This window comes from Squalius cephalus (genome assembly GCF_949319135.1).
Source record: "Squalius cephalus genome assembly, chromosome: 16".
Lineage (NCBI taxonomy): Eukaryota > Metazoa > Chordata > Actinopteri > Cypriniformes > Leuciscidae > Squalius > Squalius cephalus.
In genome coordinates this window covers 15,113,523-15,233,040 of record NC_137137.1, presented here as the reverse complement: position 1 = coordinate 15,233,040, position 119,518 = coordinate 15,113,523, and the positions used below count along the sequence as shown (strand labels likewise).

The 119,518-nt window shown below is 37.3% G+C and overlaps 4 protein-coding genes across 6 annotated transcripts; 2 read left to right on the top strand and 2 right to left on the bottom strand.

Moving 5' to 3' along the window:
* Positions 1-10,654: 10,654 nt before the first annotated feature.
* Positions 10,655-39,982, bottom strand: wnt2bb (wingless-type MMTV integration site family, member 2Bb). Of its 2 annotated transcripts, none has more exons than XM_079897680.1 (5): positions 26,702-29,422; positions 22,606-22,826; positions 16,637-16,914; positions 15,218-15,482; positions 10,655-11,914 (listed from the first exon to the last, which is right to left on the bottom strand). In XM_079897680.1, the coding sequence occupies exons 1-5, from the start codon at positions 27,058-27,060 to the stop codon at positions 11,685-11,687; spliced, it is 1,353 nt and encodes a 450-aa protein (XP_079753806.1). In that variant the 5' UTR covers positions 27,061-29,422; the 3' UTR covers positions 10,655-11,684. The 2 variants fall into 2 exon arrangements, with proteins under 2 accessions (XP_079753806.1, XP_079753807.1); XM_079897681.1 differs by lacking the exon at positions 26,702-29,422 and adding an exon at positions 39,812-39,982 and having other exon boundaries at positions 10,778-11,914.
* Positions 39,983-57,233: 17,251 nt separating this feature from the next.
* LOC307174032 (putative helicase mov-10-B.1) lies at positions 57,234-80,660 on the top strand. Of its 2 annotated transcripts, none has more exons than XM_079897677.1 (23): positions 57,234-57,454; positions 58,466-58,565; positions 58,948-59,047; positions 62,240-62,445; positions 62,538-62,776; positions 63,379-63,628; positions 63,737-63,871; positions 64,020-64,182; positions 65,049-65,203; positions 65,752-65,925; positions 66,014-66,161; positions 66,317-66,484; positions 68,533-68,630; positions 68,724-68,821; positions 68,925-69,023; positions 71,049-71,154; positions 72,299-72,416; positions 75,268-75,459; positions 76,347-76,418; positions 76,515-76,640; positions 76,769-76,857; positions 76,945-77,063; positions 77,835-80,660. In XM_079897677.1, the coding sequence occupies exons 1-23, from the start codon at positions 57,379-57,381 to the stop codon at positions 77,894-77,896; spliced, it is 3,093 nt and encodes a 1,030-aa protein (XP_079753803.1). In that variant the 5' UTR covers positions 57,234-57,378; the 3' UTR covers positions 77,897-80,660. The 2 variants fall into 2 exon arrangements, with proteins under 2 accessions (XP_079753803.1, XP_079753804.1); XM_079897678.1 differs by lacking the exon at positions 57,234-57,454 and adding an exon at positions 57,669-57,728.
* Positions 80,661-80,688: 28 nt separating this feature from the next.
* LOC307174033 (putative helicase mov-10-B.2) lies at positions 80,689-92,918 on the top strand. The gene is made up of 22 exons (XM_079897679.1): positions 80,689-80,958; positions 81,054-81,159; positions 84,409-84,605; positions 84,785-85,023; positions 85,149-85,398; positions 85,612-85,737; positions 86,260-86,419; positions 86,507-86,661; positions 87,495-87,671; positions 87,774-87,921; positions 88,070-88,237; positions 88,430-88,527; positions 88,623-88,720; positions 88,847-88,945; positions 89,184-89,286; positions 90,280-90,397; positions 90,496-90,687; positions 90,788-90,859; positions 90,957-91,082; positions 91,240-91,328; positions 91,423-91,538; positions 92,226-92,918. Exons 1-22 carry the CDS (start codon positions 80,807-80,809, stop codon positions 92,285-92,287), a joined length of 3,051 nt encoding a protein of 1,016 aa, XP_079753805.1. The 5' UTR covers positions 80,689-80,806; the 3' UTR covers positions 92,288-92,918.
* A 726-nt stretch (positions 92,919-93,644) lies between these two features.
* On the bottom strand, positions 93,645-114,090 carry rhocb (ras homolog family member Cb). Its single transcript, XM_079897684.1, has 5 exons — positions 113,664-114,090; positions 97,974-98,131; positions 97,097-97,217; positions 96,209-96,339; positions 93,645-95,073 (listed from the first exon to the last, which is right to left on the bottom strand). Exons 2-5 carry the CDS (start codon positions 98,127-98,129, stop codon positions 94,900-94,902), a joined length of 582 nt encoding a protein of 193 aa, XP_079753810.1. The 5' UTR covers positions 98,130-98,131; positions 113,664-114,090; the 3' UTR covers positions 93,645-94,899.
* Positions 114,091-119,518: the final 5,428 nt, after the last annotated feature.

Here is a 119,518-nt window from a genome sequence, read left to right as displayed (position 1 = left end):
GACGGTAAAGCATCACAACACCCTGCAGCGTTTGTTTTTGCTGCTGGTGTTTAAGGGGAGAAGAGTGCTATCAGCACGTTCAGGTGTGTGTCGGGATGTTTGTGTATGTGTGTGTGTGTGGTAGGTGGTGATGGTGTTTTGAGTAAACTCCAGGGAAAATTGAGTGGTATCTGACTTTTTTAGGTCACTTTATGACACTTTATGTAATCTTCACGTAATACAGAAAAACTGAGAATCTAAAGAAATCAAAGCATCTTTCAAAGGCCTTTATGAGACATGAAGACAGATTGCCTGAATGGCAAGAACATTAGATTTGTATTTCAGTATGTATGAGGAATAGAAGATCCGTATGAAGAATAGAAGGGGCCCAAAGTGTGCCAAGAAAATATTCCCCACACCATTACACCGCCAGCACCAGTTGATACTAGGCAGGATGGATCTGTGCTTTCATGTTGTCTACGCCAAATTCTGACTCTACCATCAGAATGTGCAGAAATTGAGACTCGTCAGACCAGGCAACGTTTTTCCCAACTTCTATTGTCCGATTTTGGTGAGCCTGTTCGAACTGTTCTTAGCTGACAGGGGTGTCACCCGGTGTGGTGTTCTGCTGCTGTAGCCCTTCTTCTTCAAGGTTCAACGTGTTGTATGTTGTTCAGAGATGCTCTTCTGCAGACCTCGGTTGTAACGAGTGGTTATTTGAGATACTGTTGCCTTTCTATCAGCTCGAACCAGTCTGGCCATTCTCATCTGACCTCTGGCATCAACAAGGCATTTTCTCCCACAGAACATAACCAAAATATTTCCAAAATATTTAATAGTTTCAGTTTTAGTTAACAGCAACGTCTTCACAGAGCAAATGTGCTGTTCTCTCTCACACATTTTGTCTCTTTCTTATGCAATGTATCTTGTAAAAAACTGGACGTACTGGCTGCTGAAAAAGTGTAACAAAGCTAGAAAAAAGGAAGAGAATAAAAAGGACGAAACCCTTAAATCTCTTTCTCTAAAAGTACTGGGGAAGATACAGATGAATAAATCGAGGGGAAAAACAGAAAAACAAGGCTCTTTTATTGCTCAGAGTTTCTTCTTTCAGTGCTCGAGTGGCTTTAGTACGTTCTCAGGTATTTTAAATATCAACTTTGCCTCAGATGTTTTTCCTAGAAGAGCAATAAAGAACAAAAACAAATGAGTCAATTGTTGACTTGGTCTTAGAAGAATTTGTGAGAAAGTTTGGTTGCATTCTGGGACTTTTCATTTTCAAACTTTGGTCTCTTGGTGAATCTGAGCACAGTGTGAGACTTTGTAGAGACCTGAGATTACTAAGGCCTCCATTTGCTCTCCGTTTAATCTCATTGCTTTATCTGAGAAACAACTGTAATATTACAAATATGCCCGATTGACCTGTGGGGGTCAAGAGGGAGAAAGAGAGAGTGAGAACGATTATCGACGGTGAGATGTCGTGATATTGCAGATGAACATCTCTGTGATGTGATGTGCTGTTGCTCTAGTTGAGTGGGAATGTGTTTATTGAAATGTTTACTGAGACTTTCAAACATGCGCAAACATCTCTCTCTCTCTCCCCCTTCTCTCTCTAACTCGCACTGTTTAGAAAAAAAAGTCTTACAGTGGCTTCACAGACATAAAAGTAGGTCTCCAGACCTGTGTCAGAGATCTACAGGTGTTTTAATCTCATTCTCTTCAAATCTCCGTCAGTCATCCGCCACACTCTCTCTGTCTCTTTCTTGTCCCCCCCCCACACATGCCATCTCTCTCTAACAGCTGTAGATGGGCAGAATATATGGCTATGTAAACACATTAGGAGTCTGTTTATGGCTGAGTAAACCCCTACAGTTTAAACACTTTTGAGAAATGTGATTTGAGAGTCAAAGTGAAGTGCTGTGAGAAGGAGCGCCGTTAAGGTGTCCCTGGCATGCCTGTTTATTTTGGTTGGAGTGTCCTTGCCATCGAGGGCGAGGGGGGAGTTTGATGATGTCAGCTCTGAGACAAGGATGAGAGAAATGTCAAACAAACCAAGGAGCAAAAAAGAACTCAGCTGTTACAATGTGTGTAAGGGTGTGTTTGTTTGTGTACGTGTTTTGTGTGCACATTGGTTTTGTTAGTAATGTGTTGGGAATCTAGGAACTGAAAAATCCTGGTTTTGATCCGACTGAATGATCCATGTTTCTTAACGATTCCATTGCATTCATTTTGAGGAAGAAAGAAAGGACATTTTTATGGTAAAGCATTTACTTCTCTCAACAACCCGTTTTCAAATGACATGGTCATTTTCAGGGGTCGATAGAAATTGTTTTTACTTTGAGGATTTTTTATATTGGAAAACTTTTATTTTACTGCATTCTAAAGCATAATATAATTTAATTTGTTACATTTTATTAAAAATATATATATATTGTTCCTCAATATTACAAATGGAAGAAATCGAGACTCTGAGCCAGCAAACAGAAAAGTGTTATAAGAATGGTTTGCTTACATTCACATTGTCACACACACAGAAGGGAACAGACAGATGGTAAGGTGAAATGTTCAAGTAAAAGCAGAGTGATGGGACAACAGCGAGAAGAAGACGGACAACAGCGAGAAGAAGACGGAAGACGGAAGGATCTCAGGTGAGCGTTCAGGTAAGGAGTCTGACTGTTTACGTAGCAGTAACGTTGACAAGACCAAACACTGATGTGAGGGGGATTCAGGTTGATATAGGCCAGGGGTGCCCAACCCTGGTCCTGCCGATCGACTGTCTTGCACAGTTTATCTCCAACCCTAATCAAACACACCTGAAGCAACCAATTAGCGTCTTCAGGATCGCTTGAAAATTAAAGGCAGGTGTGTTTGATTAGGGTTGGAGATGAACTGTGCAGGACAGTCGATCGGCAGGAGCACGGTTGGGCACCCCTGATATAGGCTGTGTTGATGAGGGATTGCAGGTGCAGGGAATCAGTATCTGTGATGATCAGCAGCAGGTGTGGTGATGGCTGACTGAGTGCAGGTGGGGACCAGAAGGGATGCTGGGAAGTGTAGTGCAGACAGGTTACAGAGTTGGTGACTGAGCTGGTGACTGTGACACCCATTAAGTCAATTAAGTTATTTCTGAATGTTCTTTGATCGTTCAAACCGTCCAGTTTTTTTAATGTTTTTTTTTTTTTTTTTTTTAATGTTTAAATTGAACATTAACATTCCATTTGATCATTTTGCAAACATTATGGGATCATTACTTTTGAATGTTTTCTGAACGATCTGAAATAGGGGAGACCGGGGAGTGTTGTAACACTGTCAGTTTGACAAGTCAGAAAAGAGTTGTGGTGATGTCATCAATATCATACACTCGCATCACCTTTTTGAGCTCACAGGAGAAGTGGCATGTGACTTTGAGCAACACTAGATTTTATGACCAAAAAAGAATACGTTTTTTTTTCCCAAGGAAAGTAAATTTTTTTATCAAGTATCTATTGTATCTGTATCTATTTTTGCATAGCAAAGATAATTATTTGACTTGCATAATCTAAAGCTATTTCTCTAGTTTAATTTGATGCTTTGCATTCATACTAACTTCAAACCCACATGCTAAAACAGTAAGCTAAGTTATGACTGTTTTGGGTGGGGATAGTTGTAACAGTTCAAAATGTTTAATGTTAAAGTGTGAGTTTTTTTTTTTTTTTTTTTGCTCATTAGGGATTTATGTGGTAAATATGTTTCATTCATGATTTATGCGCATGTTCTTATCGGATGAAAACATTATCCACCTCAACTGAGCACATACAATTTGTTTTTAGAATATGTTTCATATCAAATCAATATTTTCGGTGAACCTGTTAGATTGGTTCGCAAATCACACTGAATGATTGTTCACATGTATGATTGAATGATTGTTCACATTGTGCAAAGCAAACTGGACATACTGTATCTTATACCGCCTTAATGTTTGCTGTTCAACTCATTGATTCAATGTTCCGGACGGAGCAACTCTCCCGTTAACAACACACAGTATCAATGATCTGAACAACCTGAGAAATAAAGTGAACAGGAAAGGTGGTTTTTGAGTGTCCGTATTTTAATAGTTTGACCCTTACCCCATAATCCCAGAATCAAACTTTTGTGAAGTGTCTTTAGAGGGCATCGGTACAAACGCAGTCACTAAGCAACTTCAAAGGCACCTGAATGATCCCCCAGCCTTCTATCTGTCTGCTCTCTCTCTCTCGCTCTTGCGCACTCATACCTTTCAGAGGACTGGAATCTCATGCATTTGACCCGGAGACCCTCAGCCAACAAGCAGAGTCAGCACTCATTCATGTAATCAGGTAATCAATATAACATAATCATAATACATTTGATAAAAACTTTGGTAACACTTTATTTTACAGTGTCATTGTTACATTCATGTAGTTACTAGTAATAACTATAAATTATGCATAATTACATGCAACTAACCCTAAACCAAACCATAATCCTAACCCTATAGTACATACATGAAGTTACTTAATATTATTCAGTAATTAAATGTATAATTACATTGTAACAAATACACCTTAAAGTAACCAAACCTTTATAAAAAATGTAAAAAAAAAATACATGTGATTTCTAGGTCACTAATCAAATAAGTTTGTTTGCTATAATAGTCAGACAGTCACTTGCATCCACTGAAGCACAAGATGCTCTTTGGATCTTTCTCAAATCATGTTGGAGAACATTATCATCAGGTTTTTACAAAAATGTCATGCAGCTTAAGTGCTACTGTCACCAGATATTCTCAAATGAACATTTTTCAATTAAAAAACGCACTTAAATTGTTATGCTAATAATGCAATTAATACAAAGAAAAAAAATTGAAGATTAGACTAATGCCATACAAAGTATTTTCTGTAACACTTTATTTTACAGTGTCTTTGTTACATATGCTACATGTAGTTACTACAGTAATAACTATAAATTATGCATAATTACATGTAACTAACCCTCAACCAAATCCTAATCCTAACCCTAAGTAGCCTACATAGTTGCTTAATATCACTCAGTACTTAAATGTATAATTACAGTGTAACAAAGACACCTTAAAATAAAGTCTAACCATATTTTAAATTGTGGTCTCAGACTTTTGGATCCTGTACAGTACATGTTTTCAGCATTTCAAAAATTATACTCTTTCAGGTTCACATTGGAATGCAATAATAAATGAATATGCCAAAATAATGTATAAATAATTTAAGGATAATTTAGAATGAACAACTGCACAAATATGCTGAAAAACAGCAGGACTTCAGTGCAAATCATTCATCAACAATAAGGAAAATGTCATAGATAGATAGATAGATAGATAGATAGATAGATAGATAGATAGATAGATAGATAGATAGATAGATAGATAGATAGATAGATAGATAGATAGATAGATAGATAGATAGATAGATAGATAGATAGATAGATAGATAGATAGATAGATAGACAGATAGACAGACAGACAGACAGACAGACAGACAGACAGACAGACAGAGAGTAACAGGGAAGATCAGTTGAAGGCATTCTTGAGTGCTGACTCAGGGGGATTTTTTATATGGTACCATGTAATGGACTCTATGTTCTGTTGTGTGGTCACTCCCTCTGGCCTTCCTCTGCAATCTTATAAACATAGGTAAAACCATAAAGCTGCTCCTCCTAGAACTTATTCCTTTCTATATTTCTCTGTCATCACACACACGCACACACACACACACACACACACGCACACACACACACACACACACACACACACACACACACACACACACACACACACACACACACACACACACACACACACACACACACACACACACACACACACACACACACACACACCCACACACACACACACACACACACACTAAATATCCCAATTTCCCCAGAGGAAACTAATGCAGTGTTTCTGGCTTGATATGAAGCAGCCCTCATACGCTTGAATTAGCATGTCTGTGCATGTATGCATGTGTATGTGAACTATTGTTTATAAAAAGATCTGTGAGAAAAGTTCCCATGATGTTACATGCATTAAATGTTAGATTCTTTCACCGCATGAATTCTTATCAACCTGATGAAGAGCTTCACCTGATGTCAGTCTAAGGAGGTGAATAAGGTAGGGAATGATGTATGGAGAAAGGAAGAGAGGAATTGAGTACGGTAAAATCCGATGACATGCAAGCACTCAGATGGACAAATGGCGAGTTGGTGTCACTGATAGTGGGGGGTCTGTGATACTGATATCTTTTAGTCTGAGAGCAAGTGTATATGTATGTGCGTTTGCATCTTTAGCAGCGTCCTGACTGGATTTTTGGGTCTCGTTCAGACCCCAGCATGCACTGGAGCAGCACAAGGTGACAGGAGAAGTAATGAAGATGAATGTGTGTGTGTGTGTTTCTGAGAAGGCTGCTTTTCTGCTCAGATTAAGATCAGGCTTGCTGATAAAAATGCCCGCCAGGCCACTCAGAAACCCAACACTCCTCTCTTCTCTTCTCTTTCCTCACCTCTCTTCATTCCCCCCTTTTCCCATTCCCTTCATCTCTGTCCATTTCTCTTGTATGAGTACAGGAATGAGCTTTTGGTTTCTCTCTTCCCTTATAGTCTTTATAAAATATAATTTAACACCAAATATTTTCCTCACCTTTCTTTGTACAGTATAGTGTGTGTGTGTGTGTGTGTGTGTGTGTGTGTGTGTGTGTGTGTGTGTGTGTGAGAATATTTTTTTAAAACAGTGCTTGCTATGCTAAAACTACAGTATTGATACAAATACTCAAATAATCAAAGTTAAAATAAAGTTATGGCATAAGATGAAGAAAAGTGTTTAAGATTTTGCACTATTATTTGACATCATGACAACAAATGGCCTCTTGTCTAGCAACAATCAATCTGTCTGATTACAGCACAATCAAGAACATCAAAAGTTTTGGGTTAGTCATTAAAAAAAAAAATATATATATATATATATATATTATATATATATATATATACAGTATATACACTGTATATATATATATATATATATATATATATATATATATTATATATATATACAGTATATACTGTATATATATATATATATATATATATATATATATATATATATATATATATATATATGATTTCTGAAAGATTCTGAAGACTGGAGAGATGCTGAAAATTCCACTTTTTTATCACAGGAATAAATTACATTTTAAAATATGATCAAATAGAAACAGTTATTTTAAATTACAATATTTCACAATACTACTGTTTTACTGTATTTTATATCAAATAAATGCAGACTTGGTGAGCATATGATACTTCTTTTAAAACATTTAAAAATCTTACCGACCACAAACTTTTGATATACATGTATATACCACTGTATATATACGTATATATCAAATACCTCTGTATATAGTTAAGAGGGTGTGGCCACCCAATGTGACATGTCAGATTCTATAATTTTCCACATCTTCATCCATCCAACTAATAAATTTCACCTAATTAGAAATTAATTAGGTGAATAAATCCTTTCGGATGGTTTATAATTCACTTTAAAATCATCAAAGAGAACTTAAATCCTGAGTTCTCTTCATCTGATGGATTAAGTCAATAGCAGAACGCTGTGAGATCATTCATTTGACTTTTTATTCGGCCTCAAAAAACAACTCTTCTCAGAACTGAGGCTGCCGGTGCATGCCGTGCAAACCCAAAATATTTTTGAGAGTTACCTGTAACCAACTTCTCTGAACCAGGTTTAATAAATCATCGTATGCAACCTGGATCCTAATCAGGGTCATGCACCCTCTCACCCGCCAGCGGAATTGGGGCAGACCCAACAGACCACTCAGCGGGGCCCGATCGGTGGCATTAGTCAGATACCATGATGCCTATTTATTTGCTGGTGACATGAGGCTGCAGGCAGCACTGATCTCTCTCTCTCCATGTGTTTCTATATCTCTCTATCAGCACCCTGATCCTCTAGGGTCATATTAAGTGTGTTTAAGGCCACTGTTAAAAGGCTTGAATTATCATACTGTAACGATTAGTTATAATGGTCCGCAGCTCATTCAAAGCAATCTGAGAAACCTTATTGTGCACAACTGCTTCCTTATTAGATCAAACTGTGCTTGGCTTCCCCAGGAAACACTGAATGTTTGACAGATTACAATACTTTCACTTTTACAGAACATCATTTTTTGGCCTGTTTCAGAACGCACACGCAAGCATGTACGTAAACAAAGCAGCAGTGTAACTGAAGCACTCACATTCAATATGTTTGAGCTGCAGCAGGTTTTTACGTAGTCGAGCTACAGTCTTTATCTATGTGTCAAAGTATACGACACAATGCGTAATCGGATATTTGAAGGATTAAATACACGTTCCGTGTGACCTCTGTCTTTTGCAGTCCTGAGAGCAAATGTAGTCTAACTGACCATATGCATGCTGAACGAAGCCGAGCTACAGTCACATTATCTGTTAGTCAACCTGATTTTGCCAAGTAAGACGTATTTACAACATATTTTGTTGATCTTTTAACATTTTTGTCCAAAGGTTTAGTCATAACCCTATCCCTGCCCCTAAACCTAACCCTAAATTATCCCTAAAATCACAGGGAAATGATAGGTGAATAACACTCAAGGGTGGACAGTAACAAAGTACATTTACTTGAGTAAGTACACTTTTTGAGTATCTGTACTTTACTTGAGTGTTATTTTTTCTGGAAACTTTTTACTTTGACTTTACTACATTTGAAAGACAAATGTCCCACTTTTACTCCTCTAAATTTCTGTCAAGGTCCTTGAGTATAAAGTAGTAACGTCAGTCAGAGGATGATTTTGGTTGCACAGGTTGCATTTTGGTTGTAAATGAAAGTCGGGTTGACGTCAGAACCCGACGTCAGGTTGACGTCAACATCCAACGTCGGAAAGACGTTGGATTTTGGTTGGAAATGAAAGTCGGGTTGACGTCAGAACCCGACTGATGTTGGTTTCTGATGTCAACCCGATTTTCATTTTCAACCACAATACAACGTCTGTCCAACGTTGGAGATTGACGTCAATCTGACGTTGGATTCTGACATCAACCTGATTTTCAACGTTGGGTTTGATCTTCTAAATGCACATTTTGTCATTGTTTTGGAGACTTTAAATAGGGCACTATTTGAGGGAACAGCCATTTGGGTGTCTGAAACCATTGTGGACATTATTGAGTGCAATCTCACATTCAATCACACTACTAGACCTGTGTTCTAGAAATAAATTTGATATTGATATGAGGATATAGGGGCGATTTCGTAAACAACCAATATCTGATTAATGTGAATATTATTACTAGTCTTCTCGACTAGATGTCATCCTTTTTTATGTCCCTGTCAACACTGATGTAGAAGCACCTAACCTTGGCTGGAAGCCTAATCTTGACATAAACTGTAAACTTTTAAACCCTCTTTTACCTAAACCCTTAAACTGTAAACGTGTAAACCCTCAAATCTGATTGGTTGATTGGAATGTTCCAGGATCAACAAAGATGTTGATCCAGGATCATGTTGCACTTGTTGAAATCACGTTCACCTAATCGGTCAGTGCAACTTGGAATGACTTTTTTTAACATTTTAAAGGACAAATAATTGTTTAATTTCAACTAAAATCAAACTTTTAAATTCCATGTAAACATACTGACTAAAAGTGCTGTCAAAAACATTTGGTGTCTGTTGTCAAGCACAGCTCACACAGAAGTAACTTTCAAACAGCTTTCGGTTGGAGTTAAACTTCTCTTGACCGTCTCGAACTCATTGTGAATCTGCGAGGGAAAAACTAAAACATGCAATTCCAGATTGAGTGAATTTATATTGAATACACATGAAAATTTCTGAAAAACAGTAAATGTGTCCACAGCATTTCTGCTGCATAACATGCTCTAAGCCGAAAATTAAGTGATTTAGGGGTTAATACATTGCACATTTCTTTTGATAAATGCCATCAATTATAAAATGGTTCTCGAAAGTGGGTCATTGGCCATTGTAAAATCGCATTTTTTCAATACAAGCAAACCTTCTAAAAACCTGACTTGTACCTAATAAAGGAGAGAAGATTGTAGAAAACAACATGCTTTGGTTAGAAAACAAACCATCCTGAAAAAGCTCTGAAATCACAAGCAGACACAAGCCCCACTGTGACGGAGGCCTGTTCAAAGCTGCCTCTGCCCTGTCATTAAACTAATCAGCTCATTATTGGACAGTTCAGGTTGGTCATTGGTCACGTTTCGTAGAAAGGGAGGCCCCTTTATTAAGCAGCCCTTATGTCTAAGATCTCTCTTAAGATACCCTAATTCTAAGTCTGATTTAAACCAAGGGGTCAATGTCTGGCTGGTTAGCATGACTCATTAACCCCTGCAGGCTGATATGCTGTATACCGTCATCCTGATTATGAAGTATTATTCCAATTTAAAAGAACTGTTTTCTATTTTAATATATTTTAAAATAGAATTTATTCCTGTGACGGCAAAGCTGAATTTTCAGCATCATTACTCCAGTCTTTAGTGTCACATGATCCTTCAGAAATCATTCTAATACACTGATTTAGTGCTCAAGAAACATATATATATATTTAATTAAAGTAGATATTTTACCAGTGCTCAATTCTTTCTAGAGGATTTTTTTTTTTTTTTTAAAGAATGGATGGAGTGAACTTGAACAAGTGAACCTGACATCATTATCCTGCAGTTCCAGAGTAATTTGTCACATGACGTTTACGGCTAAGGGGAAGAAAAGCAAAATAAAATGACTCTTTATGTCTTACTTAATGTCTTTATATGAACTTTTGCTGAAAATATAATTACACAGTTAACAAGTACCACAGCACAGGAGAGCTAAGGAGAGCTTACACCTCTACCAGTCACAGCTGTTAACACCATTCTTCTTGTTTACACAGGCAATGATGAGTTTTATAATAACATGTCATTTACGCTCAACTGTTAGCTAATGTCCTTAGTGCATGCTCATTTATATTATTAATATTACATCTAACCCTTCCAAACGCCTCTGTAACTTCCAGAGAAACTCTCTGTTAGGGCTCCATGTGGAGTGAGCAGCCCACATAGCTGTCATCCATTTTGTCCTCTTGAGTCCCTCTGACCAGCCTCATTCGTTCTGTTATATTCGGTACCAATATTCAGAGTAAAATACTGTAGTCCAGTATGTCACAATTCTGTGTTGTCAGTAACATGTGATGTACATATTCAGCTATTAGCCATGATAATATCTGATAGGCTCAGAGTCAGTTTAAAATATTTTTTTAAAAGCAGCACACCCTTTGTCACAAAACAACACTCATAGACAAAACTCTCACGTCAAAAACGAAACAAAAATATATATATATACCAACACGTTACAGCACAGGTTGTTCTTGAATCCTAAACCTTTACCGTCCTCCGATCAATTCAAAACACCAACAACAACAACAACAACAAAAAGAGAGAGAAAAGAAGAAAGAGAGATATATCTGCCATATCGGGCAAAGTGTGCAAGGCGCTCATGAGAAATGTAGATTTCAGTTGTAGTGCTTTCACAAAATAAGTTCAAATAAAGCCATGCAACAAAGAAGAGGGATTGGGGGAGGGGTACAAATCGCAAGGGATGGACTTCATATCCCAGAATGCCGTGGACAAAATCCTGAGGAACGGGAGGAAGTGGGCGTGTCTCAGGTCTGGTCCAGCCATTCGGCACGTTTAGGAGCTTTGCAGGTGTGAATGTCGACAGCCTCCTCACAGTCTTTGCACTCGACGGCGCAACACCACTTAAACTTACACTCACACTTGGTGATGCGTTTTACGCGTGTGGTGTCGTAGCCCCGTCCGCAACACATGACCTCGCAGCCGTCAGTCCCCCGGGACGTCTTGTTACAGACCCGACCAGCAGTTCCCAATGAACCTGGAATGCAAAAAAAAAAGGAAATGGTTTTGTTGAACCCATGTTGAACTAAAAGACCCAGAATTTACATTGGACATCAAGTGGTGACCTAACATACCCCAAAAAGTAATGCATTTCATGATGTATTAAGCCCACAACAATACAAATAAGCATCAAATCATTTAATCATAGAATCAAATTAATTACAAATTGAAATATAGTAGTGGAAAATTATATTTGTAAATATATATATGCACCCTGATCTTTCATTATAAAAATTTCACTATTACAATGTTCCTGCTACCATAATGTTTTTACTTATATTATTATTCATAATAATTTATTTATTCATATTAGAAATATATATATCAAATATGCGTATATTAACATAATTTATATATACACATATTTGATATATATATATTTCTACATTTATATTAGTAATTTATACCCATATTTCATTCCTTTTGACTACCAAAAAGCACAGTTAAAAGTTTCTGTTATGAACAAAAAATAATTAAATAAAGAGAAAAGTATCACATTTGTAAATGCATATTTTTGTAATCAATAAATTACCATTAAACCCTGACGTACCAAATATGATGCATAAAATGAAACATAAAAGTTGTATGTAAAAAACAAGTAAAGGTTTTCCTTTTTCTATTACATATTTTGTCTAAAGGTTTAACAGACAGGCTAATTCTTTTTTTTTTTTCTTCTTATTAGTATTTCCTATTTCAGGCTTTACAGAGTTAATGGAGTCCCGGTCATATAATTCAGCCAAAATACCATTTGACTGGACACACAAAATTACATCTGCAAAATAACAATGATATAAAATAACTAATAAATGTCGATGAACAAATGCAGAAAAATACTCTTAAAAATAAATGTTCTTTATTGACATCAATGAGTCCATGAAGAACCTCTAACATCCACCTCTCCATTAGACAAAGTTTTTTTTATAGTGGACAAAAGGCTCTTTGGATTAGTACAATAGGTCTTACCACTAAGACAAAACGGTTCTTTTAAGTAGTGTTCATGAAAGGAGTCCAAAACGCTATCACTGTGAAAACTTCTATGAAACATCCTACCTAACAGTCTTGTAACACAAAGTCACAAAGTAAGTAAGACCGACCATAAATAATCAGATTGGTGTTTTGGAGTCTGCATGTTGTTGTTTCGCAAGGTTAAACACACAGTGGACAGTGATGGTCTCTTTCTTAAAAAAAAAAAAAAAAATCTGCTTGCCCTGCGGCCATGAGAACCAGAGAGTGATGGTTGTGCTGGCAGCTTTGAAAGAATGGGATTTGAAAAATGAGCCTGTTGTATCCTTGGGGTGCAAATTCCACTGGGGTGGTGATGCTGGTGGTGGTTAGGGGGTAAGCGCATTGACCCTCTGAAATCACTGAGCTGTGAGCTGTCTGTCTGACCCAAACACACACTCAAACCATCACACTGATGCATGAGCTGCAGTAGTATTCTCAAAAAAGCAGAGTAACACAGTGTGGCGTGATATGTTTCCAGTAGGAATATGTTGTCTAATCTATTAGTCGACTAGTTAGTTTTAGGGAAGCCCTTTATAATTAGGTTTCTCAGTTGTGTCCAATATGCTACATTTCTTATGGGGTGTTCACATAAGATGTGTTCTTGTGTTCAAAAACAGCTAAATGGAAGTTGGAACAGAATACAACAAAATGTATGGTTGAGTGGCACACCACCCCAAAAAAGTAAAACATCTGCATGTATTGCAGCACGGCAAAGCATAACACGTGCTAAAATGCTTTCAGAGAAGTTGCATTTCTAGATTCATCCCCTTTGAAACACTACAGATAAAATATATATATAAAAAATGAATTAATAAATACATATATTTTACAAATTAAACAAAAATATATATAAAAAAATTGAGTCATAAAGTTAGTCTATTTATGACCCATCACCAATTGAACATGGGACTTGTGCCGCTAGTCCAGATGATACATGCAGGAGTGTGTGTCAGAGCATCAAGGATTAACGGAGCAAAAAAAAATCCCATCCCACCTCTTCTGACCCTGTCAAAGCCTCTATTGCCCTTTTTACCCTTAAGGTTTATGGTTAGGTTTAGGGCAGGACAGGGCAGGTGTGAGAGTCAATTTACCTCAGTTACTGAATCCTGTCTTTCTCCACACATCAAGTCATGTAAAAATGAACATGGCTTACCACCATCAGACTGGATCTCAGGAGTGAGGATCCTCTGAGGTCTGCAGGTGATTCAGTGGCCAGCCTGTTATGGTACGTTTACACAACAGCCATGTACTAAAAACAGAAAAGTTTTTCCTTTGCGTTTTCCGTGTACAGACAGCAACGTTGTCAAAACAATCCCCGTTCAAACGGATTGACGAAAACGACTAAAAACGCTGCATTATGCTGCCAGGCCAGTAGTTGGCGATGTTACTTTGTGAAGAAAAACTATGTGGCTATAGATTTAACACGGAATGCGCATGACCGTTTTCACAAATGTGCGTTTTTGTAGTTTACACAGAGATGATAACGGTATAGTTTTCAAAAACTTGCAATTTGAAACCCGTTTTCAAAAGTTTGCGTTTTCAGGCCCCCAAAACGCATAAAAAGTTTTCCGTTCTTAGTTGAAAATGGTGTTTTGTAAATGCCCACTTAGACTTAATTAAACACTTTACTGTCTCTCATAAACAGGATTTTATTTATCACACTTTTATACCTTTATTCATCAGACAAACTAAGCACTTCCTGCATTCTGCACGTCTGGTATAATCTAACTCTTAATTCGGAGAAGTCTAGTGAGTGCGTCAGCAGTTAGTCAGAGTTAAATATTTGTGACATAGTAATGCATGAGTCACAGTATAGGTTAGTGCTAATTGCATTAGTACTAAATGAGTCAGTATTTACACTGCTTAAAAGGCATCGCTGTAGTGATATTCTTTAAACATCCGGGTTTGGTTTGTTCTAAATTCTTTAAACTATTTAACTAATAATACCAGTCGTAAGTGTGGTATCTTCTGTTTTTATTGTAAACTTTGTGGTCTTTTTTTTAATGCATATATTCTTTGTGAAGAAGGCAACATCTGACCAAAGTATTGATGAAAGAAAGAAATAATATATATATATATATATATATATATATATATATATATATATATAATGACAGAAACATGTCAAACTAATTCCGCCCTAATTTGTGCTATGTAATAGGCAATGAGGGAGCTTACTAGCTTTTTTAAACACTCTCTTATTGGCTTGTAAGCACTGATATTTCCTTCAGGTATTAAATATTTAGTTATTTCATGTTTTCATTTGCATTCTTACCTGCAGCTTTGTCCATGAGGCAGTAATCAGGTGAGGTTTCGAAGTACACCAAGTCATTTTTTGTGGCTTTCCTGAAGTCTTTATTGGCTACTGTGAATCCTGTCCCATCTTGGTTCATGGTGACTTCGATGGCTCCGTTGTATTTTTTGCGAAGGTAATCTCCTGTTTTACGGAAATCTGACATTGCCAACCAGCAGGTTCTCAGAGTGCACGACCCACTGACTCCATGACATTTACACTCCAGCTTCATAAAGCGTTTTACAGCCTGTAAAACAGAGAAACAGAGAAAACATCCCTAGTAGTAATTATATGAACAGATTCCATGTGGCCAAGAATAGCCTCAGAATGTAAACAGAGTTTCACAGGAATGTATCATAGAACAATGTTTTTGTGTTATTTATGCCCATATTTATATACTGAGTTTGTTGTTTAGTTGTAATCAAGGTTGGAAATTAACTTTTTCACTCACCAGACAATTTGGCTACTAAATTGTTAAGTTACCGACCATTCAGAACGTCGCCTAGCCAAAACAAAATTCGCACAAATAAACCAGATTATCAATGGCACAGCTTAGATTTTTTTTTAAATATATATATATATATATATATATATATATATATATATATAAATATCATTGTATTGCTTTTAGCTTTATGACAGTCAATCACTGTTTGCAGATACCATTCAAATAAAATAAAATAGAAATAAAATCAAAATCCTCTGTGACTTCTCGTATAATTGCCTTGAGTTTACCTGCACGTAGCAATAAAGGGTGCTTCATGCCCAAAGGTCTTGGACATGCAGCATTTATGAGAACAGGTTAGAAAAAGTGACCTCTCAACTGTCTTCTAGGGTTCCAGCGGAACACACCAGACAAGCACCAGACAAACGATAGACGCCGAGTGGTGCCGCCGGTATGCGTATGGTAATAGAAAGCAATGTCTGCATCCGAAATCGCATACTCTCTTGAGAAGGTACTTATTTTGAATAAGTAGTGAATGTAATCTGGGACATGCTACATTCGCCATGTTGTCATTATCATGTGACCTACCAGCGTTACTTGCATTGCTTCACTGCCATTCACAAATCCTCCAAAACTAAAGACGTGGTGCAGCGCATTGTTTCTCTCAGTATGCGACCCTCTTTACACTTTGATTTGCTAATGATTGAGCCTCTTTTTATAGAAAGGGCTCTGATAGTAATGCCATGCAAATTGATACAACATAATTTATGAATCATAACCCGCCAAATTGGCTAGTGTGTTGATATGTGTTACCCGCCACAGTGGATTTTCACCCGCATCTGGTGAGTTGGCGGGTGTTAATTTCAAACCCTGGTTGTAATACTGGCTTCATTCGTTCGACTTTTCCACCATACAGTTATATCACCATGAATGCGTCACATAGTCTCTGTTCTCACCATTCTGCCACAGCGGTTGTTATGAAGGTTCATGAGTGCTCGTGCGTCTTTCACAGTTCGCTCTTTTGCATCTACGAATGCTTTGGCAAACTTTATCCCATAGTTGATGTTATCACTGCAGCCACCCCAGTCAAACTCTCCTCTTTTGTCGCTGGCCCGGCCGCGCTTGTGGGGGTCACAGTTGCACGACTTTAGCTCCCCCTGACTGCAGGCACGGGTAATAGCGAAAACGACTCCCGCCGAGGAGATCGCATATACGAACGCCGCCTCACGACTGCCTGCGAAAACAAAAATCATGAAGCCACAACAAACACATTCAGGTCCTTAATCAGACACTCAAGACTTTTAATCACACCCTCCACTCTCATATAATCCCAAACATCACTTCTGATTTGTCCGCCAGAGACCTGCCTAGGGGTGTGACTTGCCCCAGTGTGAGTGTTTGGTTTAAATATTAGTACAGGCCTAATCCCTCCAGGGTGGGCCATTCTCTGCTAGGATAAATTGTTTGAAGGTTAGCAGTCTGATAGTGAACTGCCACAGTCATTTTCTAACCTTAACCTGCTTTTTCTAAGCGTCTTGCATGTTTGGACTCACGCCACTCACACTGATTCCTTTAGCCTGAATGAATGTAAGAAAAATACCAAATGTAAATCATCATGGACAGACTCCAGTTTTGCGATGAAACCAAAAGTGTGTTCTTTAAAACATGTATTATAGTTTAAATATGCATTTTCCATTATAATTATAAAATTACAATATATAACATATTTGGTATGTTATATATTTTATAGTTACATTTACACTACAGGTCAAAAGTTTGGGGTCAAGATGTTTTTTTAAAGAAATGTATGACTTTATTAAGCAAGGATGAGTTAAATTGATCAAAACTGACAGCAAAGATATTTACAATGTTACAGAAGAATTTCATTTAAAATAAATGCTTCTTTTGAACTTTTTATTCATCCAAAAATCCTGGAAAAAAGTTAATGGCTGCTGAAATTTCAATATATATATTACAATAGAAAACAGTTATTTTAAATCGCAATAATATTTCACGGTACAGTATTTCAGTTCCCCTTCGTCAGCTCACTACTACGTAAGTCAGAAGTGATTCTGACGACTGGGGATCGCTTGCGAGAGCCTATCTACTTTGAGTGAAATAAAACGAGCCAATGCACATTGGCATGCGATAATTGCACCAGCTCCTGTGCGTCGCATCCTTGTCTTTCGATTGAGAGTGAGTGTTCACATTAGGTTGCATTCCTGGTGTGTAGCCGCGGCTATCTCCCTGTGCGTTTCAGCACCTTAGAGCACTTCAAAAAGAGCTAACACGATCTGTCTGCGTGTTTTTCAAGATGTCATTCAGATCTTGTGTTTCTGGATGCGTCCGGCACTCCGGCTGACGTGCTTGGGCTATAGGCACGCTGAAATGGCACTCATGGATGATTCATGTTCTCATTGAGGGAATATGACCATCGCGGCATTACGGTCGAGACTCCGTTACCTCGAAAGAGGTTGAGCCCCTTCGCTTATTCCCCGATCTAGTGCTTCTTCTGCCCAGCAGAAGAGGCATACTTTGGTTAATAGCCTTGATCCTAATAATCTGCGCCTCCCTTCCCGGGCGTGTAAGTTCTCGTCCGCTCTCACGGACAAGGCTTACTCAGCCTGTGGAGAAGCTGCCACCACCCTGCATGCCATGGCGCTCCGGCAGGTCTACTAGGCCAAGTAAATGGAATTGAACGAGGGTAGTTCCGACCCAGGGGTTATGCAGGAACTGCCAACAGTGATGGACCTCGCCCTCCGGGCGATGAATGTCACTGCACGCTCCCTGGGTCGGGCGATGTCCATGTTAGTGGTACAGGAGCGACACATGTTGCTGAACCTGGCCGGCCTCTTCGGCAACGCTATGGAAAACTTTGCCCAGCAGTTTTCCGCAGCACAGAAGCAGATGGAGGCGATTAAGCACATCCTGCCCCGACGGCCAGCTGCTGCCTCCACCCAGTCGTCGGCAGCGCCTCCGCCTGCTCATCGCCTAGGGCGCCCCCCTGCGGCCGCCTCCACCCCTGCTCAGCTTAAGCAGCAGCCTTCACCCAGGCGCCCAGCCCGTCCAGGTCCCCGCTAAATCAGGGCAAGGGCATAAGGGCAAGCGGCCCTGAGACGGGCGACCCAGCGATGGAGGAAGTTGCTCTCCAGGAGATAGTGTCCGCATCTCTCCCTCCCCCGGAGGAGGATCGGGTGGAGAATCTTTTGTTTCATTTTGTTTCTGTTCCGCCACTAGCTCCCCGGAAGAAAGGTGGTGGGTTACGGACGATCTTGGACCTGCGAACCTTGAATCGGGCCCTGCACAAGCTCCCGTTCAAGATGCTCATGCAGAAACGCATTTTTGAATGCATCCGTCCCCAAGATTGGTTTGCAGCAATCGACCTGAAGGACGCGTACTTTCATGTCTCGATTCTTTCTCGACACAGACCGTTCCTGCGGTTTGCGTTCGAGGGACGGGCATATCAGTACAAAGTCCTGCCCTTCAGGCTGTTCCTGTCACCCCACGTCTTCACGAAAGTCACAGAGGCAGCCATTGTTCCACTCCGAGAACGAGGCGTTTGTATTCTCAACTATCTCGACGGCTGGCTGATTCAGTCTCGAGATCAGTTGTACGAACACAGGGACATGGTGCTCCGTCACCTCAGCATGTTGGGCTTTCGGGTCAACTGGGACAAGAGCAAACTCTCCCCTGTGCAGAGGATCTCTTATCTCGGTATGGAGTTGGACTCGGTCAACCAGACAGCGTGACTCACAGAGGAGCGTGTCCGATCAGTGTACTGCTTGGAGTACAATCAAGAGCAGGACAGCGGGACCACTGAAACTTTTTCAGAGCCTCGTCTGCAGTAACGCCACTTGGATTGCTTCATACGAGAGGGCAAGCTTTCCCAGCGTTATCCAATAAGTCACACTGGGTGGGTCTTGCGGAACAGCAGTGACTGACCTTCTCTGCTTAGAACTCCTATTTCTGCCCAAACACTGCGGTCAGGCCAGGAGGCTCAAGCGGAGCGCTGGAAGGGCCAGCAGCCGTGGCGTTTTGGTAAATATTCCCATTCGTCAGAATCACTTCTGACTTACGTAGTAGTGAGCTGACGATGGGGAACGTCTCGGTTACATATGGTAACCCTCATTCCCCGAGGAGGGAACGGAGATGTAAGTCCCCTCACCACAGTTGCTGAGCTTCCGCTGTACGGGCGAGTCACAGGTCCGGCTACTCAGCGGAAAAACAAGGATGCGGCGCACCTGCTGCTCATTATATGCTCGCGCCACGATGCACAGCAGCTGGTGCAATTATCACATGCCAATGTGCATTGGCTCGTTTTGTTTCACTCGAAGTAAGCGATCCCCATTCATCAGAATCACTTCTGACTTACCTCGGGGAACGAGGGTTACCATACGTAACCGAGACGTTTTTCATTAAATAAATGCAGCCCTGATAAGCATGAGACTTCTTTCAAAAACCGCCAAAAATCTTACTAACGCCAAACTTTTGAACGAACATTTCTTGTAGAAACTCTAAGAAAGTGTTTGTGAAAGGTAAGATGTTCCTGTTATCACGTTAATTTAATAATATTATATATTACTAGTATTAATTATAATTGGGCCACATTGGAGGACATATCAATAGATTTCAGTTAGATTTTTTAAACTAATAGCTTCACAGATTTTACAAAAAAATTAAATGCATAAATCTGCTAAATATGGAAGCGCATTTAAATACCTTGAAGTTATTTATATGCTAGTAAATATGAATAACTTCCGCAGAACTTAAATTTTGTTTTAATGGAGTCTTTTATTGTAGGACCCCCTGCCCAGATCTCCATGTAAAGTTGTCCTTCTCACGCTGCACTGCAGTCGTTTTCAGTTTCCTGTTGCGGCTAAAATGTGTTTCAATGATCTGTGCTCATGTAGTACAATGACATCTGGAGAATATCTATGTTTGAATCGCTTCATCATTCATACAGCAAGATATTCTCTAAAGAAAAATATATTTTTTTAATAGTACAGTTGCCGTTTATAGGAGAATCCTCTCTTGGCAACCGCTCCAATTCTAATTCCATTTCATAAACTGAATACACGCAGTGCTGCGAGAGTCTGTCCGGCTGCCAGAATCATCTCTCCAAACATTTACATCCACTATGCCTGTTTATGTGGTAAAGAGGCATAGAGAATGCTGGAGGGGTGATATTTTCACACAGGGATCTTTGGAACGCTGTATGAAAGCCAAACAGAAAGCACATTTACAGTGCAGATTTCTTGAGTAAACTTCAGGTTCAGACTGAAATAAGTGATCCTGTGGGGTTTTGTCTGTTTATCACACCTGGCCAGGGATTTGTGTGAATGTGGCTGGATTTTCCTGTGAGTTCCGAGTCGTTTCATTAATATCCCTCAGTGATAAACAGTGATGGACATGTCCAAGAGAATAACTGTTTAAAATGTCATTATCCTATTCTGATCCATACTGATTTATGTGGTGACAGTGCAGAATGCTGATCTAGGTATTTACCATATGAGATGCACAGAGAGATATTTAAAGAGAGAGAAAGTTTGAGAATCAGTATGTAGGGGCTTTCGCACTGGTTCTCACTTAGTTCCAATAACTATTGCCGGAAGTACCCGCTTTTTGACGTGTTCGCACCGCAGGAACTGGGTATGATTTTAGTTATAGAAACACCTTTTGGGGAGGGTACTAAATTAGCTCCTGCTTCAAAGTAGGTTCTAACAAAAAAGACAATAGAACCCATTTATGACGTACTCCAAGGACTTTTCATAGGAAGGACAAATGGATTTGCAACGGTCGCTTTATCGCGTCCAGTGTAAATTGCTACTAGCTGTTGCGGTGCAGCACGATGCAACGCATCAACGGTCGCGTCCAGTGTAGACACGTGTAACCCAGCACAATAGGACCTACCAGTGACGTAACTGCACATTGATTGGCCGAATGCATGCCGAAACACTGGTACCCGCCATTTTTAAAAAGCTGTGTAAACACACAGTTTATGTATATTAACGAACTAACTCCACGAACCAATGATGTCCTTCCTGATGCCAAAGTCCAGGCACTTCTTAACCTTTATGTGGTGGAGTTCTTTATGTTGTTGGATGCCACGCTTAAATGAAGTCACTGTCTGTCAGCTTACAGGGTTCAGAGTTCCTACTGGTGGTGCGAATGTAACCAGGAAAAATGGCCCTAGGGTAACATTTAGTTCTCGCTAGTTCCTATAATTGATTTGCTATAACTACCCAGTGAGAAAGCCCCTTATATCTGTTTCCCAGCAGGTGGTGAGATCACTGACACTACAGTTAATATAGTTTTGATAGTTTCAATAAAAAAAGAAAAACTAACAATAATAATGATCAAATTTACTTAAATTGACTACTATAATATTATAGTATTGTCATTATTATTATTAGTTTAATGTCTAATAGTCCACTTTAGACATTCTACAAACTATAAGTAACTTTGCATCATGTCAACTAGCAGTCATTAGAGTATTAGTAGACAGTCTGCTAACACTTTATTGTGATGGTCCCCCAACAGACATTCTACAGACTATAAGTAACTTTGCAAGTCCATGTCAACTTATACTGACCCTAACCCTAAGCTAACGGTCAACTAATAATTAAAATCTAAATCTAAAGTGGAGTATCGAAATAAAGTGTAACCTTGAATTAATCTAATAATGAATAATGGCTAAAAAAAATCACCTTTACAATTCAAATGTTATGCATTGTATTTCTCACATGCAGTAATAAATATTACTTATAAACTAGACATTGCTGCTACATTTAACATTATAACTTCCATCATTCTCTGCATTTAAGATTTAGCATTTTTATTTCATTTTTTTTTTTCGTCATTAGCGATAATAATAACATTGACTCCTTCTGTCTCCAAAACGCACAGACACATTTCTAGTACTCACTGCGCTGTATGACTCTCCCAAAAACAGTATGGTCTCTGTCCAGGGCGCTGCAGTTCCAGCGGTGATGGCGGAATTGATGCTGGCACTCTCGAATCCACTCTTTAGCCCCGCCACCGATCGACTGCATGATGTCTGGATACTTCTGACACAACTGTCTCTGTTTATTCACCAGCCCGGGAATATTGTCACAGATCACACGTGCACCAAGGGCTCCAATATACCTGAAATATAAAAACACAGATGCTTAAAACCTGAATTCCTGAACCAATCAGTCACAGTTTTTGCCAATCGGTACTCTTCCGAAAGTGCTGAATCAGTAAACATTCAGTGATTATGCATTGACTGACGCCAAAGAGTTTGATCATTCACAGAATCTTACCACTCATTAGTGGAATTTCAGAGGGAAGTTTGGCAAACTGGCATGTGTCATAAACAGACATTCACAAACCAGCCATTATTTATGATTTATGCTAAGGCACAGGCATAATAAGTTCAACATCAACCAATTTGGGATACATTTTTGAGCCTCTATGATAACCAATGATTAACTGAGTTAAATCTTTAGTTTTTAGACTATTGCTCTTTTATATGAAGTATTATGTTTTAGCTCCAATTATCATTTGCTGTGATGTCATACTTGATTCTACTCAGGTAATCAGAACAGAAGGAGATTTAATGAATTATGATGCATTCTGTCTCTCTATTACTCTCTGCATAGCTTTCACTCCTGTTCTGATTTTTTCAATCCATCACTGTTCGATAAACTGTTTGTCTAACGGCAACAGAAACTGGGATAAAATCCCACTCTTTCTCACCCAATCCGTATCACATCAAACCTTCACACTAACACACACTAGGTCATGTCAGACTAAAGGAGGATTTAGTTCTAAATATTTTAGTCTGCAAAAATGTGCTTTTCTTATGAGAAAATGAAGTTTTTACCTTTTTAAAAAATGTTTGTGAATGTTGATCAATCTTTTGATTATGACTGTGTTCCTCCCACCCCGATACCTCATTTGACTGTGATTATAAGGGCTTTATCGGACCCTGCGCTTTGCGTTCGATAGTTAGAGTTTGGAAACGCTCACCCACACACACCAGGCTGGTCTCACACATTGTGGTGGTTTGCAGGTTGGCTTTAACAGCAGCAGTAATTCATTATCCACAGGACCACGACCACAACCACATGCTGTAAAAATACAGTAAAATCTGCTCTCATTTACACTGCGTGTCTGTGTGTGTGTAGTTAGGCTTGACTGGGTAAAGAATATACAACTAGTAATTTTTTGCTTCAATCACCCATATAGTGGTAAAAACTCCTCTCCTCCCTATTTCTGTCCTTTCCCCTCTCTCCATCTCTCTGCATCTCCACATCTTTGTCTTTTTCTCCATTGGTCTAATCACATTTTCTCCTTTCCATAGATTAGACAGAAAGGGAAGTTAGGGAAAACAATTATCAGGCCCCATATCAATCATATCTCTCCAACTTTTTCTCTGAATCAGGGTCCTAAAGTTTCCTGTTCTGGATGAATGATTTGAGAACTGTTGAAACTTACATGTGCCATTATGTGTCATTCTTTATGTATGCCAATTGCAATATGGTTGGATGATTAAAAAACTAGCTTGTGTGTCATTCAGAAATGAGTTGAGAATTGAAAGAAATTCATATAACTGTCATTTCTAACTAGAAAAGCACAGTTTATCAAAACACATTAATCTTTTAAAAAAACAACTTTTAAAAGCTTAAGTTTGAAGGTTAAATGCCTTACAGATTGACGATAGATAAAACGATAGAACTACTGACAGACAGACAGACAGACAGATAGATAGATAGATAGATAGATGGATGGATGGATGGATGGATGGATGGATGGATGGATGGATGGATGGATGGATGGATGGATGGATGGATGGATGGATGGATGGATGGATGGATGGATGGATGGATGGATGGATGGATGGATGGATGGATGGATGGATGGATGGATGGATGGATGGATGGATGGATGGATGGATGGATGGATGGATGGATGGATGGATGGATGGATGGATGGATAGATAGATAGATAGATAGATAGATAGATAGATAGATAGATAGATAGATAGATAGCCACCAATCTGCAAATGTATGTGATTTAAAAATAATGATTTAAGTAATTAATTAACTTTTTGTGGACAAGGGTGGAAGACCATGCCAAACCCGGTACAAAAGCTCACAGGTCAAAGATGAAGTTCACTTAAAAGGACACACACACCTTAATATCTGTGTGGAAGTCCAGGACAGCCTTACGTCTGGCTTCATCTGTGTGTGTGTGTGTGTGCGTGTGTCTGTGAAATAAGTTCACTATGAGACACTAACAGGCCGCCCAGTAGCTTTAGAGGATGCCTGCTCTGTCTGTTTAAAGTGATGGATGAGCCGATCACAGAGAGAGAAAGAGGGAGCAAAAGATCCCTTTCTCTCTGGCTCTGGTGAGTGCCTCACATTGGAAATGTCAGCCTGACTTATTACACAACGATAGTAACAAAGGACTTGCTTTCCTCTGGTTTATTTTTTACTTCTTTTGTTTCCGTGCAAATCAAACTTAAAATTAAACTGATTTCTGAGCTGTTAGTAAGGACTGACGCAATTGTTAGGGGTCCAGTAACATAACATGATCTTCATCAGAGAGCGGCAGAGTGCTGGAATACAGCATGTTTTATACTTGGTACATATTGAGCAAAAACATTAAATTAACATCTGTCACGCAACCACATGCATATATATTCTAAGTATACATAAAACCCAAACACTTCTTAACTACATTTATATACTTGAGCAATGAGCATGTGGCTGGTTAATTCATGATTGCTCAGACTCACTGTACTAAGTGTATGTGCGTGTGCATCTAAGCAGGAGGCCTGACACATATTGCAGTTATTTCATTTATTCTTCTGTTATTGGCTGGCACCACACCTCAAACACACCATGAAAAAACCCAACCCATAACTCTGATATAATGATGTGCAGGGCCTGTTACTATACATAAGCACAAGCTCTGGGGAAAACCCCATCCCTCATGAGCATTTAAAATTATATTTTGAGGGGGCGAAATGCACGATTTGTGTGTTTCTAGAATAATTGCATTTTAATGCATTGCCAATATCTTGGTGGAGAGGGCGGTGGAGCTGCGTTCCTGCACCAAACGCAACGTGTGTGTTCATTTTAGTAGCTACTCGAGTTGAATGCCATCTTCCGAGTCCAGACCTCTGTCAACCAACAGGGTGCGAATTATGGGGAGTTTGGGGGGTCTGAACCCCATGATTAAAGCTTAAACCTCCCCAAAGAAAATAAAAACAAAAGGTTGGGGGTCTCAAAAGTATGTATCCTTTCGAAAATAAGTATAACTTTACGCATATTTCAGCAGCGTTGTCAAACAAAAACGGTGTTTTGGTAACCACAAAAGTTAGATTACAAGTTATTGAGACCGCGCTAAAGAGACGCACGCGAACAGAAGTCGCGTTCGCCTGAGAAGATAACCATAGCAACAGCTGCGCGAGCACTTTCCGTCAGGATCCGTAGCTACTAAATATCCATACTCTTTGTTTATCACTTCATTATGCTTACATTGGATAGACTGCATAGGCCTAAGTATATAAGAAAAAAAAGAGCTTTGTTTAAAATGTATTTAAGATGATAGTTGGCTAACTGTGCTAGGGGTGCCAATCAGCTGCGCGAGACGAACCTCATATTTCGCCCTAAAAACTAACGACAGAAATTGTTTTAAGTCAAACACTCTCAACCCAGCCAGCCCTATAATTTAAATTACCATTAAAACGCAGATATAATTAAAAACATTGCCCGAAGGTTTAAAACTCTGTTTTTCATTAACATAATGTAGAAATAGACTACAGAGCACACTTACACTTAAACATTGTTATTCAAAACGGTTACTAAATAAAACATATTGATATATCCAAATAACAGACATATGCAAATGTACAGTCTCCTAAAATGACAGCAGCTCGGTCACCATGAGCAGAGAAAAAAAAAACCGCTCGGTTTCTGCGCGCGAGTGTGCGCCAGTGACGGCGCGCGGGGATGCTGGACTCTACTCACCACCAGGACGAGTCCACGCGCGGCGTGAGGATGAGCAGGAGTAACAGGAACGCGCAGCACAACCTCGAGGACGCACGGGGACCGTAGGATGAGCCTGAGCTGTTTCTGATTATGTGTCTTAAATCTGAGCCTCTGGGAGCAGCGGTAGATCTGTTGAGAATCCGGGGCGACCCAAGAACTTTACCGCAGCCAAACATAGTTGAGCGTGTCCTCCAGCGGTGATAAGAAAACACGATTCTGTACTGTAGGAAACGGGTGTAGAGAGCGTTTAGGTCTGCGAGGACCTGCTGAAGTTTGGATTTCTGATAGCTGGACAGATGTACGGAGTTCCGTGCGGACGATTCTCGGACGGATATCATGTATCTGCCCGGATATTAGCGTGTGCCATATAAAAGTATTCCCCGAGATCTGGCAACCGCAGCAGAAATAATCCAAGCCAGACGGCAGGTTCAGAGAGCGATTTCTTTTCTTTTTTTTCACCTCCTCTTGAGAACAGATGAAGTCTCGGTGAGGTGCAATTTGATCAGCAAGAGTGCCAACTTTTCCACTTTTTCTCCCCACGTTTTGCGTTCAGGCAGGGCTGTGAAACACGCGCCTCTCCGTTTTTCCATTGGAGTCTGCGAGCGCTGATAGCAGACTGCGCGAGATAAACCGGGGCGATGAACTGTGCGAACTGCAGACCGAAGGGGTGGGCGACGGGGGGAGAGAGAGAGGGGCGATAGGAATGTTGACAGCCCGCCGTCTCTCCGCTCTTATTGGGTAAAGCTCACAGAGACCGGAGCCCCGGGGAAGCTTGAGCTCGCGCGGGATACGCGCCGTTCCCTGGTCAGTGGAGAGACACGCGCCACGCTCCTATCACCTGCTGAACAACACGCAGCATCCTAATTTACACACCCCGCTGGGGTTCAACCTCACAAACACATGATAATAGGGGAAAATGAGATTACACACTTTAAATTTTATCGTTGTCACACCTATATTTGTTTAAATCCATTTAACTTGTAACAATAATATCCGTTCACTTAACTCGACTTTCCAATTAAATGACCCAACACCAATAATAATAATAAATTGGTCCAAATAGTAGGCTACAGAATATTGGCAGTTAAGACGTTTGCCATAAACTTAATTTGTCTATTTTAGTGAGTTAAAAAGATTAACAGTTTGGATTTTAGCGATGCCGTATCGTAACAAATACTCATCAATCAATGTTCAATGACTGGAACAATTGTTTACATTATAAGGTCAGATATTTTTTTTATTATTATTTTAAGCGTATTTTGCTCGTAGGATATTATGCAGTTGCAAAACCCATATTATGATAGCTGTAGCCTATCTAATAAATTACAATCAAACATTTGAATGCACCGAAGAACGCAGCATTCGCACTGATGGCAGGCGCAATCGTCTGGAGAGATGCGCGTGTCTGAATACACAAGCTCGTGTTTACAGATAAGACTCTAGAGCTTGCACGAGTGCTGCTGTGTATAAACATCGCGTGGATTCCAGTTTCAAAACATCACATAGTTGCCTGTTGCACTCTAGATAAGTAAAACCATTCTCTTTATTAATGCAATGTGTAGGAGATAATCTCACAATGGTCTGTTTTAACTAATAAATACTGCAGCATCCTAAATTTAAATGGCTGCACCGCTCCTAATGTAAAATAGATTATTTAAACCACACAATATAAAGCATTCAAATACCCAGTTCCAACCGTAGCAGCAACTTCAGTTCCAGATTAGGAATCTGCAACACCCAAGACTGCACTTCTGTAAGACTTCACTGAGCACTTGAAAGTGAACTGGCGCAGAAATAGGCCCAAATCCCTATTGGAATTGAAACTATTAGCGTTAACTGCACTTTCCACCAGGGATTAAATGAACAATTATAATGTTTAGCTGTAAATCCTGAATTAGGCTAATCTTCTTGCCTGAAATTTTCATTTGTACTTAAACTTTAGCCCCTTAGATGCTTTTGTCCACATAAAGCTGGCACGGCTTATAGTCTGTGTGAGAGTGAAACAGAGAGGCCTATCCTCTAAATGTGGAGAACATTTGTGCATGTCAGTTCAGATGGTGATTTTATGGTAAATAAAGAGGAATTATAGAATGACAAAATAATAGTAAATCACATTTTACACTGAAAACATTGTTTTCACTTTCAATTTGCTAGTCTGTTCAGTCATTTTAAGTCATTTTTAGTCCACTGACATGTTATTTGAAGTTATATAGATACTTTCTTGCTAATGCAGTTTATTCCAGATTATTGGACAGAACAAGGCATTTTGGGAGTTTTCAAACTGAGAAACTATTTTTTTAAAAATCAAATATGTTTGATCTACATATTTCTGGTTGTGTATAGCTATTAAAACCAAGCTCTTTGAGAAACTAAATTTAATAATAAAAAAGATTCTCACAAACACCAGAAATGCAGGTCATGTGACAAATTTCTCTGGATCGGCGTATACGACAGCATGTTCCAGGTCCTGCCAATGTCCAGCAACTTCGCACAGCCATTGAAGAGAAGTGGACCAACATTCCACAGGCCACAATCAACAACCTTTTTTTTTTTTTTTTCGGCCCCCAATATAGTAAAACTGCACATTTTAGAGTGGCCTTTTATTGTGGCCAGCCTAAGGCACACCTGTGCAATAATCATACTGTCTAATCAGCATCTTGATATGCCACACCTGTGAGGTGGATGGATTATCTCGGCAAAGGAGAAGTGCTCACTAACACAGATTTAGACAGATTTGTGAACAATTTTTGAGAGAAATAGGCCTTTTGTGTACATAGAAAAATCTTAGATCTTTGAGTTCAGCTCATGAAAAATGGGGGCAAAAACAAGTGTTGCGTTTATAATTTTGTTCAGTGTATTTATATACATACACATAACATTAAAATAATTGTTTCTCTTAATAAAAAAAAGTCTCTTGCTTTATTCCTATGCTGGCAAAGCTGAATTCAGCAGCCATTACTCCTGTTTTCAGTGTAAAATGATCCATCAGAAATCATTCTAATGCTCAAGTGACATTTCGAATTATCAATGTTTAAAATAGTTGTGTTTCCTAATAGTTTTTGGAAATGTGATACATTTTGTTCAGGATTCTTTATCGAACAGAAAGTTCAAAAGAACTGAATTCATTTTAAATATTTTGTAACATTATAAATGTCTTTGTCACTTTTAGTGTGCATGTCTTAAAGTATTAAAATCTTTTTAAAAAAATGGACTGACCCCAAACTTTTAAAAAGGTATATGTACATACATGCATAAATTAGAGAAATACAAATTAACAAGCACATTACTGTGATACTGAACAATGAGGTTTGGCTGGATGCAAAATGCCATTACTCCATGAGATCAGCTCTCAGTCATGCTCGTGTGTGTCTCTCTCTCTCTTTTTGACTGCTCTATAATAAACGGAACATACACTCAAGGTGACCACAGGGTACAGGAACACCTGAGAGAATGAGCTCACAGTTTATTTCTGTACCTGTGTGTGAATCTGAACCTGTGTTTGTGTGACAGGTCTTAACTCTTCATTGTCGTAAGGTTTGGCTCTGTTTCAGGAATGAGGACACTGTGAGTGTACTCTTGCCTCACTGCTTAGAAGTTCACCGCTGGCTATTTTAGAAAGGGGCTCTGGGAAACTCTCACCTGATTATAAAACCTCTCACAACTGTTCAAGTTCTGCTAATTCTGTCCAATAATACATTTAAATTAGTACAGCTCTGTAGGCTACTTCCTGTATGTTGCAGAGTATGTGAAACTTCATCTTAGCTTGTGTGAAGGTACATGTATGTACAACATGTATGTATATAATGTGTGAACAACTTGTTCTACCCTTGTTGTACAATTTGGTGTCCCCATACTTAGAATAGTGGTTTGTTGGGGAGCCTTCCAGAAAATATTACATCAAACGACAATGAAGTTACTATGTTTTATGTTTCATTTTATTGTTTCATATGAAGTTATTAAATAATTTTAATAAAAAATGGTTTCATTATTGTGAATTGTGATTAATAGAGATTATAATTAACAACATCTAAGAAGTAACATCATTTTAACATTTTCTATATGAGGGAAGACAAGTAAATACATTATTTTGTTTCATCCGCTTAATTTTTAATTTTTTGTCATGACACCTCTTAGAAGAGTTTAGCATGGTTATATGATGTTATGTATGTATCTGGTCTTGGCTGAATAGTTCTGCTACGCTGATGCTGCTGCTGATATTGCTGCTGCTGTTGATTTATACTGCTGCTGCTGATATTGATTATTGCTGCTGCTAATATTGCTGCTGCTGCTGCTGATATTGCTGATATTGATTATTGCTGCTGCTGATATTGATTATTGCTGCTGCTAATATTGCTGCTGCTGCTGCTGATATTGCTGATATTGATTATTGCTGCTGCTGATATTGATTATTGCTGCTGCTAATATTGCTGCTGCTGCTGCTGATATTGCTGATATTGATTATTGCTGCTGCTGATATTGATTATTGCTGCTGCTGATATTGCTGCTGCTGAAATTGATTATTGCTGCTGCTGATGATGATATTGATTATTGCTGCTGCTGATATTGCTGCTGCTGATATTGCTGCTGCTGCTGTTGAATATTTCTGCTGCTGCAGAGCAAGTACAGAGACATGCTACTGCCAATTCATAAACAGAAATGCTGCTGTGAGCATGTAAGACATACTGCTGCTGAAAAAATAACATATATGAAATTACCCGTAGCAGATCTATACAGGTGGAGCTGGGGAAGGTGAAGGGTTTTAGAGGAACTGAAAAGCGTGCTGCAAACTGCAATATCAAACACTGGCCAACTATTTAAATTTAATGCAGCAAGCTCATTGGTTGGAGATGCAACAGGAACCAATCGTGCCCTGTAGTTAACAATGTACTTGTCAGCAGGTTGCATTAAGGACCTATCAGCCTGCACTAGAGTTTCATGACAGAACTTGGATTTTTTTTCAGCTCAATTATTTAACCTGCTTACCAGCAGAAAATTTAGAAAAATGTAAATGTAATTCTTTTCTTAATTCTTAAAAAGGTTCATCAATAACTAAGCCAAAATTCAATCTCTATTTATTTTACATTTTTAGAAACCTTCAAAAATCAATCACACAAATAAAAATGTAAACTGAATTTAGTCAAGTCTACAGTAAATGTGACCCTGGATTACAAAACCAGTCACAAGTAGCACGGGTATATTTGTGGCAATAAGCCAACATTGTATGGGTCAAAATTATCGATTTTTCTTTTATGCCAAAAATCTGTAGGATATTAAGTAAAGATCATGTTCCATGAAGATATTTCGTAAATTTCCTACCGTAAATATATAAAGCATTTATTTTTGTGAGTGAATGCAGAACAATCGTGAACATAAATGGACAACTTTAAAGGCGATTTTCTTAATGTTTAGATTTTTTTTGCACCCTCAGATTCCAGATTTTCAAATAGTTGTATCTCGGCCAAATATTGCCCTATCCTAACAAACCGTACGTCAATGGAAAGCTTATTTATTCAGCTTTCAGATAATGTGTAAATCATAACACCGACCAATTGTTAACAAACAATAAAGTGACAGTATTTTGTACTCTACTTGTGGAAAATGTTGGTATACTTATAAACTTCCAAATAGTATAGTTATCTCAGTTTAAGACATTTTAGATTTAAATCCATTCTGCAGAATTCTACAGATTTTCCTACAGAATCAGCACAGAATATGTTACCAAAAAATCTGCTGCTGAAGCTGCTGATGTTGAAAGTTATAATGCGGAAGTTGTAAAGTTCTGTACACTGTTCACAAAAAAAATCCTCTCACTTTGTGGGAATAAGAACCCATCAGCTCATTTTTCAAAACTAATGCTGATAAAGCAGATGATGCATAATCATGACATTTTAATGTTTTTGATGATCATTTAAGTGTTAAAACATTCTGATCTTCTGACCTAATCCAAAATCAGACTGGCTCTAAAAAATGTTGGGTTGTTTCAACCCAAATTTGGGTCAAATATGGACAATAGCCAGCCATTGGGTTACATTTTTAAATGAAACATTTTAACCCAACGGTTGGGTTCGCCCAAATTTGTGTTAAAACAACCCTGCATTTTTTAGAGTGTACAAATAAACGACCAGTGCGATGGATGAGCAAGTGACAATTAACATGAATCAGCATGTATTCATGAGCTTTAAATGAAGTAAAGAACAAAGCATCTAAATATACCTCCACTGGAGAGAGAGAGAGAGAGAGAGAGAGAGAGAGAGAGAGAGAGAGAGAGAGAGAGAGAGAGAGAGAGAGAGAGAGAGAGAGAGAGAGAGAGAGAGAGAGAGAGAGAGAGAGAAAGAGAGAGAGAAAAGAGAGAGAGACCGTTCCATGCTGTCATTTGACTTAGACTTTACACTAATTTATGGTCTTGTATTTTTGGATGGTCTGACAGCATGATGGAATCTATTCACATTCAGACACTCTGAATCTAAATCTCTTTCCAGCTTCTGTACACGCATACAGACACTCAAAGACACTTGTTATGAACCATTTAGTAACCTGAGTGATATAAACAGCCGAGTTAATAGTAAATTAGAGATTTACCACCACAAATGTATGTACATTTAGGCTGTAGATTTAAAAAGATTTACTATCAGCTTATTAGTCAGTGTTGGTATCTACATGGCAGTCAAAAGTTTAGAATAATAACAATGTTTTAATGTTTTTGAAAGAAGAATCATGCTCAAATACAGTAAAATCAGCAATATTGGGAATTATTATAACAATTTATCATAACTGTTTTCCATTTTAATATACTTCAAAATGTAATTTATTCCAGTGATATCAAAGCCTCCGTGAGCAGAAGATACTTCTTTCAAAAACATTTAAAAAAAAATCTTAATTATTCCAAACTTATTACAGTGCATATGCCTTTATTTAAAACTCTTTCAGAAGTGATTTAAATTGTTGCAATAATTTGTGAGACTGTGTGTATGTGTGTGTCGGACAGGATACAACTCAGCATTGGGAACCGCAGATGAGGAAATGATGCAGGAGAGACTCTCTGTCTCGGTCTCTTTCCCCGTCTGCAGTGAGGGTCACATGTCATGACGCATCACCATTTGAGCATTATCTGTCCGCTGCTACTTTCTGACCTTAGACTAGCTACTGCAAAAAAGGTGACCAACATTCACACACACACACACACACACACACACACACACACACAGACTTACACACACACACACAGGATCTGACTAGGCAGGAGAACGCTGCCTAAAATAAGTTCCCATTTCCAGACTGGGCCCCTCACTGTCTGCATCACTGTCTGTCTGCTGAGAGGAGAACAGATGCATATACTACAGAAGGAGTGTCAATGCTTTATACTGGACCTCCTCACCTCTCCTTCTCTGTGGTTCATATGGGGAAATCTCTCTCTCTCTCTCTGGCATGCCGCCTTCCTACTCAACCAGATTAATGTGTTTATAACTAATTCAGCGATTTCAGTAAACAAGTCCTGGCGCAACCTCTCTCACTCTCTGTCTCTATTTGTTTTCTCTCTCTCTCTCTCTCTCTTACTTTTCATTGCAAGAGTATTACCTATCTCTATATATAGTAATACAATAAAAAATTAAAATAAAAAAATAATTAATTTAATAATTATTAAAAATGCACAAAAAATAATTTTAAAAAGAAATATTTTTGTAGTGTACAAGAAAATTCTCATTTAGTAGTTTTGCCTTGTAATAATCTCCGAACACCCTTAAAACAAGATACATTTACCTGAGAGGCAAACATTTATAAGCTATTACATTTTCAGAGATTACGTCTCAAATTAAGTTTAAGTTTTGTTTTTCTTGTTCCACTGTCACATACATATAAATGTTACAAAAGATACACTGTCAGATACATGCTGTTATTCTGAACTATTCATAAAGAAGCCGAAAAAATGTATCGTGGTTTCCACAAAAATATTAAGCGCCACACCTGTTTTCAACACTGACAATGTAAAAAAAAAAAAAAAAATCTTGAGCACCAAATCAGCATATTCGAATGATTTCATAAGGATTGATTGATCCATCCAAGGGCTTCATTTTAACATTGGTGGGGACATAAAAGCAGCAGTGACTTCTTGAGAATGTCAATAGTATGTCCCGTTTCAGATGTGTCCAAAATTACAACAGCATTGGTTCCATAAAAACATTTAAAAAATTGTAATCAAAATTATTGTTACGGACAATTCCGTATCGCTGAATATTGTTAGAGATACATGACCCTAGCGTCCCTACTAAATTCTATGCCCTTGGATCCATCCACCCATATTTTGCAGTGTATTGCTCAATGTAATGATGATATTTAGACATGGATCTGTTACAGACCACCTCTTACAGCACACCAGGAAGCAACAACCCCAGTGATCTGTATAAGATCACATCTGCTCATTCACTACTCATGTCCAACATGTCACAGAGCCTCATGGTGTATAATATGTGTGTGTGAGTTAATGTGTCTTCGTCAGCAGTGCTGTCAGCTCTGTGCAGGGTCAGTGTGTTGATGTGTCTGTGAATGTGCCTCACTTTCCCTTTCTGTCTCTCACTCGCTCACTCTTTCGCACGGTGCAGGCCGGTTTGTTGAAGCGGAGCTGTTTATTTAGCAGAATTTGCTCTGATCTCTTGCACTACAGGAGAATGCTGAATTCTAAACTGCTGCACGGTCACGTGACGGCCTGTACATTTAACCGAGGAGCAAATCTAGGGATATATGTGGACCGGATGTCAGCTGGTTATGAAAGCTGAATCTGATGAATTTTTAATAAGATGGAAGTGATCCGAAGTGAATTTAGATTAAGGCTTTGTTCACACTGCACTCAATTCCGATTTGTTTTCAGACCCGATCTTTAATAACTTAAAGGGGCACATAACCACAGGTGAAATTAGCTTTCAATAAAACTGGCTGCCTAGAAAGGTGTTTTTTAAATAGGTGCTTCCTGAGAGAAAAGAGAGAAAAAGGATGTCGTTTTCCCATGTTTGTATTCAATATGTCAAACTAGATGACCATGAACACAGTGTTTTAGGAGGCCAGTTCCGCCCAAAGCAAAATGGCATCGCATACAGGTAAGAAAACTGTTGCCATAGTGTTCCATTATACTGTACTTGTACAGTTTTCAGTGATCAGGGTACAATAACTGTTAGTAATAACCCTCTGTCCATCTGACTGTCCGTGGGCGGGGATAAAATATGCAGAAGTATAAACTGTAGTTTTCAAGAAAGTCTTGGTGCTGTCAAAAGTACGCAGCACAACGCATTTTTGCATCATTCTGCAGACTTTTGATGCCAAATATACATGAATTTCTCAGTCCAGGTAACAAGGACAATGAGTAAACATTGTTCATTACATATACTACCAACACTGTAAAAATACAATGCGGGTTGAAAATCGGCGAAGTTACACTTCAAGCATCAACATTGTGCTAAGGAGCATCAGTTGGCATTAAGTGTCCATCTTCTTGTGGTATTGAACTAATAAGGCACATTAAAGGAAGTACTGCATTTACACATTAATGCATACGTTAATGTCTTAAATAGGTACATTCACTTACCACCACTGAATGTCACAATGCGAATGAACGAATTCAGCTTTTTTGTGTATGGCATCACAATCACATTTTTTTTAAAAGACGAAAAACCAACTTGAAATCTGTTCACACTGTTTTAGATCTGATTTCAAACCTCATATAATGTAAAATTCTAATTTCATGTTTATGCAGATTTAGACTGCAATCATCCAAATTAATCTGGATTGCATCTGAAAATTAGATTTTTGCTGCCTGTATGAACAAAGTCTTAGATTAGCTAAATGAAACTTTATTGTCCAGCCTTAGCTGATAGTTCTTTGTAGCTGTACCTACAACAATAACAATTCACATATTTCCACATCAAACACAAAAATGATAAAATAATATACATTCACAATACCTACATCACTTTATTTCCAACAATTTATTCAGAAGACCTATAGCATATGGTATAAATGTTTGTTTATATACCGATTTAGTAGCCTGTGATGTCCTATAACGATGACCAGATGGTAATAATTCAAAGGCATAATTAAGAGGATGAGTTGTCTCTACTTATAGTAAATGATTTCCTATAAACTGCTATAGCATATTATTGATCTATTGAATTTCACTTGGATCCTACAATTTTACCTGCCCTCCATATAATCCTATTTAGTTTTACTTTATTTAGAGACGCTATTTTTCTGAACCAAGCCATTATAATATACCCTAAAACACTCTCAACTATAGGCCTACTGATGACTAAACTAAAAAAAATGAAATTCTGCCATCATTTACTTAGATGTCCCAGTATTGTTTTTTTCAGTGGGTCAATGGGTTCCAAATTAGTTTGGACCTCACTATTCTTCAAAACATCTTTTGTATTATGCACAACAACGAGGTTTGGAAAGACATGAGGGTGAATGATGAATGAGACAAGAATTTTCATTTTTTGGGTGAACTATCCCTTTAAGCACAACACTACCAAAAAAAAAAAAAAAAGCACTTGGTTCAAATTGAAGTACTGTTTGTAACATGTATGCTTGTGTTTTTGTGTGTGTACATACTCTATAAGGGTCGCACATGATGTTTCAGCCTGGAGGGGGTCAACATGAGAAGGCAGAGTGAGGGAGAATGAGAGTACCTCACTATTCTCTGAGCGATGACACCATTTCTAACTTGCTGCAGGTGTTGTGTGTGTGTGTGTGTGTGTGTGTGTGTGTGTGTGTGTGTGTGTGTGTGTGTGTGTGTGTGTGTGTGTGTGTGTGTGTGTGTGTGTGTGTGTGTGTGTGTGTGTGTGTGTGTGTGTGTGTGTAGCTTGAATGTAGAACAGCCTACAGGAAAGCTTTGATATTCGAGCCAGGACGGACCTGCTCTACACCACAGATCAACCAGCCGAAACATATTCTGTTTCGATTTATACAAACTCTCTGTCTCTTTTGATGCCTGGTTTCTCTCTTTCGCATGCAAAATCAAATTGATAAGGCCATATTGGCATGACTATCAAAGAAGCAAAGAATTATTCATTACAATTATGGGTGACTAAAGTAATGCGACTGTTGCTGACTTATATGTTTTCTGTGGTAAATGATATCTCTAATCAGCTGAAAGTTAAATCTGCATTTGTTTATGGCAGTGGTTCACATTTTGTAATCTTTTCCTGTTTTTCATTCATTCTTTACAAGCTGAAATATTAGATGAAGTTTTTGTACATATTTTAACAGAAAGGTCATGTATGTCTCGTCCCAAACTTCCATGCGGTTTTTGCAGTGGATTTTTGGCAGGGTCATCGAGTGAAGTCAATGCTAAAAATGGATTAAACAGCATCTTGAATATGACAACATCATGAAATAACCAATATGCTTAAACAAAACTGAAATTTTAAGTTCTTGACATATCAGGACTGGACTGAATGACTCATTTATAGTTTAAGTGTATGCAAATTAATTACTTTAACTAAGTTCCAAAGCCTTCATATTTCTGTGGATTGGATCTGATAGAGAGATCTGTTCTAACTGCTCATATTTCATCAGTTCTGCCAAATAACACTTCAAGAAATCATTTTTCCAAAAAATCAAACTGTTATTCCTCTGAACGATCACTACATCTGAATGATTTGTGTTTCTTTCATCATTCTCCAGAGACAAATGCTGAGAGAGAGAGAGAGAGAGAGAGAGAGCGAGAGAGAGCGAGATAGAGGTAGAGAGAAAGAGAGATATCGCATTTGGCCAGATTTCTTTACCGTGTGTTAAAACTATTGGCAGGTGATATTAGAGGATTGCAGCACCTTTGTTTCCTGAGATGGTGATATTTCTCTGCTGATGTCATTTTGATGTGATGGAACAGAGTTTGTTTCTTTGTCTTTTTCTCTCCGTGTGCTACACGTGAGTTGGAAGAACATTCAGACCAAAGGTCAACACCCAGAAAGATAGACAGACAGAACAATAGAACAACAGATAAATACAACGAACGAACAAACGAACGAACGAACGAACGATAGATAGATAGATAGATAGACATCACATAAGATTGAACAAAATATATAACGACAGATAGAATAATAGAACAAATGATAGTCAGAACAATAGATACTGTGAATGATAGAACAAATGATAGACAGAATTATAGAACAAACAATAGAGAGAATGATAGAACAAACAATAAAGAGAATAATAGAACAAATGATAGACAGAATGATAGAACAAATGATAGACAGAATGATAGAACAAATGATAGACAGAATGATAGGATGATAGAACAAATGATAGACAAAAAAATAGAACAAAATTGATAGTCAGAACCATAGGCAAAATGATAGAACAAATGATAGAACGACAGACAGAATGATAGAACAAACAATAAACAGAATGATAGAACAAATGATAGACAGAATGATAGAACAAACAATAGACAGAATGATGGATATAACAAATGATAGATAGAACAATAGAATGATAGATGATAGATAGATAGAATGGTAGATAGATAGAACGAACGATAGATTGATATAGATAGACAGACAGACAGACAAACAGATAGAATGATAGATAGATAGAATGTTAGATAGACATAATGATAGAATGTTAGATTGATTGACAAACAGACAGACAGACAGACAGACAGACAGACAGACAGACAGACAGACAGACAGACAGACAGACAGACAGACAGACAGACAGACAGACAGATAGATAGATAGATAGATAGATAGATAGATAGATAGATAGATAGATAGATAGAATGTTAGATAGACATAATGATAGAATGTTAGATTGATTGACAAACAGACAGACAGACAGACAGACAGACAGACAGACAGACAGACAGACAGACAGATAGATAGATAGATAGATAGATAGATAGATAGATAGATAGATAGATAGATAGATAGATAGATAGATAGATAGATAGATAGATAGATAGATAGATAGATAGATAGATAGAAACAGACGAGTGTTAGGCACTCTGGCTGTGTTTGAAGTATGACTGAGAGACTGTGTTTGTGTGAGTAAGCAGGTTGGACCCTCTGACCTGAGATGGACTGGTGTTTTCTGTACCTGCAGAGAAGACTGACTGAGCATCTCGAATCTCTGGGCCGAGTTTCTGGCTTCTCCTCCTGCCTGCCTGAGTTATGATTTTGCAAGCAGCGTGAAACCGCTCTCCATTTCAAATGAAGTCAGCCGCTGAGAAGGCCAAAAAACTTTTACCCAACTCTAGCCATATTTCACCTGACAGAGAAAAAGAGTGAGAGTGAGCGAAAGAGAGGCCACTGACCAGATCGCTCTACCATGGCGGTCTTCACCTCACACTTGAGTTAAAATCAAATATCTGCAAGATTGATATGATGAGAGGTGATGAATCATTATCGTGAAGGAATCATGAGAAAAATGGTTTAAAATGACCAAGATGTGTTCTAAGGCGAGATTAGACTAGAAGAGAGGAAGATGAAAGAGAGAAGGGGGAGGTGGGAGGTTTAGGTGGTCTGGTCTGTTGTAGATTACACAGATCTTAGAGGCCTGGTCGTGCTGTTCCACAGCCCCTAAACCAGAACATAGTCTGCCCCCCACCCACCATGTGCTTTTAATAGAACCCTCGGTGGTCCCTCGGTACGGACCCTCTTTGTCTTATTCTCTCTCTTTCAGTGATGTGGCTGTTGTGATTTGACAGCTTGTAATGTCAGGCTGCTTTTGCTTGCTGTGTGTTCCTCATATTCACATACACTTAATATCTCCTGTCCCGGCTTGATATACAGAGACAAGAAAAAGTAAGCTGTTTGTAGGTTGATTTACCTGAAACGGGTAAACACTGTGGCGCTATCAAAACACCGCTCTGTTTGTTTAAGCATCTCAACAAGCCAGAAACAGCAACATCGGCTCAACCAATGGTGCGAGTTTGGGCGGGACTCTCTTACATTGTGATATATATATTCACAACAACAAGAAACAAAGTGTGATATACACTGATCTGTATAAATGACTGGATTGCTAATGACGTCATAAAAATCGAAGCCACCGCACAACCATATTGGTATTCCAGCCTGATCTCACGGCAATTCGTACGAATTCTATGAGGTGGCTAAATCGTACATATTGTACGAATTACCCAATTCGTATGAATTCATACGAATGACCTACCCCTGACCCCGCCCCTAAACCTACCCATCACGTGGGTTTAGACAAATCGTACAAATTCGTACGAGTGAGGTCATACGAATTCGTACGAATTAGCCAACTTTTTATCACTCGTTCGAATTCGTACGAATTGGTCGTGAGATAGCATTGGGTATTCCCTCACATTCTTTTGAATTAATAGAAATATGATTTTAAAGAGAAAAAAACCTAGCGAGTCAGCGTTTTTAAGGCTCCCTGTACATCCTTACAACACAAACTTCCTAAACATTTAAATGGTTATTTGTTTAAAGTCAGGACTTTCCCCTGCTTATTAAAAGTTATGTTCATCTTCATTACAGTAGCGTATTCGGCTGAAGGACGAGACACCTCGGCATTTATATTACAAACGTCAAAATGATTCTTCTGAATTCTGAATACAGATTTATGCTTTGTAAGGCATGCGCATAATTTAATTCGTCATGTAGAGATATTCACTGTGGTTATGTAATTATGTAGGGTTAGTTCACCCAAAAAATGAAAATGATCCCATAATTTACTCACCCTCAAGCCATACTGCAGGTGTATATGACTTTCTTCTTTCAGCCAAACATAATCAGAGTCATATTAAAAAAATATCCTGACTCTTCCAAGCTGTATAATTGGAGTGAATAGTAACTGAGATTTTGAAGTCCAAAAAAGTGCATCCATCCATCATAAAAGTAATCCATATGGCTCTAGAGGGTTATTAAAGGCCTTATGAAGTGAAGCATTGCATTTTTGTAAGAAAAATATCCATATTTATAACTTAAATATAAGTTATAACTTATAACTTCACTGGCTTCCAGTAACGGCCGTACACAAGTGAAGTTCCGGTGGAAGAGTGACCTCTGACCTGACGCATGACGTGAGTGGATGTAGGAGTAGCGTATAAGCTTAGGTAAGAGTAGATGCCTCTCCCGGTTCAAACAAAGAGGGCTGGGCAACAAATTCAAGCTCCTCCAACATTTCTCTTTAAAAATTCTAGACTTCTAATTCATGACCGGTGTTCTGTTTTGCTCTATCCCCTGCGCTTCCGCGTACATCAATACGTCATGCGTCGGGTCAGAGGTCACTCTTTTGCCAGAACCAGACTCGTGTACGTCCATTACTGGAAGCCAGTGATTATAGTTTATAGCTATAAATATGGATTTTTTTCTTACTAAAACGCACTGCTTTGCTTCAGAAGGCCTTTATTTACCCCTGGAGCAGTATGGATTACTTTTATGATGGATGAATGCACTTTTTTGGGCTACAAAATCACTCCCATTATAAAGCTTGAAAGAGCCAGGATATTGTTTAATATAACTCCGATTGTGTTTGGCTGAAAGAAGAAAGTCATATACACCTAGGATGGCTTGACGGTGAGTAAATTATGGGATCATTTTCATTTTGGGCCAACTAATACTTTAATTCACATGCAAACTGTCATGCTAGTAAAGAGCCATAAAATTCAAGCTGACTTGTGGTTTTTTAATGGTTTTCAAGACCTCCAAGAGTGTAAAGTGGATGTTCATCAACAAAATAATATACTTACAGTATATCTTACAGTATATTCTCTGATAGATGAAGTAAATAGTAGAGCACTGTGTGAGATAATTCATTTGACCTTTTATCCGGCCTCATTTTGATTGAATAAATACAGTCTTGGTGACCATAAGAGACTTTAAAAAATTTACTTTGGACCGTAGTGTATAGAAAAAACAAAGTTGCATTTATATTTGTTTTTTTGTATTTCAGGCAAAAACTGTCAGCCATAAATATGTAGCATCCTTCTCTATCTGCATTTCCCTCATTTACTGTTTGAATGAAAGGTGTGTCAAGAACAAAACTGTCATTTGAGATATTGCTTAGCGGATCTATATTTTAAGGGAATGTTTTGCAAGCCTCTCAAAAACATCAGTCAGCATCTGGGACACAAGCTTGAACCGAAAACATTCTGCGGTCCAAACCATCAGAGTCAAAGCAGAGGCTGGGTTTGATCCTGTGAGTGTGTTGTGCCTCTCAGACGCCTCCGGTCAGCGTACGGAATGTGGCTCTCCACTTATCTGCATCTTTTCAAACACTCCCCGCTCTCTGCCGACTCCTCTCGCCCTGGGTCAGTGTCCGCCAGCTTCGATGGAACGCAAAACACAAACAACGAGAGCGTCGACCTGTCAAGCCGCACGTCTGTTTGTAAACAACTGGCTGCGTTACTTCACACCTCATCACACCCACGAACAGCAAACTGACAGAGAGACACATGCAACACACAACATAGCACAGCACACTGCTTATGTGTGTTGGCATAATTGTGATCAGTGTAGTTTATGCTCTAGCAGGCATATCCATTTCCATCTATGCGGATTTATGCCGATTAGTGCTGGTTTGGTGCTGTTAGCTGGTGGACCGGTATAGCTATGTTTTTTGTTTTTGCCATTTAGCTACTGAAACTGCTCGACCAACATGACCAGCAATACTTCTTTGGGAAACCAGTTTCATGATGAAGTTGTTTTTCCAAGAAAGTCTTGCTGGTTAAGTTAAAAAGCTGCATTCAAAATACAGCAAACAGATAAAAAATAAGATAGATAGATAGATAGATAGATAGATAGATAGATAGATAGATAGATAGATAGATAGATAGATAGATAGATACTGAGAAATACAAACATTGATGCTTGACACATACACACACACACACACACACACACACACACACACACTCCTGTAGTGTGTAAATCATTTTTCTCCAGCTGTTCTGATTTCTGCTACTTGACATTTGTTTCTTTTCACCTGCCAACTCTCACTTTTCACACCAGCCCTTGCTATCAAGTGAGTGTTTGTGTGTGCAAATGTGTGTGTGTTTGCCTTTTTGAGGTGTTGTCTGACCCTGTGGCCTTGCATTGATAACAGCAGCATATCTTTGCATTCAGGCGTGTAACACATCAGTCCTAAGATAATGAAAACTCAGTGATCAGTCTTCAGGCAGTCTTTGGCTTATCCTACCCAGTGCACCAAAAACACAGTTCAGAAAAAAATAAAATGCTGTGCAGCACATCAATCAGTAATAAAAAAAATAAAAAAAATCAGTTAATTTACATAAACTGACGAAACGAACCAATTCACTAAAACAATTCGGTTTCTAACATTGCATTGCAGTTTCGCTTGAGTTCAGTCAGTTTTAAATATGCATGTGGAATAAAGCATAACATTAAAATCAGTTGATAAAAGTATTCTTTTACCATAAAACCTACTGTGATGCTACTGAATTTTTTTTTAGTAATGTTGTTACTTTAAATTATTTACTCCAGAACACTAAAAACACCGAACTCAACAGTTTATAAATATTTTGACTTGATTTAGTCACATTTGATCACACATTTTCATCAAGCTGTTTTGTACATGAAAACGATGTAAAAACAAATGACAATGTTTTCAAAGCGAACGCCGTTCCCACGGATCTGCAAATACGACTAAAAATGCTGTATTATGCATGCCAGGCCAGTAGTTGGCGATGTCACTTAGTACAGAGAAGCCCCACACCTATAGACTGAACACATAATACGCATGGGCATGACACCCCCGTTTTCACAAATTCACGTTTTTGTTGTTTACATGGAGATGGTAAAATCTTTTTCAAAACCTTGCACTTTTAAACCCAAGGTTGCATTTTCAAACCCCCAAAACGGTTGTCGTGTAAATGAACGGCCAAAACGCATACAAAGTTTTCTGTTTTTGGTTGAAAATTATGTTGTGTAAACATACCCTTAGGCTATGTTTACACGGAAACGATCTGAAGAGAAAACGCAAAAGTGGCGTAGCGTTATCACTTTTTATTCTGCGTTTAGACGAGCGTTATGGGGGGGAAATCTGCGTGCATATGGTGACGCAAAAATGTGTGAAATTCGATGTAGTATGCACTCCAGACGGCTAGGTGGCAATGTGAAGCAGATCGTGAGCAGATCAGTGCCTTCACTGTCTAGCAGACTTTTGCGTTTTTACCATAGACAGTATATAAACTGGACACAGCGACCCCATAGGTTTCAACGGAGAAAAGTGAAGTCAATTAGAAGCACTCACTTCCTGATGGTCGAGCGTACTGCGCAGACTCAAACTGAGCTCGACGACGTAGATGTGACGTGAGAAATCTGAATCATTCCCTTCCGAAACTTGCAGAGACGGAGAGCGTGAGTAGGAGGTGTCCATGAGCTAGGAGCAGGAGCAACTTTTGCTAAGTATTCTGATTAATTATTTTGTCATTTTGCCTCCACGTCCCCCCGATTGCCCACGAGCTTCTCCTCCTGTCCATACGGTAATCTCTCTACTGTGCGACAGAGAGTCGTGTGGTTATGACGCAATCGTTAGCCTATTTTTACAAAAATGGCTTCTACGGGGCCATAACGTAAGATACAAGGTAATGGAGCCTTTTATACATTTTCGTGTTTCTTTAGAAATAAATAATGGACAAATGGAGTCTTTAAACGCCTCAGATGTAAAGTTATTCGCTGTCAAAGTGACGCCAAAATGAATGGGAGTCAATGGAATGCTAACAGCAGGTGATGGTCTGCTAATCAATGGCGGCGCCCGGGGAAGCTTCAATGTTTTCCGGAACATTGCCCCCCTGGTTTTTACCCTTTAGACGGAAACGCGACGGTGGAGTGTTTTTAAGATTTCCACTCTGGAGGGTGGTTTCACTTTTTTGCGTTTTTAAGCCCCAAAAACGCCGTCGCCGTCTAAACGAAAGGCACATCTGATAAAATATTTTTACGTTTTCACCCGCGAGCGTTCTCGTGTAAACAGGGCCTTATTCTGTTGCATATTTTGATAAAATAGCTCTGGGCCTTCTTGGGATCTTTGCTACCTTATTGGTACGTTTATTCTCTTTTAACATAGAAGCAGATGTTTTGGCATCTCAGTATTTTGCTTTGGATTTGTTTTGCTTTTGGAGTTCTCCTACCCTCATGTTGTTTTGTTTTTTTATCTTCACATAGCTTACATGTGTTGGTGTGAGGTGGACCCGCTCTGCGATAAGAATCTCCTCCCTCTGAGGGCCATTTCAAATCACTAATACCAAATCAATACTAATACCAGCTCCTTTGAACTATTTGATCATTTTTCAGGCCATGTATCTGGCAGTTCAATCATGCTGGATTTTACACTAAAACACATGCTGAATTCTGTGTGTGATGGCCTCTGATTATGATCTGAAGTTTTTTTGCACTCATTTCTTGTGATATTATGTTGGAGAAAACTTAAAAGAAGCTAAATTGTGAAATGCCCTGCCACGAAGATTTGTGTCCAGCTGCACTGAATCACTGCAGAAATCAGTTTGAGTATTTAGGCCTGTTAGCTTTGACCATCTATGCTATATGACGAAATAAGCATTCAGAGATATAGGCCTCCAGATATAAAATGTTTTTATGTGGCAGTTTTAATGATAACTATACAGACTTTTCATTTTTGGGTGAACTAACCCTTTAATAATTCTGAGCCCTATTAGCTATGCTAATATCACGTGCATCAATGCAATCCACCTTACTCCACCCACCCACACAGACAGACAGTCACAGTCTTATGTAATGACATTTCTGTAATCTAGAAGCAAACCAACCATTCCAGTACACATATGTACTAAACACACACATGCACAAAGCACTCTCATTTACACTGGTGAATCCATCATGCAGTGATATTCTCCATGGTGTGCAGAGTTATGCTGAGATATGTGGGTTGGCTGCTTTAAGCCTGTTGTTAATGGTCGATAGATCACAGTGTTGTAAACATTTTTTCTGCTCTGGATCCCACTGCTGTGTTCACACAGACGTTTACCATCTATTAGAGCAGAAAATAGACAAGAGAGTTACATAGAAGAGGGATCAGTCACTGCCACAGAGAGAGTCTGAACTATGCAGGAGAAGGATCACTGTCACTGAGAGAGGGATCAGCTAAAGTCACTGTCATAAAGAGAAATCAGCTCAAATCACTGTCACTGAATGAAAAATTAGGTCAAGGAGAGGGATCACCTTAAAATAACAATGACATCAAAATAAAAAAAAATGTTTAGGAATATTGCAGTCCTTATTATAAATGATTTATCTGCGCACATCATTATTATTATTTATTTATTTTACAATTCATGTGCCTTTGCAATTTTCATAGACTGTAAAAAGATGAACTGCACGTCTCCACTTGCTTTTACTGTAGAAAAACGAAGCCAAAATACACCCCGTTTCTATAGCATCAAATAACTAAGTAAAACCAAAGTTACTGGAAAAAGGAAAACTTGAACATACGTCTGCGTGATAATAAATTCCTAAAATGAAATTAAAAAAAATATTTTAATTGTAATTAGATTATTCAGTTTGGCTCGTGTCCCATTCGATTACATGGAGAGGGTGGGGTTTATGACCTGTACTGCAGCCAACCACCAGGGGGCGATTGAAATGCTTTGGCTTCACTTTTCAGGTAACTTAACCAAAATAATTTCACCTTCATCTTGCAACAACATCTCTTCTTTTCTTCTCTGATGACTCGCGAGAGGGTGGGACAACTGGTTTCTCACAAGAGATCACAGCAATAGCGAACCATGACGATCCAAATCCAGTCAATTCCTCATGGACAAAATCAAGTCCCTCCCCACATTTTTTCTTGTTCAATAAGCCGTTTCCTCTTGCATTTATATCACAATAGGGAAAAGAAAAGACTATCGCGACTTCCGGTTCACGCCAACTTTAAATCGCTGTCGTAAAGAGAGAGATTAGATCAAATCACTGTCAATGAATAAAGAATGTGTTCAAGGTGAGGGATCAGCTTAAGTCACTGTCAGAAAGAGAGATTAGTTCAAATAGAGAGATCAGCTGAGCTTAAATCACTGTCACTGAAAAAGGGATCAGCTCAAGTCACTCTCAAGGGATCAGCTCAAATCATATAGAGAAGGATTGGCTCAGATAGAAGGATTAGCTTAAAACAAATTAATATATTTTAAGAGAGATCAGCTCAAAAAGAGCTGCTTAAAATACAGATATTAGCTCAAGGAGAGATATCAGCTCAAATAGCTAACACAAAAATAAAGATCCACTTAAATCATTGTCACTCAAAAAGGGATCAGCTCACTGTCACTGGCAGAGATCAGATCAGAATGATGTTTTCTTAACAAAGTTCTGGAGGCGCAGCACGAGAGGAGGCCTAAAGCCGACTCGTCTGTCCCATGTCAGTTTACCACCCCAACTCCTCCTCATGAATATGGAGGAGTACTCTGGATTCGGACCAAATTCCAATCTAGGAGCCCCCTCTATCTGATTATATGTATGTGTGAACTCATGAGTCACTGTATTGAAAGGGGATCAGCTCAAGGAGAGAGATTTGCTAAATCATTTATAGAGAGAGATTAGTTCAAATCAGCTCAATCAATCCAGAGAAAGGGGGATCAGCTCAAATCAGTCACTAAAAAAACTGAACAAGATGGATGGAAACTCAAATCACTGTCATGGATAGAGAGATCAGCTCTAATCACTGTATTGAAAGGGGGATCAGCTCAAGGAGAGGGAACAGCTCAAATCACAGTCACTGAATGAGGAATTAGCCCAAGAACAGAGATCAGCTAAAGTCACTGGCACAGAGAGAGAGATTAGATCAAATAGAGAAATTATCTCATGCATGATGCCACAAAGTTGAGATATATTTAACTTTATGCAAATGAAGAGCCACTTTTGGTAGCGACAACCAATAGGAGTGAAGTCAGTGGAGTGTATGTGATCAGTCAATACATCCTGTAGTGTCAGTGGCAAGATGGAGGAGAAGTTATTTTAGCGGTCAACAAATTTTCTATAATTGATTATATGTCTACGGTACTTCCTTGAAAAAAAAATTCACTGTCAAATCAAATCACTGACATCGAGAACAGCTTGAATCACTCCTCTGAAATGGGGATCAGCTCAAGTCGCTGTCATACAGAGAAGTTCAAGAGAGATCAGCTCAAATCACTTCACTGAAAAGAGGATCAGCTTAAGGAGAGAGGGATCAGATCAAAACAGAGTCACTGAAAAAGGGTCAAAATGAACAAGAGTGATCAGCTCAAAACACTGTCACTGATAAAAAAAGATCGGATCAAATCACTGTATTGAAAATTGGGATCAGCTCAAGGAGAGATATCAGCTCAAATCACTGTCACTGAAAAGGGGATGAACTCACAGCTCACATCACTGCCAAATTTTTTTGCATAAATCCTTGTTACTTAAAATAGGGGATCAGCTCAAATCAGTGTCACTGACAGAGTTACACAGAAGAGGGACCAGACAGACCCCCCCTTTGATCTATCATGAGTTTTTTAGGGAAGTACAACATGGCTCTTAACCTTCTCATGACTCTCCTAGTTTTACTATCTACAATACACACTCACTCAAACACACATAGACACCATAACCTGCCCATCACCACTTTGCATTCCTCAACAAACACTCTTTCCTCTCCTCTCATCTCCCACTCTCCCTCCCTCCTCCTTCCTGCTCTCTTTCCCAACACTAAGAGGAAGAATAGCTCGTAAACAGCGCTGTAAATAAAGGTAAAGCTTGTAAACAGAGATTATCAGTCCAAACAGTCTATAAAAATGGAGTCTTAAAGCATCAAAGCCAGAAAGAGATGAGAAGTTTTAACATCTTTTCAGAGGAAGAGACCCAAAACAGACACACACCCTTCATCCGAACTACTTACATATACAACCACGAATTTAGACGTTTTTTATGCCTACTCACGCACTCTCAGATGCTGGCTAAAGCACACTTGGCCTCATCTGTCGAGCACACAGTAGTAGGAGAGCGGCATACTGTATATGGCTGGAGAATTCCTCCACAGGTGGAGATAAGGGTGTAACGATGGAGTGTTGGCCCGGCAGGGTGCACTCATCCTGGGGAGGGCAGGCAGCTGAAGAGGGGCTCTCCAGTCTGTCTGGGTCATAAGAGGCAAAAGCAGGAACTGATAAGAACCTCAAGCATCCTCTTTACCACAGACAGACATACTCTTAACATCTAACCACCCATATCACCCTTTATCACAGTGAGGGGCAGAGAGAGTGTGTATAGGGGGTAGAGAATAAAAAAAAACTAGGCCCCTACTGATACTCATTTTAACTGGTCAGGTTTTAAACATATATATTAGACATGGTAAATGTAGAATTGACTATATAGCATAAATGTTCAATCAAGTGCATTTAATGCGAAAACTTTTTTGATTTACAAGACTTTTGGCTATATATATATAGGTTAAGGTTAAGACTGACATCTAGTGTTTGATATGAGCAACACATTCCTACACGCTCAAGGCAAAATAAAAATAAGTTTAGCAGTTAAAGGTGCACTAACTTTTCCTTAAACAGCTTTTATATACGGTAAATGAGTATTACATGTAAAAAAAAAAAATATGTACACCGTACACAGAGGAAGAATCAATGAGTTTAAATAAATAAAAATAATAAATAAAAAAAAGTTTATTTATTTTGCATGAAGAGGGTCACTTCATGGGGACTATCATATTAATGAACAGACAAATACTACTGATTTTACAGCCATTTGTGTTAAAAAAAAGATTATTATTATTTTTATTTTTATCAGTCTGAAAATTCCAAGGCCGTAAGCACCATATATAGAGACCATAGGGGGGAGATACAGATTATTCCCAACATACATATTGTCATACATTTTATCTCGCAACAAAAAAAAAAACATTTTTTTTACACCTCATTAAAACATGCTCAACATTTTTAATAAATAGTAAATAAATAAATAATAATAAGTCTAGCTGTGACATGTTATAAGTCAACGTGAAATTCATTCTCTTCAAATATGAGAGATGCAATGTGTAAATTCAGGTAGCTTTGGTTTTGAGCTTAAAAATCAGCTGATTTGGTACATCAGATATAGTGTATAAAGTATGGCGTCTTGTGCTCAAACCTACAGTACAATATTTGTGCTTCACAGTTAAACTTGTAAGCTAAAGGGTATCAGGTGAAGCTTTGTTCACTCTAAGAACAAGAAGGACAAAAACTCTAATGGCCAGTTTTACAGACAAAGCTTAAAGCTACACTGTGTAACTTTTTTAGTTGATTCTTAGCAAAAAACACTTAGTTCTTTCAAAAATATATGTGCTCATTAATGTATATTTACTTCTTTCAAGTAATAAAGTATTCTCTTAAGTTTATAATCTGCCATTGAAAGTACATACGGGTGAGGGGTTCGTATGCCGGTCGCCATGTTGCCCCTCCATCTTGAAACTACATTAGCCAAAGAGGGACATGCCTGTAAATTCAAGCTTCGCCTTTTGCGTTTTTCACTCAGTGACACCTGACGAATGCGAGGGGGAGATTACTCGCGAGCTCGCGAGTGCCGGCAGATTTGAAAGATAGTGTGGTGTGTTGTGTGTGTGAGTGCGCGTGCGTGCGTACTCACATTTGAAAGAGAGAATTAAAACGTCAACGTGACAGACAAATCAGCAAGACCATAGTCAATATATTGGAGTAACTTTTCCCAGATGGAAAGAGCTCATGAGGAGAAAAGATTTTAAAACGGACGCCGAGGTTGCCTGCTTTCTTCTCGACAGGTAATTCAGCCTGTTGTAATTCATTTGTGTAAATTCGAAGTTTTATAGTTGCTTGTCTAACCATAGCATGGTTGTGCATAACGCCAGAACGACCTCTAGTATAACTTCATCCTCGCGTCAATGGTGAAAAAGTATTGTTTACCTTGTAACATAAATCTGTGCTGCGACAGATCACAGGTAATGAATAGTTTTAAAGGTGCAATTTTTTAAGCTATATAAAAAAAGGACACTGTAAATTTTAGTTATTTTTAATTGCTTTTACTTTGTACACATTGTAACATTAGCCTAATCTGATTATGCTGGGATAGCCGATTCCAAGGGTGACGTTTACCTCCTGACATCTGTCCTGTAGTTTTATTCATTTTAGACATATTGTTTATTATTGTCATGGACGAAGTCGATAACTGGAAGCCATGTTAATCTTGGAATAATACGGCCACCGTAGGAGTTAAAACGCTCTCGGAATTGAGAAGAACAGAAACTAATTTTCACTGGGTAGTCATATACAATTTCACCGCTAGATGGGGGTAAAAATCACACAGTGTAGCTTTAAAGGGGTGATGAACTGAGAAATCAAATTTTCCTTGAGCTTTTGACATATAAGAGATCATCATACTATAATAATATCCTGTAAGTTTCAGAACTGAAAACTACCTTGTTAGTCCAATAAAAGCTTTTATAGACATCAGGCTCAGCAAACGACTCGTTTTTCAAAGTGGGGAACTATGACGTCAAAGAGGATAAAACACCGCCTCCACAAAAGAAGATCAACGCCTACTTCAACACGGCCTGTTTAGCCCCGCCCACTAGAGGTGGGCGATACTCCAAATTTTGGTATCGATCCGATACCAAGTAAATACAGGGCCAGTATCGCCGATATCGATACCGATACCAATACTTTTTAATTTTAAAAGCATGCACTTGAACTTGTATGCACTTTCCTGTGCTAGAGCAGTGTGTCATGATTTATGAGGTGAATGCATCATTAATATGCTAAATCTGAAAACGTTTTCATGACTACTAAATATTTTGTGATTTGTGCTCTCAACTCGCCTGTAATTATTAGTCAGTGACTTTTACAAAACTACCCTAATTATAGTAAAAGTACTATTGTACACTAGCCTACTGTTCAAAAGTTTGGGGTCTGTAAGATTTTTAATTCTCTTCTGCATTTATTTGATCAAAAATACAGTAAAAACTGTAATATTACAGTTTAACATAGGCTATCTGTTTTCTATGTCATACTAAACTGTAATTTATTCAATTGATCAAAGCGTAATTTTCGGCATCATTACTCCAGTTATGATGATAATTAATTTTAATATGCTGATTTACAGCTCAGAAAACATTTCTTATTATCAATGTTGAAAACAGTTTCATATTTTTTTGTGGAAACCATGATGCAGAATTATTTGATGAACCAAGTTGAAAGAACAGCATTTATATGAAGTAGATTTTTTTAACAGTGAAAAACCCTTGACTGTCACTTTTGATCAATTTAATGCATCGATCCTTGTTGAATAAAAATATTAATTTCATTAAAAAAAATCTTACTGTCCTCAACATTTTGAACCGTTATATACACTTTTGCTTTGTTTATTGCAAAATAACTCCCGATTGTTTCTCTGTCATCTAAGCAAGGCTTCGTTTCCCAAACGTGCCTGTGAGCTCAGCGAAGCACCAGCAACGAACGCTCTCTGTGATTGATTGGTTTCGTCTTGTATCCAGATGACTAGGAGAAAAAGTTCTATCCTACACAATTATCCACTAACATTCGCTTATTTTTCCACTTAGAAGCTTATTTTACGCACTGAATTGCGTGCTAAATTAATAAAAATTACTGGTAAAAAAAACACACATTTGGATCGATATTTTTATGTGAGGATCGATCCTTTTCGATACCACGTCAGTATCGAAGTATCGATATTTTAGGATCGATCCGCCCACCTCTACCGCCCACCGATTCGCCCAAACATGCTAAATAACATAGGACGACATGATGATTGCTAAACCGGATCGAGCTACTTCCAAGCAATAAACATCCCAGATAGCACACGACTATTTGATATGAAACTTACATCTGGAAGACGTATTTTAAAGAGTGTTTGCTCATCTGCAATACGTCTATAGGACGTTTCCTGTCAGATGTCAAATAGACGTTTAGAAGATGTCTTTAAGATGTAATGATTTAGAATGATTTAGAATGTATGTTAAACTGACATCTTCTAAACGTCTATTTGACATCTGACAGGAAACGTCCTATAGACGTATTCCAGATGAGCAAACACTCTTTAAAATACGTCTTCCAGATGTAAGTTTCACATCAAATAGTCGTGTGCTATCTGGGATGCTGTTGACTAAATATTGTGCAGCCCTGTTTGTGGAAGAAGACAGTCATAAGCTTCCTTTGGATTCCAGCATGGTTAAACTTTATTAAATCAGTCGATCACAATTTCCCGACGGATCTGCCAGCAACATGTAAGTAACCATGTGTACTCTAATGCCTGATCTGCGATCAGTGATTTCTGATGTGTAATTATTCAAGTTCAGATATCTTTCTCTTAAAATCGTTCAATACTGTTTATGCATCAGTGACTAAACGATCAACTTCACATAATTTCTCGTAGTATTATGAAAATAATCTTTTTTAAACTGTTATTAAATTAACGTACAGAAAGCGATCAAAGAACGATCCCTTTCCATTCGCCCAAGCTGTCAATCAAACAGCACAGCGCGAGCCGCGAGAGCTTATCTGGACACCTACCAAACTCGTGATGAAATAATGACAGTGTTACACTACACAACGAAGCTCTTACTGTGTATTCACATCGTGTTTGCATTGTGATTTGGTGTAAGCATTTGTGAGAGTGCAAAAATTGCGTTCCAATGATAAGATCTTTATTCACGCGATCAACAGACTGTCTGTCATCCGCTCAGTCAGTGCTCATCATGCTGCAACCTTTCATGTGATGGAATAGATTTAAATATAATGCTCTAAACGATACTTTTCACGATTGTTATCTCGATAGCTGTAATAGTAAAAACGAAGTAAAAGTTTTCGAGAGAGTTCATGTAATACTAGCTATTTCATATGCAAGCATGTCAGCCAATCACAGCAGTGGGCGATTGCACTGCAGTCTCACAGCAGACACGCCCCTTAAAACGGAGCGTTCAAACCTGAGGCTGAAATCAGGCTTGGAAAAATGGCTTTTATTTATAAATTATGACAATTTTTGATGTAAAAATCATACTAACATTATAAGGGCACCCCAGGCAACATTATAAAATAATAAAACAATCCAGTTCATGACCCCTTTAAGCTAGTCCCAGACTAAATGCATGTTTGAGCAGTTTTTACTGAAAGACACTTGCTCTGACATATCTTAAATCAATGCCATTGTTTTGTCTCAAGATGCTCACTACAGTAATGTTTTATTCTAAGGCACATTTATAAAAGATACTTAAATGTCCTAACTGAACTAAGGCTTAATCCTGGCTTAATCTAAGCCTTGTCTGTGAAACGGGGCCTAAGAACTCCACATGCCACATGACTACGGTCATGCCAGCTGCGTTTAAAAATACATTTTATTTATATAATAATATGCAAAAAACATATACTATTTACCTCGCTATACAGACATATTTTAAAAATGTATTTATTTTAAATAAAAATTTAAAATTTAATTGTTTTCTAAGCCTACCACACAAGATCATAGACATGCAATGTATTTTAAAAGGGGTGGTTGATAATGATTTCACTTTTCTAACTTTAGTTAGTGTGTAATGTTGCTGTTTGAGCATAAACAACATCTGCAAAGTTACAACACACATATTTCAAAGCAAAGGGAGATATTTTCTTTTAAAGAAATTGCTTTTTAAGGACTACAACAAACGGCTGGTAGGGACTATTTATTTATTTAATTTAAGTAGGGACTACATGACATTCATCCCCAACCCTAAAATGTACATAAACCCCGGCCCCGGAACACGATTTATAGATTATCAAGACAGAATATGCTAATCAATGACTAGAAGATAACTACACATAAGCTACATAAATTCATCAACTAACCATTCAGAAATGTTGTCTACATGTTGTCACTTCTTCTTGAGTCTCTCCATCTTTGTCTGACACCGGTTTGAACATAAAAGGCTAAAAGTTTTAGAAATTTTCAGTGCATGTCTGTGTGAGGTAAAAGGTCACGAGCTCTTGAAGCTCCGCCCTCTGGTGCGGGGAGCAGCAGCTCATTTGCATTTAAAGGGACAGACACAACAACGGTGCGTTTTTGCTCACCCTCAAAAAGTGACAATTTTAACATGCTTTATAAAAATATCTGTGGGGTATTTTGAGCTAAAACTTCACATACACACTCTGGGGACATCAAAGGCTTATTTTACATCGTGTTAAAAGGGCATTATACCACCCCTTTAAAATAAAATGATATTTTACCTGTTTCTAGTCTGCAAATGGAATGCAATAAGAACATCTTTGTCCCTGGGCTACACGCAAAAACAAACAAACAATGCTACGCTATAGAGCTGGTAAGTCCCGCCCCTTCCGTAAAACCCCGCTGGACCTCTAGGTTGAAAAATCGTCAATGCAAGTGAATGGGAGAAAATAATTATTTTCTGGTCCCGTTTGAATTGTGCCATGAATGTGAACATATGTTGTCTGTGAATTTTTTATATAATCTTTCATGTTACGAGTTTGACAGTATATGGTATGATTCTTCGGCTAGCAGTTGTGGAAAAGACATAACGAGAAAGACTACATGTCGCCTATGTGACGTCACCCCATAAAGTTGACTTACCCGTGGTTTTCGCCAACCTCAACGATTTTGTCCTCTCCCTGAAAGAAGGCGGTGAAGTGCACCAAAGACACAGCCATGTTTAGCGGGATCCGTGAGCTAGTGTCCGTGTGAGAATGGTGGTGACGTTTCAAACGCGTCGAAAGCAGCGAAGAATTGTAGTCCACAAAGTGCTCTCACACAAAGTCTAACCGTATCAAACTTCTACCCGCTAAATTGTAGCATTCTTCACACTAAAGATTATATAAAATATTCACAGACAACATATGTTCACATTCATGGCACAATTCAAACGGGACCAGAAAATAATTATTTTCTCCCATTCACTTGCATTGACGATTTTTCAACCTAGAGGTCCAGCGGGGTTAGCGGATGGGGCGGGACTTACCAGCTCTATACCAGAGTAGCCCTCATGAACAAATTACTCTTGTCAGTTAAAAAAAAAAAGAGATTAAAAGGTGTTGTCTTTTAATCAAGTTAGCCTAACTGTTTGGGCCTGTGTGAAACACTTACCTGTCCTGTATAATATATTACATAATTGGCTGAATTCCTTTTTATAAGCAAAAGTAAAATTGACAATATAAATGAAATAGCCTACACCCTGCTATATGGAGATTATAATATGACAAAATGATTTGAATTTGAATTGTGTAAATTTGAATTATTGACAAGTGTAATCTAACAAAATTCAATATTATGTGCAATTTTAAATAGTTCTGAATTTGATTTCTTTAAACGAATATTGAACATTTGAAATTTAACGAATTCAAATGTTTTTATGGTTGAATTTTATAGACATGTATTTTCAAACAGCTATTTTTTTATTATTATTTTTTTGTTCTAAATTCTTAGACTGCAAATATTCAGTTTAAAAAAAATACTGATTCAAGTTTTCAAGATGAAGAAGAAATTCGCGCAAAATTCAGATCGTACAGAAAGTAGGTCACAGGTCATCCACAGGGAAGAGTAGAGGATCTCAGAAAAGTCGAACGGAGCATTTTGGCTGTAGGCTAGTTTTCTCTCGCAAACGTGGTGGTGGTTCAAGAGAATCCGTGTATCATTCGTTCAGTCGTTTTTTGATTTAATATTAAGAGTAGAAAAATGAGGGTCAATGAACCAACCAAATGGCCGGAGGTGTCGTTTCCAGACATATTTTGTTATCTGGTTGAATCTCCAGGTAAGACATCGCGGTAGCTGTATGGTCGCCCAGTAAGTAAAAAATAAAATAAATAAATAAGATATAAATCAATATAATTAGTAGTAAATTAAATATTTTAAACACTAATACAAAAAGGAAAGAATAATGCATTGCCTTGGGTATATAATAGGCCTAACGTTCACGCATTAACTGTCATTCAGACTATTAGTCATAATGAATATTATGTGTGTTAGGCTACACACAAGTGTTACAACTAACCCCTCTGTCTGTTACAATTAACCCTGCATGTGGGGTAAGTTGTAACATTTGCACTTTTGTCACTTTCAGTGCAACTGTACGAACATGGTATGTCCTAGAAAAAAAACTCAAGTGTTAATTTGTAGCAGAGATGTGCTTGTGTAAAAAAAAAAAAAAAAAAAAAAAGATTAATCTAATAATTTTTTTAATAATTGAGCCAAATCCAAAATGTGTTAGGTTGTGCCCCACTCTCTCCTATTATTAGAATATTAGAAATCTAATATTCAAGCCGTTTTCTAATTTTTCAACTCAAATTATAAAATTTTGTTTGTCAAATTTACACAATTCAAATCATTTTGTCATATTAAGCGCCATTTGCAACTGCAACACTTTTCAAGAATTGGTGTATATTTGTAGCACCTGCTCCCTCTGACCACCAGAGAGCGCACTTTAACCTCTCCGAGCACCTGAATAGAGTTTCTTATAATAATGTGCCTTTGTGCTCCTTTAATTTTTTCCTACTAGCGCTTTGGACATTTCCTGGAGGATCTCTCTTTATCAAAAGTAAAGGAAGTGTATATTTTATGTTTTCATTGTAGAAGAACAAACCTACCGTAATACATCAGTTTCGTTTCCTCCGTTCTTACTGCTTCCGCTGAAACAGCAGCGCTTTCATTTTAAAGCCAGTGTGTATCATCATAACTGACGCACATTACCACAGAGCTCAGCTCACGGGACCAACGGCAAGAAACATGGTACAGAAAAAGATTTCTAAAGCTGATTTGTGTGCAGTTGGATTGGACTTTATAGAGTGGCTGGTGGAATGCAACAGGAGAGCCATTACTGATAGAACCACTCTCAAAACAGCCTACAATGAAGAGTTCCGAGACAGGTAATCATTTGACATGTTTTAATTTATTTGTTTAATTTATTGCTTATATTAAGTACACTTACGTTCACTGAAATGATCGATAGGCCCTATTTGCAATTTATTCAAACGTGTTTAAAGAGGAAGTGCATCATTGGATACAGTGTAAAAAAACATTGACAACTTTTTCTTTCTTCAGAAGTTAAATTACACGTTTAAATTCTTGCTTTATTTATGTAAAATTAAAGTTTCAACCTGCAGTGTTCACTTTGTATTTACCGATACTGAAAACCGTGAAAATAAAATGACCGCAATTAGTGACAAATAAAACGAGTGGACAGAACGATGAGGCAATAGTGAAACAAACACACATATATTTATTTATTTAACACATTTTTATCCACAGGGATGGAGTCAGAGACCCAAACTTCTCTTCAGTTCTCTATGCAATGAGAATATACAGAAAAGCGCGTGTCACCAGATCAGATGTTTACTTTAACCCAAATGTAAGAAACCTCTTTTTTACTTTCCACTGGCTGACAATTTGTAATTCTATCGTTGATGTCCACTAAGAGGGATTTCTGTTGTCAATGGCAGTATGCTTGTATTTCTGTATAGGCTAAATTGTGTTTTTGTGTGTGTGTGTGTTTTTTTTATTTTTTGTTTTTTTTATATAGGCTATATATATATATATATATATATATATATATATATATATATATATATATATATATATATAATAGTTTGTAACAGTAATACTAATATACATTTTTTTGGAAAGCAAAACAAATGTGTCTGAATTTGAAGCTGCAAGAGTTTCATTTTCATCAAACTGAAACCTTTGATCAGTATTATCTTGATCAGCTGATGGTACACCGCTTTAACCAGATGCACTTAACACTGAGTCATCTATAACCCCGTGCAGTTTTTACATTAAGGGTATAATTAGCATTTAGATATCATGTGTGAAAAGGGATACCAGTAAAATACCAGTAAATCAGTTCTGGCAAATTTCTGATATGAGAAGTTGTTAAAATACCATGCAAATTACAAATATGATGCTATTGATGAACAAAGTATAGGATTACTATTATGAGGACTCTCTACATGCAGCAGATGTTATGCAACTCTATGCAGTTTTTGGTCAGATTCTTGCTTTGTCTGGTTGGTGATTTATTTATTTTTTGATGCCACAGCTTATTTTAAAACATATTTTTAGCTAGCCTATAATTGTTTCTGTATTGTTATTTGACACCTTCTATACAATAGGTGCCATTTTTTATGTAGATTATTATGCCATACTTTCATAAAACAGCATCATTTCAGTGTCTTGCATCAATTCAAGACAACTATCATATGCTAGGATGCGCTAGCACTGCAATTTATTACTCAAGCTAATTAATTTTTATGAAAAAAGGTGGGAGTGTAGACAAAAAAAAAAAAGAAGAAAAAAAAGAGTAAATCAAGACAGCACTTCCTGGGCATAAACCTCTCTGCTGAATGTTAATAATAAAATGAGAAAACCACACCAATCTCCACTCTGCCATTTCAGACAAGGTCAACGATGCCTCATGAGAAATAGTCATGCTAATTGTCTTTGAGGAATCTTTGGAGAAGGACACAGTAAAAGAGAAATACACAGCATGCACTAAGCTGTTGTGTTTTCATGTTTTATGGGGACTTTACATACACATTTTATACAAACTGTATATTCTATCCCCTAAACCTACCCATCACAGACATTTTTTTTTTCTCATCTTTCCTCATCTCATCTTTTCCGCATAATGTAGGATTTACACACACTGAAAAGCAACTAGCATGAGTTATTGTTTTTAATAATTAAAAATATAATACCTGAAAAACGAACTGGTCATGACTAACATGAAACTGTGATTAATGGCTTATCGAATCTGGCGAATTTATAATCCTGCAATTAAATATGATCAGATAGTTCTGTTATAAATGAGCTGGTTATACAAGGCCTGCTAGTGTGGGGCAAGTGTGAGACATTTGATGCTACAGTCACTTGCATTTGCTGGGTTGCCGCTGACAATTTTACATTTGTGAATTTTTTTGTGTGTGAATTTTAATATTTAATGAAAAATAAACATTTCTAGCAAATATAAAAGAGTGCTGTCAATTGATTAAAAAAATGTAACTTGATTAATTTTTTTTCTATGATTAATCGCAATTAAAAACACTTACGTTTTTATAGGTTTATATTTAGTTTATATATTTTATAATGTAGTAATTTCACAGTTTTTACATTCCAAATTAATGTAGAGACAACATAAAGACAGTGTATTTTAAATACTTGTTTAATGACATCCTTTTATGAATGAAGGTCAGTATCACTGATACTAATACAACTATTGATGTCTGGATAAAAATATTTTTTTTCCCCCAATTTTAAACAATTAGCCTAATTATAGCCATTCAACATTACAGTGTAACTGAGATCTATCAATTTGTTTTGTTTTTTAACATTTATTAGGCTTAAAAAAATATAACAACTTTAAATTTGAGTGAACTTATAATAAATGTCATATTTACCTGTGCCCTTCCTGTCTAACATATACAGAACAATACAGAAATAGAATTAAGTTATCAGACAGTCTGCACGGCATAAATTATAGATTAAATATAGCCTAGACTAATCTTTATTAAAGCTACAAAATTGATTTGGTCAAGAGCAGTGAGTAATTTTCTCTGTTCCTTTGTTCTTTGATTAAGTTTACTGACAGAAAGCTTTATTGGCTGCTGTCTCTTTAAAACCAGCCGCTGCTGCACATGACGTGGATCTCATACACGTCACATTCTCTCACAACTCTTTACGTTTATTTAAGACTTTATTTAACTCATTTAAGACTGCTCTTATGTTATGAGGATACTCGACAAAACGGACATTTTGGCATAAATGTGTGTGTTATTGTTCGTACCAGCACGAAAGAGAACTGTATTCTGGCGCGCTGTCAGTACACGATACTGGCGCGCGTCTTTCAGTGTGTGTCACATAGACAGGACATTCACAGACAGTGCGGTCTCTTTTGTTTTGTCGCGCTTGAATAGTTTAAAAGCATTTGCATTAATAAGAGTGTGATCATATAATGTAAATCTAGCCGAAGGATGACACAAAATAACGGATGCTGCGTTAATTGCGTTAAACATTTTAACGCGTTAAACTGGACAAAAATTAATCGCATGCTTAACGCGTTAGACAGCCCTAATAAAAATACATTGTTTACAGAATATATTTATTATAGCCTACTATCAGTATTTTATAATATTGAATTAGTTATTTTCCAATTTTAATTGTACTTTTTTAGTCATTTTGATATGCTTTTGTCATTTTTATTATTTTTGATATATTGTCATTTCCATTTAACTTTAATTTGTGTTTATTTCAGTTTTAGTTTCATTTTAGAACTTTAGCTTCAACTTATTTATTTCTTTTAGTTACCAAAGCAACTTTTATGATGTCGTTCAAGATTAAGTTAACATTGCCTATTTCATATAATATTTATATTTTATTTTATTTCTTAATTTCAATTACCGAAACTCATCAAAAATCTGAAACACTGGACCTGCCAAAAAAAAAAAAATACTGTTATTGTTATATCATAACTGTTGAGCCCTGTTACAATGTAATGTGTTACTGAGAATGGCCAAAGACTGACACCCTATTGTGGAATTTCTAGGTCCGAACGAGGTCACATGATCAATGGGGCAGACCCCATCGCAGACAGCAATACCAAGCTACTCCCCCTGTGAGTAATGGTAGCTCACCACCTCCCGCTAGTGCGCAGGGTCCTGACCCACCATCAGTGCCAGGGCCAGAGAGTGGAGTGAGAGGCAGGAGAAAACTGGCAAAAGACATCCTACGCCGACTGAAAAGTACAGAGAGGTGAACTGGCCTCTTTGAACAGTGGATAGAAACCATTCTCTGAAAATACATCGAAATATCAAAACAGTGTTGCTGCCCTTTTTCTTTCCCAGGCCTTTGTATATAGCTGATAAGAATGGGGTGCGGGTGTTCTCACAGCTGCAAATAGAGGATGGCAAGATCCAGTTGTGTGTGGAGCGGACAGAAGTTTATGAGCTGAAGCTGTTTGTGGAGAACACGGGTGAAGAGGCCGTGTATTTCACTTACTACACTGCTCTTCACTGGGTGAAGTGTTTCACTCTGGAAGACAGCAGGAAAGTCACACGCAACAATCCACTCCGTCTGGAGCCATGTGAGTGCAACCAAACTGTACAGCAATACAAGGGAAACTGGTGTTGGTGTTTTTTTGAGGGGATACATTGGTATTGTAGCTTGCTAGTCTGACTTTTCCTGCTTCCAAATATGCCTACTTTCATATCATATATAGGCAGAAAAACAGTTTGTGAGCTGAGTAGTATGTCTGAATTCAGATAAAACAGTAGGCGAAAAGTACCTTGATGTCTGGCGAGATTCTGAAGTGTTCATCTAATGTGCACTTTACTATCCTGTGATGCCCTGGAAGAGGATTTGTGAATGGCAGTGAAGCAACTAAACTGACGCCATAGGGTCACATGACAGTCAAGATGCATGGTGGATGTAGTACATCCAGATTAACATTCATATTACACACTTTCTTACTATATAGAATGTATTTTTTGTCAATGGTCCATATGTCGTGTCTACTATACAGTATGTGATTTCAGACACAGCTTTTAATTTGAACAGGTTTGAACCCAACCTCTCTCTCTCTCTCTCTCTCTCTCTCTCTCTCTCTCTATCTCTCTCTCTCTCTCTCTCTCTCTCTCTCTCTCTCACTCTCTCTCTCGCTCTCACTCTCGCTCTCATTTTTTAAAGGTGAAAAGTATGAGGTGACCTTGAAATTCGAATCAGATGATATGGGAGTTCATTCAGCCATTCTGGCATTTGAGTTTAAGAAAAATATCCTGGTCGCCACCCGTCCTTTCCACATTGTGCGCTTCATTGAGGCAGAGCACAGGTCTGAGCTTACAGCACTACTGGGTCCTACAGCACCATTTAGACATCAAAGGCTTGAGACCTATGAGCCAAGGAGGTGCAACATAGATGAGGGCATTCCACCCGAGAGGTGAGAGAAAAATCCCTCTTTTTAGGAATTATATACACTTTTCTGTTTTCCCCTGTGTTTATTTGTACAGAAATCAATCATTTGCATGTTTTCTTCTCTCTTTTGCAGTTCTACCCAAAGCTTTTTGACATTTGTGCTGCCACTGGAGCCTTACCGTCTTCCTTCTTACATCTGTGACTTAGTTGAGAACCTGAAAGTCAACCGTCCTTTCCCGAGTGGCAGAACACAGCTCCAGGAACAAAAGTTAGTGGTCTTAAGCTCCAATTGTGCATTTTACAGTTGATCTGAGACCTGTTACTAGTCCCTGAATGGTACATAATCAGCTCCCTGCATGAGCATGTATAGTAAAAGCCATTGTAACTGTTTTCTCTGTACTTTTGGTGGTTTGTAGGTCACTACTTGAGAGTGATCTGGATTTTCTGAACTACGATAAGCGCTTTGATTTACTGTTGTACCTGGAGGAGGATCAGATGCGTCTGGACATTAAGAGATATAACAAAGATGATGTGTCCATGGTGAAGGACCACGAGAACAGACGACTGCTGGTCTTAGAGGTGAGTGGCAGCTTCTTTCTGTCTGTTAATAAAGCATGTGATTGTGTTTGTTAGACCTTCAGACTGACGGCAGAAGGACTCCATAGCAGCTATCATTGGCCAAGGACCACTCAGAGGCCGTCTGAAGCATGTTAAGCAACCAATCACAGTTTGTTTTGTTCATCGTCATGTTTAGGGGCGTGAAAATGTAATGTCGATGTCCTTACATAACAGACTGAGGTGAAAAACTCTTGGACATCTTTTAAAAGAGACTTAACTTCACAAAATGTAGAAAATCCAGCGTTTAGTTGATCCTGATAAACACTCAATTTCACAGTTGCGAACACAACGTCTTTCTTCTTCCATGAGGGGATTTGGCGTCACAACGGCGTTGTTTCCAGGCAGACTGTTAAAGAATGTGACACACACGTCTCCCGGAAATAGTTTAGAATTCAACCAATCAGATGATGACTTCAAAACTCCCGAATTGTTTTCCATTTTTGTGTGCTTTATCCATCAGACGGGCATGGGAATGACGTCTGAGCCTGAGACTAGTGTTGGACTCATACAGAGACCCAAAAGCCTAGATGACTTGTACACGGCTCTTTAAGGGACAGTACATCCAAAATTGAAAATTCTATCATTATTTACTCAAATGTATTTACTCAAAATTTAATTTGTTTTTCGCTGATAATTTTCAACTCCACTGGCACTGAAGATATTAAATGGACTACAAAGAAAAAAAAAAGAAAAAACAGCAAATGGTTTTGGAGCAACATGATACATATCATATTGGGGTGAACTGTCCCTTTAAGTAGTATGTACTTTTATATTTGTTTGAAAGTGATGCCGTTTTGAGGTCTGTTTGTGTATTTTATGTGTTAAAGCTCCCTGGTGTATCAGAGAACAGGCCATCAGTCCTGAGGGGAGATCACCTGCTTCTTACCAAGAGTGAGGAGGTCAATTTCTCAACTGTGACCAAATACAAGGGCTACGTCCACAGAGTGGAACTGGATCAAGTCAAACTGGGCTTCTCCAGAAGGTATGAAGTATGAGGAGTTTATATAAGCCTTTAAACTAAAGAGTATTTTAAAGGGTCACACTTAAAAATTACAAGACTCAAGGCTTTGTTTTTCCCAAATTAACCTCAAAATGAGAAAGATATATCATCATATTCTGCCCATGTCTTATAAATTATATAAAACAGAACATTCAAAACTGACCAACCTATATACATTTAGGGTAACAAAACACATTTTTGAATACTAAAAGTTTTTTTTTTAAACTTTTGTTCAGCAAGGTTGCATAAAATTGATCGCAGTAAAGCCATTTCTAATGTTACAAAAGATTTCTATTTTAGATAAATGCTGTTGTTTTGAACTTTCTATTCATAAAAGAATCCTAAAAAAGTGTATCAGTTTCCAACAAAAACATTAAGCCAACATTGATAATAAGAAATGTTTACTGAGCAGCAAATCAGCATATTAGAGTGTTAATTTGGTCTCATTTTGCATATTTGTTTATAACCACTTAAACTTTGTGTGTATATGTGTGTGTGTGTGTGTGTGTGTGTGTGTTTTATGTGTAAAGGCTGCTTGACGATTTCATAGATAATATGAAGTTCCGTGTGGAGTTCACAGTGAATCGTCTCCCATCAAAACTGCAACACAGAGCTGTACACATGGCGGTCCAGCACAACCTCAGAGATGTGCTGTTCCCCGTGGGTTCAAGGACTGTGACCCCTGTGTCTAAACCTGCACTGAGGTCAGTCTGGATTGAATCCATGCTACTAAATCATATTTTAGTGAAACATAATGGAGTATTTCAGCTGGATGTGTGTATGTGTCTATAGACTCTTTGATCAACAGCTTGAGAAGAACCCTGAACAGAAAACTGCAGTGTGTAACATCGTGGCCGGTACGTCCAAGCCGGCACCGTACCTGGTGTTTGGACCTCCTGGCACTGGTAAAACCGTCACGATAGTAGAGGCCATCAAACAGGTAAAACTGGTTATCATATTCAACTAAACACAGACCCGACAGACACACCTACATGCAAATCATCACATCTCATTGTGTCTTTATGCACAATGTCTTAATAAGCAGAACAGCTATTGTGATTGCTTCTTTCTCTCTCTCTGTCTTTTATCTCTCAGGTGGAGAAGAAAATACCTGATGCCTATATCCTAGCTTGCGCTCCTTCTAACAGTGCGGCTGATCAACTGTGTGAAAAGTTGATCACTAGTCAACATGTTGATGCACGTAAAATATACCGACTCTACGCTAGTTCACGCAATCCAAATGAAATCCCTCAAGTCTTACAGGTTAGTGCTTGTGTGACTTGATTTATTAATTAAAGGTTTAATTAAATGAACACAATAGAAATGGGAAGTTATGAACTTTTCATTTTTTTAAATAAAAGCCTCAAACAAAAAAGTTCCACATGGATTAAATATTGTAACGAGCTGGAGAAAGCAGGCTGTGGCATGGATCTAAACGCAGCGTTTTTGATAAAATAACACATTAAACAGATAACACAGAATTCAAGGAATAAAACCATGACAATCACAGAGGCAACCATTATACAACAACTGACAAAGTAACAAGTGAAACACGAGGGCTATAAATACACAGGGGCAAACAAGCTTAACAAGGTGATGAGGAAACAAGACACCTGGGGAGACTAATTAACATAAAAAACCATAAAGAACTACAAAACATGGCACAAGACAGGAAATAACAAAATTCCTCACACAAGACAGGGGAACACAGACTGAGATTGTGACAAATATAAATATTTAAGCTTAACATAAATACATATTATTATTTTATGATTGTATCACTCAGTTTCTAGTTTAACTCAGCTAAAGAATTTCAAGTTATAATTGAAAAAATTAAAAGCAAATGATAATGCAAAAATAGCAATAGCATCCTTAACTTGGAATTATCTTTGCACCACACCACATTGTTAGGGGGTAACAGTTAAGGACCAGATGTTTTAAAGAAGACCCGGAGTCAGAATTATAATAAATTGAAGAAAAGTTTTACTGAAGATAGTTTGTAGTTTCATCACACACTCACACAGGAGTTCGTAGGCCGCCCCTTTTACAGTTACAAAGATCACAGCAATTATACCCTTCACCAAGGTCTAAGCTACGTCCTTGCTTCAGGTTGCAGTTTCTGATTGGCTAAGAACACACATAGTCTAAGCAAAGTTCCACACATGGATAGATAGAAAAGCATGTCGCCATTAGTCAAGATAGTTGTCGCACGATTCCTAGATTTAGGTCTGTGGTGACCTCGGAGGTCGGAGAAAGGCGTCTTCAGGTCTGTTGTTGCATGCCGAAGTGCCCCATAGCTCCTATACAGGACCTGCACAGAACATCTAACGCACAGAACATCCAACGCGCACACAAAAGCACTAGGTTTCTCCAAGGTTGAAGAGAGCCTGAGCTAGCTATGATCAGGACAAACTACCAAAACATGCTGATAATACATTCCCTCCTCAGGAAGAAGTACAGAAAATATTCACTTTATTCTCTAGAGAAATACACATGAAAGAGATACAAGTATGTAAATCAGTCACGTATAGTTTGACCCCTGTAACCTTAACTCTTCAACTAGAAACAGATATATGGATGACACATGTTAAAGAAGTCCATACTTCATTCCTGGACGCCTGGCTAAATGAACAAGCACTGTTACTGCATTCAGATATCAAATACAGACATTAGAGAATACATGAAAAGAACATTTCAGTAATCACACTGGTAACTTTTATAACAAAGTAAAATCTCACAAGCCTCACAAGTCATTCACTCATGTGATGTTTAGAAGGAAACAAAACATCACATCAGCAGTGGATTCCAATCCACTGGAATCCACTTTTCCAATTCCAATCTACTTTTCCAATCCACCCCCTTCAACGTTATTCGCAAAAACAATTATGTCCTTTAGTGCTTGGAAAAAACTAATGGGACTTAATGTGTAACATTTTGAAGAAACATTACTTCTGTTTGAACCACTTGTTCAAAAAGACTTTGATGTCACACTTTTAAATATTATGTCAGAGAGATCTAATCATTATAAAGGGTGGAAAAGACATGCATACAGCATTATTAAAAAATATACAGTGAAGGCATATTTTAATTTTAATAACAGCAAAAGGTATGCAGAATTTGACATCGTTTTATTTTAACCCATTAAAATGTAATTTAAGTAGTTTAGATATTCAACCAATTTAAATCTATCAAATAATGTGCTATATTTAATAATCTTATATTATGATAATTTCAGTAGTAAGTCATGGGAATACAGAGAGAGGGAGTTGTTTGTAGTTTTGTTGTTGTTGATTGTGTTTTTGTGTGTTTAGAACAACAGTAATGTGGAAGGAGGAATGATTATTTTCCCATGTAAAGAGGATCTAATGTCCTTCAAGATCCTGGTCAGCACTCTAGTCACCGCAGGCAGGTGAAGGGCGTCATCTTATACAAACACAGTACTCTCTCACATACACACAGCAGTCAATAGGTAAAGAGTGTTTATGTGTGTCTGTGTTGGTAGGCTGGTCAGTGGGGGTTTTCCTGTGGATCATTTTTCTCACATCTTTGTGGATGAGGCAGGACATGCTGTGGAGCCTGAGACCATCATCAGTGTGGGAGGTGGAACACTTTACAGAATAACACTGAAAACCATCAGATCTTTCAGTAGAGATCAGTCTGTGGTAGTATTTCTCTATTCTAATCATTGTGTGGGTGTGTTTAGGACTGCTGAATCCAGAGACCGGGCAGCTTGTTTTGGCTGGAGATCCCAAGCAGCTGGGACCAATCCTGAGATCTCCTTTTGCCATTAAATACAAACTGGGTGAGATACAAATGAATGCACATACAGTATTCTCTGTGGTAGAATTCCCCTACGCACCTGACTTAAGTTAATCATTACATCATTTTTCTCCAATATGATTGGTTCTTCACACAGTCGCGACAAAAAGACACCCTTTTGAATTATATGGTTTTATGTATCAGGAGGACATAATAAAAAATCATCTGATCCTTGGTAGGTCTTAAAATTAGGTAAATACAACCTCGGATGAACAACAACACATAACATATTACACCATGTCATTATTTATTTAACAAAAATAAAGCCAAAATGTAATAGCCATGGGTGACAAACTAAGTACACCCTTACTGCTTCCATAGAAATTAAGGGAAAGTAGCAGCCAGGCGCTGCAAATCAAATATCTTTGTTTAATTGATCATCAGCAAGTGTGATCACCTCTATAGAAGAAGTTTTGGCAGTTCGCAGGTCTGGAGCATTCAGGTGTGTTAACACAATGCCAAGGAGGAAAGACATCAGCAATGATCTTAGAGAAGCAATTGTTGCTGCCTTCAATCTGAAAAGGGTTATAAGGCCATTTCCAAACAATTTGAATTCCATTATTCTACAGTAAGAAAGATTATTCACAAGTGGAAAACATTCAAGACAGTTGCCAATCTTCCCAGGAGTGGACGTCCCAGCAAATTCACTTCAAGGTCAGACTGTACAATGCTTAGAGAAATCGCAAAACACCCAAGAACTATACCTCAGACTCTACAGGCCTCAGTTAGCATGTTAAATGTTAAAGTTCATGGCAGTACAATTAGTACTGAGAGACGTCATGCTGATGGAGGGTTGATGATTTTTGGCTTGTTTTACAGCCACAGGACCTTGGCACCTTGCAGTCATTGAGTCGACCATGGACTCCTCTGTATACCAAAGTACTCTAGAGTCAAACGTGAGGCCATCTGTCCAACAGCTAAAGCTTGGCCGAAATTGGGTCGTGCAACAGGACAATGATCCCAAGCACACCAGCAAATCTACAACAGAATGGCTGAAAAAGAAAAGAATCAAGGTGTTCCACTGGCCCAGTCAAAGTTCAGACCTCAACCCGAATGAAATGTTGCGACAGGAACTTAAGAGAGCTGTGCGTAAACAAATGCCTGCAAACCTCAATGAACTGAAGCAATGTTGTAAAAAAGAAGCAATGTTGTAAAAAAGAGTAGGCCAAAATTCCTCCACAACTATGCGAGAGACTGATACTGTCATACAAACAAGTAATAAAAACTCGGTGAGTGTTTTAGCGCAATTTTCTCACCTCATGGGATCACAACACTAAGAGATAGTAAATCTTTTCCTGGATTTTTTTTGTGCGTTCCTGAGATTAGACCTTCCTTAACATAATGCCGAAAACCCAAAGTCTCTAGGTGGTCTGGTTGAGGAGTAGATAGAAGTGCAAGATTGGTGCGCACAGACGCACAGAACAGAAATCATGAGTTAACAATCGCAATTTTTGTCCGGTGGAAAATTACGCTAAAAACGGTTCCTTCAACTTATTGCCGCTAAAAGTGGCTCTACAAGCAGTTGAATCATAGTTTGTCACCCATGGCTTTATTTTTGTTAAATAAATAATGACACAGTGTAATATGTCATTTGTTGTTGTTCATCTGAGGTTGTATTTACTTGATTTTAAGACCTGCTAACAACCAGATGATTTTTATTATCTTCTGATATGTAAAACCATAAAATTCTAAAGGGTGTCCTTTCTTTTTCACATGACTGTATGAATAATTTCCTGTTACTATGTAAAAGCAAATTTGGATTCCTTGATACTTCAGCTTGTTGCTAGGGTCATGAGGTTTATATATACACACACATACTAGACAGCTTTTGTTTCCTCTTTTGTTATATTCAGATACACTAACTTTGGCCCAAGTGCAAGCATAAAAATGCATAAGAATATAAATGTTAATCCTGCAATAAAAAGAAATGTTTGGTATGTTTAAAATTAGAAATTTCCTTCACAACACTCTATTCTTATTGTAACTTGCATTGTAAATGTGTTTGTAGGTCTTTCTTTGCTGGAGAGGCTGATGACACAGAATGAACTTTATCAGAAAGGTACTACAACAGGATACGACAACCGTTATGTCACCAAACTGCTGCAAAACTACAGGTAAAGTCTGAATAATCCAGAGACCTCATCTAAAAACTACGAATTGACTAGTTGTCTGACCGACTAGTTGACTAGCTGGTCTCAAGGAAGCCCTAAATAATTAGGGTCCATCAGAGGAAACATGTTCACACAATATGTGTTAAATAAAACGGTAACATTTTACAATAAGGTTTCAATTGTTAACATTAGCGAACTACATTAGTTTACAAAGATTAACCACAAACTGTATTGATCTTTGTAAGTTAATGTTACTTATTGCATTAATTAATATTAACTAATGGAACGTGCTTGGAGTACAACCAAATGGAACAAGCACACAGGCCTCAAGGCTGAACTAACTATTTTGAACTTGTCTGGGGGAAAATTCTGATATATGTAGAGAAAGTTTCCAAGATGTATACTGCAGATCAAAAATTCCTAAACCTCTGTGTGGAGAGAGTACAGATGGTTATGAATGAGGCACACATACCACCTAGAGCCATTTGTCTTATTGATTTAGTAGTTTTGACTTGTAGCCAGTAGTAGACGACCTTATCTGCTTAGTAACAGAGAGCTATGCTCAGCAAAGATAGAGTCACAACCCATTACTAAGAAGAAAGCCAAAGACCTTGAACACAAATTTCACTCCCAACCATGAATGAACCTGGAAAACAGAGAAAGCTGCTGTGTGTCTGGGTTTTTGCTATGTAGAATGGAAAAAGGCACTAGAAACCTTAATTTAGTCACAAGTCTTCGTAGGACAGGATGCCATATGAAAACTTTGGGAAAGGGCCAATCTGAGTAAAATAAAGTGTTACCTTTTTTTTGGGGGTAAAAATGTCTACCACAAAATTGACAGTATCTTAACATTTTTCCCTTTTTAAATTTATTTTTTTATGTATATTTTGTATGTACATTTAAAATGAGACTTCAGTGTCCGAATTACGTTTTAGGGCCACTGTAATAAGTGACAAATATTTTTTTTAACTCCCTATTTACCAATTTCTCTCTCTCTCTCTCTCTCTCTCTCTCTCTCTCTCTCTCTCTCTCTCTCTCTCTCTCTCTCTCTCTCTCTCTCTCTCTCTCTCTCTCTCTCTCTCTCTCTCTCTCTCTCTCTCTCTCTCTCTCTCTCTCTCTCTCTCTCTCTCTCTCTCTCTCTCTTCAGGTCTCATCCATCCATTCTGAAGGTTCCTAATGAGTTGTTCTATGATGGAGAGTTGCTGTCATGTGCAGATGAGATCAGCTCTAACCAGTACTGCTACTGGGAGGACCTCCCCAAAAAAGTAAGACATCCCAGACACACAAGCCCGATAAAAAGCATTTAGGTTATGATTGCGGTGAGATGTAATAATAAATGACGAATAAATATGAGTCACTTTTAATAATGGAGTACAATATTGAAATGAAAGAAATCTTACTTCAAATAAATGATGTAAATTTAAAGTCTAAGTCTAAGATCTAGGATCGGAGATCTTAGTATAATAATCTTTCAAAGAGAGAGAGAACTGAAGTGCCCTTGAAGCAAAGAGCAAGAAGTGAACAATGGAACAAGGGCAAGAGAATATGAAGACTTCAGATGCAAAAGCCTCTAAGTCTGTCTAACGTTTTTCTTTAATATGATCATTTTTATCAGGCTCCTATGTATACAGTAGGTTTCTACCTAAGTACCAGCATTTCTGAATAGGCTGAGGCTGGGATTTATTTAGTTTGAAGTGAAAGTATTTGATGAATGTATACTATGTGCGGAGAGCATTCACTCAATATTATTATCTCATTTTTGACATGGGTGGCTTTTAGAGGCTTTTGCATAGGATGTCTTCATACAGGAAACTTGTATCCTCCTATAGCAGTGTTTAAGTCAGATAAGGAAGGTAAAGTCAACTATCCATTATGTCATACGGTTGTGCAACAGCTGGGTTGGTATAACCTAGTAAAAGGATACAGCTGCAGAAATAGATAGACAAAAATAGATGTGTTGTGGTTTTGACATCTTTAGAACAAAGACATATCAGTTTTTTTGTAATCAGATTTAACATTATTAGCAAAAAGTTATTATTATTATTTTTAGCTAGAAATTTGATTGGCTGCTGGTGGCCATGTTTTTATGTAGCTGTTTTAAAAAAAATATTATATCTAAAATATTTTTATTTTATTTTGTTTTTAATGACCCGCCCCGCAAATAAAGTGACAATTTCTTTACCCGCCCCAACCCGACCCGCGGGTTATGAGACGACCCGCGCATCACTAGTACGTACATGATGTATTTTGTGTATTTGGCCTAAGTGTTTAAGTGGTCATGAAGACTGTGTGTAGTAAGTGAGTGTAGAACTTTTGATTACTCAATGTGACACACTTACAACATAGCTTTATTTACAATTTTTGATTTTCAGTTTTTTGCTAAATGTCTGTTCAATAGTCCCTATGTAACAGACAACACAATTTAGTCATTGTGATGCTTCTGTTTAAGTAATAATAAGCAGTTTCATATTTTGCAAAATATACATACTCTTCTCTGCACCAGTAAAATGTGCAACACTATGTTTTACTACCAAATTATATGTAATATCTAATTAATTTAAATTATAGTTTTCCTTGACACCTAGTCATAATTTTGCGGCATATGAGTGGGGCACAGATGCTATGTTAGGACATCCACCAATGAAGAAGCAAACTAATTTTTTACTTCACTGATCATATGGTTGCAGCATCATTAAAGGGATAGTTCACCCGAAAATGAAAAATTCTGTCATCATTTACTCACCCATAAATTGTTCCACACCTGTTGAATAATTTGATTCACATTACCAACAGCAAGTACTTTATAGTAGTCTGCTGTCACTTTAAGAGCAAATGCACTGATCCAATATATTGATACATATATGTGATTTCTTTCCCAACTGTTTATGTTCACTCAAAGGGATAGTTCACCCGAAAATGAAAATTCTGTCATCATTTACTCACCCTCAAGTTGTTTCAAACCTGTATGAATTTCTTTGTTCTGCTGAACACAAAAGAAGATACTTTGAATAATATTAATAACCAAACAGTTGGTGAGTCCCCACTGACCAGATTTTTTTGACATCCATAGTATGGGAAAAAAATACTATGGAAGTCAATGGGGTTCATCAACTGTTTGGTTACCAACATTCATCAAAATATCTTCTTTTGTTTTCAGCAGAAGAAAAAAAATCATACAGATTTGAAGATGAGTAAATGATGGCAGAATTTTCATTTTTGAGTGAACTATTCCTTTAAGGCTTTACAGTTGTAGCGCCCCCATAGGTGCAATTTCGACTTTTAAACTTTTCAGTATTCAAGTATATTTTCAGTAAACATATAGCTTGCCTTTGCTTCATTCTGAAACTCAGGGACACAAAGCATGATTATTAGTCTGTGTCACACAAATCTCTTTTCTGGGCATACATGAATGAGGAAAGACTAGTCCCCAATTGAGTCGAGTTAGTGTGCATGCAAACTAGATTAAACAAACTATAAATTATAAATGTGTCATTTTGAGCATTTCAGTTTCTCCCATTCACTTTTTTTACATGTTATGTGGCCACACATGCCTGCACACACAGCAGTCATTCGTGTAAGGAATGTGAAGGCCACAAACTGAGATAACGGTCCTCTTGAACTTGGTTGTATTTCATTGCTACATTTGCCGCTTAAGGCATACCTGTCAACCCTCCCGTTTTTCCCGGGATTCTCCCGTATTTTACCTTGCTATCCCGCTATCATCCTGTTTAAATATTTTCCTGTATTTCTCCCGTATTTTTAATCTTTCTATAAAAAAAAAATCCCTCTGGGTGCAAAGTGGAAATCCCGCCCTGCAGCTAATTTCATTGGTTAAGGTTACAATGTAGGTTTAGGGATCAGTGTTTGGTGTAGGCAATCAGTACTGTGATTCACATGACCAATAAAATCTTTAGAATTGGCTGCAGGGCGGGATTTCCGCTGAAGTAGTTTGGGGGGAAAACATTGGGATTTGAAAATAAGGGAAATTTCACAACGTCCCTTTTTAATCTTCTTGTTGGGTTTCACTTATAATTTTAGCACGGTTTTCCCTTTCACCGATTTTTGTACCTTCTAGAGATGACACATTCTACTCTGGTCTGTGCTGCTTTTTTTTAGGGATTTCCAGTGATTTTCCATGGAGTGATTGGAAAGGATGACAGAGAGTCAAACAGCCCCTCCTTTTTCAACATCTCTGAAATCAACATCATCTTTTACTACCTGAAGAAGCTGCTCCTGACACAGGCCAAGAAGGGCATTGCAAAAATCTCCCCCAAAGAGATTGGTATTATCGCCCCCTACAGGAAACAGGTGAAAATACATTTTTAACAGCTCAGTCACAGCAAACCTGATGCGTACCACACACAAGATGCAGCTACTGTTGTAGCAAGTAAACCCTCGGGACATTTTGTTTGCAGAGATACACTACCGTTCAAAAGTTTGCAGTCAGTACGTTTTTTTTTAAATGACTTTGATAGAAGTCTCTTATGCGACAGTAAAATCTAATATTGTGAGATATTATTCAGTACAATTTAAAATAACTGTTTTCTATTTTAATATATTTTAAATATAAAATATTTAAATACAATTTAAAATAACTGTTTTCTGTTTTAATATATTTTAAATTGTAATTTATTCCTGTGAGGGCAAAGCTTAATTTTCAGCTTCATTACTGAACAAGTTTACAAGTTACATTACAAGTTTTTTTTGTTTGAAAGAATCTCTTCTGCTCACCAAGGCTGCATTTATTTGATCAAAAAAATTAAGTAAATTCTATTTTTAATATTATTTAAATGTCTTCAGTGTCACATGATCCTTCAGAAATCATTCTAATATGCTGATTTGGTGCTCAAAAAACATTTCTTATTATTAGCAATGTTAAAAACAGTTGTGCTGCAAACATTTTTTGTGGAAACCATGATAATATAATGGTGACAAAATAACAGCATTAGTTAAAAAAAAAAAAAAAAAAAAAATATATATATATATATATATATATATATACCGGTATATATATATATATATTGTAACTAGTCTTCACTACTTTTGGACAATCAGAAATATCTACACACCTTTTCTGCTGTTTTCTTTTCACATAGATTGCTGCCCATTATTCAAACAAGTTTTGAATTCAAACAACTTTGATTTTTTTTTTTTATCATTGTATACCATTTTTCAACATTGTTTTAATTATACAGGTGGAGAAAATCAGGCAAGGCATCAGGAATGACAGGGAACTTAGATCCTGCATTGGAATTAATGAGTTGAAGGTCAGTGCGAGTCTGAGCACTCCTACACTCTGTTATCGGTTCGCATCCTTGTCAAGGACACGTGAGCAGAAAATGACTGCTGTACGTGTTGTGTAGGTTGGTTCCGTGGAGGAGTTTCAAGGCCAAGAGAGGAAAGTCATCATGGTGTCAACTGTTCGCAGCAGCAAGGAACACTTCACTTTGGACGAAACATTCAATATTGGATTTCTGAAGAATGAGAAGGTAGCATCTCACACACACACACACACACACACACACACACACACACACACACTCACACACAGTAGACAATACAACACAGCGAAGTCTAGAAAACAAAGTTGGCCCACCTCTTTCATTCTCTCTTCCAGAGATTCAATGTGGCGGTGACGAGAGCAAAAGCCCTGCTGATCATTGTGGGAAACCCCATCATTCTAAAAACAGACACAACCTGGGGCAGGTATGTCAACTTCCAACTAACATGAAATGAAATGATTTGAATTCTGGACTTGCGAGTTCTTTTTTATTTTCACATTTGTGTTTGTAGGTTTATTAATTACTGCAATGAGCAGAAAGGTTATACTGGATATGATATTTCCAACTTGGAGGGAACGGAGGAGGTTGTTAATCGTCTGATCGCTCTAGACATCCACCAGGAGACCACAGGTAAGAGATGGCTTAATTAAAGTGCGGTCACACTAGACTTTGCACTTCTTTTGCTTCCATCAAGGCAGTCTTTCGCTTAAGTTCAAGTGTCGTGAACTCTTATCTGTGAATTTGCAAAGAGAAGTATTTGAATATTGTAAATGTATTGTATTTATTTATTTAAATGGCCCACGATTGTGACATCACATCCTGTTTCCAATGTTTATTCAGTGTCTGAAGTAATTTTGTGTACCTGTGTCCTAGTGTGACTGCATATTCATAACTCACCATTTATTGACTGGTTATACAAATACACTACTGTTCATTAAGATTTATTTTAATAAATACTTAATTCTAATAATATCAAATTTAATACTTTAAATAATACATGTGAAATCGATCAAAGGAGACAGTAAAGGCATTTATAATATTACAAAAGATTTCTATTTCAAATAAATGCTGTTCTTTTGATCTTTATATTAATCAAAGAGTCATGGAAAAAAGATTTATCACTGTTTACACAAAAATATAATAATGTTTCTTCAGCAGCAACTCAGCATATTTGAATGAAGGATCATGTCAAGGTTCAAATGCACTACTGTTTAAAAGTTTGATCCTTGACATGATCCTTCATTCAAATATGCTGAGTTGCTGCTGAAGAAACATTATTATATTTTTGACTATAAACAAAACAGCCTCTTTTTTCAGGACAATCTCTGTTCTTTGTTGGGATTGAATGTTCAGTAAATCATGTAAACCAAGTGCTCACTATCATATTCTTTCTCCCCCTAGTGGAAACAGAGGAGAGTGTTGTCCAGCAATATGAGAATCCTGCATGGAGACATGAACATTAAAATGAAGTGTCATTATTAAAGCCCCTCCCACTCAGGTCAGCATTAGCATAGCCACAGCCCTTTCTGAAGTTACACTGGAAAAGTCTTAAACTTTGAAGCTTCATTTTAAAGCTAAAACAGTACTATGATAAATAAACATTGCATTAAATTGGTAATTCATTGTTCTCAAGAAATGCTTTTAATAAAACTTGTCTGTCTATGCAATAGAAACTAGAAAGGAACTTTTTTAAATGTATACATTATGATTAGAGAAAACAGAGAAAATGAGCTGTAGCCTTTTGCCTAGAAAGATAGGGAAACTTCAACACCCATAGTGCACTGTAGTTTTAACAAAAGCCCTAGAGCTGTCAGATGTTTGCTGACAAATAAACGGGGAGATCTGGGTGCAGGTAACATTAAAAAAGTAAACATTGTTCATTTACATATCGACATACAATACAAAGCTGGTTGAAAATATGCAAACTTGTCCTTTAATCTCAGGGCTTTGTATGCAATTTTGCAATTTTGAGCAAATGAAACGCATGATTGATAAATCACTGTTTACTAAAAATGAAGTGCCTTATTTCATAAAACTTTCAGACAACACATACAGCATTCATTTAATAATGCTTAATAATTCATGGTGATAATGGTTTTTGTTTTGTTCCCATTGGTTTGTTTGGAAATTTGCAAATGAAATCAATCACATCATTAAAAAATTGTGTAATTCATTTCAAAGACTTTTGACTGAAGTAAATACAATGGAGTATCTCGTGTTGTTTTCCTGTAGTTTCTTGTGTTTACACTTTTTTTTTTTTTCTTCTACAAATTCTACAGTTTATTATTATTTATTTTGGAAACCATATACCTGTAATGAGGAGCATGGTTTTATACCATGATATGCCTACTACATTGTACGCAATAACTATTGTTAATTTCATTGGGGCAATTACAAAGCATTTTAGCATAATAAACAGCTTTAAAGCCTCCAATGAATTAAGCATGAAGCTTTCTTCTCTTTAAATATGTTTTATGAGATATTTAATAGTTCTAATGAATTTTAATTGAAATAAAATAAATTTAATGAGAGCCCGATGAAAGATAAATATCAGTGTCTCACATTAATAAAGTGTTAACTCATTACAAATGTTATTGTTAAAGGAATAGTTCACCCCAAAATGTCATCATTTACTCACCCGAATGTCATTCCAAACCTGTATGACTTCTGTGGAACATAAAGAAGATATTTTGAGAACCTTTTATTTTTATTTTTTCCCATACAATAGAAGTCAAGAGCATTTAAAATAATTTGATAGCAGTATTACGGCATCATAGCTCGAAATTAAATATTAAGTTTGTTACCTGCTTTTGCAGTAAATGCAATAACGTCAATCATTATTTGTTTCTTCCCTATTTAATGTATTTATTCCAATTTAAGGTCCTAACCCCAGCAAAACATTCACAGTTGAACTCATGGGCCGGATGGGCTGGATTTGCCCAGGGCTGAATTTTAGCCCCACTGTAGGTACATGTCCATAACTTGTATTAAAAGATATGTAACAAATGGTGTTCAGAAGCATTCAAAGTTGGTTCATTTGCCCCGCTTGCTCTTCCTCCTTGCTCATATCCTTCCCTTTTTATTCTCCTTGTGTTTTTCTGTGTCAGTCATGTGGTTGTCTCGTGTTGTGGATGTTTTCCTAGTAGGTGTTACTGTGTACATATTTATCAGTGAATGTATGCCACCTTGTATGTAAACAATGTGCTATGCATGTGTGTCATTTGTATATTTCACATACAGAGATATATATGTTATGTGTATTTATTATATATGAGACACATGTAAAAATATGTATTATACATACATGAACATTTATATTTATATGGGATAAATTTATGTCAATATATGAAATTGTTCCAGTTTCCAGTTAGGTTTCAAATATGGCTGAGCATATATGTACATTTATGTTTTTACTCTATAAGAGCATATATGTATATTTAAATATGAGACATATATGTCAGAATATACATAAACATATATTTGCATGGGATAAATGTATATGTCAATATGGAATTGCTCTAATTTCTAATGGGTTTCATATATATCTGTCCATATATGTACATTTATGTTTTTACTCTTAAGAGCTTATATGGATATTTTATATGTGAGACGTAGTTGTCAAACTTGTCAAAATATACATACATAAACATTTGTATGGGATAAATGTATATGTCAATATGGAATTGTTCAAATTTTGAATAGGTTTGCTATATAGCTGTGTGCATATATGTACATAGGCATAAATGTCATATATGTTTATATTTTATACATGTACATATATTACATTTGCATATGGGAAGACAAGCCTAACCTGGTCTGCCTTCCTTGGCCAAGCCGGTTTTTGGTCTCCCAACCTGAGCTGACAGGTGTCTCTAAAACCAGCCAGTCTTGTTTAAGTGTTTTTGTTTTTCAGCAGGGCAGTCATGTGACATTGTCGCCAGGCAATAATCCTCACTGGGTCTAGAGTCTTTCTTTACCTTGATATGCAGACTTGATTGTGAATATGCCAAGCCCGAGGATTGACCTTCCGTCTATCTGTAGTGCTGCTCTCTGGTCGACAGGTGGCGCGCGTCCCTCTGAACCGTATACCGTATTGTTTAAAGTTTATTTAAATAATTCTGCAACTTTTGTTTTGGGAGTATTATCGTCTTCTACACTTCTTATCATATTTACCTTACACGTGGGATGGATGCGAAGGCTATCATCATTAAAGTACCCTGCAGGTTTAACCATAAGCTTAAGTTTCGTTTTGTCTGAAAATAACTTACGCAGAAAATCCTCTACCTGGTTCATATATGAGAGAGTGTGGTTGTAAACCGTTCATTCTGTTTCTGTGATAGTAAGTGACCTGAGAGCTTTAGGTATCAAACAGAATGAACAGAAGAAACAGGAGTAATTATCTCTCTATAGCCGCTGTGCGCGCAATTGGATTGGATTTCATAGAGATGTTAGAGGAAACAAATAGGAGATCCATTACTGACAGAAACACACTCAGAGACATCTACAACGAAGAGTTTCGAGACAGGTAAAACAATGAAAAATGCACATCAGTGGACGTTTTTATTAATTGTCAGTTAAATGAACAAGTGCATCATCAGTTGCACATTTATGTCTTAACAGGGACGGTCGTGTCAAAGATCCAAACTTCTCTAGGGTCATCTATGCATTGAGAAACGGCAACAAAGCGCGTCTTTCCAGAACAGGTCACGTTTTCTTTAACAGCAATGTAAGAAACCTTATTATTTACCACTGGCTGCCAGTCAGCCAGATGATTTATGCCCCGTTTGAAGTAGCATAGGCTATGTATTTTCAGTATCAGTGGATTAGTTTTGTAAAGGTCCTGGTAAATCCTGCTGTATGTTGTGGGGACAAAATGTAGCTACTAGCCACAAGGATGGAAATTTGACCGTTGTCAATACAACATTTGTATTTGGAATTGGTCCCCTTAAAACAGCTTATAAATCCCACAATTTCATTTTTTTTTTTTTTTTTTTTTTTTTCAAAATGCAGAAAGTTTTCTGTGTGGGGTGCGTTCAAGCGTAGGGTTAGGAGATGTAATATACAGTTACATTAAAAAATTCATTATGTTAATGGAAATTCCCCATAAAACAAACTGTAACGCAGGGGTGAACTCAAGAAGGGGAAGGGAGAGCTGGATCCAAATGCAAATTTTATTTGAATAAAAGTTTATTAAAAAATTAAACAAACAGAACCATAACACTGACCAGGGAACCGAGAACAAAATGAGACATGCCAAACATACATCCATGTTGGACAAGACCTGACCAGGAAACACAGGGGTTTAAATACACAGGGGCAAACAAGCTTAACAAGTTAACAAGACACACCTGAAGACTAATCGACAGAAAAAACTACAAAGAACTACAACCATGGCACAAGACAGGAAATAACAAAAGGTCCACACAAGACAAGGGGAACGCAAGACAGGAATCTTGACACAAACACAGAGTTCAGACATGGACTTTAAAGAGTATACTAAGTGTAGGCCTACTAGCATGAACTAAATAATGTGCTACAAGTATAGCCTATGACTAGTAAACTATCAGTATACCTATAAGTTCACTTGTAGTATAGGCTATAGTTGCAGTACTAACAACAAACTTTTAAGTTTTAAAGTAGTTGTGTACTCAACGTTTACTAATGTTACACTTAAAAGTATACTTTTATACTCTAAAAAGTGGGCCAATTAAGTCCCAATATACTTCTAGTACATTGATATTAGTATACTTATAAAGTAGCCTATACTTAAAAATATACATGAACTTCACTTAAGTATACTTAATAAAAATTAACTTGAAGTAGGCTATAAGCATACTTATTTGTTGTAACCACCAGCATGGGAAGTGGGAGTGCCTGGACCAGGAACACCAGCTCAGTTTAGCTTGAGAACAGCATTAATGTGCTGGTACACCAGCTAGACTAACATAAACCAGCCTGGACCAACATGGACTTCGTTAATTTTTCAGCAGGGGGAGATCATGTGTCAACAAGCCTTGTAAATACTCTAATCAGCAGGACATTTTTAAGGCTCATCTGAAACTATTAAATAATCTGTGATTGGGCCAAATTCTGAGCTTGAAACCCTCCCCTCAGACAGGACACCAAATATGCATCCTTTTCTATATCCGATGTAAGGGTGAACTAATGAAAAGTCCAATTACACAGATATAGTTTCCTCTAGCAGAGGTTGTTAATGCTGGTTTCAAACACCCAGTTCAAAACCCTTACAATAATGTTTGTTTTTCAGAATTAGAATTAAAATTCCAAAATTCAAATCATATTTTTTGCAGTAGCTTTTTGGCTAAACAAGTGACCAAAATATAACCTCACTAGCAAATTAGAAGGTAGATTTTGACCGAAAAAGTTTAGATGTGTTCTCAGGACAAGAATATTTTTCATAAACCTCTGGGTAAGCTGTCACATGTTTAAATTTTTTATAAATGTATTTATTCATTAAAACTTGACCAAAAAATGGTTGGATATTGATTGATACCATTTTTCGTTTAGTGTTTCATAATTATTTGAACTTTTATTTTACTTTTTATTTCATTAATCTGTTACTTTTTGGTAGAAATTCCCCTACTCATCTGACTTAAATTAACCCAGAAACCTATGAATTTCTACTCTAACACCTAAGCATACTTCAGTACCTGTTCGAGTCGGACAATGTCTCGTCCTTTTTTAACACTATCACTCAGGAATAAGGTCTTTAGTGCTCCTCTATAAACACTATCACTTGAGAATAGAAGATCTAGTGTCTATCCTGCGCAGAAATAATTAGACAGACTCCTGAGAATGCCTTGTATTAATCACAGAGAATCCCGCCAGCAAAAAAATTACAGCAGTTTTTTATAAAATAGGAGAATGGCAAAGGTGACTTGATTTATTACATCATTTTTATAATATGATTGGTTCTTCATTTGTATAATTCACTACACAGTAAAAAACGTTGGGTTTTTTGTTTAACCCATCCGTTGGGTTACACATATTGGGTCAATATGTTGGGTTATTTTTAACCCAACTGGAGTTTAACCCAATGCATTGGGTTAAAATAACCCACAGTTGGGAAGGTGCTATACCAACCCATAGTTGGGTTATCCGTTGGGTTATTTTTAACCCAACATTTTTAAGTGAGTAGGTAAAAGCAAATCTGGATTTCTTGATTACTTCACCTTATTACTCAAAAGTCATGAGTTTATATATTTAGACTGCTGTCTAATTTCGTTTCCCTTTTTCTATGTTCAGGCATGATTCAGACACACTTTGGCCCAAGTGTTGGGGACATTTAGTTTTCAGAAGCATATAAATGTAAATCCTGCAAGGAAAATAAATGATAGTTATGATTAATTTAAAAATTCCGGTAACACTTTACAATAAGGTTCATTAGTTAACATTAGTTGACATATTAACTAACATGAACTAACAATGAGCAACACATTAGTTACAGTATTTATTAATCTTTGTTAATGTTAGTTAATAAAATACAGCTGTTCATTGTTTTTTCATGTTAGTTCAGTGCATTAACTAATGTTAACAAATACAACCTTTGATTTTAATCATGTATTAGTAAATGTTGAAATTAATATTAACTAAGATGAATAAATGCTGTAGAAGTATTGTTCATGCTACACTAATGAACCTTATTGTGAAGTGTTACCAAAATTCCCTAACAGGAATTAGCTGAAAAGCCTATAGTAGGCTATTTATTTGCAGATTCTCATTATGACAATATAGTGTAACTACACACCTTAGCATAGAATACAAAGAAAGGCTACTCTTTCTCACTGACTGGAAGTTTTATGTATATGGAGAGTTGAAGAACATACATTTTCTTTGCTCATATTAAAATGTAGTTCTGCATTAGACTGGCTTTTATTGTTTAATGTGGTTTGAGATTAAGCAAAAAAGTGTGATTAGCTTAGATGTAGTGTACTCATGAAAAAGGTCCATCCAGGTCCGGGTGAGGCTGCATGATCAATGGTTCAGACGCTGTCGAAGACAGCAAAACCAAGCTACTCCCGCTCCGAGTAATGCTAGCTCACCGCCGCCTCATAGTGGCCAGGAGACCTCCGGTCCAGGGCCAGAGGGTGGAGTCAGAGGAAGGAGAAGATTGGCGAAAGACATCCTACAGCGATTGAACAGTACAGACAAGTGAGCTGGTACACTTCATACATTTGATCCTTTACCCAGACTGGATGTAACACAGGCAAATAATAATTAGAATTTCTTTTATTATTATCTTTTAATGTGAAAATTGCAATTGGATCTTGTAAGTGCTTTTTTATATAATAACATCACAAAAACTGTAGTGCTGCTCTTCTCTTTAACAGGTCCCATTTTATAGCTGATAAGAATGGGGTGCGGGTGTCCTCAGAGCTGTATATGAAGGATGGAAAGATCCAGATCTCTGTGGAGCGGGCAGAAGTTTATGAGCTGAAGCTGTTTGTGGAGAACACGGGTCAAGAGGCCGTGTATTTCACTTATTACACTGCTCTTCACTGGCTGCAGTGTTTCACTCTGGAAGACAGCAGGAAAGTCACACGCAACAATCCACTCCGTCTGGAACCACGTGAGTGTGGCCGACACTTGACGTACTGATTCAATGGAGGTTACATTTGGATATATAAATTCTGGTTTGACTCCTTAAATGTGATCTATCAGAAGTGAAGGTTAACTCTTTAATTTTTTCAATAGGTAAGAAGTATGAGGTGACTGTGAGATTCAAATGCAGTCATATTGGAGTTTATTCAGCTACTCTGGCATTTGAGTTTAAGCAGAACACCCAGCCCACCACCCGTCCCTTCCACATTGTGCGCTTCATTGAGGCCGAGTACAGGACTAAGCTTGCAGCACTACTGGGTCCTACAGCACCATACAAACCCCTGAGACTCAACATCTCTGAACCCGAAAACTGTAGAGTGGACGAGGGTGTTCCACCTGAGGGGTAAGAGAAACATCACACACGGTATTATATGATGAATGTTTAATTGTACATAAAATATCTTTAAAAAAAATAATAATGACAATTAAATAAATACTAAATAAAAATAATAATACATTGAAATATTTAGTCCTGCTCCTTAAAGTTATAGAAATGTAAATAGATTTTAGCTTTATTAATGCTTTTATTTATATGTGTGTATCTCCATGTGTTTAGTTATGTTCAGAACTTTCTTGTAAATGTTCTGCCTCTGGGGAAATACACTCCTCCTCCTGACGTCCCAGTGCTGGCAAAACTCATGAAAGATGACCGGATCCTCAGAGGAGAGTTGCAGGAACTTCAGTAAGTGTCATTCAAGTAAAATATTATTACCATTTAAAATAACTGTTTTCTATTGTTATGTAGAATGTAATTTATTCCTGTGATGGTAGGAACGTCCAGAATGGACAGAATGGATCCATCCATCCATCCAGAATGGATGATCCTTTAGAAACCATTCTAATATGCTGATAGACTTAAGTTAGTGTCCTTCAAATGTCCAATTATGCCATGTAGAACTGGTTTGAGATCAGTTTTAGGAATGTTATCAGGGGTGCAGCTTCCCATTTGTTGGTGAATAATGATTTACATACAGTATATGCATTTACATACAGTATATGCATTTGATGAGACTGAAAAAAAATGTAGTAGTTCATGAATTCATGTATATATATATATATATATATATATATATATATATATATATATATATATATATATATACACTCCTGTGTGTTTCATATGTTCCATATTTATTTTTTGTGTCCTTTGGTGTGATGTAGTATATAGTTATTAATATTCCTTAATGTGTTTGGTGATGTCTAGGTCATTACTGCAGAGTCCGCTGAGCTTCCATAATTATGCCGAACGCTTTGATTTACTGCTGCACCTGGAGGAATGTCAGATGCATGTGGACATCAAGAGATACAACAGAGAGCAAGTCACCTTACTCAGGGACAATGACAAAAGTCTACTAGTCTTAAACGTGAGTGGAAATGTCTTTTTTAAAGCACTTGCTGTGTTGGAGATTGTAAAGTTTTTGAGGTCTGTTTGTGTATTTCATGTGTTAAAGCTCCCTGGTGTATCAGAGAACAGGCCATCAGTCCTGAGGGGAGATCACCTGCTTCTCACCAAGAGTGAGGAGGTCAATTTCTCAACTGTGACCAAATACAAGGGCTACGTCCACAGAGTGGAACTGGATCAAGTCAAACTGGGCTTCTCCAGAAGGTATGATCTATGAGTGAGATTTCATACAATACATGTTGTATGTGGCATAACACCACCCTGCATCGTATTTGCTGAATGAAATTCAATACTTGGTTGTTGTTGTTGTTTTTTTGTTTGTTTTTTGGGGTGCTGATTCCAAAAATGAGGCCTGTTTTGCTCTAGCACACACACACACTTCCTCACAAAATATGCATTTCGAAGCATTTTTGCTTTTGACAACCATTTGTAAGGTGAAGAAGTCTTGCATTATCACTTAAACACCAGAAAAACTGCCACAAAGACATGATTCCTATCTTCCCCTGAGCAAGTTAGAACTATTTGTTAAATTCTCAGCCGATTTTTACATGTTTGACACAATCCAAGTTTAATGCAAACATGGCCCAGTGGTTATCTGTTACATCTGTGGGTGTTTTACTTATTTATTTATAATCTTGTGTTTATGTAAAGTTCTTGACCATTAAATGGAGTATTCGGGCATGTATAATTTCATTCTTATGCAGTTTGTATGTGAAATTATACATTTTGAATACTTCCTTTTGTCGAAACTTGACATTTCACTGCTTTTGTAATGCATTAAAGCTGAGACATATATAATCTATATATATATATATATATATATATATACTGTATATTCATTTATTTTTATTTTTTTAACTGTACATGATGGAAAGTTTTTATTGATATTTTTAAACTCAGCATCATCAAATTAGGTAATCTTAGGTCTTTTTTGCAAATCACCAGATATTTTTTTCAAGAAGCAGGGCAGTGTAATCAGTCAAATTCATCAAGAGATGTCTATTCATTGAACATGTGTTTGTTGTGTGTGTGTTAAGGTTCATTGACCACGTATTCATAGATAAGATGAAATTCCGTGTGGAGTTCACGGTAAATCGTCTCCCATTAAGACTGCAACACAGAGCTGTACACATGGCGGTCCAGCACAACCTCAGAGATGTGCTGTTCCCCGTGGGTTCAAGGACTGTGACCCCTGTGTCTCCACCTGCACTGAGGTCAGTAAGACCCAGAAGTGCTATTAATATGCTATTATTATTATGCTGTTAAACCTTCAGAGGGAAACATTGAGTGTTTCAGCACAATGTGTGTGTCTATAGACTCTTTGATCAACAGCTTGAGAGGAACCCTGAACAGTACAGCGCTGTATGTAACATCGTGGCTGGTACGTCCAAGCCGGCACCGTACCTGGTGTTTGGACCTCCTGGCACTGGTAAAACCGTCACGATAGTAGAGGCCATCAAACAGGTAAAACTGGTTATCATAAACACCAAAGTAAACACATCCCCACCGGGTCTACATGAAAATGTTATTTGGTATTATACTTGCCTGCATGAAAGATGTTGGTGTAATAGCTAATGCATTCAGTCACTCTTTCTGTTTCTCAACATCTCAGGTGGAGAAGAATATACCTGATGCCTATATCCTAGCGTGCGCTCCTTCTAACAGTGCGGCTGATCAACTGTGTGAAAAGTTGATCATTAGTCAACATGTTGATGCACGGAAAATATACCGACTCTACGCTAGTTCACGCGATCCAAAAGATATCCCTAAAATTCTAAAGGTTAGTGAATACAGAAAAAATGATATATATATATATATATATATATATATATATATATATATATATATATATATATTTTAGTCACACTTTATTTAATGCACTGAAATTCATGTATTATTAAGTGACCAAATGCTATATGCGAGTTTGCTTGTAGTTTTTATTTTGATTGTCCGTGTGTGTGTTTGTGTTTAGAACAACTGCAATGTGGAGGGACAGATGATTATTTTCCCATGTAAAGAGGATCTAATGTCCTACAAGATCCTGGTCAGCACTATAGTCACCGCTGGCAGGTGAAGGGTATCATCTTATACAAATGCAATAAACTAAAATTTCTCTCACAGATATGATTTACAGCAGTCAGTAAACACTGTGTCTGTGTTGGTAGGCTGGTCACAGGGGGTGTTCCTGCGGATCATTTTTCTCACATCTTTGTGGATGAGGCAGGACATGCTGTGGAGTCAGAGACCATCATCAGTGTGGCAGGTGGGCAACCACTCTCGCTCAGATGCGTGTTTGTTCTTTTTGCTTCCAATATGTACTGTAGTAAAAGTCTTATAGTAGTGAGATCTGTTTTTGGAATCATTACATTGTCTCATTGGGTGTGTTTAGGACTGCTGAATGCAGAGACCGGGCAGCTTGTTTTGGCTGGAGATCCCAAGCAACTGGGACCAATCCTGAGATCTCCTCTTGCCATTAATCATGGGTTTGGTGAGATGCACATATATACAGACACATCACTCACTCGACCTATAAGCTAATTCATTTCATGTTAAAATTATGTTCCCAATGAATTCCCAGAAAATAGTATTGTTGTTGTTTACCATCTAACCTTTAATAATCGCTAAATCATGACTGTTGTAAATAAAAAAAATGGAGGGATAAGCAAAATGGTGTGTTTTGTCGTTATACATTGTAATCTGGAGTTGTGTGTCTTTCTTTCCTTTAGATGTCTCTTTGCTGGAGAGGCTGATGACACAGAATGATCTTTATAAGAAAGATGACATTGAGTTTGACAAACGCTACGTCACCAAACTCCTCCTGAACTACAGGTAGGACACACCACCACCGGTGTGCTTCTTAAAGTCACCATGAAATCAAAATTGACTATTCTTATTTTTATGGAATATGGCAGTATTTATTAGAAATATATTTACCCATGTATGTAAAATGCATGTGCTCTTGTAATATATAACTTGTAACGACATCTCTTCACAAATGATGTGTTGAATGATGAAATGGCGCAAGAGCGGGACCACCTGTCAATCACATGCAATTGCGAGAAAAAGAGTCAAAATTGTTAGAGAAAAAGTTGCAAATACCTATCTTTTTTAATCCATGGTGGAAACAAGCTTTTTTATTTATTTAGACAAATTTTCATGTATTAAGACTACCTACTAGGTGTCAAGACCAAGATAAATAAATACAAAAAAGAATAATAATACATAAATCAGGTTTTAGAATAGTATGGTATATAATTAAATAAATAGTAAAGATTTTTAATATTGTCTATTTGTTAGTGCTGTGGCAAATAACATTATATCACTGAATAAGAGACAAACATTTCCAATTGTATTTGATGAGGTTTATTTTCTTGCTGCAGTCAAACAGTCACACCGAGTGTAACATTGAGGAGAGGGCATCCTTCCTTTTTTATAGTCTTAACTCTTACAGTCTAATGTTATCTCTCTAGGCCAATGATGGTATTTTCAACCATATGTGGAACATTATTAGACTTGTTCATCATATTTTATCATTGAGTGGAGGCCCTCCTGTCACATACCAACACTCTTTAACATTCCAATACAATTCCATATTAGAATAAGGTTTGTGTGTGCTCTTTTACCGCCATATGATGGTCACACACACCTCAAAGATAACATTTCTTCCACATTCATTTTCAGCCATACCATGAAAATTGTAATATTGTGCATTTCTAGGACCAATTTTAAAATGACATAGATGCCATAGTGTGCACTCATAGTGTCTCTCTCTCTCTCTCTCTCTCTCTCTCTCTCTCTCTCTCTCTCTCTCTCTCTCTTCAGGTCTCATCCATCCATTCTGAAGGTTCCTAATGAGTTGTTCTATGATGGGGAGTTGAAGGCATGTGCAAATGAGATCAGCTCTAACCAGTACTGCACTTGGGAGTACCTGCCCAAAAGAGTATGAGACATATTAAACAGCACTTTAGTCACTATAGTTAAATCAGTTTCCTGGAGATTACCCATTTGTGTATTTTTTATTTTATTTTTACCCCCCAGGGATTTCCTGTGATTTTCCATGGAGTTCCTGGGAAGGATGAAAGAGAGTCGAACAGCCCCTCATTCTTTAACACCTTTGAAATCGATATCATCATAGATTACCTGAAGAAGCTGCTCCTGACACAGGCCAAGAGGGGAATCTCCAGAATCTCCCCAAGAGAAATTGGCATTATCGCCCCCTACAGGAAACAGGTGGAGCCTGCTCTTGGACAGCCCTATTCTGTCACCAAGAAATAGCAGTTAAAAATATCACGACAATTCTCTTTACTTTCTCTGGGGTTTGATTTCATAGGTGGAGAAGATCAGACGGGCCATCAGATCAGAAGAGGACCTCCAAAAGTGCATGTGCATTAACGACCTTAAAGTTAATAGACACTCTGGTATGGCTTTTTATCTTAAATTAGGACAGGTGGACACAAAATGATATCCGTCTCCCTTTGTGTGCTCGGTGTGTTGTGTAGGTTGGTTCCGTGGAGGAGTTTCAAGGCCAAGAGAGGAAAGTCATCATGGTGTCAGCTGTTCGCAGCAGCAAGGAACACATCACTTTGGATGAAACATTCAGCATTGGGTTTCTCAAGAATGAGAAGGTACAGACCCCAATCTTTAAAAGGGTGGTGTAATATCACAACATGATGTGAACTTGAACTAAGTTGTGTGCTACATTGTGAATAATGCTCTTTCTGTAACAACGTGCTAAAACACACTTTAGTCTTGAATTTGTTCAATTCATGTCTTGTTCTTTAGAGATTCAATGTTGCGGTGACAAGAGCGAAATCCCTTTTCATCATGGTGGGAAACCCCTTCATTCTGCGGACAGATGAAATCTGGGGCCGGTATAATACTGTACTCTTCTAACTTACGCATGGATGAAATGCAAACCCTGATGAGGAACTGACTAAATGATGTGTGTCTTTTGTATTTTAATAGGTTTATTGACTTCTGCTCGGAGCAGGGAGGTTACACCGGGCTTCCCTTTACCAGTGTAGAGGGCATAGAGGAGGTTGAAAAGCGTCTTCTTGCTCTCAACTTTGACGATGAGAGTGGTGAGACAGGCTTTAATTATAAACCTCTGGCAGTCACAACACATTGTTTGACTTAAACCTGTTTTTCATGCTATAACTTTACTGGCTACTGTAGATTTCAAAAATAATCTTTCTTGGGATGGAAAATTAAACCTGATTTAGTGTAATGCCCTTAAAATATTTGGGAAGTCTTCATTTCAAAAAAAGAAAATTCATGTGGTAGTCATGCATGTCTGTTGATGTTCTGCCAAAAACATTACATTGTGTCAAATTTCAAGGTTTTGCCTTAATGCAAATGCATTGCAAACAGGAGGCCTCTTTCCTTCATTTTTTCAGAACCGGTTGTCTTGTCAGCAAACAAAAAAATGTACACCTGATTATAATGCTTCCCTCTTTCATAAAGGAAGATCTTATAGGGCTTTTAAGACTTTAAAGAACTTGTCTAACTGAATTCAATCACAGTTAAAAATTATATTTCAAATAGTTATATCACTTACCAGTAATATTTTCTATAATTAGCTTCTGCTCAATTTGAAAAGTTCTATGGTGATTTATAGTTTAATAATAGTAATACATAGTAATAATACAATAGTAATTTAAATATTACTACTAATAATATAGCCTATATAACAATAGTAAATTGATAGTAATGGTTTCAAGAAGGCATGATGTGGAAAAAACTGACTATTGTGTTCTTTCACCCCCTAGTGGAAACTGAGGAGAGTGCGGTCCAACAATATCTGAATCCTGAATGGAGACATGATTACTAACAAAGAGCCAGTCTTCACTAGCCACATCTGTTCTACACCTTCTTTTGAAGCTAGCATGGAAATCCTGGATCTTCCCATTCTTTAAAGCTGGGTGCACACTAAGATTTTTATTGTACAAAAATACTTTAATCTACCCTGAAAAAAAAAAAAAAAAAAAGATTTGTAAACCACTATTTTTTGACGATAAATTGCCTTTTTTATTTCTACATTAACATCAACCATTTTAAGTCAGACTGTACGATACATGTTGTAGCCAAAACGTTGTACTGTATTAACTTGGCATAAATTTCTGTGAATTTAAATGTGAAAATGTCAGGCTTGCACATAACAGAATTTTAATCATATATATATTATCAGATGACAGAAAATATTTTTATCTACCTTGAAAATATGAGCACATGGACTGATACATAAACCATTTTTTTTTTTTTGCTGATAAATTGCCTGATTTCTACATCAAATAGTTTTTCTTAATTTGTACATAATTTTAAGATAATCAATTCAAACATTTTTTGTTTCACTCTGCATAAAATGTGACTTTTAAAATTGTTTATTTTTTGTTTCTTGTTTCAAATTGTTATCTGAACATTGTCAGTCCCTTTATTAATAAATCCTGTGTTCTTTGGATTTCAGCTGTGCTTTGATTATTAAACCTCAGACATATTAATATATTTTCAAATGATGTCCATTAAAGGTGCAGTAAGCAATTTCTCAGAAACGCTGAATATTTTAAATCACCAAAACAAACACGCCCCTACCCAGAAGGATCACACCCCTATCTGGATAGCTCCACCCCAAAATTCACAAACACGCTATCAAAGTTCCTTTCAAGGAAAGTCTGTTCACTCGACGGCCATATTTGCAATGCCTCCGGGCAGCTATTTCGGGCATCGGCTGTTTGGTGTTCTTTTTTGTATTCAACAGAACAAAGAAACTCATACAGGTTTGGGACAACATGAGGGTGAGAAAATGATGGCAGAATTGTCATTTTTGGGTGAACTATCCCTTTAAGGCCAATTCACACCGCACCGACAGATGGCAACAGACATTTCAGTGTGGATCAGATGTGTTTTCAGTCTGCTTTTTTTCGCCAATTGAACATGCAGAATCGGATTTAAAATGTCTGAGAATTGACATGCTGTAGTCTGGTGACTGTCGGCGTTGGTCTGTCTCTGTCAGTGCAGTGTTAATTACCCTTTACAGTGAGTAGGCAAAGGTCTCTCCCTTGTGGCTATTGGAGCTGCTATACCCATCTAAGATTACTGCGAGTCCCAGTAATGTTTGAGCCATTATCATCCTCATTACGTTAGACACCAAACACCTACACTACAGGCTTTCAATCCTCATCACCTCTAGGTTTTTATTTTTTTCTATAGCAATTTATTGTCTAGGTCTGTCATAGAGTCAGTTCTGCAACATCAGCACACCTGATCTAGTGCTATCTGTCAGGTAAACGGACATGTTTTCTGACTGGCATTGAAAATAAACTGCTTACCTCACGTTTAAACCAACCATGGCTTTTCTTCTCTTGACCTCTCATTTTAAAGTAACATGCAGGACATCAATTATAAGGGCGTTCCGACTGGGTACTTTTTTTATTCAAGGACACAAAAATAAATTTTAGTAACTCAGTCACCTCTACCTGCAATTAACCCATATTTGTGCCTATATATAAAAAGGTAATGACGCCTTTTTATCTCAATTCTATCGCAATTTAGCGTTTATAGCCTTGGACTTCACGACTTGGGACTTTTTTTTTTTTTTTTTACTTTATTTCTCGCAATTTCAAGTTTATCTCTTTATCGCAATTTCTTTTTTATCTCAATTCATCTCTCTTTCTCTCTCTCTCATTATCCTGAGCAGACCAGCTAATTTAGTTAGCACTTAATGCTAATTCAGTTTTAGCCTGCTAACCATTAAAAATGGTTTATACTTGGCACAAAATTATATACTTGAGCATTTTTGTCCAAATATTTTGTCAGTTGCAAAGCAAACAACACAGATATGTATAATAGTAAACCGAACTGATCAGACTACAACTATTCCTTACAGCCTAATTTTCATTCATGTAAAATAAATATGCCATCTATCCTTTCTAAGGTCAACTCCATTGGACAAAGATAAAGAAAGTTGGGCACAGTCCCAAAAATCAGCAGTCAAAAAACAGACACACAGAGTACAGGCTGGCAGTTATAATGAATGATAAATGTATTTTTGCTTCTTTCTTTTTTTTTTTTTTAAACTTAAATCACTGAGCATCATATACAGAGGCATAGAATAACTGTAAACCAGAACCGAAAGATACAGAGAAGATTTATGTACAAATACAAAATTAATCTCAGTCTTTCTTCCAGAGAAGGAAGAAAGGAAGGAAGGAAAGTATGCTGGTGAAAAGAAAAGGAAAGGGAAAAAAAAAAAGAGAGAAAGATGGCAAGATGAAGAGGCATTGGGTACTGACACACACTTTGGTTTCTTTATAAATATTTTTCTGTCATCCACTCCTGGATTGCGAGACATGTGGGGCGCAGCAGGTACTGTAGGTTTTTCCTGGGGTCAGTTGCAGAAAGGAACATGGAGGTGTGTGTGTGTGTGTGTGTGTGTGTGTGTGTGGCTCATAACAGTAGGCAGCCGCTTCTCTTCTTGCGCTTTCGCACCTGCAGCGCTGCCCTGGTGGCCATCTCAAAAACCTCACGCACTCCATCCTTAGTTTTAGCCGAACACTCCAAATATCCAAATGCACTGATCCTGTTAGCCATGTCACGGCCCTCCTCTGGTTTTACAGGTTCCTAAAACACACGTACACAATGAGAGGAAGCATTCTTTTAGAACTCATTTCACCCTCTCACTAGTTTCATTTGTACACTAACAATATCTAATAGTGAAAACAATGTCTAATAGTGAACACTGCATTCAACTGATCAAAAGTGACAGTAAAGACATTTATAGATGTTACAAAAGGTTTCCATTTCAATTTCTATTTCAAATAAATGCTAAAGATTTCTATTTCAGCTAATAAAGCATAAACTGTCAACATTGATAATAGTAAGAAATGTTTAACAGTAAATCAGCATATTACAATGATCATGTGACACCACCACCCATTTCTCACCCTAATGTTTTTGTAAAAGACCTCCATTTCAGCTGCCCTCTTATATTTGCATTCTGAGTTATTTATATTTAGGCACAGACTCAATTCATGTAGCTAGATTAATATTAAAATGTAACTTTTTTTGTATTTGCATACTGATTCAAAGCGAATTAAGTTTCAACTCTACAATATACAATGAACGTCAATTAACATTTCATACTGCAGAACTGTAGTATGCTTGAATGTCACATGACTTACAAACAGCCACATTCCTGTAGAGATAAACTGATAAAATTTTGATAAAATCAATGAGCATTCCTAGACACTAACGTCAATGTTTCTTAGCCACCTTAAATGGTCCCCACAACAGTCCCTTTCGACACAAAGCATTGTGGTTAAAAGTAGCCGAACAATTTGGGAGAATATGATGGATCATAACTGTACAAATTGTGTATACTAAAATCTTCCTCATTAGAAAATCACTTAAAAATGCTACATGTATAAACATAAAAGTATTATGACGACCAGCATGGAAGTTTCACTACTGTTTTTTGCTTTACTCTTACAAACAGACCTTCAGCATGATGTAATCCCTGAGGGCAGCTTTTTCCTCACAGGAAGCAGCTGCATTTCCATTTTCCTTTGTGGCTTTCAGAGACAGGAAGTGTCCTGTTTGTTAAGGCAAAGGCCAACAAAAGGCCTCTGCTGTGTCTTATAAACCTCTACTTCATGTTACTATGGCAACATCTGCTTAACACGTGTGTGCGCGCACACACACACACACGCACACACACACACACACACACACACGAACGAACGAACACCTGCCATACCTGTTTCATCTTGATCAGCTCCCTGCGTGTGTGTTCATCATTCCGCAGGTCCTTTTTATTGCCCACTAGGATGATGGGAACGTTGGGACAAAAATGTTTTACCTCTGGCGTCCATTTCTCTGGAATATTCTCTGGAAGAGGCCAGAACAGAAGTTATGAAACCTGATGCCAATGTTAAGATATTTTTAGAAATAATTTAATACAGTAAATTATAAATATTAATAACTGCAGGAAATTATTGTGCATTTCATTATTTAATGAAATTTCATTATTTAATAAATCATCTTCAATTTTACCTAAATGTAAAATGTGCAAGTTGATTTACTTGCTAGTTTTAGTTCAAACTATTTGCTGAGAAGCAGGAATAAAAATAAAAATAAAGTAGTAATTAACACTACCGTTCAAAGGTTTGGGGTCTTTAAGATTTTTTTAGTCTCTTATGCTCAACAAGGCTGCATTTATTTGATTAAAAACACAGTAAATCAGTTTAAAATTATCTATTCTAATATATTTTAAAACGTAATTTATTCCTGTGATATCAAAGCTGAATTTTCAGCATCATTCCTCCAGTGTTCAGTGTCATGTGATCATTCTAATATGCTGATCTGGTTGTCATGAAAAATTTCTTATTATTAACACAGCTTATTTTTGTGGAAAATTTTGATGCATTGTTGTTGTTTTTCTGAATTCTTAATAGAAAAATAGAAAGTTAAAAAAAAACAGCTTAACATGAATGTCTTTACTGTCATGATTGAAATGCTTACTGACTCGTGACTCATTCCAAACGTCAGAACAATAGTGTGTGTGTGTGTGTGTGTGTGTGTGTGTGTGTGTGTGTGTGTGTGTGTGTGTGTGTGTGTGTGTGTGTGTGTGTGTGTGGTTAAGTACCTAAACTATCTGGACTGTCTATAGAGAAACACATCAGAATAACATCTGTGTCTGGATACGACAATGGCCTCAACCGATCATAGTCTTCCTGGCCAGCTGTGTCCCATAGAGCCAACTCCACCTGAGAGAGAGAGAGAGAGAGAGAGAGAGAGAGAGAGAGAGAGAGAGAGAGAGAGTGAGACAGTGAGTGAGTGAGTGAGTGAGTGAGTGAGTGAGTGAGTGAGTGAGTGAGTGAGAGATATGCAGGTATGTCACTGGACTTTGAGTTGTCTTGTCATCAATATCAGTGGTCATAAATATAAAAACCATTTATAAACCTAAAGCTATTTAAAGAGATAACTGCAGTTCAAACTGGTCTAGAGGTCTTCAATGACAATACAAAACATTCAAGGGTTAAAAGACTTGAGTTTTTTGTGTGAGTACAAGAGATGGAAATGAAATGTGTGTTCTGGAGCATACAGGAAATAGAACAAATGTAAAAAATCAACAAACTGCAATTTTTTCTTTTTTCTTTTAATCAAAAGTTCTGGGACACTGGTCTGGGTAAATTTAACTGCTGAAATAATATTCATCCTCAACTTATAGGTTCATTTCAATATCGTTGTCCTCTATTTCAAAGCAGCTTTCAAGTCCAAACATGAACAAAAATCTTAAACAAACCATTTCCTATAGTAGTAAGCACTCCCTCTTGCTGAACTTCTCTCATATTATATCCAGCATGTCTGATCAGGATGGCCTGAAATTTGGGTTAAAAGGTTGCAGGAACACCCAATTCCCTCTCTCAAACAAACATACCCAGACACATCACATTCTCAGTGCTTCTGTCCACAAAACAAGAAAGAAGGACTGTGTACAACACTATTTTAGGATAACTGACCTGTTTGCCGTCCACCTCTATGTCAGCAATGTAGTTTTCGAACACTGTGGGCACGTAGACCTCTGGAAACTGGTCTTTACTGAACACAATGAGCAAACATGTTTTTCCACAGGCTCCATCTCCCACAATCACCAGCTTCTTACGAATAGCTGCCATCACTGAAGAAAAAGAAAGAAGACTACAATGAGACATGGTTCAAATGAAATTCACAAAACAAATACAATATTCATATTTTGTGATGATGACCCACTGGCTGTAGATTATCCTGATCGATCAATAGATAGATTAGCCAATTAGCCATTTTAAATATCATAGAAATGCAATAAAATTAAAAGATAGAGACTGAAGAATGATACGAGAGACGTGAAAGTAGCAGCGATACGAAATATGTCCAAAAAATCATCATAATAATTTAGTGAGTGAACCCCTGTTTGAGAAACACAACATAATAGAGTGTAGCAGGTCCACGATCTATCCTGCATTTATGGAGAAATCAGGAGGCCAAAATGCTGATCAAGACCCAAACTCAACCACAAAATGAAGGTCACACTGGAATGAAAAAAGTACATTTTGTTGAAGGCCTTATTTGGGAGAAGTTCTTGCATCCACACAAAGTGAGAGCATGAAGAGTATGGAAAAAAAATACAGTAAGAAAGACTTTCCTGTCCCACCCTCTTCCTCTCTTTCCCGCAATTTGGAGAAAAAAATAAGGACACGATGGCCCAAAACTGTCACAGCCAAAGAACACACTCACAGCCACACATTTTCTTAAAATAGTGCCAATCTAACCAGTTGTCCACATTTAAGCACACACACACACACCCGTACAGTAACCCAGTGAATGCGGACACACTCCAGCAGAAGATTTTGGGCTTGTGTGCATGATTCATATGTGTGAGAAAGATGTAGGTTATGTAGAAATTTAGACTAATAAACACATGCCATTTTCCAAGATATCAGCAGGCTAGTAAGTACAAAACAAAAATCATGGTAATATCACAGTAATATTGTTATTTTGGACACTTACCATGTTAAAACCATGTTTTTTTTTTAGACATATTGCGATTATACCACATTATTTTGGAGAAGTATCATGGCAATTTTTGATATATTATAGGCTATTTCAAATAAATGCTGAACTTTCTATTAAATCAAAGAAACCTGACAAAAGTACCACAGTTTCCACAAAAATATTAAGCAGTACTGTTTTCAATTTGATTATAATAATGCATTTTTCTTGAGCACCAAATCAACATATTAGAATAATTTCTGAAGGATCATGTGACACTGAAGACATTTAAATAATATTAAAATAGAAAACAATTTTTAAATTGTAATAACTCTGTAATACTGTTACTTTCTACAGTATTTTTTTTATCAAATAAATGCACCTTGATGAGCAGAAGAGACTTCTTTCAAACACGTAAAATAAAAAAATCTTGCTAACCCCAAACTTTTGAACAGTTGTGCATGTACCTTTAAAATACCATCTTTAGTAAGGAAAGTGTGTGTGAAGGGACGCACACATTAAAGGTATGCAGTGTAACTTTTGGTGCTCTAGCGGTTAATAAACAAAACTGCATATGTCTCGCGGAAGAACATTGTAACCGGAGATCCTTGTCTCTGTTTATGTGACGAGTCACGCAGGGCACCACAGTGATTCAGGATAAGACAAAAACACAGTTTGGAAGGTAGATTGATGATGGACATGCTCATAGAAAATTTGTAAATTAAAAAAAAAAAAAAAAAATTACATAGTGTACCTTTAATGATTGACTCAACATTTGATTACTGTAGTTTCAAACTAGTTAGGACTGCAGTTTCATTATCAGACATTTGGATTGGATGTTCACAGGAAGTTGTCAGCTTATCCTGAAACAGAGACACCCACACATTGAACTTGAAAAAAAAAACACAGCGGACAAGTTCTGAGAGAGAGAAAAGAACCGAAGCAGGTCAGTGCTATTCTTAAACGTTCCTCCCTGGAGAGAGAGAAAGGTGTTCTTGGTGATGGCAGCCTATATTCTCATAGACATTAATCTCTGCTGCCATTATCTCCAGCCCTTCAAACACACATTCAGAACACCACTGGCTTTTTAAAACAGTTGAGAAGAACTCCAAAATTTACAAAGCTGACCTATCAATTCACTGAAATTGAAATAATGAAGCAATGAATTTTTTTAGTATAGATGAGAAAATCTGTGATGTGTCACACTGGGAATGTCCCACAGTGCTTGCTCTGGGAATGCTGTCACGTCTCTGAAGGCACAATGTGGAAACATTTCCTCGGCCTCTGGTGGCAAGAAGAGAAAGAGCTCACTTCCTGTTCTGACAACTCCCTTCCTGTTCACATGCAGGCTCCAAAAAACTGTATCTGGTGAAATTTAAATCCCAAAGATGCTTCTGGGTATAAATCACTGTCAAACTGGAGTAGTGCTATTTTTAGTAATATTAATTCATTATTTTAGATTATATTTTATAGGTTTATTTTAAGTTTTTGTAATTTTGTTGTTATGTGCATGCATTTGTTATGTAGCTTTATTTTATTTTAGTCATTTTTGACCTTAAACATAAACTTACTTTATTTACTTTTGGTGCCAAGACAAAATTTCTATTTTTTGTTCACATTTTTTCAACTAATATTTATATTTCACTGAATGAAAAACATTTTTAGTACTTTTTAGTTTTAGGAAACAATAACAATACTGAACTGGAGCAGAAGACAAAGTGAAATCTGACAGACTAACACTGAGCGGGTGGGATATTTTACCGGCATTATAGCCGTCAAGGGAGGAGTTATTAAAAACAAAATCAAATCACATCAAACATAATCAAAACAATTAAGTTAATCAATACAGATAGGCAAGGATGTGGGTTGTTAATAAACTAGACAAGTACATATTCAATTATACACGGCTTCCTTAAAGGGATAGTTCACCCAAAAATGAAAATGCTGTCATCATTTACTCGCCCCTCAAGTTGTTCCAAACCTGTATGAGTTTCTTTCTTCTGCTGGACAAGAAAGAAGATATTTTGAAGAATATAGATAACGAAACAGTTGTGGGGCACCCATTTACTTTATTTATTTTTTCTCATACTATGGAAGTCAATGGGGTCCCATCAACTGTTTGGTTACCCACATCATTCAAAATATCTTCTTTTGTGTTCAGCAGAATAAATTCATTTAGATTTGGAACAACTTAAAGGGTGAATGATGAAAAGTTTCATTTAAAAAAAAAAATCCGCTTAAGGCTGACAACTCAAGTAATCCTTCAGAAATCCTACATCTAGTCAATTAAGAAAACCTGTAGTTCTGTACATCCCTAACATCCACAGAATCAAAGACTAGTTGAGTCAAGCACTGAGTGAATCAGCAGAAGTTAATAAGAAGAAAATGAGAAAAAGCGGGTTTCATTATGATTGATAAGAATCTAAAACAGTTCAATACAACCTGGATATGGAAAGTGAATGAGATTTAAATTGGATTCAGGAGGGGGTTTAGAATTTCTGCTTCAAAGATTTCCATAAGGGATCATAGGATAATTGAGTCAAGTCCATCACGGCAGCCTTCTTCCCTCCAAACCCACCACAGAATTGACACACACAGACTAAACGGGGCCCAGGAGAGCGTTTTAAGGGTGCACAGTGGACGAGTGTGGACACTTTCAATGCTTTCGAATGACCTTGAGCCACAGGAGCTGTGGACTGATGGGCCTCTAAAATGGCTGGATTACATATTGAACATTCATGATGAATGTGCGACAATTTCACTGATGATATCAAATTAAGCAACACCGTGAACGACGCAACTATCTTAATGTGCTTTTAATTTGGCCATTAAGCTTCCTAAAGACCATGTGTCAATAGTTTCCAGTTCCCTCTTAGTATCATGGGAATGTGAATATCGTTTTAAATGGAGGTTTGACACTGAATCATTTCAATGAATCAGTTTAAACTGCCAGAAAGAATGAATGAATGAATGAATGAAAGAATGAATGAATGGTCTATCTAATATCATTCTGATATGCTGATTTGCTGCTCAAGTAACAAAACAGTTGTGCTGTAAAAGACAGCATTTGTGAAGCAGCAATCTTTTGTAATATAAGTATGTTTACTGTCACTTGTATATGTATGTATGTATGTATGTATGTATGTATGTATGTATGTATGCATGCGTGCGTATTTATGGATGGAAAGAAAAAAAAGTCCATACTGACCTGGTAGTGTATATACAGGTATACACATTGTGGAAAACATGCCTTGATTATTTTAAACTTTATTTTCCTTGCCTTAAACAATAATGGTTGTTTGGTTTAAATAAAAAATATTGTTTTACTGTTAAAAGGCTATATCGCCCAGTGTGAGGGTGTGTGAAGTGTCTCCACTGTGAAGTCTGCACTCATCTGTCAGACTGCCTGTTCACTGAGTGGACACTGAAACTTTTGAACCGAGTAACTCGCTCTCGGTCTCTGTCTCATTCCCACAAAGACCTCAGACAGGTAGGGTGCATGAGTGATGCCCACTGGCCTGGTTCCTGCGAGTCTCCAGGAAGTAAAGGATGATGTGAGCACTGGTGAGATTGTGTCTGGTGGACGATGTGAATATATGATGCCTGCAGTGGGAGCCGCAGCACAGAGCTCTGTAGAGAGTGTCTGAACCTCACAGGCAAGCTGTAAAATCACGCAGCATTCTGTCTCTAGCTGTGTCCGAAACCACTCAAACGTTCACTCATTCACTAATTCCTATATAGTGTATGACATTTGAGTGCACTATATCTGCAAGGAGTGAACGAAATGAAGTGAGTGAATTCGGACGCTGACGTTTACACTGTGCGTCAGAGAGCTGGAGCTGTTGCAGAAATGGCTTTGTTACACGTAGTGATAAAACTCCTTTTATCTTACATGTTACTTCCTTTATAAAATAATATTAACAACAATAACAATCATAATGACTTTATTTTGTAATTATATATACCTCCGTGCCAGCATTGTAGTTTCATCGACTGAAATTGTTAATAACGCTTACAGATGACGTGGCCGTTGAGTGCCCTCAGGGTTTTTAACAAATTGTTAAAACACCTGGCTTATAGTAAAACACATTAAAAGTTAATGCCTAAGTTATATATTTTAATAATATATATATATATATATATATATATATATATATATATATATATATAAAAATTTACCTTATTCATATCAGTTCATTTAATTTTAACATTCATCTATATAATATTTTCTCAATATTTTAATGTTTTATTCAAGTAATGATTAATAAAAAAAGGTAAAAAAAAAAAAACAAACAAACAAAAACAAAACTAAAACTAGAAATAAATGTTAAAGCAGAAATAAGAAAGCTGTAAAGTAATTTCTGGTTTAAACTCGCTCGCTCCCGCACTTTCATGTGCGCTCAGTCCTCTCCGCATTGGATTGTGGGAAATAGTGCTTCAGCAAGTGTACATCGAATGTACACTCATATTCAGAGAGGATTGTGGGTAAAAGTAGTGAACGAATGTAGGGAATTATGTCGTTCACTCAGAATTCAGACACCACTTCAAAATGGCCGACACCCGATATAGTGCACTATAGTGAATAGGGAGCAGTTTCGGAAACAGCTTCTGTCTGAAGCTCAAACCATCTGTTTGCAAGATGACTATTTACTAAGGATGAGCAAAATGACATCACTAGTTGGGATAAGCAGTCACAACATCAGATTTTCATTATGTTATTATTGTGGCGAAAAGAAATCACGATAACGATATTATTGCGATAACTATAGAATAATTTTGAATAATGTTAATAATAATCCCAACAGTCAAATATTTTTGTTTGATTGTGTTTTTGATTTTCTGAGAAATTAATCATGCTAAAAAAAAAAAAAAAAAAAAAAAAACAGTGTACGGAGGTGGAGGGAGAGTTTTTACTATAACTAATCACAAAAAGGAAAAAGTAGGCACACCACAGCTCCATAAATAGAGAACATGCAATAAAGAATTTTTCTATTTGTAGCTTTTTGCCTACTGGATGTGTGCACTTGTGTCAAACTTTTAGCTGTAACCATATGTGCACAAAAGCATTTTGACTGGCCCTTCCTGTACAGTGGGGTGTCTAACACCTTGTTTAAAAACAAACAAAAAAAAATTTCCCAAAAAAAAAACCCTCTCCCAATGAGCTGACTTAACTGTTTTTCGGTAGCGTTTCGGTAGAGCTTTCGCCTGTCGCTCTGGAATGACTTTGTGTGGCAGTAGTAGCTACACACAGCGTCATCGTAGCCTTCTTTTTGCCGTTTTATGATGGGCAGTAACCAATTTTAAAGAGCAATACTGTCACATACTATGTTGGACTGTCAACCAGAGTTACTAGAACTTAATTTTTTTATGATATCATCATAAGTGCAGTATTAACGTTATATAAATATATATCTATATATATTTTTTAAATTGTATCATGATTATCATCATCAATACCGGCATGTTGTGACACCCCTAGTCCTGTATAATTTAGGCCCGTTCACACCAAGAATGATAACTATAAAGTAGAGAAACACCGAAATTAAAATTTTGGGCCGAAACCAAAAATTCTGGATGCACTTGGCCGAAAACCGAAAATTATTTATTATTTTAGATTAGCTATTTTTATAATTGTATTATATATATATATATATATACACGCACACACATTTCAAAATGTATTAAAACAAAGTTCTATTACTGTACACACACACAAAAATCAATGTTCAGAATTGTGTTTTTACACCATTGCACCTTTAATACTAGATGTATTAGGCTCAAAACGAACCATGATGACCAATACTGACCAATTATTATCAGCAGGAATCTCACTGCACTCGCTGTATGAACAGGTAAAGATGATGAATCTCTCTCTCCAGGAAATCTGACTGGAGCTTCAATATACTTAAACCCACTGGAGCACATTAGAAATATTTAATGGGGTATAAGTATTCATTTAATAAGGTGAAGCTCTGCCATCAATTCACAGCTAATCTCCCAATTAATGACCCGTAGAGATCATCAGGGGGTCTGTAAGGTCTTTAAGACTGAGACACCTCACAGAAACGCACACTTATTCTTTTCCCACTGGATTGCTAGACAGTTTTATATCAGAAACATGTAGGCAAAACTGAATTGAACCAGAAGGGCTTTGAAAAGTGTTTGCTGATGTGTATCTTCAATATTCCTGAGAGGGGGTCAACCTAGGGGTGTGCAATATGATGATATCAGATCATATCAGTTGTCTTAAAGGGATAGTTCACCCAAAAATAAGAAATTTTGTCATCATTTACTCACCTTTACTTACTTTTTGCCATTTCGCCCAACTCATTCCTGTTCAGAGGAAGTGTGAAGTTCCTGCACAAACTCCTTGACTCCACATTTCTTATTTTACTAAACCACTTTCAGATAAGCTTCTCTTGCTGTGTAGGTGCTCTAGTAGGTGCTGTAATGTTAATCTGGCAAAACAGCTTCATAGTTTTATACTGAAAACCTCAGTTTGAAAGCCTCTGAAAGCCAAGTTTGGTTATAGGAGGATTTCAGCAAGTTGCAAAATTTTGTTCTATGGGAGAATATCTAAAAATGGAGACCCTTAAGTGTCTCATTATTCCTCCCCTTCATTACCTTAAACATGAATCACATCATCATAAGGAAGCTTCCAGAATCCTAAAAATCTATTAGTGATAGCCTAACACCTGCATATTCATGCCTTCATAACATTCATGCCTGTGTGCCACTGATTTTGTCTATCAGGAAATGATTGGATCTTATGTTAATGACAAGTTGTCCCATTTTTGTGCTGAAAAACATGTCATCATTTATATATATATATATATATTCCATTTAAAAAAATAGAATGGTCAATTTTGATTTCACGGTGACTTTAAGAAATAGGCTAAGCCAGACAGTTCACCCAAAAATAACTTTTCATTTTGTCCAATGAATATTTTTTGGACCTTTGACTTTCCTTGTGGGCAAAACAAGTTGAAAATCTTCTTTTGTGTTCCACAGATGTCATAAAAGTAAATGATGATAGATATTTATTTTTTGGCTGAACTATCACTTGATTAAGCAAAAAAAAAAAAAAAAAAAACATGGCTCACAGTGACTTACAGAAAGCGTAAACACACTCAGCTAGTCAAATAAATCGTCCCCTGTTGTTCTCACTGCTGGGTCCAAAAATTAAAGATAATGATCTTAGAGTAGCCTACACTTTAACTAGATTATTGATTCTGATCTAGGATCATTCTCAGTTCTCTAATCCAAACCTGACTCGAAGCTAAAAACAGATGAGAGTCCTGAGGTTAGTGAAGGCTAGTCACACTGCTGGACTGTGTGGAATCTGCACACACGCTGGGCAGGTTAAGAATGTTTCAGTTGCTACGTTTAAAAACTTTTGCTAGGGCTTGGTTTTTGTGTTCAACATGTAACAAACTCTAAATTAAAAATGATTTGTTAATATATAACAACTATAAAACTATACTCAATGCAGCATCATAAAAATTACTTAATGCTTTGGGTCTGATGAATGCTTCAATCTGATTGGTTGACAAACGTTCTGAGTTGTGCAATTATTTTCAGGAAAAAGCACGACTAAAGTAGTTCCAGACAGGTCACAAAATTACATCAATTTATAGCCGCTTTCCGACCAAGTAGTTACAGGAACTTAGTTATAGGAACTGTCCACTTCTAAACAGTTCTATGAACTACTCTCCCCCAAACTCGGTTTTGCTGTTTGCGTTCGCACTGGCCAAGTGGCCATAGGAACTGGTAGGAGGGGTAAGGGAGTGACGCAAGCACGGCGACTTTTATTTTGACAGAGCGACGGACCTTTATTTTGACGGCGCTGAGAACGACAGAGCAAACAATGCTCGCATTCTCTGTGTTCATTTGTTAGCGATCTGTCTAACATGTTATTAGATAGAATTGTTATAGAAAGTACACAGTATATGAAAAAGTTATTAGCCTATGCCGTGTGGCCTATGCCGTGTGGTTGATGTCCAGTGTTGTTAGCTGAGCAGAAATACATAATCATGTTTGACTTGGTCCCCTCAAAGTTGCGTTGGATTTTCTCTTCAGCATAAGGGTTTAGAGGCCCATCTATCACTGTTTTCCATGTTTGTATCTAGTTTCTGGAGTAAATAATATAGGCTATAATCTGTGTGTTTATAGCGGTTTTAAAAATGGCAGGTGCTGGTGTTTTGCGTGCGTTCGGTCAATCAGCGTACACTAACGTCACGGGTAGTTCCTATAGTGCTGGTTTAGACCCTACTCTGAAGTAGGAGCTAAATTAGTTCCTCCAAATGGAGTTCCTAGAACTAAAGTCATTCCTAGTCGGCGTGTTCGCACCGCAGGAACATACGGGTACTTTAGCCAATAGTTCTAGGAACTGTGAAAAGGTTCCTCCGGTCGGAAAGCGGCTTATGTGTATGTTTTCAACCTCTGCCCGTGACTTTTATAAACAAAACAGCTTCACTACTGAAAGTTACATTGTATTTGCAGCGATGATAACTTCGCTGTAATTAACAAGTTTCACTATTAGGTTACTCACTCGCGTACGTACGAGCGCTCGCTGTCTCTCTGCTTAGCCTAATTCATTCGAAATCATTTATATAAAAAAAAAATGTATGCATGTATGTATGTAATCTATGCATGTATGTATGCATGCATGTATATATATATATATATATATATATATATATATATATATATATATATATATATATATATATATATATATATATGCATACACACACACAACCCCAAATCAGAAAAAGTTGGGACACTGTACAAATTGTGAATAAAAACAGAATGCAATGATGTGGAAGTTTCAAATTTCAATATTTTATTCAAAATACAACATAGATGACATATCAAATGTTTAAACTGAGAAAATGTAATAATTTTGTTAGATCTAATTATAGCTGTCTTATTTACTATCTGATATTTACAAAAATATGACTTTCTCTATAGAAAATATGAATTTTGCTGCTTGTTAAATTTAGCTACTTAATTAAAATGAGTTTGTACCACACACTTTTTAAAATGAGTTTTTATCACACAATTGCTGAACATTTTGTCTTTACTTAATTTTATTGTGTAAAATCCACCTAAATATGTAAAACAGAGGTTTACTTAATCCATTTGTTTTGGGACTTACTAAATAATTTGTGTTGAATTAACTTAAAATGGACAGTGGATTTTTAGTTCCCAGCATGCTTTGCATGGGGCTGGATCTGGATTGAAGAATTGATGAAAGTGATATTTCATGTGTTTTTGATTAAAGGAAAATGATAATAGAAATAATTGTCTTTAACATGCTAACAAGCATTGTTATTTTTTTTGAGTGTTACAGAATCCTTTCCAATGATGACATCACAAATATTGTGTCTGAAAAAATATATATAGCTTGCTCCAACTGTGTGAAATTTTTTTACCGGTGTATGATTAATTCTGAGCACGACTGTGTGTGTGTGTGTGTATATATAGATCGGAGTTGTAGATAAACGAAAAAATTCTCCAGACTATCTGTTCTGTCAGATTTTGCGCTACAAAACATTCATGAGTCATGACAGCTGTTAGCTTGGCAAATAATCATGACCACCTGACATCACGGCCATCATTCAAAACCAGGGTCTGCCATGTGGATAGTAAAAAGATCACCGAAAATCACATTGGGCGGGAATTAATGTAAACAGTCAGATGTCGGAAACAAGTCCTGTCTAAAGTGAGTGTAAACATTCGGGCCAAAAAATCAGATCTGGTAAAAGATCGGATCTGTGCATTAAGACTTGCAGTGTAAATGCAGCCATAGACACTGGTAATTCACACACGCATAAGTGCTCTCTAATAACTGCATTGATCTGCTATCAGTGGCTCAAGCCTCCGTTACTAGCTCTAAAATGACGTCTTGGAATTAGCATTGGAGGCTTGGGATTAGATGAATAAGAAATCCTACACGCAAGAGCGTTTTAAGGACAAAAACCTGAAAAAATGTCTTGAAATGTTTTTGTTCTTGAACAATGTTTTGAGGTGTGGTAACAGTAGTATAAGCAGAATAATTGACTGGGGTATTTAATTATTGAAAAATAATAATAAAATGCACACTAATAATTTATAGTTTTATAATAATTCAACGACTTGACGTCAATTACACAGAGGAAACGGATATCACAAGTTGTTGGTCGTGTTTGTCATTGGTTGTGCTTTTAATGCATGTCATTTGCCTGGCAAACAAAGCTTGGTCTTGGAATTTGAGAGTACGAAGTCTCTGTAGAACAGAAAGATAACAGAGATTAAAAAACCCGAGTTTATGATTCAAGTGTGTGGGATACTTCTGCTACAAAAAATATTCTACTACATCTACTACAAAAAAAACCTATGAAAATAACCTTAAGTAAAACGGTGTACAGTAAAGCAGTAATTTAATGTAGACTGGGAACCGTAGTCCAGCTGTAGACATCTGTATCACTAAGAGTGCAACAGTCAGGTAGTAAATAGGGGAATAGATTTTTAACAAACTTATAAACCTTTAAATACAGACCTACTGTGAGCTACAAAGTTGTCAATCGATGGTAAATGCTTTTGTTGAAGCCATCAGCCTGCATTATCTCAACAAATTTTTTAATAATTGTGTTTAACATTGTAATTCCTGGTGAAAAACTAAATCTCCACCAAAATGTGTAATGTCTTATCACCTGTGTGAGATGACACAATGTGTGTTTGTGTGGAAAGCCAAATGACAACAACTTGCTGAAGCACAATCCCAGTGCCACTTGCTGCAGATTGCTACAGCAACACTTATATTACAGGATTCATTGACCCCAAGGGTGACAGCCTATCAACAGCAAATGTCAGACACAAGAACATAACAGCCTCATGCTTCTGAGCAGCAGCGGATCCTTAGATCAGATTCTCCACACGGAAGAACAGAGACGAGCACAGAAGATTAAACTCATTTAAAGGCCTCCTGAGGCCTCACTGGTGTCTCGCTGAGAGAGGAAACACTTCCAGAGTATCACACACATCAAGGTGGAAAATCTCAAACAAATATAGCACAACTTTAAAGCTCTTACGCTTAAGTTTAGGCTAATAGAAACAATGATGTTACATTGTAAATAAAGACTGAGCATTTCTAAGTGGTGAGTGTCTCTGATTTCAACTTTCATTCAGTCAGGAATGAAGGAACAAACAAACGAAAGACGGAAGGAAAGAGAGTCACCCTAGCAAAATGAAATGGACAGATTTTTCAAAGCTAATGACAGAAGAAGCAGAAGTGTCTGACCTACTTGAATGTTTGTTCTTGTTCCTAGAGAGGGTGATATGGAGAGGAGAAAAAGAGGGTGTCCTAATTAAAACCAGTCCTCTCTGACTCCTCCTCATATTTTTTGTCCCTCTTTCTCACACGATCAGGTGTTCATCGAAGACTAAATGGACCGCAGTCCAGAGGGTTCACACTGACCTGAAAACAGTTTCCCATGCACAACCACTCAAAATCAGTGACATTGCACACTACAAACTGATCTTTGAGCAGTCAGAAAGTGAGCAAAAAGGTAGTGGCTGCTAGTTTGGACATGTTCGCTCTATTTTTTAACAGAAGTGTTGTAAAAAAGCAGAAAAACACTCGGGAATCCAGCTGTATTGATGCTGACCTCTGGGAGATCAAGGGTCTTTAAACTTATTTAGTACACTTATTTAGGAACGCTTGGTGGTTAAAGAGACAGAGCCGGGAACGCAAGGGGGATGGGATCAGAAAGGACCATGAGCTGAGATTCAAACTTGGGTCATCCGAAACGCAGTGTTACCCACAAGACAGCATTTCATTTTGAGCATTAAATTTAGCATTAGTAATCAGACACTTGAAGTGGAGGAACACTTGGATCCACAAGCAAGGACACCGACTTGTTAGTTAGAGGTGTGAGATCTGTCTCCGTCATTGTGATGTCAAAATATTTCAAAAGCACTGTCAAAAGTTTGGGACCAGCATTAAACTGTAATGGTTCATACAATAATACAGTTTAAACAACTGCTTTCTATTTTACAATATTAATTATTGTGATGGCAGAGCTGAATTTGGTGTTGAAAACGTTTGTGCTTCTTAATATTTTTGTGGAAACCATTCAAAAGCTACAGCATTTATTTCAAATAGAAATGCTTTGTAAGATTATAAATGTCACTTTTGGTCAATTTAATGCATCCTTGACAGGTTTATATATATATATATATATATATATATATATATACACACACACACACACATCACCTGCAGCCACTGAGGGCAGGACAGACCTCACACTTCTAACTATCAAATCGGTGTCCTTGCTGGTGGATCTAAGCGTTCCTCTACTTCATAAGTGTGTGATTCCACAGGAGGAGAAAACAGCCCAGAGGACACAACAGCATACAGACAGTCCTCCAGGACATCTAGGCCTACTTGTTTTTAGCATGCAGGAAACCACCCTCAAAAACATTCTGCTTATGTAAGATGAAGGCAAACAAACAAACCTCCCTGTTCGTTAACGCTCAGTCAACACATTTAATAGCCTAATTCATTTACAGATAAAATATCAGTTCTGTTTTGATTATTTTACAGCTTTTTTTAGCATGTGCAGAGTTTGCATCACAGATGTGCCCACTAAAGCACTAAAGACTGCGTCCGAATCAAACCAGTGTGCCTCACTTTGATGTTCGGACAGCAAGCTGAATAATGAGCCATATCGACCTGCACCTCTCATACACAGAGAGAAGTGTGGCTGCGAGCCCACACCTGTTGGCACTGCTGAGGAGGCACAAAAGACGCAGCCTTCCTAGTCCCTACTAGCATGACTGGCACACTCAGACATTCTTATCAAGTGAGACTGATGCTCTTCAGACCCTCCACTCTTTTTCTGCATCAGTTTATCACAGTCACACTCATCATCAGATAAAAAAAAAATACATTAAACAAGCAGCAAGTCAAGCTATTTCAATGCATGCAGTGAATATTCCAGTCCTCAGTAAGCCCAAAGATTCTGTCTAGGTAGCACAGTATGTTTTGAGCCATGGCCGTTGGGATGTAAACACTGTCCTTACATGGAGGAGGTGGTCTGTTTCAGAGAGAATAGCTCAGAAATTCCTGCTGAAATGTGGCCTCTTCCTTCCCAAACACATTGAGGTAGTTTTCCTATAGGCAACTGCTTCAAACACAAACACCTGGATCATTCCTGTCTAACAAGTTTTTATATGAACATTTCACTTTCAGTAGCCTACAAAACAGACCATGACCAGCTGTTTCTGTCCAAAACACACATGGTTCAATGACAAACAAGAAAATCCGGGGTAATAAAAAAGTTCTTAGAAATGTAATAATTTACACTAGAGATGGTTTTATACATTTTTTCAAAAACATAGATTGCCTGTTTTCAAAAAACAATTTAGCCAAGTCGGCATGAAACAGAAGTTCCGATACAATAGTTTTTTCTTCCCTGTACATATCCATATATCCGAGTGAAACGGCTTTCCAAACAAGACTAAATGTAAAGGGATGAGGGATGAGGGATGGGGGGTTAGGAGGTATTCAGTTCCATCAGGAATTGATTGGATCACTGTGGTTTGCTATTGCTGTGATCCCATGTGAGTGACAGGAGGTTGTGTAAGGATGTCACGGTGACTTTAATAAATTTCAAGTAGCATAAACATCAAGCATTTCTAAGAAATAAGTTTTCAAATATAAAAACTTTCAAAAGCGTAAATAAAATTAAAATGTTTAGGTTTATCTGCTTATGTATCTTACAACAGAAACAATAATAACCAATTATTCCAGCTTTTCCTCTTTTTAAAAAAAAAAATTTTTTCGTTCCACATACTCTCAACATCCATGGACTTTCGATCAGCTGTATTTCGAGGCAGGTCATGTGACGTCGCCATGGCGGCGTTCAGGAGGAGGCGCGCGACCAGCTCCATGTACGTTACTGTAGGAAAACAATCTTCCCCTCGAAAACTGGAGTATTCATCTCACGTAAGCGTACACTTTAATAGTCATTCAAAGTTATTTGTAAACTTTTACAATTAATAAAAACGAAGTGCCAATTTTATCAATCCCTTCAAAATAAATGACCATCACGTCACTGACCCAAAAAAAAAAAAAAAAGTTTGGCATGAACGCGCACTAGCGCTAAATTCTGTAACATGAACCCACACTAAGAGCTGCTGAGACTTGAAAAACATGAGCTGAAAGTTATTTCATTTCGAGGCGCGGTCTTTCATCTTCCAAGTTTCACCAATAATAATCAGTGTGTCTATACGAGGGGATTTTAGTGTAACGTTGACGTCTCTGAACTTATCTACGACATTGTGAGCCTAAACACAACGATGTGGGGTGTTGTCTCACACTCCCAAGCCAAATCCATCTGAATCTGGTGCTGTAGTCAAAAACAAACACTGCGATACCGAGCTGCGTGTGAAAACAGGTGGTGTAAACACACCACAACTTCAACTTCACAAAAGGTCCTCATAGGTCACAATCAAAATCTTTTCCCTTTTAAACATGTCAAGTTGTTGATCTTCATAAAAGACGCTTTTCTGAAGCCAACACCTACTTCTTTTCTCCCCGCAGAAGTGTTAAGCCGTGAAATGGCTCTCGCTTGTTCCACTATCTAATCAAAACTAATAGCAACGCAAATGCTTTCGAAATCAACTCTTACCTTTTGATCAAACTGAAGTTTCAGCGCTGAAGGTTTCCTTTTTCTCTGGCGCAGTGTGTGTTCAAGTGTTTGGCTGGCCGTGGAGGAGCGGACTCGGAGCGCTGCCGTTAGATCCTCCCACAGACTATGGACACGCGCTGCTGGAGTTGTCCATGCCCAAATGCTATTGGCTCGAAGGGAGGAGCTGCCTGTCACGGCCCCGCCCCTCAGCCGTTGAAATAGAATGACATCATTGGCACGAGCGGTGGCAGGGGGGTTGAGGTGTGGGGCGCAGCGACCAGTTGATTGAATTCCAGAATGCACCATATGCAGTTCTGTAAGATTCGTGAACGAATCACTCTTTTGAGTCGGATCTTTTTAATTAATCGGTTTAACCCACGGTCGAACATGCTCACAAATCCGGTTTGAAACATTCACGAATCAGTGTAATCGTTTCTCGAGTGAACAACTCACTGACTCATTGAACCGAGCTCACTGGAGCAGATCCGATTCGTGATGAGCTGAGAGCTGATCTATATCCACCTTATTTTGCAACGCTGTTTTCTGTGAATGTGCGAGATTTCAGATTTATTAGCCGCTATATTTACATAACTAGAAGAAGTCTACTACAATAAATTTAAATAATATGAGAAATACCATTTTGCAATATCAAGTAACGTTTTTGAACAGCTAAAAATAACTGGAAGTGAAGGACACCGGAAGTCTCGCACATTCAAGGCCCTGACACCGGAAGTCTCGCACATTCAAGGCCCTGCCATCTCATGGGTTGAAAATAAAGTGGACATTTTCAGTCTAATAATATGAACTTTAGAACAGTTTATTGTATATACAAATTATTTTAAGTTCTTAAAGGAATAGTTCACTTTTCAAAATGAAAATTCAAGTTGTTTCAAAACCTTTATTAAAGGGATAGTTCACCCAAAATTGAAAATTAGCCCATGATTTACTCACTCTCAAGTCATCCTAGGTGTATATGACATTCTTCTTTCAGTCGAATACAATAAGAGTTAAAAATAAAAAATAAATGTCCTGGCTCTTCCAGCTTTATAATGGCAGTGAATGGCTGTTTCTGTTTTGAAGTCCATAAAAGTGCCTCTATCCATCATGGATTTTTTTTTTATATAGCCTAACTCCGATTGTATTCGTCTGAAAGAAGAATGCCATATACACATAGGACGACTTGAGGATGAGTAAATCATGGGCTAATTTTCCTTTTTGGGTGAACTATCCCTTTAAGTTCTTTCATCTGCTGAACACAAAGGAAGATATTTTGAAGAATACCGGTACTCGGTAAACAGACAGTTGATGTGCCCCATTGACTTCCATAGTAGGGAAAAAAGTCAATAGGGTAAGCCTAGATCAACTGGTACAGGTTCATACAGGTTTGAAACAACTTGAGGCTGGGTAAATGATGACAGAATTTTAATTTTGAAGTGAACTAATCCTTTAATCACTTTTTTTTTTCTGATTACTATTGGCTGCAATGTGCAAAAACAAACGGAAATGCATGAAATTACTAAAAAAAAAAGCATTATTAATACAGTCTTATTAATGGGCCTAAATCTTAAGAGAAAAACAACAATATATACCCATATGGTTTATTTGTAAATGTATGCCGCACTGGGATGTCAGGGCCACTACATAATGAAGCAAGTCAAGCAACGATCTAAATAGTTTTTAACCATTTATTTGAATCGAAATGTTCAAAAGAACCGATTCTGAGTCTGACCTTTCATCAGTGGCAGTGAGTTTGAATCAGGGGTCTTTGATACGAATTACAGCAATTATTTACAGATAATTTGTGTGAATTTTGACTTTGCAAAATAAAACTTTTAAAAAAAACTAAACAATTTGAAACGGGGCTTTTAAAATGAGGCTTTACAATTCCTTTTTTAGGATGGTTTGAAATTGATATTAATCAGCCATATCAACAGGCCTATTTTTACCTAAATTGCAAACCTGAGATTATGTGAAGATTATTATCTAGAGACTGTGAATATAAAAACTTTTCTCCCCGACTCAGCAAATGCAGAGACCCTGTGTGTGCACTTTAATAAAACTAGATTTTCTAGCACTGTGTGCTATTTTATTACAGCATGCTAACTAACACTATTTTAACAGATCATTGAAAGTTACAAATTTGTTAATAGTTACAAATGTCATAAAAAAAGTAAGAAAATATTTATAGCCTGCAACTTCTATACAGATCACTGCGTGAAAACCTTGCTGTGTTCTAAGAGTCTGCAAGATCTCAGGTTCACTATTTGTCTGGTTATATATGCTTCATTAAACAATCAAGTTGGGATTATAAGAATCTTAAAAGAGTAAACTGGGGGAAATTATAGATGTCTATATTTAGTTTGCCCATAACATATTGTTTAATCAGAATGTGGTGAAATTAATTTGGTTATGCTCTTCTGTCAACAATCTAACAGCACTTTGCTCTTTCCATAGTGATGGCAATTGGTCTATTAACCTATGATGTGATGAATTTATCTATAGCCATAAAATGACAACCTGTGTAAGCAGGAAATTGAATTTGGTTTCAGAATTGTTGTAAATAATTAGTTTCGATGTACGTCTAATTATAGCCATACAGGAAATAAAGTTTCCTTACTGACTTAGAAAGTTATAGGCTATTATAATGTTGCTTATGTTTTACAGATGAGTCAGCTTTAAAGGGATACTCCACTTTTTTTGGAAATAGGCTCATTTTACAACTCCCCCAGAGTTAAACAGTTGAGTTTTACCGTTTTCGAATCCATTCAGCCGAGTTTCTGATATTTAGAAGAATATCAGTAACCAGACAGTTTCTGGTCTCATTGACTTCCATAGTATATTTTTTTTCCTACTATGGAAGTCAATGAGACCAGAAACTGTCTGGTTACTGATATTCTTCTAAATATCAGAAACTCGGCTGAATGGATTCGAAAATGGTAAAACTCAACTGTTTAACTCTGGGGGAGTTTTGGTTGTCTGTTTTCTGTTTTCTTGGTATTTGACTTATGTTGCTATGACCACAGGTCTAAACTAATGCCTTGCCTGCTATTTATGTAGTCTATATCTGATCCTGATGATGAGTCAGGCCTAAAGATCTGCTCTTCTGTTTCTCAGATTTCACAATAACGTCATTCGCAGGTGTTTCTAAAGGTAGAGTCATGTGTATCACTGAGTGTTTGTCTGTTGTGCATCTTCTCTGAGATCACAGCTCAGTAGAAGCATATGAGCAGTGCTGAACTCTAAATTTGGACAAGAAAACTGCTTTAAAAAAGAATTTGTCAGGTAAACAACGTTAATATGACCGTCTTTACAGTGTTTACCTCTTGAATGTGTATGTAGGCTGTCGCTCACATTCCCATCATTCTTTCAAATAGTGACATCTAGAGGACATAAAACTTTATTACAAGCTGGTGCATGAGCTAAATTGCTACTTATTGCTCTATATTTGTTTGTTCTTTTTTGTTTATGTCCAAATACAGTGTTTGTCAATGAATTGTAATAGTTATGTTGGCTTGACAGAACACCAGGTCATTACATTCTAACTGGGAGATTTAGTTGATTTACTTGCATATTATTTTGTTGTAAGAGTATTGTCTTAAGACCTGCAGCTTATTCATGAGTGAATGATAATAAACACAGAGTAGTGATGTTTAATGTGAAATTATCAAGGGAAAAATAAAAAATAGTGTTGGATTGGCTGAGACACATTTTAAAATGAATAAGGAGCTGATTATTTGTAAAGCTGTTTATTTATGTATAAAATATTTAATTTGGTTGTGTATAGTTATGTACATTCTCTGATGTCAAATATTTATCATATTATACTTGCAATATTTTTTATAAAATTAAAAATATATTTATTAGTAGAGCATTTTTAAATTTTAATCTAATTTTACACGCAGAACTAAATTTTAATATGCCAGTCACTGGATATTATTATGGGACATTTTTGCTCAGTCACACAGAAAAGTAACATTTTTAAGAATATGCATTTGAGCCAAGTCAATATTTTCAGTCAGATTGTGGGTTATTACTCAAACTGCAATAACATTTCAAGAATAAAATATTCTCTCATTATTATATTAAAATCATTATTGGTTTATGACTGGGTAGGTGGAGATACGGTCAATAACTACAAACAAAACAATATTTACTTCAGTTTGTTTTCTTCATTATAATTCATTTCCCATATAAAACTCCCACAATAATATACTGTACGTATATCTCTCAGCAATTCAATTGCAATTATCAATTTAAATGTCTGAAAAATATCTTTGTTCAGCTTTAGGCAGATATTAGTAAGATATGAAATGCAGAGAGAATGTGAAGTGCAGGGAAAGGATTGGCAGCATCCTCAGGGAAAGGAGAAAGTGAATAAAACAAAACATTTGTACAGGAAAGAAAATTACAAAAGTATAGTGCTGCAGCTGACTCAATATGAAGATGTTCTCTGCTTGAATATGCGACTCATTTGGTTAAAAAATGTATTAAAGTCTTGTACTATTTTCTGGGTCTTGTACCATTTCATTAGGGATGTCATTTGTATGATAAATAGTTTTTTTTTTCTGATACTATTATCCTATAATGTGAAACAAAATAATATGGTACTGTTCGAATTTCCATTATTCTTTTCTTTTTGTGTGTGTGAGTATGTGGGGAGGGGAGGGGAGGGGGGGGGGGGGCTATGTGTAAGTCCTTTTTGTGTCAGTCACTGTCACGCTGTGGTTCAGCAAGGATGAATAGAGGCTGGATCTGAACACAGGAGTTAAATGGATAGTTCACCCAAAAAATAAAAATTCTGTCATTTACTCACCCTCACTCTCACGTTATTTCAAACCTGTAGGAATTTCGGTTACACTTTATTTTAAGGTGTCATTGTTACAGTGTAATTATATATTTAAGTACTGAGTAATAATAATTAACAACATGTACTTATAGGGTTAGGGTAGGATTAGGATTTGGTTTAGGGTTAATTGCATGTAATTATGCATAATTTACTGTTATTACTATGGTAAGTACATGTAACATATGTAACAAGGACACAGCAAAATAAAGTGTTACTGGAATTTCTTTCTTCAGCTGAACACACACACAAAAAAATATATATTTTGAAGAATGTTGGCTGGTAACCAAACAGTTGTGGGGCACCATTGACTTCCATAGTACTATGGTAATACTATGGTAATAATCAAAATACTAAAGTCAATGGTGCCCCACAACTGTTTGGTTACCAACCAACATTCTTCAAAATATCTTCTTTTGTGTTCAGCAGAAGAAAGAAACTCTTTCTCAGAAAGAAACTCATACAGATCATTTTTGGGTGAACTATCCCTTTAATAAAGGTTTTGAAACAACTTGAGGGTGAGTAAATGATGACATAGCCCTTTAATTTTAATAAACACTCAAATCAAAATAACACACTCTCTGCGTCTGCGCTGACGTGTTGCCTCGCTGCCCTATCAGGCAATGACTTTGCAGGCAGCGATTGCGCAGGAAGGTTCCTCATGAAACTGAATACAGCAAAATAGAGACAAAATATTGAATTACTGCAATAGTAATTTCTCACTAGAAATTACATCAAAAGTGGAAAACGCTGGTCAAAAACATACATTTACACAAGAACTGACCACCAACCACAACTTTCAGACACCATATTTATTTTTCTTGCTAATTGGGCCAGAATTGTGGGATATTAACAGAGGTGAACAAAGTACACAACTTCCTTACTTGAGTGAAGGTACAGATACTACTGGTCAAGTATTACTCCGTTACAAGTAAAAGTTGGAAAGACTGATTTTTACTTAAGTAAAAGTACAGAAGTACTTGTTTTTAAAAGTAAAAAGTAAATGTCAATG

Bases quoted from the DNA above. Each gene is read 5' to 3' on its own strand.
- rhocb (XM_079897684.1), bottom strand. From the start codon at position 98,129: ATGGCAGCTATTCGTAAGAAGCTGGTGATTGTGGGAGATGGAGCCTGT. The intron at 97,218-97,973 runs GTCAGTTATCCT...TCTCTCTCTCAG, and splicing joins TAGAGGTGGACGGCAAACAG to GTGGAGTTGGCTCTATGGGA. The intron at 95,074-96,208 runs GTATGGCAGGTG...CGTGTGTTTTAG, and splicing joins AGCTGATCAAGATGAAACAG to GAACCTGTAAAACCAGAGGA.
- LOC307174032 (XM_079897677.1), top strand. From the start codon at position 57,379: ATGAGGGTCAATGAACCAACCAAATGGCCGGAGGTGTCGTTTCCAGAC. The intron at 65,204-65,751 runs GTATGAAGTATG...TTATGTGTAAAG, and splicing joins AAACTGGGCTTCTCCAGAAG to GCTGCTTGACGATTTCATAG. The intron at 65,926-66,013 runs GTCAGTCTGGAT...ATGTGTCTATAG, and splicing joins GTGTCTAAACCTGCACTGAG to ACTCTTTGATCAACAGCTTG.
- LOC307174033 (XM_079897679.1), top strand. From the start codon at position 80,807: ATGAACAGAAGAAACAGGAGTAATTATCTCTCTATAGCCGCTGTGCGC. The intron at 80,959-81,053 runs GTAAAACAATGA...ATGTCTTAACAG, and splicing joins AACGAAGAGTTTCGAGACAG to GGACGGTCGTGTCAAAGATC. The intron at 88,946-89,183 runs GTGAGATGCACA...TCTTTCCTTTAG, and splicing joins TGCCATTAATCATGGGTTTG to ATGTCTCTTTGCTGGAGAGG.
- wnt2bb (XM_079897680.1), bottom strand. From the start codon at position 27,060: ATGATATCCGTCCGAGAATCGTCCGCACGGAACTCCGTACATCTGTCC. The intron at 16,915-22,605 runs GTGAGTACTAGA...TTGTTTTCGCAG, and splicing joins TGGGAGAGTCATACAGCGCA to GCAGTCGTGAGGCGGCGTTC. The intron at 11,915-15,217 runs GTAAGAATGCAA...TTTGCATTCCAG, and splicing joins CCTCATGGACAAAGCTGCAG to GTTCATTGGGAACTGCTGGT.